Source organism: Panthera leo, chromosome A1, assembly GCF_018350215.1.
Source record: "Panthera leo isolate Ple1 chromosome A1, P.leo_Ple1_pat1.1, whole genome shotgun sequence".
NCBI classification, from domain to species: Eukaryota; Metazoa; Chordata; class Mammalia; order Carnivora; family Felidae; genus Panthera; species Panthera leo.
The window spans coordinates 196,659,386-196,803,564 of record NC_056679.1 but is presented as its reverse complement, the minus strand read 5'-3'; the positions used below and the strand labels follow the sequence as shown (position 1 = coordinate 196,803,564).

Below are 144,179 nucleotides of genomic sequence, written 5' to 3'. Positions count from 1 at the left end.
AGAGGAAGGAAAGAAGGAAGGGAGGAAGGAAGGAAGGAAGGAAGGAAGGAAGGAAGGAAGAAAAGGAAAGAAAGAAGAAAGAAAAAGAAAGAAAGAAAGAAAGAAAGAAAGAAAGAAAGAAAGAGAAAGAAAGAAAGAAAGAAAGAAAAAGAAAGGGGAAATGTGTGTCTGAATAATTGCAGAAATACAACAGCAAACACAGTTAGGAAAGTGCTGCAGTGAGGGCACCGAGGAGGGAATGGTCAACCTTTCTGCTGGAATTGGTGAAACTTTCTAGAAATACTCGAATTGAATTAGCGGGCAGACTGGAGGGGAAAGTGGAAGTCATCTGTAAGCACAGGGAAAGTACATGGAAACACGATGGGACAATGTGTCCTGGGAAATGCGTGCATATCTGGAGGGTAGAGGGTTGGGAAGGAGATTGGGGCCCGGATCGAAGTCAAGAGATTAGCTGGGTTAGGTTGGTAAGCAGGAGACAGATCCTGGAGCTCGGTCAGCGTCTTGAAAGGAGGGGGAAAAGGGTGTGGCACATTCAGGAAGAATGATGTGGAGAATGGATTGGAGAGCTTAGACCCAAGGCAAGGAGACTAGAGCAGAGTGTAAGGCAGGAGTTCGGATAAGAGGTGACAAAGGCCCAGAGTAGGCAAAACCAGTGAGGACAGTGAGTAATTGGGCTTGATAAGAGAGCCAAGGAGGCTCTCAGGTGTTCTGCTTACAGTTGCCTTCCATTCCCCAAGAGAGAATCAACTGTAGGAGGAAAAGCAGGTTTGGGGAAGCAAAATAGTAGATTCATTGGGAGACATGGTGAGTCAACTCTGATACTTGGGTGGCCGTTGTTAACGCATGGATCTCAAATCCCGGGGTACACAGCATAACCAGCGTAACTAGCCACCTCAAGCATGGGCTCTAGAGCCAGCTAGTAAGCAGATTCAAATACGTGTTCAAGTCAGCTTCCATGGGTTTTTAGGAAGCAGAAGGGATGGCAGGTTCTTAGGCACTAGGGAAGTGTAAGTCTTCTTGAAGGGTCAGCACGGAGGAAGAAGAAAAATTAAAATGGTCAGATTTAGATAGACCTGCAACACTGACCTTTTGAAAGCACGTTGTTGTTTTTTTTTAAAGTTTATTTTTATGTTTGAGAGAAGAGTGTGAGCAGGAGAGGGGCGGGGAGGGGGGGGGATAGAGGATCTGAAGCGGTAAGGAGAGAATTACAATCCTGTTTTCAAAAAGCTGAAAACAGAGCTTTTGCTGATCTCTTTAGGGGGCAGTAACATTTGATGGAGGAGCCATTTAAAAGCTCTGAATCTAGGGGCGCCTGGGTGGCTCAGTCTGTTGAGTGTCTGACTCATGTTCTCTCAGTCATGGGATCGAGTCCGCACTGGGCGTGCAGCCTGCTTAAGACTCGCTTTCTCTCTCCCTCTGCCCCCCACCCCCTGTAAACAAACAAACAAACCCACATTTTGAATCCAAAATCAGCAGGTAGACAGGGCACCCGGCTGGCTCCTTTGGTGGAGCATGTGACTCTTGATCTCTAGGTGTGGGGTTCAAGCCCCAGGCTGGGCGTAAAGCTTACTTAAAAAATACGTATAAAATCAGCACACAGACCCCAAAACGTATTTATTATTTTATTTATTTATTTGCATAGGTTCAAGATAGACGTGGCCCTGGCAACAGACGTCCGATGAATCAACAGCACGTGAACCACTGCTGAAAGAAAGCGAACGCTATCCTGGATTCGGATTCTAATGGCAGTTTAACCGGTCACCTTCCTGTGTTAGGCTCCCGCATACAAAGGACAAAAATAATTATGCCTTCTGCTTGTAAAGAAACTCTGCTCCCAGCAGGAGAGACACACACTCTTCTCTTCCTTATTCCTATGCCAACACACAGATACAGCCCCCCGAGAAGGTCAAGCAGCTGTGGGGCATCGACGGGCGAGTGGCAACGCTAAGGCCTCGGCAGATAGGCAGATTATTTCTTGCCGTGTTTACGGGTTTCCTAGCAACAGCGACTGCGTGGCTTGTTTTCCTATGTGACAAGCCCTGGAAGAGAGACCAGGAGACTGTGCCAGAGGGCCATGGGAGTTTACTGGCTCCAGGCTTTGCCTTCCTGGAAAACCTAGCCTGGATACGTGAGGGTACAAACAGCCAGGGGCAGTTTTCTGACATCCAGCTTCCTGTACAGCAGCACTTGCCAACAAGCCGTCACCAAGAAAACTAGGTACCTAAATAGCTATCCTCTCCCCTACGTCAGTGAGCCTCCTTTGCAGATAGAATGGGCCTGACTGGTTCTGGCCAATGGTTTATTTAAAAAAAAAAAAAAAAAAAAGTGATACATGTTTGTCCCGCTCAGGCAGTTCATTGCTGACACATTTCCCTGCAGCATCAGCCTGGAAGGCCGAGGTGGAAGGCTAATCCCTCACACTAGGGAGAAATACATGTTGCACAAAGCCATTAGTCTCAAGTTTGGCCATTGCAGCAACTGGCATGAAGCGTCTTGACTCATCAACCACTCAGCTTCCTTCTCGACCTCTCCATATGGCACTGCTGAGTTCCCGGACGTCCTTTGTGACAATTCCCGATCTTCTTTGCTGGTTCATTTTGCTTTGCCCTTGTATGTCCCGGGGTTCTGTGTTCAACCTTCTTCACATCCAGCTGGAAATGCAGTCTGGAAAAACTCCCCTCGTCCTGGGATTTCAACTATCACTCCTATGGTGACAGCTTCCAAATCTACATCTCTGGCTTGGGGGCACGTCTGACCCTAAGCATTAGTTATTCAAAATGTGGGGTTTCACAGGGCTCCTAGAAAAGTGGTTTTGATTGAAAACGGAGTCCTGTTAAGATGTACAAATCGGGTTTCCCCCCCTAAATTTACATTTTTTTTAGAGCTAGCAACTTAGGGGTGCCTGGGTGGCTTCAGTCGGTTAAGCGTCAGACTCTTGGTTTCGGCTCAGGTCACGATCTATTTCGTGAGTTTGAGCCCCGCATGGGCGTCTGTGCTGACAGTGTCCTTGGGATTCTCTATGCCCCTCCCCTACTCACCCTCTGTCTCTGTCAAACTAAATAAATAAGCTTTAAAAAAATAAAATAAAAAACAAAACTTTGCAACTTAAAGGGACTGTATGTCAATCATTTAATTTTAACTCAAGTTCCGAGGATTACAAACTAGGACAAAGAAACAGGAGTTTTGCAATCTGGAACCACTATATGCTAAAAAACCAATGGGGGTGGTGGTGATGGGAATGGTGTGGGTGTGGGAGGAAAGCCCCAGATGCAAGGTTTTCCCCATTTCCCACTATAGCTAATTTCTACTTACCAACTACTTTTGGCCTCATTCTCTTTTGCCAGTGTTGCTCAAACTTTAGCGAGCATGAGCAGTATTTGAGGGGTGCTAACACACAGATTGCTGGGCTCCATCCTGAGTTCAATTCAGTAGGTCTGGAGCAGGGCGTGAGCTTGTATCTCTAACAAGTTCCCAGGCTATTGGTGCTGGAACTGTACTTAGAATCACTGCCCTGTGCCTAGAGTAGCAGTTTAGTGGCAAAGGGCTCCAGCTGGATTCTTTCCTAGATCTGCCGCTCATCAGCTCTGTGACCTTGAGCAGGCTATTATTCCAAAGGGAGACCACAGCTTCAAGTTTCAATGATCTTATTGTTTACTTTCACGTAATGCTGTTCTCGTGCTTATCCATCTTAGCCTGCTAACGTGCCATATATAGAATTCAAAGACAAAAAAGCAGAGCATTGGGCATCTCCAGATTCTGCAAGCAGCAAAAACCCCCAATGAGGCTTAATATTCTCCTGGGTGACAATACACACCCGGAGTAAAATTAATGTATGATATTGTCCTTCCTGATGTCAATTATTAGGATATTTTTACCTAAAGATAGAAATTGAAGATTGACAAGAGCCATTTAAAAAGACATTGAACACATTTATCCCATAGGGGCACATCATCAGCCTTAAAACCCAACAAAAGACTTGCCTTGATATATGTAATAGAATCCAAGGACTCCTAACTACCGTCCCTAATTTATGAGGTTATGGATGCAACTGTTACCAATCTGTGGACATGCTAGAAAGGGTTGGAATTGGTGCGAGATGAGGATATTCTGCTGTCTGCTCTGATAAGCACCGCTCTGCCACCACCCAGCCCCACCAAAGGTCCAATCCGTTTCATTAGTTTAGGCTTGCTGCTTGGATTTTGTCACACCTTACCATTCCCTCCCCCCCGCCCCGCCCCCGCCACTTGTCATTTTATCTCATGACCGTTCTCAGATCTCTTCCTACACTGAAATCCTAGGGCTTGTATTCCAACTAAACTGTCTTTACTTCCAAATTACTTCAGCTTTTTGTAAAAACGTCCGTATGGCTTACATATTATTCACATAATCTCATTATAAGAGGTGTGAACCTCCAGCATTCACTGCCTGAAGCACTCATCTGGCTCTAAGCTGAAGGAGTGGGTATTCTGCCCGATTAAATTCTTCACATGGGTGTGATCTGCTACCATTCCTCCGGGATTAGCATCAAGGTGAGGAGTCTCCTCTGCTCGGTGAAATCTTACTCTTCCTTCAATAGGCAATTCAGAGATTATCTCCTCTGACCTCGGTCTGCTTCACCAGTATTGCACCCATTCTGGTAACATCCCACATTGCATAGTCTCATACGGTCACTCCTGAATTCCCAGGGAGTAGCACAGGGCCTAGCACTTAAGAGACTCAGTAAATGCTCTTTAGCTACTAATCTACTTAACTATAATCTATTCTAACTACTGAACTTGCACTTTTCGTACACAGGCTTAAAAAAATCATGCATGCTTGTCATATGAAATTGAAGACAGAGAAGCAGTAACTTACACATTCTTCATTTTGCAGGGGTTAGGGCGGTCAAGAACATTTTCATAATTTTGGTGTCTTTATTCGCCCTTTTTCTCTCACACACACACAATCTAGAGGCTAGTTTTACTGTGTTTCTAAATCTAGACTAAAACGTTATACTCTTAATGGAGTTGCAATGTTACCACAGTGCAAACCAGCTTTGCAATTAATAAAAAATATTTACTTAGCAACTGTTGAGAGCAGCTTCTAAAAATACCCACCTCCCCTTTCCCAAACCTAAATATCTAATGCAACACTTTATCACCACGATTTGTGTTAACTGTCCACTGGCAGAAAACCAAAGTGTTTGCCTGACAGCCCCCAGAAATTGTTTCCAATGGTTATTCAAACTATTTACTTCCCTGAATCAGTAACGTTGCAGCCTTAATATGGTCATGTTGAGAATGGACTACATTTTTTTCTACCTAACACATTATACTCCTTATATAAATGTCACTCTCGGGCTTGATACTACAGTACAGGGCGGGGGGAAGAAAACCCCTTCAGTGAATGTACTAGCATATCAGAATAACCTACACAAACCTGGCCACATGAATATGCTCCAAAACCGTAAATGAAACATTCCCCCCAAGGAAAAATACCTTGACCAACCATCGAACAGAATGCGATTTTATTAATGCATCTCATTCTTGGATTAGGTATGAATAACTGATCAAGAAACTGATGTCAATGTCTAGTAAGACTGGTTTAATAGCAAAATTGGCTGACATTTTCTTTTATTAGCACACAGATGGGTACTTGGTGGTAACTAGGTAAAAGTTGGCTGATAAAATGCATTATATAGAAGAATTCCTCTGGCTTAACAGCAAGTACCACTAGGAAAAGAATGTCTTGGTGTGAGTTCTAGTCTTGGTTGTGGTAATTTCAATACATCTGTACGTCTTTTGGGGCTTCATTTTCTTTTTTAATTTATTATTTTTTAATTTTTTCAATGTTTTATTTATTTTTGGCAGAGAGACAGAGCATGAGTGGGGAGGGGAGGGAGACACCGAATCTGAAGCGGGCTCCAGGCTCCGAGCTGTCAGCACAGAGACCGACACGGGGCTCAAACTCACAAACCATGAGATCATGACCTGAGCCGAGTCGGACGCTCAACCGACTGAGCCACCCATGTTGAGCCACCCAGGAGGCCCTTTTGGGGCTTCATTTCAATCATCTTCCAAGAGACTAAAAACAAAAACAAAAACACCAAGATGTAGAATTTGGTCCTAAATGCGGGACTCAAGTATACGAACAGCCAAAATTGAGCTATGTTTATGAGGAACATTTTATGGCATTGTTTTGCACTTGGAAACTCTTAGACTGCCATCCTATTCGATATGCATTTAAAGATACATAGACTAGGGGCACCTGGGTGGCTCAGTTGGTTAAGTGTCCAACTTCGGCTCAGGTCATGATCTTGTGGCTCATGAGTTCGTGCTCTGCGTCGCGCTCTGTGCTGACGGCTCGGAGCCTGGAGCCCGCTTTTGGATTCTGTGTCTCCCCCTCTCTCTCTCTGCCCCTACCCCACCTGCACGGTCTTTTTCTCTCAAAAATAAATAAACGTTAAAAAAAAAAGATACATTGACTATGTAAATTAAAGGAGGAAAGCGAAGTTCCTGAGAAACTAGGAGAACATAAAGTACCTCCTGCAGCCCTGTGCCTCAGGATCTCCAAAAGTAAACAGGAGACAGGACTTACCTCATGGGAAGCTGTGACAATCAGGCAAATTAGTATCAGAAAGGTGCCTGGCATACAGCATTCAATAAATGGTTAATATTACTAACCTCTGGGTTTCAAATGGTGATAAAATTTTAAAAGGGCACCAGGTCTAACCATATAAAAACTAAAGGAAACCAGGTTTAGGTCTTGGCTTTATAAAACCTAACAGCTGTCACATCTTGGGTAGTCCCACCTTTCTAAATTCTTTTCTATCGGGAACAACAGTAACTGTCATGATTAAGGACTGACATGATGTCTGTTGGACAGCTGTTAAGTTCTAGATGGATTCAAATTCTAATTCTGCAAGATACGCTATGAAACCTAGAATTTGTCTTTAAAATGGAGATGATCGCACCACCCTTCCAATGGAGGATCCGGGCCAGGTATTTTTTAGAATGCTCCTTGGTAAGTAATGCGTATTTCTACTTGGTAAGTAATACTTTTGACAATGTAAATGTTCGTGCTTATCAAACTTGCACTTGCTCCCTTTAGTAAAATATTGACTTTTCAAATGCAACATTACTCTTATCAGCATTCTTTTAAGAGCTTTCCTTTCTCCTCCTTTTATACAAATATGGAAACCATGGGTATTTAAGTTACATTGTCATCAGCATTTTCATATAACTGATACACTTTTGGCCAGTAAGAACCTTTCAAGTGGCTCCAGTGTCCTGACACGTACTCATCATTTTTTCGTGATTTCCTTTCTTTCTGGCACAAGAATATTCCAGGTTCACCTTGTATTTATTTTCTCTACCCCAGCCCTGAAGTCAGACGCTTCTCCAAGAAGCCGTGGTTCCTTAGTATTTAGAAATCAAGACCTGGGCGCCCGGTGTGCTCACTGCTACTTTAGTAGCATGAGTTCCAGACCCTCAGTGAACACAGCTGGAAAATGAAACCATACACATGCACATGTGCACACACACACACACAACATTAAGGTCATGAAAGAGGAAGGGTGAGGAACTGTTCCAAACTTAAAAACGTAAGTAAGGTAAATGGCTCTTTTGTTGGACAACACAAATTGTCCTGGACAATTTGAAAGAAGGGTTATGAAAGACACTGGGACTACAGACGGAATTGGACTAGAAAACTGGGTCGGTCTTAAAATGTTCTGATTCTGATTAATTGTACCATGATTAATAGTTTATCTTTGTTCTCAGAAAAATTAAAATACTTCCGTAACCTACTCTCAAATGGTTAAAAAGTGTATGTTTAAAGAGGGATGTGCAGGGGCACCTGGGTGGCTCAGTCAGTTGAGCGTCCGACTTCAACTCAGGTCATGATCTTGCAGTTTGTGGATTTGAGTCCTGCATTGGGTTCTCTGCCCCTCCCCCGCTCATGCTCGCTCTCTCTCTCAAAAATAAAGATGAAAAGAAAAATAGATGTGCAGATTGAATGGGCAAAATGTAAACAACTGTTGAATCTCCTGAGCATAAGGAAGAATCATTGCACCAAGGTGAACTAACTCTATGCCTGATGTGGGACCCCAACTCATGACCCTGAGATCAAGACTGACATGTTCCACTGACTCAGCCCGCCAGACACTCCTTAAATATCAAAAGAACAAAGCGTAAGAAGCACCTCGCAGACTGAAGGACGTTATTTCCACAGGTATCGGCTCAGTTCAGAGAAGACCTAGCTCTGGCCTTGTTAAAGTTTGAACTAGGAGATTTAGTAGATAAACGTGCACAAGTCACTGTGTCATCGATGAAAAGGGGGATAAATTTTTTTATCTTAAGAATAAAGCTAAAACAGTCTATGTAACAGATTTTTTAAAGAAGTAAACTATGCGGGGGGGGGGGGTGGGGGGGCACGTGGGTGGCTCAGTAGGTTGAGCATCTGACTTCAGGTCAATTAACTCAGTTTGTGAGTTCGAGCCTGCTTCGGGCCCTCTGTTGTCAGCAGACAGGCCGCTTCAGATCCTGTCCCCCTCTCTGCACTTGCCCCGCTGGTGCTTTCTCAAAAATAAACATCAAAAAACAAAAACAAGTTTTACGTCCAGCATGGGACTTAACTTCACAACCCCAAGATCAAGAGCTTCATGTTCTACCAACTGACCTGACCCGCCCAGGTGGCCCTGTATCTTTAATGGCATCAAAGAAACATATATATAAACACCTAAATTTTGCTATAGGCCAAGGGATTTTTGAGGGTTAATAAACGAAAGTAGTTTCATACAGCTGTTAAATTTCATCCTAATATGGAATCTCTCCCCACTTCTTCCAAATAAGATACCATGCTGGAAGACTGAGATTTGGACCTGAACCATAAATTCCTCTAAAGTGTCTCCTTCAGTAAATAAGATGCTTCAGTATTTTTCAGGATTTTGACAAATAGGGCATACTCTGCAGATTCCACAGTCCTTTTCCCACTGCCACTGGATGATCTAATCCTTTCCACAGCTTTTGGGTCTATGCTAAAATGTAGAACTGTAAAGGTCTCTTCAGTTGGGAGCCTCAGTCACAAGTTTTCCACACTTTTTTGCTTTCTTGGAATGGCCCTGGTCTCCCTACAACAGCTTCAATGGGCCGCCCATACTTTGTGATCCTTCCAAAGGGCACCTGAATTTTATCCGTACCTTTAATGGTCCTGCAGCTACTTACTACCTTCCATAATTAGTCCCACCTTTATTTCAGATTTTTCATGTGCTGCTCCATTTGTCTACATTTCTTTGCTAAACGCCTTAAAACCCTAAGACAGTTCGATGTCTCTATTAGGTGCTCTCATAACACCCAAATGCTTCCTCTTTAGCAATGGTTACAGTGATACAAAATTGCTATTTCTTCTCTTATACTGAGCTGTTAAAAAGGGATGGTCTTGGGGCACCGGGGTAGCTCAGTCGGTTAGGCGTCCGACTTCGGCTCAGGTCATGCTCTCACTGTTAAGAGTTTGAGCCCCACATCAGGCTCCACACGGACAACTTGGAGCCTGGAGCGTGTTTCAGATTCTGTGTCTCCCTCTCTCTGCCCCTCCCCTGCTTGCCCGGTCTCTCTCTCCCTAAAATAAACAAACATTTAAAAAAAGGCTTGGGGGGGGGGGGGGGATGGTCTTGGTCACTTCTGAATTCCCTGTAGCTGGCATAGTCCCGGACAGTCTAAAATCGACTTGGAATGTGCGCTACAATGCCAAAACAGTCCATTTTTTCAAACCCTTCTGTATCCAAATATTCACCTATAAAAACATACATGACTGGAGTGATAAATGGCCAAGTAGAGTAAGAAATCCTGAATTTAAACACAAGATGAGTCACTACAACCCCTACATGTCCTGCTTGGCCTCCTCACTATGAAGGACACTGATCTAATCTACTGGCCACTTCAACACTCTCTCCACCTCCACTTTACTGTTCTTCCCATTTAGGGAGTTATTTAGGGAGTCAGAAGTTCTTTAGGGAGTCAGGTGCTGTGGCTCAGGTCTACGGTGGTACGGACACCAATGAACTCAACACTGCCCCAGCACTTCAAATCGCCATTACAAACATTTCTTCGCGATTTTGATCCCGACGGGTGTACACAGTAGCCAATGGTAGCAGTTCCCCAAAACACTTCTTTAAGGGATCTGATCTGGTACAGGCAGAGGTAGAAGGAACCAAGTCACCGTGCCAGGCTGACAAATAGCAGAGACCAAACAACAGAATGAAGTGTGAAGTCCCAGGAGGGCTCTCCCAACTCACAAGGAGGAGGAGAATCTTCCTTCTCATTGTGGACTTCTAGTCACCGTGGGTCCACAGCCTCAAGCAACGGACACAATGCCATCTGACCAACAACGTGACCGCGGCCGTGGACAGCTAGTCTGACAGCTCTCCTACTGTTCAACATTTTCACTACTTTTGCATCATGTCCTCATAACGGGTCTAACAGTCATTTCAGAAATCAAGCCATTTTACTTCAACAAGGTACTGTTTGATGATTCAAAGACCGATGAGATCAACTTACTCTTGATTCATCACCATCTTTGGCCATTTTAAAAGATGAGAAGAGCACGTAAACAACCCTGTCAAGGTACAGTCTCACAAGGTCTCACTTTAAAGGGGACGGCAGATCTGAGATAAATTTTTGTTCATGACGCTTTGCTATATACCTCGTAGAGACCCACTCACATTTTGATCACATGCTTATCCGTTGAAAAACTAACAAGAAAACGTAAAACATGGCTACATATCCATCTGGCTCAGGAAGAGCCCTGGTCAGACCACTGAATTTTCGGAAGCTGAGATGAAGAAAGTCCAGGGGCACCCTTCTTAGAAGTCCTACAGTTCATTCTACTCAAGTCAGAAGAACCCATTCTCTGTATTTCAGCAAATGGTAGGGAGAACTAGCTTACTGGCTTGGTTTCTAAAATCTTGATTGCTATGTTTATTATAATGGAATTCAGTTTATAGCCATTACAGTATTCTCCGCTTGAAACATTTTAATAGCACTGCGAGCACTAATAGAAATAGGAAAATCTCTTGCTATTTGTTGATGGAAAATAATAGAAAACGCAAACCTCCCAAATTCCATTTGTAGGCCATAGGAGCATGAGCACAACCGTATGGGAGGAGATAACCAGTCTCTCCCTTCATATATATTCTTTTTTATTTTCTTGTTATACCTTCCCAAAACAGAGACATTCAACAGTAGTTAGAATGGCCATCTCCCGACATTTAAAAAAAACTGCACCCCCCAATGGGTGAACAAAGTAGAGTAGTAACCTAGAGTTCAGCTGAGTAAGCCACTGCGGAGCCTTAAGTGGTGAGGTCTTCCAATTTCAGAGTGATGTGTCTTCAACTTGTATCATCATTTTAGTGGAAAAACATAATTTAATTTTGGTGAAATGAGATTCATCTCCCGACAGGATTAGGAACAGCATTCACTGAATTTCACATTCTTCTTTTGTGAACTGTGAAGAAAATGAATGGTAGCTAGAAGATCAATGGGATTCCAGCTCCAGCTGCAGATGGAATGAAGATATACCAGGACAGAAACACCTATATTTTGATTTACAAAGCTAACAGCAGTTTTAAATCTGCAACTTAATTACAGACCAACTACACCACAACCTTTTCAAATGGCAAAAATACAAAAAAGTTAAGTGTTACAAAAATATTTCAGAAAAAGTGCATAGTCTAAGTGCATAGTAAATAAAAGCACTGAAAAATATCTTGCTAGAGGGAGTTCAGCTCGGAAAAGTTATTACCAAAGCTAAACATTTTTATTTTACACAAACTATACTCAAAAATAGCTTTATGAGACTGATTTCTGGCTAAAAGTATCAAAGGGTTTATTAGTCAAGAAACAAATACCTTAACTCACATGGGTGGATAGAAAAGAAACAAGTAAGCTGCCTACCCCAAAAGTTCGCACTCATTAAGATTTCTGCAGTGGGAGGGTGCTAATATATTCTGTAATAGCAGAATGTGGTGATCATGGAATTAATTATTGCTAAAGTAGATTTAAAAAAGAAAGAGAAAAGAAATAAAACAAATTAAACCTGACACAATCCGAACAAACCTGTCAATTTACAGTTTCAAGGTTATTTTACAAAATACCTACATTTACAACAGGCTCCTGGCAGCATTTTCAGACAAAGGTTCTTTTAATTAATCCTGACATGCTATAAATGAATAAATTACGCTATTTAAAGAATTACTGTCAATAAATTTTTCTTTCTATTGGGTCAGAAAGAGGAAAGAGAAGAGCGCATTTAAGATTAAGAGGAAGCGCACAGAGAACTTAGGGGAAAGAATGGGGGCTTAGGGAGGGTCAGGAATCATAGGAACCTCACCTGGCCACCTGGCGGGATGCTCTCCAAAGTTAAGAATCAATCTGCTCAAAGCCAAATTAACCAGGAATTTAAAGAAAAGCTACAAAATGGTAGTTAAACCCTTTAACGCTTTCATTCTTATGCACAATCAGTCCAACGGTTAGTGCGAGGCCGCAGGAGTTAGAACACGGAGTCCTGGCTGCTGCGGCACTAGGTACTGTGCCTGTAAGTCATTATAAAAGGAAAAATAAAGAATGCCTTTCCCCTTCAGACCAAAAAAAAAAAAAAAAAAATTTTTTTTTTTTTAAATAAAAAAAATCTGAGGAAAAGTTGTAACACTAAATCTAAAATGATTCGCAAAGGAACTGTATGTAACAAATGGCTTGAAGTAGTCTATTAAAAAATTGGGGAGATTTTGATTTCATAGTGAGTCAGCAAGGCATTTTTGTTGTTTAAAAAAAATCTCATTTCCTTACAGAAACAGTTTTTAGTTTTTAATGAACTTGTAAACAAAAAAGCTCCCATTTCAAAATAAAAACAAAATCCCAGATCATATAGATGTTTACAGTGATTACATTTATCTAAGCAACATACATACATGTTCAGTTGTAAGATGTTAACTAAATTTCTGTGACAAATATGTTTTTTTTTTTTTTTAATACCAAGAACATTATAGAGTTAATGCAGAGTCCTAAGGATAATCTAGTAGTCACTAAGTTTTTCTTAAGTCTTCACTTTAGATGCTGTTATTTCTAGCACAGGTAAGCAGGCAGTCTTCCGAATGCTCAAACACTGGAATCTTTGGTTGCTACCGTATCAAGCTGGCTTGCAAACAAGAAGCCAACCATTTTAAGAATGTTTTAAGTGAACAACTTGCAAACCCCAGGGGTGGATAAACCCTAAGAACGCACAATTGTGAGCATTTACAACCATCACAACTGTGGCTGAAGACTGTTCATGCCGTTCTTCTGAAATGAGATCTCAAAGCAGTATAGTTCAAAATAAAAGATTTTAACAAAAATTGGCATATGCACAATTTCTCCACCAATTTGTGTGTGTCAACCATTTAGAGTTAACTTTTCCACTTGAAAAAATGCAATAGAAAACTGGACACCATGTTTCACTATCTCAGTTAATATTCACAATTACAGCGGCTACAACTCAGGACACGGCATCACCAATGCTGCCCAGAGCCAGTTTATACTGAAATTAAGTTCTTTACACCAAGTAAATGGTTGTTCACAACCACTGTCTAGTGTACATATGAACTAAAATTCCTAGATTTGGGGAGAAACAAATGCTGCTCCGATCATCTGCTCTGCTTCTTCTGTTCCTTGATTCATGCTTAGAAACCTGTTTAAAAAAAAAAAAAATCGAAACAAAAAAAGAATGTTACAATTCCAAGTTACAAAAGATTTTTAAAAACCACACCCAAAACTGGGAAATTGGGTGGAACTGGGCCAATAATTACTTTATTAGAATGGTGACTCAGAATATTTTCATCTATTTGAAAATCACGGCTCATCTTAAAACTACATACAAAAACTTTTCTGTTCTAGGTGCCTTTACGTAGGAGCGGTACACAGTGAATCAAAGCCTTCCCAGTCAGCATACACTTTTCAGGCCCGAGAATTACTGGGAATTCCAATGAGCCTGTTTTATTTATTTCTAGACTTCTAGTACCTAGAGCATAGAATGTGTTCAAATATTTATCAAACGAATGAAAAATAAGACGGGTTTGCCTTAAAAATTACAAACTATAGTCTTAATCATACTATATGCAGGAACTTTTCTGCACATTATTTCTGATCCAAATAAGGAGCAATAAGCTTTAATAATAAATGTATTCAAGACATAATTGAGTTATTCCATAGAACACAAACCTGGTCAGTATGATTTTTATCACAGAAACCTTAAACCTTTAAAAACGTTGTACTTCCACCAATAATACATTAAAAAAGTTTTGCCCTGGATTTGAAAACCCAAACAAGTGACGCTTTTTTGTTTTGGCTTTATTTACTTTGCAAGCCTTCCCACCCTGTAAACACTACCTCTCTCTGCCACAATTAGACTCTTAAGACTTCCACACATAGGCAGGTTTGAATAGAAACCAGCCTCAGGTAGTAATAGCTGCATGTTCCATCTGTGGCAAAAGACCACTAGAGCAAATGCTTTTTTTTGCTCTAACATAAACATAAAAAACATAAAACATAAAAAAATGTTTATGTAACTATTACCTACAAGGCTTTATCTATTGCTCAAGGCAGAAAGGAAGTATGCCCATTCCTCAGCCAAAACACGAAAACCCCATCAGTACCACCTTTTCTCAGCAAAAGCCTTCCCTTGAGGTGACCATGCCCCTTGGTTCATCCCCTTCCAAACCCCTATAGCTGGCCTCATTATAGCTCTTTCTAGCCCACTCTGATCTCTCACTTCTAAATTCAGCATGGAAACCATGTTTTTATTCATCATAAACTTCTCCCTTCTTTGTGCTTCTCAAACATTCGCTGGACCATTTCCAATGGGCTCTGTGGGACAAATAATACGCTTCTAAAATCTATGCCTCCCCACACACCCCTCCCCCCCCCCCCCCCGCAAAGATAACACCAAACATTTATATATCATTTTTGGGGAAATATGGGCTCACTCGTTAACTAGGAATTTGTTCATTTGAGGACTGAAAGTCATCTTAATTCGTTTAAAAACATATTGTGCTAACACTGTGAGGACAGTGCTGTACACATTCTTTCGCTCTCTATGCCGACTAACAGAGTAGACACAAAATAAACCTCTGTTAAAAAAAATAAATAAAATAAACCCCTGTTGCCTGCCCAAGTACTAAATTCATAAAGTAAATGCCAAAATGAAAAATTTTATGAAGCTTTCTGAAAATGAACTTCATCACAAGGAATATTCTATTTGGTATGTATGACTAAAGAGAATTAGCAAAGTAAGCACAAAAAGAAAAGGCTGTCAGATCAAACCTGAATTAAAAACCTTAAAATTAAGACCATATTCTGTAACGTAATTCCAATGTTAAAATACAGAATACTGTGAAGCAAATTAAAACTATGAATTAGCTAATTAGAGATGACCCTTACCCTGATGAGCATTTGATTTCAAGTCCTGCAATTATTCTTAAATATGATAAAGAAAAATGTTTACACAGCTACGAAAACTGTTTACCACACCTTGCTATGTGATTACGTTATACTGAATAATCTAATTACTACGTTGAATATCCCAACAGCTTTAAAATAGAAACCGCTATCACTAACTAAAAAGAAAACGTAAGTTACAATGTCAAAATATTAGAACACTCTTGTGTCTTTAATAGGGATAAAAATTAGATCTAGGTAAGAATTGTATCTGTTCATCTGATATTTGAGAAATTACTGGGTCAGTTAATGATTACAATTGCTTAGGAATCAGACAGAGGCTAGCCTAAAAATATTCCTGGAGGAATAGAGCAGTCAGATCCAGATGTAACTCTTCAGATGGGCCAATGGTAGGATACTCCACCCAGGGATCAATGTTTCTCCAGAGAATTGTCCTAAGATGTTACTCAAGTTTATGTAGGAAAAATCTCAATGGGAGCATTCAGCAAGTATTCAACATTCAATCTTCAAGTGCATTCCTTTTTCCAGTGTGCATTGATTCCTTGGTTTTTATCTTGTAATTTAGGTGGTGTCTCCTGGCTTCTAAAAGTCCAAACACCCATCTTCACTGCAACAACAGTTAAAATAAGGAAGGGATCCCTTTGCTCCTAAAAAACAAAACAAAAAAAAAAACAAAAACAAAAAAAACAAAAAAACAAAACAAAAAAAAGGGAGCAAAAAGCAAAGTCAAAATTGAGTTGGACCATCACTGTAACTACTGAGTTAATAGCTACATTTAAGTTTCTTTTCAAATCTGCAAAAGGAAAAAAATGTTTATGTAACTAGTGAGATTCTACCCCTTAATCCAAAATCTGAAAAGTATACATTGGCTCTTATTTATGAATGCATTTCTGATGTCCCTGATTTTTTTTTTTTTTTTAATAGAACCACAAATTAGTTCAAAGGGATATTTATATAATAGTAAGGCTTGAAGTTTGTGATGGGCTTTTTACATTTCAGTATCCTTTCCTAGTGGAAGACATAACTTTTTAAAAGTAGTTTGAATGCAGTATTCACATTCATGATGTAATGCCATTTATTATTAGTTAACATGTCTGTGTTTTTTCTTTTTTGGTTTTTTTTGGCTGCACAGAAATCATAATCAAACTTGGAGAATTTTGAATCAGATTGGCACTATAAAAGCTCAAGAATAAAAACACAAACAGCTACAATAACTTTTCCTATGCTAAACTAAAAAAAAATAAAAGTTGGGAAAGATAAATAGATTTTTTATCACTACAAATAAGATAAATGACGACTTAAGTATATAAAGTACACACATTACCCCTTCAACTGCCTTTAAAAAAAAAAACAAACCAGACTGGTATCTCTCTCTTTTTTTTTTTTTTGGTCTTCCCTATTACAGAATTCTGAGGTTGTTGAACTTGAAATACCTGTTACAATTGATTCCTTCCCCAACTGGTAGATGGTCTGCATTATACACCACTGAGTCACAGCAACACTGTACTCCTCTAGATCTTCTGACTGTTGTGGTATCGTCCAGATTTTCGGACAAGTTCATGTTTGGTAAGTCCAGCCAGCCTTGGAGATGTGAGATTCATTCAGATGACCACAAATCAATTCTTGCACACTCGTCTTCGTTTCCTGTTGGGTTACTGAGCTCTTTTCTCTCCAGTGGTAGTGTCCATAATGAAAAAAGCTGACAAAAATTTCAGCAAGTAGATGCAGCTCCCTGGCACTTCTTTAGATTGAGTGTATTCAGAGAAGATCAGTCTCCAGATTATTTCAAGGTCTTCCCCTGTGATTTGGGTTACGTTGCTGAGTGACCAGCCACGTTCCTAGCAGCAATTGGTGAAGTCAGAAAAAGTTAAGCTAGACATAAATGGTAGGTGAATTCCAGTAAACACTGGAAGCTAATTCAAGGAAGACCATGGACATGGTAGGAGAATGTGATAGAAAAATTTTCTATTTTTTGACTGTCAACAATCTGACATCCACGTATGTGATTATGATAAAACTATGCTTAATATCAATGGCTTGGAGTAGTGAACAGAGGGACTAAGATGATAATAGAATTATGTAAGGATCCAACTTTGGCTTCACTACCTTCTGAAATTCTCCCCATCTCTGACCTCAACTAAAGAAATGGTGAACTTAACTGGATTCTGAATGTCCTAAAAAGATTTCCTTTTCCCTTTAGTACTTCTTAAATGTCTTAAAAACTACTTTCCTGATAATCACATTCAGTTGAATAAAAGGAAGCGAAATGAATTTGGAAGTGTCTCAGATGTGAATCTTTTATTTTTCTCTTTAACATGTATAAAAACTAATTATAATCTTGTAGCATAAGAGCACCGAAAATTAGTACACATCATAGTGGGCTTTACAAGAAACGAGAAACGCCTTATTTCTTAGTCTTTTGATGGGCCTTGGAAAGGAGTACTTCAAAAGATCTTTTCTTTAGAAAAGTAATTAGGATAGAAGTCTATTACACATAATAAACCCATCTTAGCTGAGTAAGTCAGACTTTAAAAGACTTTTTGGACATTCACAGTGAACTGCTGAAACAACTTATTACACACACACCTTTCCATGGAAGAAACATCCCATATACAATTTTCAAAAACTAAAACTAATAACGTAAAATATATTAATATGTCAACCAGTTCGGGGGATTTTTCCAGGAATAGATATCCCTGCAGTATACAGTTTCATGTGCTGAAGATACATTTAAGAAACCAAATTCTCTGCTTTGGAAAACCTCAGCGTATAATTCCGTGAACAAAAACTGATAGGATGTATTAGGTAAGTGCCTTCTAAAGTTTTAACCAGAAAAATGTATTATACGGTGTTATCGTCACTGAAAGGATTTCTTGGAATTAGTGAAGAGTTGAGCTGCAGGAGAGCTCTTCCTTGAATAAAAAAAATGACTGTAGTGGACCCTAAGAGAATAACATGCTTTTAAACACCCTTATTACATAGAGATTGAAATAAGGAGTAAGTCACCTAAAAGGGACTGTCTTCAAACTCCAGACTTCATAGGAGATTTCTCAATAGATGGTCTGGATAAATACGGCTGGGGTTAGGGAAGTAGGCTCCCCAAACTTATTTCATGCCACCTTCAAACCTGCCGTACACATTCATGGCTTTATACTGAGGGGATTTCACATGAGATCTGCCTGGGGCACTAAGTTCTAGATCCAAGACAAAACAAACGTTTCGAGAAGCCAAAGATCAAACACAATTTTGTTGTTTGTATTCCGGGGCCTGGCATATTTTAGTAGCAAGCAGTATTTTGCTTGGAATCAAAATATACACCTGAAAATGTCTCTCTGAAAGCAGTCAATGGTAAATGATGCATTTTATGAAAAATCCAATTTTTCAATATTTTACAAGTTGATGTTTATGTAGTAATTTATATAAACCCTGTGTCTATGATTGCCGTGAAAATTTTGTAAGATTTTTTATTTTTTTTAGGTAAACTCTACCCCCAAAGTGGGGCTAAAACTCAGGCCCTGAGATCAAGAGCCATAGGCTCTACTGAGCCAGCCAAGTGCCCCGCAAACTGTGTAAGATATTTAAAGTTGCTTTTATGAAAAATAGTTACAATACAAAATTAAGGATTAAACTTAAGTTTAATTACAATTTTTTTTCCAAGGAAACATACTAACTCACTGGATCCAACTTCTCATCTTTAAGACCTAGATGAGGCAGGACAAAAATTCTGCTTGTTTATTGAGAAAGAGACACACAGTAAACTAACAATGGAACTAACTCAAAATAAGGGAATTCTTTCTGAAGGCTGCTGAATGCCTGAAGTGAAATGTTCTAGGTCAGATGAGATTTCAATCTAATTTTAGTTCTAGAAACTGCAACTCGTGATGATCCTATTATCCCAGCTAGCTTTAGGCAAAAATTGGTTTCATTTTATGAAAAAAAGCAAATACCTTAATAGATGTCAGGCATAACAAGTCCTAAGTTTAGAGACGTTACACTGGTAGGACCGTTTCTCAGTGATACCAGCTAGCTACCTAGCGCATTAAGAGTTTCGCACTCTGATTAGCTATATCATGATTAAAACACTCAAAAGGGACAATTAGGTTCCAAGTGAGATGCAGAGGCAAGCATCGGTGTTTGTTATCCTGAGCGGAAATTTCATCATCTAAGAACCCCCGTTACGCTAAGCTTTCAGCTGTGAATCCTCCCCCAATACAGAAATGTTGAAGAAAAGAATCTCAACTTCATTCCTAACAGATGAGCTGCTGGGATGAGGATGACACCAGTGAATTCTCCTTCTTGAAAAGTAACCTCAGATCAGAATCTGTTTTTAAATTACCAAATTGTTCAGATACAATACTAAAAATATAGCCCAAAGAAGGCTAGGTTCAGACTAGAGCAGTCATTCAGAAATGAAATAATTAGAAACCACAAAAACCAAACCTTACCTGCCCACCCCTTCCAGAAAGTAGGCAGGTATCAGGAGGTAAGCCCCAGAAAGGGAACAACGGGGGTAAAGAAAAGCAAACAAAAACCACGAAACTCGGGAGTCGAACTGTATGGCAACAGTGACAAGAATGTGCCCCAACAGTTCTACTCCTTAGTAGCACCAAGAGTGCCAGAGACAGAAAGGAAAGAGACTAGCAGTTCAGTGGCATTTGCCCCAGTTTTTTCCAATTTGCAAGGCCTAACCGCAGAGTTCAATTCCACAACGAATTCCCAGACCCTGAGTATTTGCAAGGTTCCATAAAAGAAAGCCCAAAACAAAACAAGCGTTTTAAAATTAAGAACCTAGGTAGTTAAATAGCAACCAAAAGAGAGATCTGGTTCTCGAGTAGGAAAGATGTGTCGAGCTTTTCAGTTATTTGAGCATTTAAGAACGTAAATGAGATGCTCCGCAACCGAGAAGATAGACACTTTGGGGGCAATGCCAGACGCACCACCTCTGGAAATCGGACCATGTGCACCATTTTTCATTTTAAATGCTACAGCATTAACATGCAGAAAAATTCTTAACACTGTTAGTCTGAAAGTCAAAATACCACGGCTAACCAGATTCATTATTAAAAATCAACAAGTGTTAGGTCTAGGATTTTGGATTGATTGAGTATACCATATTCCCAACACCAAATGTTTATTTTGGAAAGGGTTAATGAATGAGTAAAAAAGATGCAGTTGTTAAAAATGACCCAAAATCCCAAGAGAAATGATATAATATATACACACATATATGTATATACAAATACATATACATATATATATGAACAAGGACATTTGGGTTTAAAGTTAGTAGTCAAATTTTCCAAGGACGTCTCTTTGTAAAAACACAGAGCCAAATTTTTACTTCTTTCAAAACCACTTCCTCGATCTAACACTGTTAGAAATGAAGGAATTACCCAATTTTGTGTTCAATTTGTTCCCTGTCACGTCACTTGGTTCTTGGCTACTAACCTTTCATGTTACTCTTGGTTTTGTCAGTTTGCTTGCCTGTGGGGGTTTGGGCCTGCTGACCCTGCCCACTTGAAGAGGCTGCCTGCTGTGCTGCTTTCTGCTTTAACATTGTCCAATCAAATGTGTAGTCATACTGGTGGTTCAGAGTCCTGGAAAACAGAAAATGATGTGTTAATCCTTTAATAATAGAGTCTGGCTAAACACTCTACTGAACCTGCAAAACAGGGAGGGCACTTTTTAGAAAAATGGTAGTATTTTCTCTAATTATGGTAGCTCCTAAAAGAATTCTTTCCATATACATGACTTTTTAACTCTTCAGTTCCACTTTTTACAAGTCACAACTGAAGGAAAATGATGTCACCACACTTCAGTCTGATGTATTCAATAAGAATAAATCTTCTCCTTTTTCAAAAAGAAGCTGACTTTTGAACTTTCTTGAAAGAGGCAGGGGAGTGGTAATGAACAGCACTCAAGCTGTCAATTATCTAGGGAAACATCCAAATAGGAAGCACCTTCTAAGAACAAATCAGAGTAGGTGTGAGAATGTAAGCTTGGTGTGTGTGTGTGTGTGTGTGTGTGTGTGTGTGTGTGTGCAGATGTGTATGCTGGTGGCTTGGAAAGTAGACTTTCCTGGACTTAGAGAATTACCCCAATTCTTCTTCTCTTCCAACTAAGATTTCCAGCAACATGCACTCTATCTCCCTCCCCCATCCGCTCAAGACCATTTCTGGGTTGCACCAGGGAACCCTAAAGTATGAGGCCTGCTCCCACACCATCATACACCCCATAACTATCTAGTATGTAAATTGCTGTTAATTTTGATATTAAATAGGGTTCCATAGCAAAGTTAGTGTTCCAAGGACCACGAACAGTCACTTGAATTGCAATATCAGTTGCCATTATCATGGAAAGGTTAGATTCTTTGAGTTTGAGTCAACTGTTTCTCCATCCCAAGCTAAAATAATTTCAAGCACGTTTGCATCACAATGGAAACATGCCAAACGAACTCAAATTTCTTAATATTTTATTCATATTGGTTAGAGTCACTTTATTTCGCTACTTGTCAGAACAGATGTCTTGGGTGGATTTGACTAATTTCCTTCCCTGGAGTCTCTAGTCTTAAAAACACCTTAAAAACTGACCTGAAAAGAATGCGGAATAGCTGCCTCAGATACATGTAATCCGGGGCTTCCTCAAAGCGCAGCCCACGACAATAGTTTAAGTACATGGCAAATTCTGCAGGAAACCCCTACAAGTTCAAGAGTTAAAACACAAAGTAAAAAAACAAAACAACTTATTTAAGACAGAAAAATAAATGCATTTAAAAATGCAAGTAAAACTTGTTTTTGAGGACAGTGCTTTATTATTACTTTGCCATAAGATGTGAGAACGCAACTAATATGACTTGGTATCCTCATAAATGTAATAAAGTATCATTGTTCTGACCACTTCATCATGTACAGAGAAAATATGGTTCCTTTCCCTACAGTATTATGTCCTTAAATAACTTGGAGAACCCACTTGTTAATTTATTACTTTATCAACGTCTAACAACTCAATGGAAAACAATTAACAAATGACAAAATCGAGGCCGGTAATGGTATTTGCCACAAAGGCACAGTGAACAGGCACTTTCTCTCAGACTCTGAAATTACTTTCTTTTTTGTAGTAGAATATACTTACATAAACAGAAAAGTAAAATCATCGAGAGTGCAATCATACAAAGCAACTACTATTGTGATACGGATCAATCCAATGCTTTGTCCTACGAAGACTGGGATTGCCTTTTCTTTTTTCCGCAACTGTTATTTTATTTACATAATTTACATATTACTGTTCTGTCACCAACATTATATTCCAAGTATCTTTCTGTGTAATTTTCCAACCTCTTCATAAGCTTCTGAATGGCTGTACAATATCCAAACGAGTGAATACATCATACTTAACTAGTTCCCTGTAACTGGCCATTCAGGCAATTAAAATCTTTCTCTTTTCTAAACAATACTAGTAAGAACACCTGTGGGCATAAACTTTTTCCATTTTCAGTTTCTTAGGAAAGATTCTCAAAAATGTATATCAATATCTCTAAGCCTGTATTTTTTGTTGTTGTTGTTGTTGTTGTTTACTGATTTTTGAGAGGGAGGGAGGGAGGGGCAGAGAGAGAGAGAGAGAGAGGGAGGGAGATGCAATCAGAAACAGCTCCAGGCTGTGAGCTATCTGCACAGAGCCCAATGTGGGCCTTGAAGCCACGAACCATGAGATTGTGACCTGGGCTGTAGTCTGATGCTTAACCGACTGAGCCACCCAGGCGTCCCTGAGCCTATAGATATTAATCACCAAAGAGATTTTGCCATCACCAATGTGGAAATGCAAAATACTAAAACAAAAATCCCTGCAGCCTTCCCCTCAAATATAAGTGAAGAGCTTTACGTTAAAAGAGACAGTCTCTTCCCACAACCTTCCAATTTTGAGAAATTTCTCGTATCCAGAAAACTAAGGTAGGATAAAATGGATATACTTGTAACATTCATCTTTATTGACTGCATTTATGTAAACAGCTTTCATTCTTACATTATTTCACTGTTCGAGAATGGACAGCTGAAACTAATCAGTATTTTACACATTTTATTTAAATTCTTAACAAGACATTAAACAGCACATACCAGATGAACCTGCATTTATGTATTCCAAATAGAGCTAAACAACCAGAAGTAAAAGTCAAATAGTATACTTCATGCATTGCTATCTTATGACAGCAGGCAAAACCTTCACAAAAGAAAACTACCAATGCCGTAACTAATACAGATATGAAGTAGTTACCACCGTAACGAGACTGAAAACAATCTCACTACTTTTTAATAATACTAATACTCTGTGTTCACTGCACCCTGACAATTATATGTGGCTAATCCAGAAAGTGAGACCTAGTTCACAATTTCTAGATCAAAATTAATACGTAACCCAGAAGCAGACGATGTGCTAACACTCCCTTTCTCTTCCTGAAAAATGGCTGACTTTCCCGGTAAGCCAAATGAATCATTCTGTTGCATAGAAATAGTAGTGTACAGAAAATATGTTTTGCTTCCTGAAGTATACAGATTTTAAAGTTGGGGGGGGGGGGAGAGTGCACCTGGGTGACTCAGTAGGTTAAGCATCCATCTGACTCTTGATCTTGGCTTAGGTCATGATCTCATGGTTCGTGAGATCGAGCCCTGCATCAGGCTCTGCCCTGACAGCACGGAGCCTGCTTGGGATTCTTTGTCTCCCTCTCAAAAACAAACTTAAAACAAAAAAAAGTTATCTGGGGGCACCAGAAGACAAGAACATTTTATTCATGGACCTACAATGTATTTATTAATTTAAAACAAATCCCGAATCTCAGAAAAGAACATAGTCTCTTACCCACCCCAATCCCTCTTTTAACTGTAGATCTGGAGAAGGAAAAAGGAATTTGCGGATAGGGAGACATAAAAACACCACTTTCCCCCTTCCACAAAGTACTATTTCAACTCCATGCTGACTTCCCAACACCCAACTATATAATTATATACGGTCTTCTAATTATGTCGGTTACACCACTGTTGTCTCAAAGATGACCAGGTGGTTTTCTTTCTATGTAAGAGACCACGGTTATCCAACATGAAACCGACAGCTCTCCATTCTCAACTCCTAGGCTTCTCTACAAAGCTTGAGATTTAAGAGAAATGAGCCTGATTCCAACTGTCGCCTATATTGTCCACCATTGGCTATTTTTGGAATACTGTGATATGCCTTTGTCTCCCTACTCCTTGATATGCCTGCCAACTGCCGATATCCATTATTTTCTGGCACCAGTTTAGGGATGAGAATATTTATTTTCTCATGAACTAGTGAGGTTCCACTAGACAACTTTACATGCCCTTTTTTCCCCTCTAGTTTTTAACAGATTACAGAACCCAAACAAACGAGAAACATAAAATACTTATTTGAAATGATTCCTAAAGGGATGCCTGGATGGCTTAGCTAGTTAAGCTTGGGTATCAGCTTGGGTCGTGATCTTGAGGTTGTGGGATGGAGTCCCGCATAGGGCTCTGTACTTAGCGTGGAGCTTGCGTGGGATTCTCCCTCTTCCAATCTCTCAAAATAAGTAGACATTTTAAAAAAATAAAATGGCTCATATATTCAAGCTACTCTTAAAGATACTTAGAATCATCAAAAAGTAAATTAAAAATGGTAGTAGCTAGCTACCTCATAGGATGTTTAAGTTCCAGGACAGGCAAATAAAATGCTCCCTCTTCTTGGATTATTTATTATTTAAAAAAAAAAAAACAAAAAAGGCCTCAAGCACACTTGCCTTACATAAAACTTCAACAGGAGTGGACATCTTCTTTTCACTTATTTTTTCATATTTTTGCTTTTTTGTCGCAGCCTGTGGAAAATAAGAATCAAACCACATAGACATAGTCAATACTATCGAGAAGAACCGCGTTAGCTTAACCCACTAGACATAAATGTAAACATGAGATTCAAGAGAAATCATACCTTAGAATTAAAACCAAATCAAAGTAAATAAAACACACCCAACCCCCACCCAAACTGATAGCTCTTTACCAGTGTTTCTACCTCAAGAATATTTTTAGCTATTTGGAAAGGGTAAGTCTAATAGGAACATGATTTAAGTAAAAATGGGTGAAGTCAAATCTGAAATGTGTTTTCATAATCAATACTCAACACAAGGGCAAAAGTAAAGGCAGCTCAATACCAACAAAAGTGCTCATCATTTAGTAACATTAGTAAGTTACGTTATGTCAAAATATTTCTCCAGTGTAAAAATTACTCATTTTTGATAGAGCTAGTCACACAAGCACTGAGCAATTTATCTAATTCACAGATGCTAAATAAACACAGGGACCATTTTCCTTTAAAGGAACAATAAAGTATCAGAATAGCCATTACATTCTAGGACACAGTGATTTTATCATTAACAGACACAAAAATCAAGGTGAAACTCCTAATTAATAGGAGCAAATGTTAGGATAATTAAATAATATAGCTAGTAGTACTACTAGACGAACCAGTTTTACTACACATAAAAGTCTTCCTTTTCAACACACTGGCAACGCATCAAAATCAGAAAGCCTCCACCTTTAATTAGCCCACGTCAATTTCCATTCAGATAAAGCTACTGGTTACCAGTGGGTATCTGCTTACTGTCCCAAAGGAAATTGTTCTTCAGGCCTGACAATGGGATTCTATTAATTCTTGCTGAAGCGATCAGATTTTATTTTCCCAATAAAAGGTTAAAATAAAGTTAATTCACTCTCAGAAAGCTTTAGGTTTCAAAGGGACCTTAAAGTTCATCTCCAATGTGTATTTTTATTCTTAAAACAAAACAAAAAGACTGGTAATGGAAGTCTGGTTTACCTTTAGTCCTTGCCAGGGCAGGCTGGTTCTATTAAAATACATCAAAACATATCCTAATGATTCCATGTCATCTCGGCGACTAGAAAAGAAAATGTAAATTTACGAGCTGGAATTATTATGGAAAGCATCTGGAAAAAAAAAGCCAGGTACACAGTTTTCCCAAGCGAAGAGAAAGAGCAATTTGGTGGCTTGTGAAAGAAGATACTTAAAGTAATAAGAAAGTTCGTAACGAGTTACTTCTAAACAAAATTTTCTCACAGAATACAAAATTATAAAATCCAACACAGTCCTGCAATTTAATTTCTAAAGAGCAAAAAGGATTTAGCGAGACAACTTTCTAAATGAGGTTAATGAAGAAGACAGAACAAAGTACAAAGTAGCAGGACACTTTTAAGTTTTGCAGAAGCTCCTAAAAACTAACTTGAGGGATGCTGAAATAAATTAGCATTTCATTTTTTTTTTAAGTTTATTTTTGAGAGAGACACACACACAGAGAGAGAGAGAGAGAGAGAGAGAGAGAACACAGCAGAGTAGGGGCAAAGAGAGAGGGAATCCCAAACAGGTTCCTTGCGCACCAACAGCGTGGTGATGGGGCTCAAACTTATGAACCATGAGATCATGACCGGGGCCAAAATCAAGAGTCAGATGCTTAACCGACTGAGCCACCCAAGCTCCCCAATTAACATTTTAAAGCCAATTAATGATGCATGTGAATACATATACACATACACACTGAACATTTCCTAAGCTTAAGATCCTTCTCTTGAGGTTCCTGAACCTAGAAGCATATCATTTATCATTTCTATGCTGGTTTTAAGGAATAAAAATTGATCGATAAAAGAGGAAGGGAAGATGAAAGACCAGAAAAAAATAGAAGATAGAAAAAATCGAAAAAGCACCGAGATCATGACAATGTTTACTTCAAATCAGATCCTATTAATTTATGTAGGAGTGAAGAGCAGAACATGAGATGGCCCACCAACCCCCTCTTAGTTCATTAGGACTCAGGTAACATTTTCCTTGTAAAACTAAATAACTAAAACATTATTTTCCAAACTCAACTTGCATCACTAAAATATAAAAATTCAAGATCAGCATGAAGAAAATAAGTACTACTGTCTTCAGTTGCATGTAAACAAACAAACATCAAGATAAAATTACATTTATGCTTCTAATTTTCCATCACGGAGTATTTTCTCCCCAAGAGACAACCTTCAACAAAGAAACAAAAGGTCTCTCATTTAACTGGCATCACAGCACTGACTAAAGCTCAACAGGTAAAAGAATTAATAAGCGTCCTTCAAATCTTCAGCCAAGAGACATCTTTAGGCATCATAAGAAACTAGTTAAAATATTTCCAAAACCCATTAGTGGCTTTTCCTATGGATCTGAGAAACACATTCATTTCTCAAACTTACCTCTGTTCAATACCGAGATGTGCATTGATGCTAGCATATCGGGCGGTGCCAGTGAGATTTTTATCTTCTCTGTATGGTATGTGTTGCCTTGTCCTGTTGTCTCTGTACTTTTTGGCCAAACCAAAATCAATAAGGAATAACTTTAAAAGAAAATAAAGGGATGTTAGGTTTCCAACCTTGCTCAGTTGAACTGCTGCTTACTCATTCAACAGCATCTATTCTATCTTGTTCAACTATATCAAAATAAAGTATCGTAAGCGAAACAGATAATGAACAAACTTAACATTCCAGTAAGTTTTTACTAGTTCTCGTCAATAAATCAAGTTAAAGCAAATACAGTTAAATGGTTGATCCTTGTCAGCTGAACCAACTTCACAGGCCCAGTTTATTACACACTCGGGAGCCTGTCTTTAGAAAAGTAGTGAAGAAATATATATATACATGCTTCATAGCAGAGTTGAAAAGCGTGCTGTGTGCCATAATGAAACCTGACATCCTGTTACTGTTGGTAAACAAGCATGAGGTTTCAAAAACTGAACGTAAGCTATCTGGAATTCTTCCATTTTGCAAAGGCTATTCTTCCTTCAGTATAGCAACAGAATGTTCATTATCTAAAATAAGACAACTTGGAAAAGTTTGATATTGACAACAAAACCAAGATTTGTATTAACAAAAAAATAAGCATTTTTAAAACAAGCATGCATTACATTCTACTACTTCCCACTGATATTTATCCATTCATCAGGTTAAACTTCTGGGAAATATAAATATGGATCTAAAATCTTAAAAAAAAGCACTTAGTATCTATTTACACCAAGATAACTTACAATTAGCAGTTTAAAGGAGCTAACTAAAAACAAGACTAGTATTTTAGAACAAAATAATGTTTAGTGCTATCATGTTTATATGGGACACATGGGAGTAAGATATGTTTATAATGTAGCTAATTTTTGAAGGAAAAACCCCCCTATTTTTGACAAAAAAGAAAAAAAAATCCAGTATTTATTTACGTACCTTCTAAAGCAAAATAAATAATCTTTATTTCAAATTTTAGTCTTTATCATAAATTCTCTTACTAAAGTTATGTCTACAAAGATTATCCAACAGGCAGGTCTAGGTGCCCTTTTAGTACCTAGCCCTAGACCTTTTGTTCCCTAGTTGTGCCTACGTTTTCTAGTTTTTCTTTCCATTAGGCAGACTTTGGGTCCCTTCTGTCCAGTTTACAATATCCTAAGAAACCCACCACCTAGCCTCTTAGGGTGTGTGTAAGAATAAAGTAATTGAGGGGGGCCTGCATGGCTCAGTTGGTTAAACATCTCACTTCAGCTCAGGTCATGATCTCATGGTTTGTGAGTTGGAGCCCCACATTGGGCTCTGGGTTGACAGCTCAGAACCTGGAGCCTGCTTCAGATTAGATTCTGTCTCCCTCTCTCTTTGCCCCTCTCCCACTCATGTTCTGTCTCTCTCTCAAAAATAAATAAACATTAAAAAAAATTAAAAACAAACAAAAAATAAAGTGATTGATTTGGGTGAAAAAAAAATCTGATCAAGTGCCTCTCTTAGGAGGGTAAAAAACACTTCTATGGAAGGGCACCTGGCTGGCTCAGTCGGTGGAGCATGCAACTCGTAATCTTGGGGTTTTGAGTTCGAGCCCCACGTTGGGGGTAGACATTACTTTAAGAAAAATCTTAAAAAAAAAAAAAAAAAAAAAAAAAGGCAGGCCTTTTTTATACATTGGATGGGAAAAGACATTGAGGTTTGAGCTTATTGTCACCAAGGTAACAAGGACATACCTATTTTCCCCTGGTCTACTATGAAAGAATGAAGAGCAAATTTTTAGTAAAATTTAACTGGATAATGAGACCTATCTAGTAAGATTAAATTCACTTCCTCGGCAATCGCATTATTATACGATCAAGAGAAAGTCTTAGAACACACAAAGAGAAACAAAGCTCACACTCCTACTTTTCTCTTGATATGAAAATGGGTTCAGTACACAAATATTAAAATAAGCAAAATACATTTCTGTTAAGCAAACCAAAAAGCATGACTTAAGTTCTGCAGATTCACACTGAAAAGAAAACAAGGCAAAAACAAACACAAAAAGACATCCAGCTCCACAGTATTTTTTTAAATGCCCGTAAGAATTACGTGAGTTTTAAACAAAAGGCAATTAAGACAAAGACTCTCCTCTAAAGGACATTTCCTAGGATTGCTTCTTTTAGTACTTCAAAATGGAGGAGAAAATAAGAGTAACTCTGACAAATTAGATCTGATAGTGTCCTTCATGTCCAAGTGTACATTCAGTTGCTCCATTTGCAACTCAATGACCAGACATTTTCTCACAACTTTTTAAAAGATTGTTCCATGAAAGCTCAATGTTCTCTAGTGTTCTTTCTTTCCACAATGCTAAAGGATGAAATGTAGTTTTAGAAAACAAAAAATAAATACAAACACTGTCTTCTCAAATATTTCAATCTTTAATATCAAAACAAAAAACTACAAAGCAAATAAAACAACTTAAATTTTCTCCTCTTATAAAAACTGAAAGTCAGGAAAAATAATTTCACTGCTAAGCAAAGGTGAAAATAAGAACAAATAACTGAAAAAGAAAGCTACTTAACATAAAAAAATTTTTTTAATCTCTTGGTAGTTCATGATCTTCTGGTACCTATCAAGCTTCTTTAGTAGTTCTCTGCTTTGAATTTAAAAATGAATATACACAAAATGGAAGTGTTTACATGACACCATGTTTCCAAGGATACAACCAAACAGCCGCAAATATGTAAAGGGAGAACCAAACAAGGAAAAGTCAGTGTTCAGTAAGTCATAAGATAATATATTTTTATACATTTGCATATGCAAAAGAAGTCTAATTTCTCTGGTGGGTCAAGCTGCTTTTCTGTGAATTTTTGTTTTGTGTGCTAGGTAAAATTTGTGCCTGTTTTACAGAATGCAGTCTATTCTTCAAAGGCATGTGGGAGTGAATTAATGTTGGGCATAGTGGGATAACTTCATTCAGCAGAGGTGCATTTTATTTTAGCAGAGGTGTTTTTAGAAACACTATCGGTAATTTTAGTTTTTAGCTTAATCTGGCAATTTTTCACCTAACGAGGGTCACAGTTCCTTGCCCTTTCAAAACATTCACAGGATCACTTTTCCTCACAACCCAGCTAATCTGTATGTAGAAAATATAATCGATCCAATGTCATTTTATGGAAGTTGCTAAATGATTATGTTACAAAATAGAAGTTGTGTGAATGAATGGATAAGCAAAAATGGGGAACTAGATGCTTTACAAAGTGCCTAATTACCCACCATCCTCTCTCTCTCCCCACCTCAGATCTAGTCACAACAATTACTATTTCTCCGTGAATAAAAATAAGTTTGAGTTTCAGAAACCAGTAACAGCAGAAGATGATCCCTGGAATAATGCTGGGCAGTACAGAAAAGGATTAAATGATTACTCAGATGATGCATGTGGTACAAAGTATGGAACATACTTTGAAACTATACCAAATTCAACTTATCTTTTTTGATTACTCATGCCAATACTTCCTTCTCAGTGTATACTAAATTGAATGATTAACATTCACTTCTTTGCTCAAGAGCTTAACAAAGTTGGCCAACTTCTATGAAAAAAAGAAGTGGAGACTTCCACTTACATAAAAAAATTTTTTTAAGAAAAGTACTGGGGTGTTTATTACTTAGCCTGCCAAACACTAAATCATCAGGTTATGCATTAATTTACCTTACATGTCATTAATGGTAATTGTTTGCTAAGTGCTTCAATTATGTTACTGTTACATTGTTAGACTGCAATGTCTCCTAGTTCCAGAGCACATGATGCTCTTGGAGCATTTTATGCCGTTTGGCTGAAGTCGGAGAATTCACATATTGAGGTACAATCAATTCTAGACACACTAGATCTGAAATCTGGTCTACACTTACCTGAAGTTCACTAGGGAAGGGGAAGAGAATTGAGGCAGAATATATTCATCATACAGCACTGATGCAACTGAATTTAGATATATTTCATGCATTAAAAGTTCTGCAACTCCAAATACAGTCTTAAAAACTAAAGTCTAGCTCAAGTTTACCATTAGATAAAGAATTTCAATACTAGACCAACATATCATTTCCTCATGTGGACGTTACAGATCTAAACATAATCCTGTTTTCATTTAGGTTTTCTCTACACTTTACAAGCTTTAAGCAAAAGCCACAAAAAAACATCTTAGTAATGTTATATGTTTGCCAAGTATGTCTGAATAATGCCAACGTAAGAGATGCTTGAGCAAGATCTACATTCTCCAGAATTAAAACAAAACAAAAATAATCAAAAGAAAACAATAAAAAAGAAAAGCACATGAATTTGGGATTGAGGTTGGAATAGGAGACAGTTTCAGACCTGGTTTAATCCTGAGAAAGATGGGTCCTGAGAAGTACTAACAGTCATGCTTCTTTTCCTCTTCCCCACTGGAGATTCTAAACACTAAACAGACAATAGAGGGTGGCAGTGCATCAAACAGTATTGCTTACATTGCAACAATGGCCGGCGCAGACAGGCAACACCGAGGCATTAGAGAAAGAACAGGGTAGCCAAATGCCATCCTTCTTCCACCAAGCACTGTAGCTTCTCAGTTTTCCAAATAAGAATCACATGCTCGAGAACATTTGAATTCTGGAAAATACTCAAGTTTTTAATGCCACTATATTGTGTCACTGCCTGAATCAGGGATAGCAATGGTGACATTTGGCTCTTTAATATTTTCATCAAAAATGGGGAATTTGGCTCTGCAATATTTGGTACCACAATCTGCCCTTCCCCCAAAAAAGATTGTACAGGGGAAAAAAATCTTCAGTAAGGAAGAGGTAGAAGGCATTTAGTCACCTCAAAATTGGTTTTCATAAGCATGCAGGGCTGATTACTGGAAGAGATGAATAAATTCACTAAGATCGGAGTGGTCACTCCTAAATATCAAATTCAGAACAATTTTCCAAGTAAGAAATTTGACTTAAAAAAAAAAAAATCAACCTCAAAAGCCCCCCATTTGTTCCCATGAATAGAAAACTACTAGAACAAACTAACCAAAGACTCCAGTCTCATAAAACTGGCATGTTTTTCAAACTACAATACAGAAAGAAAACACTAAAAACCAACTACAGAAACAAAACACTAATCTAAAATGTTCAAGAACAACATTTAGAATTTGAATCTTAGTTAAGTGAAACACTGCACTTCTACCCTAGGGACTCTCTGAATCTATTAACAGCAAGCAGCTCCACAATATTTTTTAGTATCTCTAAAGAGGACACAAGAGCCTAAAAAGGTTTTCATCATGGGGCAAACTGGACATCCTAACACAACTATGTAATTAACAAAGCTATTTTTAAAAGGGGGGCAGGGAGCAAAGAGTTATTATCTAGGTCATCATTTAATTTTAAGACAAAAACCATGTACTGCAATGTCAACATGCAGAACACAGATCACATGAGGATAGTGGGTCTTTATCAGGAAGAAAATAGGGAAGGGGGGGGGGGGGCTGGGAAATGGCCAAAGATCAGGGTCAAACTAACAGAATTGCCCCAAAAATTAAGACCAGTAAAATTTTTTTCAATTAAACCACCAGGTTTTACAATAACAATTAAGAACCTGGATGCTTCAGAGAGAGAAGCTACAGAATATTTAAAAATAAACAAAGATGCAATTTGGGAATGGCAAGGTAAGTTATATGTAGATATACACACCTTTCATTATTTAAAGGTTAGCTTACAAAAAAATTTAAATTCCTAAAACTTGGTCAGACCAACATCAATGTCTCACGCATTAGCAAATAACACCAGTTCTAATGGTAATGGCTGCAAGTTGGCATTCATACAGGCAAACAAAGGTAAACATTTATAGCCAGACCTAAAAAAACACCAAACACTTCCTAATGACTTAATAAAACAAATGGGAATCTTCCTTCCAAAAACAAAACAAAAAACCCCACAAAAACCAAAAAGCCCCATGTTGTCCTGAAGTTGAGAATTTCTATCAGATCATCAGATCATAACATGCTTAGTGCATTGCCAATGCTGCCTGTCTGCCCGAGCTCAACATTGAATCGATAAATAAAGCAATTCACTCAATAAAACTAATCATTGCAGAAAAATTTCAACACAATTAGTTTCTAACTGCAATCATGCGTCACTAGCTCAAACCCAATCACCCCATACGTTCAACCATTCTGAGACCCCAATGAATACTAATTTTGTTGTATGAACATTCATTTCACTTGACTATATTTTCCTTTAAAAGGGGGAGAAGGGGTAGAGAATCCACCCAGCTTGGCACCCAAGTAAGAAACTGTCAACTACTTTTGAAGCAGGCCCAAAAGTTAACCTTTTGAATACACAAATCCAAGGACTGAAGAATTCTCATTATGATCATGCTCAGTCAGCAAATGTTAACGCCATGGTGACAGATGGGGTCAGTGGTTCCCACGCTGGCACAAGCACATATATTGCAAAAACCCACGCTTCAGTGACAAAGGTTAAAATCTGATTTTAGCATTCAGGAAAAAATGTATATGGGGTTTTTTACTATTTCAACGAATGAAAAATAGATACAACTTTTGAATAGTTAAATAACAGATGATTACATTTCATTAGAAAGCCCTTGGGAATTTTGTATTTCCATACAGATAATTAACCTGGGTTGGGTAAGTTGGAAGAAAATTTATTTCAAGTTGCTAAGTTAATAAGAGTTAGCTGATTACCCTTTAGCACAATCTTTTAAAGCAATCATCAACAGCAAATACAATTTCCTATGACTTTTTAAAGATTCAAAGTTTACCAAAGCAATTTTTGGAGTTTTTACTCTTTGCTCTTTCATGCAGAGAACATTTGACTAACCTTATTACAGTGACGCCCAATACCCATTAGGAAGTTATCTGGTTTAATGTCTCTGTGTATAAAATTCTTTGTATGCACATATTCAATTCTACTGATCATCTGGAAAAAAGGAGGGGGGGGGAGGGAGAGATAATCATGTGATCTGAATTGTGAAAAAAGAAAGCAACACATTTCTCAATTATTTCAGTATCTCAATTATTTTTCAAGATCCCAAGTATTAAATTCACAAAACCAGTGCTAGACAAAATTAAATGTAAAGGGCAACCAGGCTCCCCATTTATCTCTAGACTGATGAATATCTAAGCATAAACCCGCCCCATTCTTTGGCATGTTCTAGTATTAATGATTATAAATATGACAATCATCTAACCTAACAGAAAGAACTGATGTTTGCAATTTTTAAATTACAAAATAGTAAGTTTAGGATTGTTTCAGTTAGGAAAAGCTAAATCATCAACTTTCTACCCCAATTCTATGCCACCTGAGGTAACCTGTGTTCGAATAGCGTGGCATTATCCATTTCCGTGCTCTTACATACATACATTCACGAACTCAAGACACACATATATTTGGGAACAGAAGGTGTTGACCAACTGAAAGATAGAAGTTGCTACTGTTTTAAATTGGAATGGAAGCATCCTATTCATTTTATTCTTGTTGGCTTGTTTTTAACTGAACAACCCAAACATTCTCGGAAGTCAGTAGCATATACGACATAAACATAACACATAGGGACATATACATGCTGGGTTTTACTTCTTAGATGCTTTTTGAACTCTCCCATGTTTTTTCTCCACACTTCAGTAATGACATTCAAATCACATTCAAAAACTGAATAGGAAGCCTGTCATTCCAACAACCTCTTCTTAATTGCTTGGACATTCTGCCAAGTTGAATGGTATAGGTGTTTGGTATTAGGTTCTCCCCGATCATCCCAACTTAAATTATTTCCATTGTTCCCAGTATCTTCCCACTGTAAACAATAATGCTATTAATACATTCAAATATATCCTTATCTGGGCATCTGGGTGCCTCCGTCAGTTAAGCACCCGACTTCGGCTCAGGTCATGATCTCATGGTTTTTGAGTAGGAGCCCTGTATCGGGGTCACTGCTGTCAGCATGCAGAGCCTGCTTTGGATCCTCTGTCCCCGTCTCTCCCTGCCCCTCCTCTGCTCATTCTCTCTCTCAAACCAATTGATTAAACCAATTGAATTTAAACCAATCAATCAATTCTTATCTACTGGTGCTTTTATTCCTATGGACTATAAACCCCATACAATTAATTGTAGGGAGAGTCGGTTGAAGCAGCTATCATTTTGATAGGTGGCATCAGAATGTCTTTCAACACAGGCTCTAACAATTCATTTCCCAGCAGTACTTAAGAATATTCTTCTTCCCACTGGCAAACTTTAATTCTTTCTAAATTCTGTCAATGGCAGGTATTGACCTCACTTCTACTTCCCTAACACTTGGTTTAAAAGTCTTCTCATTTACTATTTTATGATCAATCTATACTCTGTCCATTATTTTTCTGGCTTGTCCTAGTCCTGTCGATTTTAAGAATTCTTTGCACATAACAATCTTTTTATTTACGTTTGTTATGTAAATAAATTTTAATTTTAAAAAACTGTCTTGTAACTTTATGGCATCACTTTTAATCCCTTCTGTGTTTTAATTTTCAAATTATCAAATATGTCTAAGTGCCTATAAGATACTTAGAAGCATCTGAAAACGTTTTCAATATCCAAAGACTATTACCTTTCTACCCATATGTTCTTGCTCTTCTCAGTAGTATGTGTCAGGATTCTATTTTTTATTTGTCCCCATTTTCCCTAGAGCTTTTATTACCATACAGATTGTGAACCTTGACAAGTGTCTCTTGAAGCCAAATTTGTAATCTCTAGCTTAAACTATTTATACTCAAGGAAGGAGCTGTATACAATGTCCCAACAGTACTTTTAGTTATAGCAGCAACTTGTACTTTATTAACGGAACTAAAACAAAACATTCAGCCCACTTAATGTACTTATTTGTCCTAACTAAGTGATACCCATCATTAAATCAGGATTATTAACTTGTTGGGAAAAGGTTCGGCAAAGATAATAAATGGCACCAACTACTTACCTTCAAGTGTTATTAATGGATCATATACACAGCAAGACTTAGCAGTTACCTCCTTAAACCATTGCTTTCTTGCAACACCCTTCCTTGAATTACTTTTTTTCTGTTAACAGTGTACCCAATATAGACTTCTATCACAGAAATCTTGAACATCGTATTTTTTGTTTCTCTAACTTCTACACTCCTAGAAGAAAAGGACTAGAGTTCTTATTCTTCTTTGCACCCTCCAGTGCTAAGTAAAGCAGCAGCCCCGAATAAATGTTCTCTGTATGAATACCTCTGTGTTACTGAACCTACAGCATATAAATTCTTTTACTAGGATTCACTCATGTTACTTAAAACATAGAAGGATTTTTACCTTTCAATGTTTGAATTCTTATCGTACCACAAATAAAACAATGTAATTTGCTAATATTGGTTGAGCCCCTCAGTTTTATGTTAACCTTACTGGAAATGTCGATGCTGATTACAGAGACTGAACACTATTTTCTAATCCTTTGGTTTTATACTCTTACCATCTCATTTTACTTTGACATCCAATCTAAATTTTAAAAATATTCTCTTCCACAGCACTGAGTTTAACTTGAAACATTTCCATCATTTTCCTGCCCTTGTTTCTTGACCAAAATTTAGAATCATAAATTCCTTGGGGCGCTTGGGTGGCTCAGTCGGTTGAGCGTCCAACTCTTGATTTCAGCTCAGACCATGATCTTACGGTTCCGTTGAGACTGAGCCCCATGTCGGGCTTTCCCCTGACAGCCTGAAGCCTGCTTCCGGATTCTCTCCCTCTCCCCGCCCCACCCCCACCCCTCCTCTACTTACATGTGTACATGCGCTCTCTCTCTCAAAAAGATAAACTTAAAAAAAATACTTAAAATTACAAATTCCTTGACATTTACCTATCATCTTTAACCATATTATCCACTACCTGAAGGCTTGTTCCTGATATCATTCCCCAATCTTAAAACTCTTTAAAATCATTTTTCTTATTTTGTTAAGACAAAAAAATAGAAGTTCTGGCTTTATATATATCATATATATATTACACACATATAATATATATATACAATATGTAATATATATAATATATATGTGTATGTGTATATATATATTATATATATATATATTTCTAACAAAGTTTATGTATTTTGAGAGAAGAGAGAACCAGAGTGGAGGGGCAAACAGAGAGGGAGACAAAGGATCCAAAGCGGGCTCTGTGCTGACAGCAGAGAGCCCGTTTGGTGGCTCAAACTCCCAGACCATGAGATCATTCATGACCTGAGCTGAAGTCGGACGCTTAACCTACTGAGCTACCCAGGCACCCTGGCTCTAAAACAATTTAATCTTCAGCCAGTGCATGAATTTAATTCATGACATTTTCAAAATTTCCCTGGTTTTGCTTAAATACTAGCAATGGGTGAGAATTCATTATCTCAAGAAACATTTACTTGGTCAAAAATTCTTCCTTAGGGGCGCCTGGGTGGCTCAGTTGGTTGAGCGTCCGACTTCAGCTCAGGTCACGATCTTACGGTCTGTGAGTTCGAGCCCCGCGTCGGGCCCTGGGCTGACAGCTCAGAGCCTGGAGCCTGCTTTGGATTCTGTGTCTCCCTCTCTCTCTGCCCCTCCCCCGTTCATGCTCTGTCTCTCTCTGTCTCAAAAATAAATAAATGTTAAAAAAAAAAAAATTTAAAAAAAAAAAATTCTTCCTTAAATTATTTCAGTACTGTTTTCCTCAAAACTATAGCTTTCAGGGGGCGCCTGGGTGGCTCAGTCGGTTAAGTGTCCAACTTCGGCTTAGGTCATGATCTCACAGGTTTGTGAACAGGCTCTGCCCTTGTCAGCAGAGCCTGTTTCGGATCCTGTTCCCCCTTCTCTGTGTCTCTCCCCCGCTCATACTCACTCTCAAAAATAAACATTAAAAAAAAGTATTAAAAATTAAAAAAATATATATGTAGCTTTCCTAAGGGCCCCACAATGTACAACATCCAATTCACTTATCCAAAACTTCTACATATTTATATTTCTCTCCATATATACTGAGCCCTTTCAAAAATCTTATAAAGAAACCTGCTATAATCTACACTGAAACAGACTGCATCTGATGTAACAGCTTGAAAAGTACTTTTCTACAGGTGAATAACAAACGAATATAATCCATTTCTATCCTATGACCACAGGAAAACATCTTTAAGTTGTGTTAGAGAAAAGTATACTTGAGTGAGCACAACCTACGGTTTTATATATATATACATATATATATATACATATATATATACATACATATATACATACACATATACATACATACATACATACACATATACATACATATACATATACATATACATAGAACATAAGATTGACACACAGGATTATACACACTCTTGTTTATGAAAATTTACATTACAGTTAAATAGTAGTATTCTCAATTTTTATTTTCATCTAAATTTCACATACCTGGTCAGCTAACATAAGTACAGTTTTCATTGTGAACCTTCTTGAACAGAAATTGAAGAGGTCTTCGAGGCTGGGTCCGAGAAGATCCATGACTAGCACATTGTAGTCTTTTTCCTGACCATACCACCTAACAAAAGGGGAAAAGAGAGGGCTTTATGAAAAGCTGATTATCATTTAATATCACTAAATTTTCAAAATTCTTAAGCCCTAATAATAGGATAGTTTTTACTTCTCCGGATGCCCGGGTGACTGATTATGGCTCAGGTCACGATCTTGCAGTTCATGGTTAGAGCCCCACATTGGGGCTGCAGTGCAGAGCCTGCTTGGGTTTCTCTCTCTCCTTCTCTCTCTCTCTCTCTCTCTCTCTGCCCCTCCCCTTCATGTGCATGCTATCTCTCTCTCAAAATTAAGTAAACATTAAAAAAAAAAAAAAGATGGCTTTACTTTTCTAGTTAGGTTCCTCAAAAAGTTAAAAATAGAACTGCCCTATGACCCAACAATTGCACAACTAGGTATTTACCCAAAGGACACAAAAATACTGATTCATGGGGGAAACACCTGCACCCCAATGTTTACAGCACCATTATCAACAATAGCCAAATTATGGAAAGAGCCCAAATGTCCACTGACTGATAAAGAAGATGTATGTGTGTATACATATACACACATGCGCACTGTCTCTCACACACAATGGAATATTACTCAGCCATCAAAAATAATGAAAGCTTGCCATTTGCAATGATGTGGATGGAGTTAAGAGTGTACTGTGCTAATAAGCAAATGAGTCAGAGAAAGACAAGTATGATTTCATTCATATGCAGAATTTAAGAAATAAAACAGATGAACATGAGGGAAGGGGGCAAAGAGGGGAGAGGGGAAGACAAGCCATAAGAAACCCTTAACTACATGGGGCGCCTGGGTGGCTCAGTCGGTTGAGCGGCTGACTTCAGCTCAGGTCATGATCTCGCGGTCCAAGAGTTCGAGCCCCGCGTCGGGCTCTGTGCTGACAGCTCAGAGCCTGGAGCCTGCTTCCGATTCTGTGTCTCCCTCTCTCTCTGACCCTCCCCCGTTCATGCTCTGTCTCTCTCTGTCTCAAAAATAAAATAAACGTTAAAAAAAATTTTTTTTTTTTTAAAAAAGAAACCCTTAACTACAGATAACTGAGGTTGGATGGGATAAACGGATGATGGGTATTAACGGAGGTCACTTGTAATGAGCACTGGGTATTACATGTAAGTGATGAATCATTAAATTCTACTCCTGAAACCAGTATTATACTATATGTTAACTGAGATTTAATAAAAACTTTGGGGAAAAAAAGAATTTGCAGGTAACCTTAACCATGTGAATTCTATACCTATCTGCCACTGATTCCTATGACCTTTGGCAAATTCCTTAACCTCATCTGATACTACTTCCTATTTGAAGAAATGAAGGAAACTATACTGGTCTTACAAAGCAAAGATCTCTTTTATTTTAGAACTCCTGTCCCATTTACTACCATGTTGTATTTAATCAATAATTACTTGCTCTTTTTTATAAAAAAGTAGTCACATTTTTGCTTAATTACACAAAATAACCAGTATTACAACAAAGATGACATTTGCTTTTAATTGGAGCCGTTTTAATTATCCAATGCTTTATTACTGTGGATAAATATACAACATGTCTCCAAAAACTCCAGGAATATCTACTTTTAATTTTAGAGATTCCAAGGGCTAGGAATCACTATAATAAATGATTTCAAGTTCCTATATGCCTGTATTTCTGGTAAGGGTACCTTCCTAAAAATAAGCACTACCATTTAAATTTTAAACTTCTCTAGATTATTAATTCTGCTTGAAAAGAAAATTGGCCAGTATAAAAGAAAATTTTTTAAGAACAAGTTATTTTACAACTACACTGGAATAATTTGTTAACTCCAATAAAAACTGATACCACACAGATTAGGAGCCAGGAACAGTCTACTACTTATCTAAAGGCTACTTACTCAGTTTCTACCGTCACCTCCATGTTTCCCACTTCTATCTTTTTTTAATGTTTATTTTTGAAAGAAAGAGAGGTTGGGGGGGAGGAGGGGCAGAGAGAGGGAGACAAAGAATCCAAGCAGGCTCCACGCTGTCAGCACAAAGCTTGATGCTGAGCTCAAACTCACGAACCGAACCAAACCATGAGATCATGACCTGAATGGAAGTCGGGACACTTAACCGACTGAGCCACCCAGGCGCCCCTCCACTTCTATTCTAAACTAGCTTCTAACTCTCTACTTTCAATTTCAAAATCTTAATACCCAGATACCAAAGAAGTCTTCCTTAAGTAGTCTGTTCCACACTGGTCTCCTATTTCACAGAATTCCCATAGCCACTGGGATACTACTTATATCCACAATCAAACCCTTCGACAATACAATATCCTGGTGCCTTTTTTATGTGAATATAATATATGTTGCTAGTAAGTACACTATGATAAAGTGATGTACACAAAACAACGTAGGTACTCAAATACCTATTAGATTAAAAAAAAGAACTGATTTGATTTGGACCTTATTCTTACTAAGTTTCAAAACATGAAGAAAAAAAAAAAACAAGCAATAGATGAAAAGTTAAAAAAAAAAAAGTGCAGGAGTCTCATTTTCCATTTGTTTCAAATCAATGCCTTCAGACTCAGTGTTGCCTGAACAATCAATGAAGTAGACTGAAGGAGTTTGAAATTTATATAACCATTTAGAGCACAAAAAAAATCTACCTTAAGGTCTGAAGAAGATGCTTAGAGAAGGCAAAGTCCACCTCTTTGCTCTCATGTCCCTTCCTCCAAAACCAATATCTAAACTAAACCTAGTTAAAAAATTAAGACAATAAAAAGCAGAAATGTAAGAAAATACATGCACAAGTCACTGAGGCTGACAAAAAAAAAAAAAAAAAAAAAAGCCTAAATAATTCAGAAAACCAAAAGATCAATAAGAATTAAATCCTTCCAAAGAAACCTTGTGAAACAGTCTGTTACCAGTTAGATTCTGACAAAGGGATAATATTTTGATAGGGAAGGTAGAAAAAGGGCATCCTAGGCATGGGCAAGAAGAGAGACAAGGACATGGCGACCAGTCAGAAGTGTTATAGTTGGAGGGTTGAAGCTAGGGTTTTCTTTTCTCTGAGAAATCTCTTTATGAAAATAAAAAAACCCTTAGAAAATAAAATGACGAACATTTTTTTTTTTAAGTTTATTTGGGGGGGGGGGGGGGAGAGGGAGAGAGAAAGACAATCCTAAGCAGGCTCTGCACTGTCAGCATGGAACCTGACATGGGGCTCAAACCCACTCAAACCATGAGATCATTACCTGAGCCAAAGTCAAGAGTCTGACGCTTTAACCAACTGAGCCACCCAGGCGCCCCATGAAATAGGTATTGCTACAATACCTAAGGACTTCCAAGAACTATAAATCAGTATAACCATCATAAGTATTCAGTTCAGCTTAAAGCAACCAAATACGTTCTATCTCTACGCCTAGGACAGTTAATAACAGAAAACTTGTTTCATGTAGGTCTTCCCCTTTAGACTATTAGTTTGATTGGTGTGATGGTTAATCTTATGCATCAAACTGACTGGACTAAGGGATGCTGGGATAGCTGGTAAAACATTATTTTGGGGTGTCTGTGAGGGTGTCTCCAGAGATTAGCATCTGAATCAAGATTAGCATTTGAATAATAGAATAAGTAGAGATCACCTTTCCTAAAGTGGAAGGCTTGAATAAAAAAGGGAATAAAACTAAGGCAGAGGAAGGGAAAATTCACTGTCAGAGCTGGGACTTCTTCTACCCTTGGATGTCCATGCCTCTGGTTCTTGGGCCTTTAGGCTTGGGACCAAACTACACCGCTGGTTTTCCTGGGCCTCCCAGCTTGCACACCGCAAACTATGGTACTTCTTTGCTTCCACAGGTGTGAGCCAATGCCTCATAATAAATATTTCTGTGTATCTATATATAATCCAGTGGTTCTCTTTTCTGGAGAATCCAGACTAATACATGGGCAGCCACTGTATTTGTCCTGTTCAGAACTCTACATTCCCAGTATCCAGCACAATGCCTTGCCCGCAGGGAATGCTCAGTAACATTTGCTGAACTAAAGAATGAAAAGCCATATTACAGGCTCTAACAGGCTAAGGAGTGCTTGATGTGGCAGATGAGGAAAACAAAACAAGGAATACAAAAACACTCTGTACTGCAAGTATAAAATCATCAGGAAGACTCTACTCATCTTTGATTCAAATTAACCAAGTAATTACAAAAGTTTAAAAGTTACATTCAGGGCGCCTGGGTGGCTCAGTCAGTTAAGCGTCCAACTCTTGATTCCAGCTCAGGTCATGAACTCAGTTTGGGAGTTCTAGCTGAGCGTGGAGCCTGCTTGGAATTCTCGCTCTCAGGCTTTCTTCGCCCCTCTTCTTCCCCCACTTGGAGGTGGGTCTCTTGCGCACACGTTCTCTCTCCCCACCCCCCACCCCCCAAATAAATAGGGGCCCTGGTGTGGCTCAGTTAAGCTTCCGACTCTTGGTTTTGACCCAGGTCATGATCTCACGGTTCAGGAGTTCAAGCCCCACGTCCGGCTCCACACTAAGAATGTTGAAACCTGCATCTCTCTCCCCCTCTCTCCAGCTCTCGCTCTCTCTCCCTCTCTCTCTCAAAATAAATAAACTTAAAAAAAAATATACATATATATATTTTAGATATATTATATATATATATATATATATATATATATAAAAATAGATATTTAAAGGTGATATTCTTAACTGGTACAGGTCTCTTCCTGTGCCTTTTACCTTCCCATCTTCAGGTCAATAATCTCAAGGTCTCAAAGTCTTTACTGAACACTAAAAAGTATGAGTGTCGAATCAGTGCTGTAAGATAGCATCTCCAGTCTCAAGACATGGTTTATCAAACTTATTTTCTTGCCAACTTACCATCACCCAATCTTTATGTTCCTTTTTGTGAGGGTAGAAAGTAAGATCTAATCTACGGATGGTATACCTGGGTGCTTGCTCAGTTGGTTAAGCATCCAACTTTGGCTCAGGTCATACTTCACGGTTCATGGGTTCCAGCCCCGCATCGGGTTCTGTGCCGTCAGCTCATAGCCTGGTGCCTGCATCAGATTCTGTGTTTCCCTCTCTCTCTGCCCCTTCCCTGCTCATACTCTCTCTCTCGAAAATAAACAAACATTAAAAAAGTTAAGAAAGAAAGAAAGAAAGAAAGAAAGAAAGAAAGAAAGAAAGAAAGAAAGAAAGAAAAAGAAAGAAAGAGAAAGAAAGAAAGAAAGAAAGAAAGAGAAAGAAAGAAAGAAAAGGAAGGAAGGAAGGAAGGAAGGAAGGAAGGAAGGAAGGAAGGATGGATGGATGGATGGATCTGGTCTAGTACAATCTTTCTGATTTCCCTCCCCACAACCCTAAATTACCAGACTCTAACAGAGGGGCACTCTCAACCACAATACAACCCCGCTATTCTCCATTTAAATACAAGAGTCTCAAATCCTTCTGGTAGTGTGTTCATTTGATTACTTCTGGAAGCTGCAGGCATCTGTGAACTTGAGTCAGATGCTGTAACTTCTAACCTAAAACTGTCAGTACTTATTAAGCTCCATCTTATTAATGGCATTCATCACGAAAACAGAACCAATAATGCAAGACAGGTTCGACTACATTCTCATTCATGGTAACTCTTCAGCCCTTTCTGAAACAGAACTAGACACAGAACTAAATATGGGTTACCTCTTGGTTTTCTATTAATTCTCAATAAACAAGATTGCTGTATAATTCTCATTCTCCTTAAGCTTCCCTGGCCATAAATGCTCTGTAGATTTGTAGCCTTTATTTTTAATACAAGACACCTAGAATTTAATGACCTGCCACCAAAAATGTAAGAGCATCCATCTATTCCTTCTCTTGCAATTTCCCATTTAAAATGCAATCCAGATTTTAAAAGGCTAGCAACACGTAATTTTTATCCATAATCCTTTGGATTTATAACTTGCAGAAATACCTCTAAAATGGTTTGAGATCCAGGGCATTTTCACTAGAGAAAAGACACTCAATACCATTTGGCTACTGTAGAAAACTGAAAAATCAGGTTTAATAAAGAAAACACTCGGAATACACAGAACTACAAACACACACAGATTAGATGGATTTCTCCATACTGGCAACTTACTTAGACGTGAAGTAACTAAAGTTTTAGTTGTAGGGATGGCAATCAAAGTAGTAACTGATAATATCATGATCTCAAGAAATTTTAGATATTAATTCAATCTTTCAATTCTTTCTTAGAACTGTTCAACCTTTTTTAACTGGCTGATTTTCCCACCTTTACAGTCTCACAAGCCTGGGGAGGGCATTAATAAACATGGAACTAACTGGGAATTAAACAAGGCTAAAAAGGGAAAAGAAAATAAATATTGGGGGGGAAAAAAGGAAATACTGGAAATCTACCAAATGAATGACCAAACTTGCATTAAATGTTATTTAGCCACAATGACAAAGAACTTGTCCAAACAAGTTGGAGAATGGAGGTGGAACAACTCGTTCTATACCAAAATTTTTAAAACTTTTTGGTGCTGCGGAGCTCCCACCTTTGCTAGTCTGATAGTCTATGGACTCCTCAGAATATTTTAAATGCAGAAAATACACAGCATTAAAAAGGAAAATTACGGAGAAATTTCACTACAATGAAAGTACTTAAATTTGACACAGTAATGTATCTTTATTAATGCATTAAATAATGATATACGGGCAAATCTAATTAATACTATAATTCTGAAGCAGCAATGACTGTAAACAATATTCTGAGATATCTGCAACAATAATGTGTTATGGAAATATGGTGATAAAGCCGTAAGGCACTGCTAAAGATAGTGGAGATTTCTTGCCTACATTTATAATAGAAACAGATCTTCCCCAATTTACCATGGGGTTATGTCCTGATAAACCCATCACAAGTTGAAAATATCCTACGTCAAAAATACACCTAATACACATAATATACCGAATACCATAACTTAGCCTAGCCTACCTTAAACGTACTTAGAATGCTTAAGTTTAGCCTAGAGCTGGGCAAAATCCTCTAACACAAAACCTATTTTACAATAAAGTATTCAACAGCTCATGTAATTTGTTAAGTAATGTATGGAAAGGGGAAACAGAACGGTTGCATGAGTATAAACAGTTGTAAATGTACCAGGTGTTTATCCTCACGAGCACCTAGCTGACTTGGAGCTACCTCATTGCTGCTGCCCAGCAACCTCCCGAGAGAGTCATACCACATACTGCGAGCCTGGGGAAAGATCAAAACTCAAAAATTCAAAGTATGGTTTCTATTGGATGCGTATCACTCTCACACTACCGTAAAGTCTAAAAATCGTAAGTCAGTCAAACGGTCTGAAGTCTGGGACCATCTTACTAGATTCGGTTAGAAGTTCATGAGAATAAAGATGTCATTGTTTCCCCTAGCTACCACTTGAGAGGGTAGAATGAGGAATATCTGTACCAGATTAAGAATCCCTGTTTCAAGACCATTTTGGGTTCTTTTAAATTTTATTAGGTTTTTTATTTTAATTCTCGTATAGTTAACATGCAGTGTTTTAGTTGGTTCAGGTGTACAATACAGTGATTCAACAATTCTATACACTGTCAATGCTCATCGTAAGTGTACTCTTTAATTCCCATCCCTTGTTTCACTTATTCCCCTCTTCCTCAAAACCCAATTTTTAAGGTAAAGACACCGCAGAGTAAGATCTGAAAAGTTGGGCATCAAATGTATGTTGTGCTCAGCAATACTACTGTCAACTAAGACGCTTTTGTTCTCCATCCTAACCCTCCTAACTGCTACTACTAATCCCTTGCAGACAATATCATCCCCAAGATCCTTGAATTAATGCTATAAAATTTTCATATTTCTCAGTCTCCTTGTTCCCTGCCCTTTGCCTTCAAAGATGCATAAATGTTCCTTAACCCAAAAAATTATAAAAACACAAAACCAAAAAATGTGCTTTGGTACATATCATTACCCAGTACTAAAGGTACCATTTACTGATACAAGCAGTATTTATGGTATCTAACAAGACAAAACCAAGTAATTCCTGCTTTCATAGCTTACAGCAGTGTGTGTATGCAAATAAATAAGTAACACATTTGATGGACAGCCCAGTGCTGAGAGGGCCCCAATTATGGCAACCCAATCTATCTTTTCTGACAAGCATTTTCCGACAAGCATGGTTGATCCCTGAAGTGTAAAATGGCTGATGGCCAGGTAAAGAGATGGATGGGAGTTAGGAGGGTGCCTGAAGTTTGGTATTCACAACAAACTGGAAGTAGCCAGCATGGTCGGGACACAGTGAAACAAGGTCACCTTTTTTCTTGCTTACCAGTTAACTTGTTGAAAACCTAGTTTCCATCTGCCATCTCACTCTCATTTTTTTTCTCGATTCCCAGCAAAATAGTTATCATTCTCACCATACTACCCAGAATTATATTTCAAAGATCACAAATGGGGGTGGCCTGGGTGGCTCAGTTGGTTGAATATCTGACTCTTGGTTTTGGCTCAGGTCATCATCTCATGGGTTCATGGGTTGAAGCCCCACGCTGGGTTCTAGGCTGGCAGAGCCTGCTTGGGATTCCTGGAGCCTGCATGGGATTCTTTCTCTCCCTCTCTCTCTGCCCCTCCCCTACTCATACTTGCTCACTCTCTCTCTCTCACTCTAAATAAATAAATGAACTTAAAGAAAAAATAAGATCACTAATGATCTGATTTCTGTCAGTCCTCACTGTCACTGCTCTAATATCGGTAGTAGTATTACTGGAAGACAGCATGTGGAGAAGTGGACAATATACCTACAGCTTTCATAATACCAATTATAAAGGCTTTATCAAATTTTTAAAAGAGCATTCTAAGTAGAAACAAAGTGGATCAGTGGTTGTCTAGGGCTGACAGGATATGGCCAGTGATTGTTAGTTAATGGGTTCAAGTTTCTTTTGGGGATGATGAAAATATTCTAAAATCAGGTTATGGTGATGGTTGCACAACTCTGTACATACACTAAAAACCAATCAACTGTACACTTGAAATAGGTGATTTATGTATGTAAATTACCTCCTTAAAGGTTCTTTCTCCAGGGGTATCTGGCTGGCTCAGTCAGTAGAGCATGAGACTCTTATCTCCAGGCTGTGGGTTCAGGTCCCCACAATGGGCATAGAAATTACTTAAAATCTTTAAAAAAAAAAGTTTTTCCCCCAAACCTGTTCCTCCAATGTCTGATTCAATACTTATTAAGCACCTACTATGTATCTGAAACTGAAGTGCTACAGGCATCTTTAACAAGCTCTGTAAGTAATAATTATGTATGGTTCAGGGTATTATTGTGGGCTAATACTCAAGATACCATACCTTTGATGTTAAGGAAACATATCCACACTGAGACTTACACATTTCCTCTTAATTTTCAGCAAGAGAGACAAATTCACAACTATATGCCAAATGCATGGCATATGCTCAGGAAGAATGGAAGTCTCACAAAATTTGTCTCTAACTGAAATGTGCCCAGTATTTTAAACTATGCCTGGCACATAGTAGGTACTCATATGTTTCTTGACTGAAAGAAATTCTTGCTTATCCTCTAGAAAATACTGTAGGAGGTGTTGTGAAATTTATTAAGTTCACCAAGACACTTTTGAACATTTGAGCTTTCATTAGAAGAGTAGAAGCTAACCTTACTCTCTTCTTTAAGAGGGATACAATGTTACTCTGTTCTTTAAGAGGGATACAAAGTATTAATATCATGGAGGTTCGAAATGGGAACACCAGAATTTCAGTAAGTGGAACTCTCTGATAAGAATAATTATAACTGGGTGCCTGGGTGACTGAGTCAGTTAAGAGCTGGACTCCCGATTCAGGCTCAGGTCTTGGATCTCATGGTTCGTGGGTTCGAGCCCCACCATCGGGCTCTGCACTTACCGATGCGGAGCTTGCTTGGGATTCTCTCCCCCCTCCCCCCCACCCACCCCCACTCCCCCACTCACTCTCACTCTCTCAAAATAAATAAACTAAAAAGATTCTCTCTCTCTCCCTCTGCCCCCCCCCCCACATGCTCTTAAACAAACAACGAAAAAGAATAATTGTAATCAAGTGCAAACAGCCAAAAAGGAAACAATCTGACCTCAATACATAAGGAACAGCAGAGTAAAGGAAAGGAAAAGAAGGGTATTTATGTAAAGGTATAAACTCCAGTCTGCTTAGGAGAATTTCATTAATTTAGTTGTTACCAAGAACAATGTATTAGACACTTCTAATACAACTAAAAGACCTGGAAATTGACACTTAAAACTTACAGTAATTTCATGCTATTACCTTCCAACAAGCAGCTTATAATCAGATCTTACACTCTCCTTTCCGTGAAAGTCACATTAAGGACAGAATAGTCTGGCAGTCTAGGCAAATACAACAGATTAAATACCTAGAGTAGCTTCCAGGTGAGGTGAAATATAGTAAACCTCAATTTCAGGTTAATTTGCACATCTTTCCACTATACACTTAATGAAGGCACAAATGAACAAATGAAACGTATGGATGACCTATATGATGTGTGCTTAGCCACTGTCACCATCTCGTCCCCCTTAAAAATCCTCCAGTACAAAAGTTGCAAAGTCCTTATGTTGATCTAGAACCAAAAGAAGTTGCAAAAGGCCAACACCACTAAGAAATACTAAGAGATGTTAATAGATACTTAACTTGATAAATGTCCACAACAGCAAGACTTCACTGTGAAATTCACGGACATTAGCATTTAATAACATGGTAGTAGTTTTACACACCATTCAAAGCTGAAGGAACTAGTACAATCACATTTCCATTTGTAAATTGGCAGCCAGCTACGGAGTTCAGCTGAATACTTAAGAAATACTAAGTACTACAGAGATGATAAATACTCCCACTAGGAGCTATGCATGCATCAGGTATTCCTGAAGTTTTATAAATGTGTAGAAGCAAACTTTCTACAGGGTTCCATTAAAAAAGGAAATGCACATAAATAAAATAAAAGCAGAATTTCATTATTATGAATCATTAGTGCCTTTTTTACCCAACACTATTCTAAGAAACGTAAAAGATACCTCAGTCAGCGAGACATGGTTCTTTCCCTCCAGAAATTTCTAGAATGCTTTCTTGTGGAATGTATCTGAGACATGTGAGCACAAAAGTGATTTCAAATACTGGTGTTAGATACTTTTCAGAAATCAAAGCATTTGATTGTACAGGATTACAGTGTATTTTCCAGTGCCATGTTTCTTAGTATAGGATTTCCCAAATTAACCCAATTCACAGGAGGAGGTAAATAAGTCTTATCAAATTGTAGTTCTAGAAAGATGGGACTTGGTGGGTTGTGAGCAGGGAAGCACTATAACCTTGAAATATGGTGCAGTAAAATGGTTCCAAAAACTCTGTTGCACATCAGAATTACCTGGGGAGCTTTTATAACTCTTGATGCTTAAGGCATACCCCCAAACCCAATAAATCAAAACATGTAAGTGGTGCCTGGGTGGCTCAGTCCACTAAGCATCAGACTTTTAAGATTTCAGCTCAGGTCATGATTTCACAGTTCAAGAGTGTGAGCCCCGCATTAGGCTCTGCACTGGTAGTATAGAGCCCGCTTGGGATTCTCTCTCTCTCAAAATAAATAAACTTAAAAAAAATTTAAAAATAAAGAAATAAAACAAAATATGTAAGGTTAGGAGCCAAATGTCAATTTTTTTTTTTTAAAGCTCTCCATGTAACTCCAATGTGCAGCAAAGTTTGGGAACCAATGGCACAGTCTGAAGAGGCAGTAAGATCTATTTAAACAACACATTAGCTGTGTGACTTTAGGCAAATTAACCCCTCACTCTCACACTTTGTACAAAACCCCCATTACAGGACTGTTGTAATGACACAGACCATGTACAACGTCCAAACAGTCGATTCTACTTTTCTTTCTTGCACACAGATGGAAAAGGAATGTTTAGCCAAACTGAATTCAACAAACTACCCAGTTGTTTCAGTAGTATGTATCAACATCATAAATTAAGACAACTACATATTAAAGTTAGAGAAAATTATTGCATCAGAGAATAGAAGAGCCGTATTTTAGCCTACTGATCCTATCAATTTATACAATGCATTAGAAAACTTCTTAAGACCTAGTTAATCCTACAAAATCCCTTTTATAAATGAAAGCTGACATTACAAATTTTAGAATTCATTCTAGGTTTAAACCTAGATGACATCACAGACAGATCTCTAACTCTTGACTCTCATATAGTGCTCTTTCCATTTCCCTTTACCTTGAGGATCAGAATGTACTCTACAGCTAAATCTTTTTGTGCAATACTTCCAAGGTCCCCATTAAAACATATCCCACCGAGGACTTTCAGAAAAGGAAGAGGCAGTATTCTGGTTCCTCTAAGGAGAATAAGGCTAAGATCTCAATTGCCACTCAGTGTTCATCACTCCCACCTGATTATCTCATTAGACAAGTTGTACAGCACACTTCGTGGTGCTAAAAAGATTACTAACCTGTAGTCTTGCATGTGGACAAATCAACATCATATTCAGAAAAAAACTATGTAAAAATAATCCAAAAGACCAACTTAAAAAAAAAAAAAAAAACCTACCCTGTCACAAAATGTAGTTTACCAAGGATTAGCAGTATTAAAAAAAAAAATCAGGGGTGTCTGGGTGACTCAGTGGGTTACGTGTCCAACTCTTGGTTTTGTTGGCTCAAGTCATGATCTCATGGTTTGTGGGATCAAGCCCCGGCTCAGGCTCCATGCTGACAGCACGGAGCCTGCTTGGGATTCTCTCTCTCTCCTCTCTCTGCCCTTCCCCCCACTCTCCCTCTCTCAAAATAAATAAACATTAAACAAATGTTTTAAAAAAATCAAATATGTTTTATCTCAATAGGGAGTGTGGGTTATACCAGCGTATACATTTGTCAAAACTCATTTGATGGCACATTAAAAGCTACGCATTTTACTGTATATAAATTACATTTCATTTTCTTAAGTTACATCTCAGTTTTTTAAAAAATCATTAAAACATGCATTAGTCCATGTTATGTGATTACTGATCATTTAAATTTCAAGCCACCTGACATTGTTTTGGAAACAAAAACAGTGACAAAACCCATCATTTTAACTAAGTAGTCATTTTTAGTTTGAAAGCTACTCACCTAACCTCAGAAAAACTGTTAAAGTTAAGGATGGATAACATACCAAAATAAGCTTAAATGATTCCATTCGTAACATTTGTTTCAAATTCAATTTATAACATTTATAGACTTCTGGACATTAAATCTTCTTATGGGGCGGGGCACCTGAGTGGCTCAGTCGGCTATGCGTCCAACTTCAGCTCAGGTCATGATCTTGAGGTTCATGAGTTCAAGCCCTGCATTGGGCTCTGTGCTGACAACTCAGAGCCTGGAGCCTGCTTCCGATTCTGTGACTCCCTCTCTCTGCCCCTCTCCTGCTTGCTCGCTCTCTCTCTCTCTCAAAAAATGAATAAACATAAAAAAAAAAAAATTTAAAGTTCCTTACTATACACTGACAACTCAGGAGAAAAACCTCATTAACTGATACTTTAGGTACTCTGAAACAAAATGATCTAGCTCTAAAAATGATTAAAGCCAAGGTAAAGTACATATTCTATACATGGGCTCACAAGTATTTACTTCTATTTAAGCTACAAATCAATACTGTCCAACAAAAGTTCTCATCCTGCAATCCATGAAGCCAAAGAGGGCAATAAAAATTATTAGCATCTAGTTAAATAATACAAACAATAAGTAACCTGTATTTACAGAAAAGATTTTCAGTTTCTCTGAGACCAAATGCCATAAACTGAAGGAGGCAGAGTATGGCTCTGTAGCATCACATGAAAAGGTGTGAATCAAGTATGTGAACAGGCATGATTTGACCTTGACATAAAGGTAAAAATGGCTCAGAAAAATTAGGAGTTAGGAGACTCTAGTCACCTTTCTGAGAATCAGTAGTCTAATTTGCATTGAGATATCAGGCTATATCTCTCAGGTTTCATGCAGCTCACAAATGCTGCTACTTAATGCTACTTAAGCATCATTACATTATTCCATAACTAGAAACCCATTATAAGCCACCATAAAGCATGTTTAGTATATTGTGGATTCAGTTACCTTGAGTTAAAAATCACATTTTTCATGCATCCAGTGATCTGTAACAAATAAAGACCTATCCAGTACAGATGGCATCTTTGTTCTCGGACAACAGCATTAGAACTTATTTGCAAGATATATGCTCAGTGCCAAAAAAGCTAAGATTAAAATTTAAGCTGCTTTTAACACTGAAGAGTAAGGATTAACTAGTACTTTATAAATATCTTCTATAATTCTTAAGATTCAGAGAGAGCAAAAAAAATGGTTAAAAAAATAAGGCAACAATTCTCCCATGCCCCTTCCCATCTTCTTTATTTTCCAAGAAAAAAAAAAATATATTCCATTAATTTACTTCCTTCTAAACGGTACTGATAGTTTATCTGATGCAGATGGCATTTTTAATAGTCTTGAGTGGGGTTTCTATACTAAATTAAGATTCAAAGGTAAAACCTACATGACTGAAAAGTCATCGTAAAATTTCAGAGCTGGAAGTTCTGAGATCAACTAGGTCAACAACTTCTATTTAGGTTGGGTACCTTGTTCAAATAAAATCCTACCCAAAAGCTCAATTTGCAAAATTGTTTTTCTAGAAGAGTAGGAAACCCTAAACCTTTCTGTCCACTATTTTCCTTTCCTATTCCAACAGAATTAGAAAATTACTAACTTGGTAAAATCCTCTTTGCATGTCCTAGATGAGGAAACTAACTGGTAGGCCCAAAGAGGTTAAAGGATTGACTGACCCCAGACCACTCTGTCAATATCCCATGACAAATCTAGAGCTTGATAGCATAAATCCTTCTTTAAAGATCATGTTAATTCAATTCAAATTGAGGGGCACAAACAGAAGGTTGTAAAAGAAATGCAGTAATTGTTAAATAATGTTTTAGATGTTTATTTTGAGAGAGGGAGGGGCAGAGACGGAGGGAGAGAAAAATACAGTAATTTTTAACGAGCTTCCAGAAGTCAATTAACGATTTTAGTTTCTCAACTAAAGAATGACCCTAGTTTCTTAAAAATATGGAGAGTGAACACCACCCTCATTCCTGGTCTTTACACCAGCACTGGACGCTATGCTTCGGTAGAACAACAGTTCCCTTACTATTTTTTAATTAGGTCTGCTATGTGGGCCAGGTAATTTTGAGCCCTTGTTTTAGGATATCCCGAAGTATCTTAAAATAAATTGGTGCGGAGGCTGGGAAGAAAATGAGTTAAATGTAATTGCAGCAAATTCCAAATTTTTTAAAAGTAAGCTCTATGTGCAACATGGGACTTGAACTCATGACCTCGAGATCAAGAGTCACATGCTCTACTGACTGAGCCAGCCAGGCACCCAAAATCTAAATGTTTTATATTTATATCCATCTAAAACACAGGATAACACACAGACTACTTTATTTCATCTCAATAAAGTAATGTCAATTTACTTTAATATTTACCAAGTAAATATTTATTGTATATATGCTATATATAGGTAACATGGAAACAGTGGGGAACAAAATGAAGGGGTGGGAAGTTATAACCACCCAGAAAAAGAATTTATGTAAGTCTTTCTTACCCTTTTCACTTCAGCAGAAAAAAATTCTCTTACACTTTATAGCTAATGAACCACTACTGTTCCTATGTACCAGAGTCTACCACTCCTAAAACAAATTTACTCTTTCCCCACCCTCATCCAATTACTACTTTTGCATTAGAGACTACTCCCAGAAGCCACCCGGTATTCTTGGATGCCCTCCCCAACCAGTTCAACCAAGCTTTCTTCCTTAAAGCCAGATCCTGAAATACCATCACCTCTCCCAGGAAGCGTTAATTTGAAAGCCAGGTTAATCTCTCTTTAGCTCCACCCAGTTTATAACTACAACTCTCTCTGCACTCAACATCTTATAATAGATGCCTATTATTTTGCTCACAGTTTCATTTATTCACGTGCTTATTCAGTATATTAAGCATTGCTCTTGTCGGTCTATGTCAGTACTGTTCTTAAAAAAAATTTTTTTACATTTTATTTATTTTTGAGAGAGAGAGAAAGAGAGACAGAGCACACGTTGGGGAGGGGCAGAGAGAGGGAGACACAGAATCCAAAGCAGGCTCCAGGCTCAGCTGTCAGCACAGAGCCCAAAGCAGGGCTCGAACCCATGAACCCTGAGATCATGACCTGAGCCGAAGTCGGACGCTCAGCCGACTGAACCACCCAGGTGCCCCAGCACTGTTCTTAAATAAAGGCTACCAGATAAAAGGGTTTAGCACTGAAAATGCCAGATGCTTAATGCTTTTTGAAAATTATTTTGAATATGTTAAATCCAACCTGATTTGTGAAATTTATAAAACCTCCCAGCATGGATGAATCTGAAGAGCATTATGCTAAATGAGAGATGTCAGACACAAATGACCTCATACTACTGTATGACTACGTGTATGTGAAATTCTAGGTTAAACTACAGGGATGGAAAGCAAATCAGTGGGGGCCATGAGTGGAGAGGTGTGTTTAAAGGCAAAAGGAAAGGAGTTTAAAACTTTGGGGCTAATGCAATTGACTTTTTATTTTGAGGGAGAAAAAAACTAGACGATGTAATAAAATTCTTTAAAAAAAGGGAGGGAGGGTGGGGAATAGGAATCACTTAAAATCTTCCATCATGTTGGATTTCACATTATCTACCTTATAAAATAAATGATTTATCACTTACAACCAAAAATATCTACCAGCATTGGAGATTTTTAAGGATAGTATTACTCTGATTGTTTCCACATCTGAATTAATGTATGCAATCCAGTCCTTAATTCATAAGAAATATAAACTGGGATAGAAAAAAAGGTTACAGTGACTCTGATACCACTCAGCTTTTAGCTCTCTCTGGTTCTTTTTGCAAATGTTATTTTTGAGTAATTGCTGAAAAATGGCTTGGCTTTAAACAATCTGGCCTCTGTTCTAGGTAGATACTCTTTAATCTCAAAGTCAAATTAACAACCTTTAAAGTTAACCATTTTAAAAAACCCCAATGCCTGGTCATCATGTATCCTGATCACTATTACTATTTGCCTTCGCCAGTATCCTATCCCCCAAAAGACTACAATTTCCTCGATGTGAGGAGTTACCGACCAAGTAACTCAACAGGTTAAAGCTACTTACCGCACTGTGGTTATGTGATTAATGTTCCTTTTAATACAACTGATCTGAGTCAATTTCAATACAGTAGTGCTCAAACTGCCTTTGCCATTACTCATAAAAATCTAGTGCACAAACTGAAACGCGGCTAACATTATCCTTCGTGAAAGAATAATTAACACTTTTAAAGGGACTATGAGGGATTCCGCATAGTATAATTGAACAATTTCACGTCGCATCTGCTGCAGAGATCACAAACAGACTGTCATTATGCCATCCCCTTCCTTGGACCCCACCGCCGCCTGCAGCTTTATTCTTGGCTTTTCAAAGGTTTAATCCACTCAGGGCTGCTAAAGGGGGAATCAAGGAAGGGTCACTTGTGAACCCCAGCATAGAAAAGGGCAGGAATATGTGGTTGAGTCACGTCGTTCCGCCATTTTCTAAGCGGAGGAGGAAGACATGTTGGAACAAAAACACAACAAAAGAGCAGCCATTTCCCAAGCCAGCTCCAATAGCAACCCGAACTGGCCGAACCCGGTCACTTGGCAGCTTCAAATCCACTTCCCTGGATAAACCTAAGAACATCAGAGGTGCCGGCGCAAAGAAAGCGGCAGACAACCCTTCCGCGTAGGGATCAAAGACGACCCGCACACTTAACTGCAAATGAAAGCCTCGGGAAGAATGACGGAAGCTAAATGGAGCACAGTGTAACAAAGTGAAATTCTACGCGAAGTTGGCAAACTAAAAATTTACTCAGTGATTGTGGCGTCTCACGGTTCACAGGAAACCATCGGCTATAGTAAACCCAGGAAACTCAAAGACCAAGGCCCGGATCCAGCCGGTGTTCCTACCTGCCTCTACCCATTTCCCCCATTTCCGTACTTCCCTCCGTGCGCCGCCTGTTTGCTTATGGGTTCTTACCGTATGTGGGGGATGCCCACCCCACCTTGAAGGATCTTATAGAGTTTGCTCTCGTACAGCAACTGGGGATGCCTGGCCTTCTGAGATTCTAGCTTCACTGCCACTTCCTGCAGGGGAGAGAGGGGACGATGGCATCAACATCCCTAAGGATTCAATGTCACTGGGGAAAGGAGGGGACACATTGGGAAAGCTCCGACTCGAGACTACAAGGGGAAGTACGGGGCCCAGAGAGAAAGCTCTCTTTCAAATTATAAAACGAGGCAACCGGCCTCAAAGGCCTCTTCAGGGGATAGTGACGAAATCGGCACGTCCTCGAAGGTGCAGGAAAATGATTCATCCAGAAAACGTAATGAAAGGTTTAGAAGGAAACTGACGATCGCAAGCAAGAACCCCAACAAAATAAATCCATATAGAGAGAAAAACACGGGGATCACAGAAATAGGGTTTTGCCGTTCTCACCTTAAACGACGGCTTAAAAAAGTTCGATTAAGGTGCATTTTCAACAAGCTGGGAAACTTCATAGTTCTCCCAACCTTTCTATCGGGTTCTTTGCCTTTTAGGGAAAGAGAGCGGGGGAGGTTCCTAAGCCGGGAAAACTGGCTCCCTCTGGACTCCCCTCCCCAGTACGTGCGTGCGGTGGGGAAAGGCCCGAGCACTTTGGGGGTTGGGGTGGGGAGTGAGGGCTGGCGCAGCGTGGTCGTGAACCCCACCCCAGGTGATTACCTCGCCGTTGGTAATGTTGATCGCCAGATAAATGTCCCCGAAGGAGCCAGACCCGATCTTCCGTACCAGTTTATATTTCCCTCCGACAATGAATTCGGCCTTGGAGCCGCTGCTGCTCGCCATCCTGAGAGACGAAGATGGAGGCTGGGGCCAAGCCCCGACACCTCTGAGGGGAGAACAGAGGCCTCTGGGGCTCGTCCACTGAGCAGGCTGCGGAGGAGGGCGGCAGGAAACGGCAAGCGCTGGCTCTTTCCAGGCGTTACAGGGCCCAGACTCGGTCAAGGGGACCCTGAGCACCGCCGCTCAATCCGGCTTCTTTTTGCCAGGCCGCAGTTTATGAGGGGGTTCTCGCGGTTACCGGGCTGGGCCACTTGTTCCTGGGCGGCCGCCGCTGCCTCGCTTTCACGGCGACGTCGCGGGCTGGAAAAGGGGCGCGGTGGTTTAGGGCGGCGATACCGCTGCCACCACTGCCGCCGGCTCCCGCCCGGAGGGACTCCTGTCACTCCGCCGACGCCGCCATCTTGTTACTCCGGCTCCAGCCAACACAAAATGCCCCCAGTCCCCGGGAGCCGCTTCTTCACAGCGCAGAGCACTCTGGGAAAGGGATCTCAGGCGCTAGCCCCGGAGGGTCGGCAACCAGAGGGAGGGCGGAACCGGATCCGTGAGAGTCGCGGCCCACGCTTCGAGCGTCACCCCGTCACCGCCCAACTGCGCATGCGTAATGCACTCCTGCTGCTTGCGCAGGCGTGCAACGGGCTCTCCTCACCCCCGCCCGGGGCTCACTTCCACTTCCGGTTGTTGGCTCTTCCAACCTTGCTACCTGTTAAACAGTCACGTCGGACCCGCCTGGTGTCTGAAAGGTCCCGTGGCCCGCGGCCTCGAGAGCTTGTTAGGGAGGAGTCACCTTCATTTTTCGTGGAAGATGGGAACTTCTGGCCTCCTTGGGAGTTGGATGCTGACCTTTGCTCCTTATCTGAGGCCCTTTTTTAACCTTCGATCTTTCCTCCGACCACTCCCTGAGACCGGCTTATTCCAGCCCAGTTCTGTTTTGCGAGAGGCTGTCACCTCTGGTGGAGAAGAAGAGCAAAGCAGACGTAGCTGGGCTGCGTTTGTTCAGGGTTCCCGGTTTTGGCTGAGTCTGTCTAGCTCTTTAGTCTTAAGAATTAGAGTTCTGCGCTTTATGGAGTGTTGGAGAAGTTCACATTACAGGAAGGGAAAAGAAGGAAGCAGGAGTTACCCTGCCGCCCTATGTCTTTGTGTTGTTTCTCCACTGATACAGTTGGTTCCCAGGGAAAAAACCAATACCCGACTCAATTTTAGTGGCAGATCAGTCAACAGAATAAAATTTACAACTGTGGGAAAACTGCATGTAGAAGTTATTATTCCACCGTCCCCCCCCCCCCCCCAAAACAACTCCGTAGTGACTGGTCATATTCAAAACTGCAGTACTGATCCAAAAAATATAGGGTGGAAATAACTATCACAAAAATAAAATTGATAACGTGTAAAACAGCAAACTGTAATGTTACTGTTAACGTTTATAGAGGAAAACTTTTTACTATAAGTTGATTTTAAAAAATGTTGACCACATTTTGGTTTATAAAATTTGACCCGAGAAAACGGCTTAGTTGTAATGATCACAAAAGAAAGCTCCGTAAGCTGATGCTATCAACTGTAATATGAATCAAACCCTGATGAATGAATCCAACCCCACTTGTAAAAGTTTAAGCGAAATCTCTCAAAATAGTTTCATTAAAATGGAAATGGAAAAAAAATGTAGACCCGACTGCAACCTTGAAAGCTGATTAAGTAATTAGTAATGGGGTTCATCCTGAAAGGTAACTAAAATTTCTCCATGTGATTCTGATTCCTACTTAAATACTTGTATTCATAAAGCTCTAGTCCAAATATGTTAAGTGTGGAAACAGATCCCCTAAGGTTTAGAATGAAGTTTTGATGCACTACCTAAACTCACGCTGCCTGTCTCCCAAATCAGCACTATTAGACATTTTCCTTTAGTGACTCTAAAGCGCGGTTGGCCTACTTAAAATTCCTTGCTATTAGATTCTGGTCTTTAAAAAAAAAGAAAAGCCAGGTGTACGCATCTTGAAATTTCCAGAGATAGCTACTATTCTGCTGATTTTCTACCACAGACATCCAAAATTTAATGGATTCCACACCTTGAGGAGATCCCCACAGGGCAGATGGGGCATACATTTAGAGGGATTTTTTTTTTTTTGGAGGGGGGAAGGGGTCTGGTGAGGATACAACTCCATTGTGGAATGGGAGATGGGATGGGATGGAGGCAGAGGTGTGCATGGAATGGACTAGATTAGGGATTTCCAAAGGTCGGTGTAGGGACAAGGGCAAGTCTGACAGTTTTCCATAAAGGTATTAGGAAAATAAGAGCAGTATAATGCATTTTTCTTGGATTTTATTTAATTTCAAGTTGTACTTTATTCTTAGATATTTGTCTTCCTACACATGTCATTAAAGTGCCCTGTTAGGTGCCTGGATGGCTCAGTTGGTTAAGCATCCGGCTTCGGCTCACGTGATCTCACCATTCATGGGTTTGAGCCCCACATCAGGCTCTGTGCTGACAGCTCAGAGCCTGGAGCCTGCTTCAGATTCTGTGTCTCCCTCTCTGCCCCTCCTCAGCTTGCACTCTGTCTCTCTCTTTCTCAAAGACAAATAAACATTAAAAATAAATTTTAAAAAAGTGAAGTGCCCTTTTATAGGAGCACGTGGCTGGCTCAGTCATAAGAGCATGCAACTCTTGATCTTGAGCTGGTGAGTTTGAGCCCCACATGGGGTGGGGCTCAATAAATAAAATAGATAAATAGATAAAATGAATAAAACATTAAGAAAAAAAAAGCTAACAGTTTTTAAAAAATAAAGTGACCTTTTATAAAATGGCCCTAATAGGGGATGGTTGTTTTGTTCTTTTGTTCATACCCTTATCAAAGTTAAAAGTCAACCTGTTTATGCTTGCCCTCCTTTTCTGTTGTTGCTATTTATTTTGAATTTTTATAGCCTTTCAAAATCAAACACTCTAGTACTCACTAGTCTAAATGACTTTTAGACGACCTTCCAACTCTGAGATGTGATGATGATTTTATGTATATATTTGGTGAGCCTCCTGATTTGTCTCCTGCCTGTCATAGTCACTATTCCAGCACTGACAATTTCCAGCAAAATGCTCTAAAATGCCGTATGCGTAGCTGTAGCCTCTTCAAATGTGATTTCAGTTGATTCCATCTAAAGATTTAAATGTGTCAGATTTAAGAAGGCAAAAGCTGGGGGGGGGGGGGAGTTTAATGTAGAAAATAAAAGCTTTTAGTGTTGGCTATGACTCAGCCTTTTCCTTAAAATCATGCATCATTTGTGGTAATTTTCAACCTCAGCAATTGAAGAATTACCTGTTTTTAGTGCTACTATTAGAGTTACAAATCATTCTGTACTTACTGAATCAGCAGCAGCTTTGGTATAATGGAGGGAGACTTCCAAAACGTGCCAAAATGCAATTCCTGGATCACATGAATCCACTAAAAATATAACGAAAAATATAGACTAACAAAAAATTTGAGAGCTTCAGAGAAATTTAGAGATCATCTAGTTCAGTAATCATATTGTTAAATGCTTTGCCATGGACTGTAGCTTCACACGTATCACTTGTGTCGCACTAGGACAAAAGTGGCTTGTCCAAGATCACACAGCTCTCAATGGCAAAGAAAGCACTAGAACCTGAACGTCTAACCAAAGGAAAGAGAAAAAGGAGGGGTAGAACGAAAATTGGAACAGTTGTGCCCCAGTGATTACTTTTATGTTCATGGGTCAAGATGAATTGAAAACCTTTTTTTGTAAAGCCCCAGTGTTTACCCAAGGAAAGGGCACTGGTAACCAGAGTGCATTTTGAGTAAAATGTTAAAGACAAGCACAACAATTATAGATGGATGCCGTAGGGAGGAAATTAAAAACAAGAGTGGTCTGCCTATCTCCGGGGTGTTTGGTACAAATACACAGAAAAAAAAAAAAAAAATGAAATGTCTTAGAAGACGTCAAACACTGTCTCAGGTGTTGTTTAACTGTTAAACTGCCTTGTGCACAATCAGTATCAGATGAGTTAGTGGAGTGATTGAAAAAGAGACCATCAGAAACGTCCTGTTGGGTCAGAGTGATAATCCATTTAGTCTCTTTTCCACTCTTTGACAGTGACAGCAATTTCTGTGTCCCTTTCGTATCTCAGGTCCCGTTTCCCCCCTCTGCATTGTTCAGGAGGCTTTGTAAAAATGGATTGCTGCTTCTATGGTAGCTACTTCAAACACATTCTTATCGTGAACATTTCTTACTTTCTATGGAGTCATTAGCCATAATTTCAATTAATTTCATTCTTTGAGTTCATTTATGCTTTTGACCCATATGGCTTCAAGATTCTGAAGATTGATAAGTTCCTATGTACGCAACCCAATGACTTTTTAATAATCATATACACCTATATAAGTATTTTTGTTTGTTTATTTTTGAGAGAGAGGGAGAGACAGAGCATGAGCAGGGGAGGGGCAGAGAGAGGGGGAGACACAGAATCCGAAGCAGGTTCCAGGCTCTGAGCTGTCAGCACAGAGCCTGACGCGGGACTCGAACTCACGAACTTAGAGATCATGCCCTGAGCCGAAGTCGGACACTCAGCCAACTGAGTCACCCAGGCGCCCCTAATCATATACACCTATAAATGTTCACTGTTCTTTTTCTTATGTCAATATTTATTTGAAAATTTTAGAAAATTTAGATAAATCACAAAAAAAAGAAAACAAAAATCTCTTAAGAGACAATCACCAAATGTTAACATGTTGCTGTATATAAATGTCCAGTCTTTTTCTATGCATATTGCGTGTTTGCGTGTGTGTGTGTTTTAGGTGTATGTATAGCTATCAAATATGTGCATGTATACGTATATTTAATTTTATTTTTTTGTAAATTTTATCTCTTAATATTTACAAGTAACCATAGGGCACATTCAGTTTTGACACCTATTTTTTTTCACTTCATAATTTATTGGAGACATGTGTCCTTAGGTTAAAAAGAAAACCACAGGCCCAAAGTAGCCTCACTTGAGTTAAGGCCCCAAGTCAGTAGACCAGGGCTTAATACCTAATCTAACTGTAGTTTCAACCTCCCTCAGAAAGGTAAGTCTTAACCCGTCAGTCAGGAATTTTCTGATAAGCACCAATGAGATCATCTGTCTCTTGGACCTCCTCTACCTCCCAAAGGAAGATGAGGTAATCTGTATAATAAGACCCCTTGCCCTTCTCCCTCGGGGAAGGTGATGTTCGCGGAGACAGTCCTTTCTTTGCTCTTGCTTGTAATTTTCTTGCCCCACCCTCCTTCCTATAAAAAACTTCCGTTTTGTACAACTCCTCAGAGCTGCCCTCTACTTGCTACATGAGATGCTGCCCAATTTATGAATCATTTAATAAAGCCAATTAGATCTTCAAATTTACTGGGTGGAATTTTTTTTTTTTTAACACATAACTAAGTAATCTTCCAAAGAATCATTAAAAACTTTTTTTTAAATGTTTTTATTTATTTTTTAGACACAGAGAGACAGAGCATGAGCAGGGGAGGGGCAGAGAGAGAGGGAGACACAGAATCAGAAGCAGGCTCCAGGCTCTGAGCCGTCAGCACAGAGCCCGGCGCGGGGCTCGAACTCACAGACCGCAAGATCATGACCCGAGCTGAAGTTGGACGCTTAACCAACTGAGCCACCCAGGTGCCCCCAAAGAATCATTTTTATTGTCTACCTATAAGTATGTGTTGTGTTGATGGAACAGCACTTGACCAGACCCAACTGAGTATTTTGGTTATTTCCAAATTTTTGCTAGTATAAACAATGTTTTAATGAGCATTTGTACAGCTATATCTTTGCTCACATCCAAAATTAATTGGTTAGGGTATATTTCCAGAAATGCTATGAGTTTTAAAACCTCTTGAATGAGGGCACCTGGGTGGCTCAGTCGGTTGAGTGTCTGACTCTTGATTTCAGCTCAGGTCATGATCTCGTGATTCGTGGGATCAAGTCCTGTGTCGGGCCTTGTGCTGTTAGGGTGGAGCCTGCTTGGGAATTCTTTGTCTCTCTCCCTCTCTCTCTGCCCATCTCCTGCTCTCTCTCTCTCTCTCAAAATAAATAAATAAACTTTAAAAAAAACTGTGTCATGAATAACCACTTCTAATTGTTTTAGTACAGTCGTGATGATTAAACCCATATTCACGGGCTATCCTCACATTTCTTAAATTTATCTACAATTAAATCTTAATTTTTTTCTGTCTACCTTAAGAAAGTTTGTTAGGGTTTTATTTTTCCTGATGACCTGTTGTTGTAAAGCCTAATAAACTTAATTAGAAGATTTCTTTGCAGCTGTCCCATTCGCTTCCCCACCCCTTTCAAAATCTCAAGAATGTTGCAAGTCTGTGGTTTACAAGGATGTACTCATGCAATTGAAAATGACCCTATTATGGACGCAGCTAGCAAGACACTTCTGTTGGCCATTAGTGAAGCAATTGCATTCTACAGATATTTAGATTTAGTGGAAGGAGAGGAGGGGACAATTAATTTCCGGTAAGAAAGAATGAGGTCAAAGGCCTCTCAAAACCAAGACTGCCTGCAGTAAACGAAAGAGGAAAAACAGGATAATCTCATATGTGTTCAAATCTCTCATATTTTGCATGAGCTCAAGTTTTCCCACAAAACTAAGTGTGCAGAGTCTTAGGGATGGGGGAGAATTCGACTTACCAGTGTTCTAAAACTTAGATTGACCCAGAGTTTACTACAGACATTTTTGAATGCTTGAATTAGGCATCTCAGGGTATTTTGTTAAATGAGAACATGTCCTTTTTCACCTATGTGGGTAAATTGTTGCCACCTACATTTAGAGTAGCTGAGGACCTGGAAGTTTTCCTAACTTTAAGCAAAAACCCATGGAAACAATAATAGAGTAATGGAAATTAATTTTATTCTTAAGAAGTAGTTGAGGCTCCTGGGTGGCTCAGTTGGTTGAACATCCCACTCCGGATTTCCCTTCAGGCCGTGATACCCGTGTCGTGGGATTGAGCCCCTCGTCAGGCTCTGAGCTCAGCACAGAGATCCTGTCCCTCCCTTTCCCCCATTCACAATTGCTGGCTTGCTCGCTCTCTCTCTTTCTCTCTAAATAAAAAAAAAAAAAAAAAAAAAAAGTTTTAAAGAATTTTAAGAAATAGATAACAAACAAAATATGTTGTCAAAAACCTTGGGGTGGGAGAGGAGAAACAAAGTGCCCTTTTACTTGGGTATTTGAGGACTAGGTTAAATGATGCGGGGAAATGTATCCGGACCTCAGTAGTCATTAAAATCTGAATTTTTGTTGTAACTCTACCTTAAATATTTTCTAGGCTTCAAGGTTGTAATCTTTTAAAAGAGAAGTCAGATTCTAAGGTTTTTTCTAGCTTTAAGCATTGTGCTATATACCGAAAATGCCTTCTATATTTTGAAGTAGAAAAAGGAAATAAACATGCTGTTTCTCTTTTACAGCTTCTTAAAATTCAGATAATAGATCAAATTCTCACGGGAAGGTCCTTACCCGTGCCCCTTAACACTTGTCAGGAAAAGCAGACTCTTTAACAGTGAAACACAGCAATCAATATATACAGTAGTTGGAAATTAGAGGAGACTCCCAAATCACGGACTGGGAAATATCTTCTTTTTAAAGTATTTTAAGAAAGGCAATAACTGAATCTTGGGTTTAGGTATGGCTCTTCCTAGAAGTGGGGGCGGGGCCTCAGTGAAATGACCTCTGGCAGTTTTTCTTTTTCTCGTCTGAAAAAATCCTTGCTTAGATTCTCATAGAAGGAAATCATGAAATGATTTGACTCTTCAACATAGTCTTATTCTTGGCAAGGAATGAGATTCACCAGTGAAAATCAAGCAAAGCTTGCTTCCTGTCTTCTTAAAATACTGTTTCCACTAGCCCCTCCCCTTCCTCTCAGAGTTGCTTTGAAATAATGCCTGAGGCTTTAACTCATTTGTCTGCAATGAACATTCTGCAGTGTCATATTTAAATGTTAGAGATATGTCCTGACAGGGAGGAAATTCAAATCAGTGATGTTCCCTGATACTCCTTGAAAACCATACTAGCAGCAGAACTTGAAAAGATGAAATGTCTGAATTTCTCCTGGGTTCCTCCTTGTACACGGGTTATATTGTTTGGGTCAGTTGGTCTGACCTGTCGATATTTTGATAATCAAATTACATTTTACATTTTCTTTTTTAATCACACGCACCATTAATTCCTGGAAATGTGCTGTTATACATCACATTTGGGGATATTTGTGTTAGCCATTTTTATTTGAAAGAATTTTGTGTTTTGGAGTTTCTGCCGTTTGTAGGTCCGTTCCCTTTCTCAGCCCCTCTTCTCTTCCTCTGCGTTGTTCATCGGCAAGGGCATGAAAACTGTGCTCCCAGTGACTCATTATTACTCACTATAGTAATCTACTCTTCTTTGTGAGACTAAATTTGGAAGATGCTTGAGTTGCCATTCCTGAGGAGAGCGGGTCCTGAAACACATCCTGTTAACTCTCAACTCCCCACGCTGATGCCAGGATGTACTGATACCGATCACACAAAATGGGTAGCTGTGCCATTTGATCCTGGCCAAGCTCAATGCTGCCAGGAAAAGTCTTCTTGCAGTGAGTGGAGTCAGGGGCCTGATAGGTGAAAAAAAGAACTCCGGATTGTAGGGCCCTAATCCACAAAGCAAAACAAGTCAAAATATCTTTATATAGCCCTTTACAGTTCATCAAGTATTTGGTGATGCATTAACTCGTGCTTTTCATAACCTGTATTAGGGCATCTATTGTTATATTCATCTGGAGAGGTATGGCGACTTATCCAACACCACCAGCCTTTGAGAACTCCTCACAATCAAAACCACCGTTCTGGGATGTAACTGTTCACTCTCACAGTTAGCATGTCCTGTCCAGACCTTGGAGCCTGCTCTACATCTAAATGGGGAGCAGTTAGCAGTCACTACCTCAGTAGATCTAAGTTTGACTTAAATCATCCCCCTACAGCTGGCCGGCCCCAGGCCATCTGCAGCTCAACTGATCTCGCGCTGAAGTTCTGTAGCTTGGGTCTGGGTTCTGACTTCCAGCTGAGCCCGAACTCCCACACTTTTGAGGACTACACTCATCTCCTCCATGCTTAGTAGTCCCTGGCTCTCTAGCTGATTCCTTGGTCCTAGCTACCTGACCTCAGTTATTTACCTCTATCCTCCTGTCCCCACCAGCGATTCCTCTTAGACAACACTGTTTATTCCTGCCTAGCCAGTGTTAATTTCTTCTGCCTCTTTCCCTTTCAGATTCTCAAGCCAACAAACCTATTTAAATCTTAGCTATCTACCAGACTTTCCAGCCCCTCCTTACTTCCTGTTGGACCCTGAACCTGATCTGAACTCCTATGACTGTTTCTTTTCAGTGTTCTCTATGCTGGGATAGTGATAGATATAAGACCCTTTCTACTCACCTTCTGCCTCCTTCTAACCCACATGAGACTTATATATATGTATATATGCATATATATGTATATGTATATATGTATACGTATGTGTATATATGTATATATATGCATGTACACATACATGTATGTATATATGCATGCATATGTATATATGTATATGTGCACACATAATACATGTGTATATATGTACGACATACATACAATATATGTATATACATGTATGCGTACACATTTATACATATACACATACACATATACACATATATATACACACATATATATGTATATATACATGTGTGTATATACATATGTGTGTATATATGTATATACACACACATACGTATATACATATATATATATAGATTTGTTTAAATAATTTCTACACCTGACGTGGGGCTCCAACTCACACCCCCGAGATCAATCGCCATACACTCTTCCAACTCAGACTCAAATATTTTATATTTTCTTTCACTGCTTAGAATTTCAAATCCTGGGGCACCTGGGTGGGTCAGTTGGTTAAGCGTCTGACTCTCTATTTCAGCTCCGGTCATGATCTCACAGTCTTGAGACTATCCCCTTGCTGAGCGTGGAGCCTACTTGGGATTCTCTCTCTCTCTCTCTCTCTCTCTCTCTCTCTCTTTCCCTCTCTTTCTGCCCCTCCCCCACCCACTCTCAAAATAATTAAATAAACTTAAAAAAAAAAAGAATTTCAAATCCTATTGACCTTCCTAGCTTATATTTTCTTGTCTCACACTGTATCATTGATTGCCATAGCTTCTGCCCTAGTTGAAATAGGATACGTAAAAGCACTTTGTTTAAGCCATAAACCTCATACAAATATACCCTGCTGCTGTTATTATTAGGTAATTCAAGCCAGAGGTGACTTTTTCTAACCTTCCTGGTGGAAGGAGATAGGCTGTCAGCTGAAATAGGGACTTCACAGTTATAGTCCAAAGCCAAAAATAAGAAAAGTGTAATAACTGTGACAGTACCACAACTGATCTCTTTATGTAGATGATTCCTTCTGACAAGGTCACCATAAGCTAAGATGTGTCACAGGAAACAGAAATCAGATACTCTAGGCTATTCTGAAAGCCTCAGAACCTTTCTTCTAATCAACTTGAAGATACTGAGCTTTCAGATGACATCTACCCTGATTGATTTTCCAATGCTAAGATAATAATTATTTTTAACATTTATAAGAAATGTTATACAGTAGTATTCTTACCTGTATTATCTCACGTCGTAAAAAAGATTTCACGGGGAAAGTAATTTCATTGTTTTAAATTTTTATTTTTTAATTTTAAACATTTTGCATGAGGGTTTTTTTTTTTTTTTAAAGGTTTATTTAGGGGCGCCTGGGTGGCTCAGTCGGTTAAGCGTCCGACTTTAGCCCAGGTCATGATCTCACGGTTCGTGGGTTTGAGCCCCGCATTGTGCTCTGTGCTGACGGCTCAGAGCCTGGAACCTGCTTCAGATTCTGTCTCCCTTGCTCTCTGCCCCTCCCCCACTCACGCTCTGTCTCTGTCTCTCTCCCTCTCTGTCTCAAAAATAAACATTAAAAAATAAATAAATAAAATAAAGGTTTATTTCTTTTGAGAGACAGAGAGTGCTTGTGTGCACATGTGAGAAAGGGGGAGGGGGAGAGAGAGAGAGAGAGAGAGAGAGAGAATCCCAAGCAGGCTCCCCACTGGCAGCACAGAGCCTGACAAGGGGCTCAAACTCACAAACCATGAGATCATGCCCTGAGCTGAAACCAAGAGTCAGATGCTCAACCGACTGAGCAGGTGCCCCTAAATTTTAATTTTTTAAAAATAAGCTCTATGCCCAACATGGGGCCTGAACTAAGGACCCTGAGATCAAGAGTCACATGCTTTACCAACTGAACCAGCCAGGTGCCCCCATGTTTTAAATTTTTATTTTTATGTATTTTCTTAAGTTTATTTGTTTATTTTGAGAGAGAAAGAGCACGAGCAGCTGAGGGGCAGACAGAAGGGGAGAGAGAGAGGATCCTAAGCAGTCTCTGCATGGTGTGTAGCCTGCCATGGGGCTTGAACTCACAAACCCATGAGATCATGACCTAAGCTGAAATCGAGAATTGGAAGGTTAACCAACGGAACCACCCACACACCCCATTTAAAATTTTTAGATAGAGCAGCTGAAGCACAGAAATCTCAGTTAACTTGCCTAAGTTCACGAAGTAAGCCAGGGGTGTATCTTGTACTTGAACTCAGACTTTTCTGATTCCAAGAATCCTGCTTTTTTTTTTTCTCCAGTCTAAACATCTAAGAACTATAAAACACCCTAGGAAGGTTTAAAACACCCTGCTCATTTATTTCAAGAATAAGTGAAGTTACAAAAACAGACATTCATTTAATAGATCACATAATATGCCACAGAAGGGTATGTTCAAGAGCCCACGCTGCATCATGGTTTTCAATAGTTATACAATACTGCCACCTTGTGGATTTAGCTATTTTCTGTTACTTTAGCCGACTTCTGTAGCCTAGCATAATGCCTGACCAGAATTACCTGGCAGGATCTGAACAGTCAAATGTTAAATGCCCAGAAAAGAGCTGGAGTCAGGGAACTTAGAAGAACACTTGAGGATCTAAGTATTGCCAGGAGTTTGAGCAAACCTATGGTGCTTTCTAAACAAGATCAAACACTGCATTTTGATTAACAAAACTTGAATATGACAATATAAAGTCAATGTATCTTTTCTTTAATGTTTTTATTTATTTTTGAGAGAGAGACAGAGCCGGGGAGAGGCAGACACAGAATCCGAAGCAGGCTCCAAGCTCTGAGCTGAGCTGGGAGCGCAGAGCCCAATCTGGGGCTTGAACCCACGAACTGTGAGATCATGACCTGAGCTGAAGGCAGCCGCTGAACCAACTGGGCCACCCAGGCGCCCCTAAGTCAATGGATCTTATGTTACATGATAAGGGGATAAGAAAGGGAAGGAAACAAATATACCATAGTAACAAATACCAAATAATAAATAGAAAAAGACTATAGACTGGGTGGCTTAAAAAACAGAAATTGATTTTCTCACAGTTCTGGGAGCTGAGAGTCTGAGATGAGGATGTCAACATGGTAAAGTTCTGGTGAGAACCTTCTTCTGGGTTGCAGTCTTCTTGTATTGTCACATGGCAGACAGCAGTAATTAAGGAGACGTGTCAACATTACCCAAGGACTCTGTATTGTCTTCTGGAGAAAAGAGTGTGTTTTCGTTTTCAGTTGTACACGAGATAGTTGTATCATGTGAGATGGAAGTGTGACCTTGTGACTGTCTATTCAGAGACTAAGTGTGGCTTAAGGAGATGCATTTGGGTGCCAAGTTGACAAGGGATGGACTTGTGATGCTTAATTTTTTAAAGTTCATTTATTTATTTTGGGGCAGGGGGAGGGACAGAGAGAGAGAGGGAGAGAGAATCCCAAGCAGGCTCTGCACGAGCCGCACAGAGCCTGACTTCGGGGCTGGAACTCCCAAACTGTGAGATCATGACCTGAGCCTAAGTCAATAGCCCAACACTTAATTGACTGAGCCACCCAGGCGCCCCAGAGATGGTTCGTTGTGTGTGTCAACTCAGCTGGCTGGGCCTTGGTGCCCAGATATTTGCTCAAACATCATTCTGAACGTTTCTGTGAAGATGTTTTTTGCATAAGATTAGCATTTAAATAGGTGAACTTTGCCTAACGCAGAATATCCTCCACAATGCGGGTGGGCTTCATCCAATGAACTGAAGGCCTTCATAGAACAAAGACCGACCTCCCCCAAGCAAGAAGGAATTCTGCCAGCAGACAGCCTTTGGTCTCAAACTGCAACTCGTCCCTGGGTCCCCAGCCTGCCACCTCCACTGCAGAGTTTGGATTTACTGAGCTTCCACAATCACATAAATCAATTCCTTAAAATAAATCTCTTTATCTACACACATACTTCGTTCAGATCACGGCTGAGAGGTTCTCTCCCGAGCAACACGTTTCCTGACCAAATTATTTAAAATAACCATTTACCCACATCCCCTCACCATACCTAGCTACTCGTCAGGTTTTTATTCTACTTTATTTTCTTTCATGGCACTTATTAGTATCTAAATTTATATATTTATGCTTTTACTCTTTTTGACTTAACCTCCTTCCCTAGAACGTTTGCTCATTGAGTCAGGATTTTTTTCTGTCTTGTTCACTAATGTATCCCCAGAACAGTGCCTCACTCAATAGCATTTATTGAATGACTAATGGATTATATATATGCATTATATAGATTTACCTATGGACATGTTAAGCATATGGCTCTGAAACCTGTTTTTTTTCTCAGTTAATATAACAACATCTATAACAATATTTATAACACGGACATCTTTACAGGTCCATGCCTATAAATAAAACTTTATTCTTTTTGTATTGGCTGCATAGCAGTACCCGGTGTAGACATTCTGGAATTTATTTAACTATCTCCTGCTGACAGTTATTTGGGCTATTTCTAGCTCTTTATTTTGATTTTTTTTTACTTAAAAAAATTTTTTTTAAATTTTTTAGAGGGAGAAAGAGTGCAAGCAGGGGAAGGGCAAAGGGAGAGAGAGAGAGAGAGAGAGAGAGAGAGAATCTTAAGCAGGTTCCACATTCAGCATGGAGCCCTACGGGGCTTGATCCCACAACCCCAGGATCATGACCTGAGCAGAAACCAAGAGGTGGATGCTCAACTGACTAAGCCACCCAGGTGCCCCTACTTTGATTTTTTTTCTTAAGTCACAATAAACAATCTTCCCCATGTGTCTTTGTGCACTGTGTGGATTTCTATAGGAAACAGATGTGAAATTGCTGAGTCACAAAGGTTGTATCAACTTCCAGTCTTACAAATTATTTACACCCTTGGCCACATTATTGCAGATCCTTAAATGTGTAGCAACAAGACCTTGCCGGCTGTATTCCAGGACAGGGAATGCATATTGCATTGAGGAAGTTTCCCTTCCTCACCAGACCTTTTTTTTCTCCTGCAGTTTCCAGCAAAGCATTGCATTGATCAAGCGGACTTTCAACTAGAAACCAATAAATAAAAATCAGATACTAAAATAATTCAAACAATACTGGCCAAGAATTTTAACCGTAGTTTGTCTTGGTGGTGTGGGACCAGACTGAAGCACAACAGTTGAAAGAAATTGTCCCTAAGGAAGTTTTATAAAAGGCTGGCTCACCTCCCCACTGTCTGACTTCCCCTAGCCTAGCTTTTTAGCCAGCTTCTCCGTCTGTCCCTTGCTTGTGCTCACAGGTCTTTGTCCTTGGTCTTATTTTCTTCATGTCCTTCCCGTTTTCCCAGGCTAATCTCGTTCACTCTTATAGGTTCATGTACAACAGTTTGCCAGTGACTTCCAAAGCTGGATTATCAATCTCAATTTCCCTCTTCCAGAACCTTACCTCCATCTTCCCACTGGACGTCTTCACTTGGACATGCTCAGGGTGTCAGCTGGTTTAAAAGTGATCTCACTACTTCTCTCACCCCCAACCTTTGCCCCAAACCTGTTCCTTCTCTAGGATGCCCTTTCTTTAGCGAAGTTTCCCACCATGCACCTAGCTGCCCAAGACAAAAATCTCAGAGTAGGCCTAGGCCCTCCATCCCCTCACATCCTGTAGGTCATCAGATATTCCCTCAACATTTTCCTCTTATCCTTTCATTCTCTACTTCACTATTACTGCAGCCTTAACCTGAGGCCTTATTATCTCACCCCAGGCTGAACACCACAACTTTCAAACTAGTCTCCCAGCCTTCAGCTTTATATTTTTCCGGGATCCATTTTTCACTAGGTGATGTTTTTAAAATTCAAATAATATGATGCTGTCTCCATTCTCCGACGACTCCCCCATTGCCTACAGACATAGTTTAAATTCCTTAGCAGGACATATGTGCTTTCCAGAACACGGTGCCTGCCTACAGCTGTCACTGCACACTCCGATGTATAACATTCAATCTAGCTATAATGAAGTGATTGCATTTCCTGAAAACACAAGCTAGTTGCATATTTTTTTAATGTTCATTTATTTTTGTGAGAGGGAGAGAGACAGAGCGTGAGTGGGGGAAGGGCAGAGAGAGAGGGAGACACAGAATCCAAAGCAGGCTCTAGGCTCTGAGTTGTCAGCACAGAGCCCTATGCGGGCATGGGGCTCAAACCCACAACTGCGAGATCATGACCTGAGCTGAAGTCGGACCCTTAACCGACTGAGCCACCCAGGCACCCCTAGGAAGTTGCATAGTGATATGTATGCAGCTTTTTCTACCTGGCATAACTTTCCATGCCTATCTAGTTGGTAAGAACTCTCTCTTTAAGGACTCAGCAGGAAGGGTCACCTTATCTTTGGCTCTCATCTTCCTTGTAGAATTGCCCACTCCCTCCTGCAGCAGACACTGTTGGATGCCTACCCAAGGGCATTCCCCCTTGTCCTTCCTCCTCCCCAAAAGACTCCAATTGTGTTAAGTCTACATAACTAATGGTTTAGAGGCGGCTGGCCCGGTGTTGGGTCTTCACCCATCTAAGCCAGTCAGCAATTGGTTTAGGTATGGTTTGGTATGGACATGTTATTGTACTCAATGAGATGGGAGGAAAAGTCTGCTGTAGAACTTTTAGGGGGGCTTGTTCTCTTTCTCTCTCTCTTTTCAACGTTTAATTATTTATTTTGATAGAGAGAGAGAGAGAGAGAGAGAGAGAGAGAGAGATATGGAGTGAGTGGGGTAGAGAATCCCAAGCAGTCTCCGCCCTGTCAGCACAGAGCCCAGTGCCAGTAAGGAACCGAACACGGGGCTTTCGATCTCAGCAACTGTGAGATCATGACCTGAGCCAAAATCACGAGTCGGGCACTTACCTGACTGAGCCACCCAGGTGCCCCAGGAGGGCTTGTTCTCTTGAAGAGACACATAGGCAGAGATGGTCTTTTCTCTAGAGATGTCTCTAATGGACATTATGATTTCTAGATGAGTTGGATTTCTGGCACTGGGACCAAAGGAGTACTGACTAATACGAGGAGTAAGGTAGGGTAAACGCAAGTTTCCCAAACCTGGGCTAAAAAATCATGATTGTAATGTGTTAAAGTCAATTTCTAGAACTGAGGCACTTATTCAGGGATGGGATTCCAGCAAAGTAGATTTAGAGGGTATCTCCTAAACTTCAAAACTAAGTTTTCACATCTTTCTGCACATTAAGAACAGGACTATGACAGAGCTCAGGGCTGAGTCTGTGTGAGAAGGTTGTGCCCTTGGGGCGCCTGGGTGGCTCAGTGGGTAAAGCGTTGGACTCTTGATCTCTGCTCAGGTCATGATTTCACGGTTATAGGATGAAGCGCCACCCCACCCCCATCCCACTGGGCTCCTGTGCTGAGCATGGATCCTGCTTGGGATTCTCTCTCCCTCTCCCCCACCCCCCCCGCCCCTCCCCCACATGCTCTCACTCTCTCTCTCTCTCTCAAAAATAAAGAAATAAACATTAAGAAGGAGAAGGAGAAAGAGAAGGTTGTGCCCTTGACTATGGGAAGAGGGAGCTGGGAAACTTGGAAGGGAACAGGGAAGAGCTCTGTCTTTATATGGTGATTATACCCACGACAAGTTGGGAACACAGATGGAAGCCACTGGAAACCAGGAGGAGAAAGAAACAGAAGAGATGCTAGGTGGTGTTTCTCAGCACAAATTATAGAAGTGGCCCAGAAAGAGTGTGACATCGCGGACCAAAGGAGGCTTCAGAGTCCCGGCTGCTGCGGCTGCGGTCCTAGGTTTGCCCCTTTGGAGCAGCGAGGCCCCTGGCGAGTTTCTGTCGCTGAAAATCTCAGGTTTCTCATTAATAAAAAAGAACATGGTTAAACTCATCTTTTAGGGCTAACTAGCATAGTAACTGGCTTGTAATTTGGGCTGAATAAAGCAGACACTCTTGTTATAAAAATTTTTATACATTAGTAATGAGGTTATTAAACTAGCCTGTTAATGTGATAAAAGCTTAATTCTGCTAAGGACACGCAACCGATAATTTCTTGACTTGTCTTTCTGACGATTTAAGATCTCCGAAGACAGAGGAAATCATTACATTCAGACTTAGTAGAATTTAAAAAAAAAATTTTTTTAACATTTATTTATTTTTGAGAGAGAGAACATGAATGAAGGAGGGGCAGAGAGAGAGGGAGACACAGAATCTGAAGCAGGATCCAGGCTCTGAACTGTCAGCACAGAGCCTGACGCAGGGCTCGAACCTATGAACTGTAAGATCATGACCTGAGGCGAAGTCAGATGCTTAACCGACTGAGCCACCCAGGTGCTCCTTTAGTATGATTTTTTTTTTTTTTTTTTTTTTTTTAAATGGCGATGAGAATCTTTGGAGAAAGCAGCCATCTGAGACACAGAATTGTGTACTGGATAGACCTGGCTACAGATGTCACCTATGAGCCATGTAACCTTGGATGGGTTAATCTTCCTGAGCCTCCATTTCCACAATTATAAAATGCAAATCATATAGGGTGGTGGTCAGGATTAAAGATCATCCATGAGAAATTTCTGACATGTATCAGGCATTCAGTAAATAGCACCTATTTTTTTGCACCTATTTTCTAAATTATTTTTTTTAATGTTTATTTATCTTTGAGAGAGAGAGACAGAGAGACAGAGTGCTAGTGGGGGAGGGGCAGAGAGAGAGAGAGACACACACACAGAATCCAAAGCAGGCTCCAGCCTCTGAGCTGTCAGCACAGAGCCTGACTCGGGGCTCAAACCCGCGAACCACGAGATCACGACCTGGGCCGGAAGTGGATGCTTAACTGACTGAGCCACCGAGGTGTCCTGCACCTATTTGTAGTATCGGTGTAGAAATTAGAGTGGTGGATTTAACGAAGGTGAACAAAAAAATCGCTATGGTCTCAAGACCGAGACTCTAAAAAGAGGGAAGCAGTTTGAACGAAAACACAAACTGGTCAGAAAAACAAATCCGATTCATTAGGCTCATGGCACTGCCTGTGTTGTGCTGCTAAGTACACATTTGGCATAATTTACCTCTTCTCAACCTTTCTTTGCTCAGCCGTGCAATTATGAGTGATTCCACAGAGAAAGAGAAGGAAAGGCTTGGGAAGAAAATACTAGTGCTATAAAGAAGTTCTTAGATGGATGAAATTTTAAAAGGTTGGGAAATGGGCACCCGGCTGGCTCGGTCAGTAGAGCATGTGACTCGATCACGGGGTCATGAGTTCAAACTACACATTGGGCGTAGAGCTTACTTTTATAAAATTTAAAAAAGATAGAAGGTTCGGTAATGACTGTAATAGCCACCTCGTCTGGTTTTGCGAGTTCAGCTCAGATGCTGTATTATGCAGCCCTTTATACAGATTATACTCTTTAAGTCTTTCCCTTTGGGGCCTATGAATTACCAGAACATAACTACATGGTGGACATTTATCATTTTCCTGATTGCCCAGCCTCCAAACTGCCTTTGTAAGTTTGGAGAGCAGGGCCCTGCATCTCACTCAAGGAAGCCAAAAGCGTTCCCTGATCGCTGACTGTTTGGGACTCAGGCATGACCGATCAGCCAATCCCACCTGGATCACGATTCTAGAGGTAGGAGCCAAGAGAAGCAGGCAATGTACAAAACTTATTCCGGTAGTGGTGGCACGCGATATCTGGTGGCAGCAGTGACAGCTGGGTCAGTTGTAGCACCCATCCTCAGTACATTGCCAATGTCCAGAAGCAGCGTTTTTCCTGTCGTGTGGTTTCCTCTGCGGGTCTGGCCCCCCAGCCTCCCTTCACGCCCATCTGGTTCTCCAGCCTGTCCTTTGATTCTTTGAGCTCAGTACTATTCAATAAATTCCTTTGATGCTTCAGTTAACCAGAAACAGTTGAGTATCGCTTGCAGCAAAAAGACTCTGGCTGGTACGTAATCTTTAGATCGTGCACCATCCAAAAGGGTCTAATGCCGCTGCTTTTTTTTTTTTTTTTTAAAGATTATTCATTTTAGTAGTAAATAATATTTTTTCAAGATTATTTAAAGATTTTTTAAAGATTATTTAAGTAATCTCTGCACTCAACGTGGGGGTTCAATTCATCACCCCAAGACCAAGAGTCACATGCTCATCGAACTAAGCCAGCCAGGCGCCCCTGAGGCCACCGCTTTTAATACAGATCTCTAGATAAAGTCGTGGTCAAATTTGCAACTGGTCTGGGAGTTGTTGCAACTGGCTCCTTTGAAGCCCACGCATCTCAGGCAAAATGTTTGCTGCCCCATCCTAACTAAACCACTTCTTCCTCTGTCTCCCACAACTTCTTCATCACACTCATCCACCCAGTCGATCAACACTTATTCAGCACCTACTGTATGCAAGGCAACACGGCGGGCACTGAGAGGCACCCAAAGATCAATAAGCTGTAGCCCTAACGGTATACTTTTGAATTTTGAGCTAGGTAAATACATTTTCTTTTCAAAAAAGAAATTTGAAAATTGATCACTGTTGAGGATAGAAGAGAAGAGGAACTTTTAATCTTTGAAGTAGTGTCACTGGGGGCAAGGTGATGTCCATTCATTTGTGTATTTTCTAGAAACCAGTCCCAATCCTCCATTCGAGGTTTCCAGTTTGAAAACAAACAAGTAGCTGTCTAGAGCACCGAGAAAAGAATGCCTCCTCCGAAGTTGGCAGTTCTAGATTGCTGCGCATCAAAGTATTTGTGACCTAGGATAAGAAATGGGATATTAGTGTTAGTACCTTAGGAATTTAACTCAAGATAAATCCAGAGTCCTCAAACAGAATCTAAGAAACATCAGTTTCAAATGAAAATACTATCCAGCTTGTCTCCTTTTTCCTTAAATTACCAAATAAGTCCTTCTTGTGGAATTGGGACCCCGCTACACCTGAGACCCCAGTGATACAGCAGTTGCTCGGGGAGTGTTGACACTTGTGTGTGAAATCACAGAATATTCAACACAAGCAAGGAGGAAAGGTGCACATTAATAATATAAAGCAGAACAGAGAGAGCAGCTGATTCCATATTCCCAAGAAAAGACTGGTCACACACACACACACACACACACACACACACACTTTACAGGAGCAGAACTGAGGTGTTGAGCATGCAAGACTTTCCCCACAAACAGAAAGTCTGATTTATTTTTTATTTAAAAAAAAAAATTTTTAAATTTATTTTTGAGACAGAGAGAGACAGAGCATGAGTGGGGAAGGGGCAGAGAGAGAGGGAGACACAGAATCGGAAGCAGGCTCCAGGCTCCGAGGTGTCAGCACAGAGCCCGACATGGGACTCGAACTCACAGACTGCAAGAGCATGACCTGAGCTGAAGTCGGACGCTCAACCGACTGAGCCACCCAGGCGCCCCAGAAAGTCTGATTTAGAAGTCAGCCTTGCTTTGGGGTCAGGTCTTCACTCCTGGGGGGCTTTGGGTATGTCACTTAAGCACTCTAGGATTCCATTTCCCTCCAGAATTCCTTCAGAATGGGAAGAAAACTTAGAGATTCCTAACCCAGTCTTTAACTTTTACAGGACTCTTCTTTGAAGCATTCCTGATAAGCCTCTCTGCTTGAATGTTGACTATTTTAAAACATTCTTTTTATTATTGAAATATAGTTGACATGCAATTTTATATTTTGTTGTTGTTGTTTTAAAGTTCATGTATTTATTTTTAATAATCTCTACACCCAACGTGGGGCTCAAACTCACAACCCTGAGATCAAGAGTCACATGCTCTTCCAACTGAGCCAGCCAGGTGCCCTACAATGTTATATTTTGAAGGCTGACCCTTATTTATATATATATAAGGCACTTTCTCCAGGCACTGATACCACTTGTGAAATGTTCTGTTGGAGAAATTCTGCCTTATGTGTTGCAATGTGTCTGTCCTTCATAGATTTCCCCATGCTAGTGACCTCTCAGGTCATACGCGCCAAGTCTAATCCATGGACAGCGCTTTCAGAAAGCTCTCACCTTCCTTTGCTTTTCTTGTCTACAGAATAAACCACCCTCTCCCCTTCCGTTTTTCTCATCCATCACACTGAAGACAACCTCATTTTGGTCTTCATATTTTTATGGGTGTAGAGTAGAGAGGAAGCACCCTGAGGCCTCAGAGAGTCTGAATTTGAATACTGGTTCTGTTGCTTTGTAGCTATGCCATAGTGGACAAGTTACTTTTCATTTCTGGCCTCAGTTTCTCTCAAAGGAGGATAATATTAACAACAATGAGAAGTATGCCTATTGCATAGAGAAGTTGTGAATGAGGTTAATGAAAAAAATACAAGTAAAATGTTTAGTATAGTGCTTGGCACTTAGTAAGCAATACTACTACTGCTGTCATTAATAATAATAAAAAATAATAAGCCCTAATAACGAGAATAAGAATAAGGATTAGGACCGAGAAGATTTAAGAAAGTTAATCTAGTCGATTCCTAACCCCACAAACAAGGTTTGGTTGTCCTGACGGGAACCTTTTTCAAAGCAATTATTACATTTTTTTTTCTTGCAATTATCATTTCAATGTTCACTGACCACCTTCACCCACCACCCCCCTAAGAGGACGGGGACCTTTTCTGCTCCGTGGACTGCTGAATACTTAGTGCCTAGAACAGCGTCCCATTTCACAGCAGGGAGAGAATGGAGAACACCTTCAGATCACAGAAAAGGAGACTCGGGGGGCAGGGAGACTGGCAGATTTGTCTAACACTGACTTCACGGGAGGCCTGGGTAAGAACCCAGAGGTCCTAGGCAGCGAACTCTCGGAATGAAATCGAGGTCCAGCCCTAATGTCCAGTGCTTCGGGCCGGGGCACAGATAATACAGATATTCAGTGATCCAGGGGTCAACATTCCCACCGGGTGGCCTAAGCGCTGGCCCGGGTGTTGGGGGTGCCGTGCCCCTGGCGAGAAGACGGCTGAACTAGAAGGCAGGGTGGGCGGGCCCCCGGGCGCGCTAGGCGCTCAGCAGCTCTCCGCGCTGGCGGCGGGCCAAGGCCAGGGCCACCCCGGTCCGGCCCGGCCGGGTCCCGGGCGCAGCGAGTGGAAAACAACCTGGCCGCAGACAATTGACAAAGGCGCGAGAGCGGGCCGCCCTTCCGCGGCGCACGCACGCGCGCAGCGTGGGCAGAGCCGCGCCCGCCCGCGCCCTCCGTGGGACCCGCGGCGCCGAGGCCCAGACGCGGCGCGGGGCAGGGGAGCCGGGCGCCCCTGGCGCCCCCGCCGCTGCGTCGCCGGAGGCAGAGATCCGCGAGGTGAGGGCTGCCGGCTATTGGGGCGGGGTGGGCGCGGAGAGGGGGGGCGCTCGGATTCAAGTGGGGAGGTGGGGAGCGCGGAAGCCGCGACGCCCGGTCCCAGGTGGCGCGGTGAGCTTTGTTTGCGTCACGGGTCTTACGGGCATGCTGGCAACCTGATCCATGTGACCTTTTACAGGTGGAAAACTAAGGCCCAGAGAGGTAAGGTGGCCTAAAAAAAAAAACAAACAAACTTAACCCCTGCCTGCTTCAGTGTAGGATTTGGGGTGACTTTTAATAAGAACCCATAGGTTAAAACAATGGAAAATGCAAACAATATTAAAGAATCTTTGAGAAGGAAAATATAATTGTGACTAGTCAGTCCAGGCCAGGGGAAAAGGGAAAGGAAATTTGCCTCCCTGCGGTGAGCCGCCTTGGCCAAGGAGCCCCAGAAGGTTGTGCCAAAGCTGGGACCGAGAGAGCCCCGGGGCTGTCCCGCTCCCCCTACAGTGCTCCGTGCACAGTGAGCGCTCAAAACTTGGAGGGGAGTAGAGAAACTTGACAGCAGCCTGCCCACATGCTTAACCTTCTGGGGATCCCCGACCCCTTAGAAATCTGAGTCTCTCCCCACCCCAAGGTTCATACATAACCTTGCACACGGTTTCAGGTCTGAATGAAGCATTCTGCTGTAAGAAGTGACTGAAGGCTGACATTCAGGCTGTGCTGTTCAGAGCATTCTTTTGCTCCTTTAAAGGGAGGCAGCTGGGAAAGAAGTGAGTCCAATTGGACAATCAGTCCAGTGTCCTGACCCTGCTAGCTGTGTGATCTTGGACCAGTAGTTTAACCTCTCCAGGGCCCAGTTTTACCTGTGAAATAGGGATAAGATTGTCTGCTTCATCCTTCAAGTTGTATTCAGACTTAAGAATGAAGGCTGAGCCCTTCTGTGCTGGTGCACAGAATCCAGTGGCCCGCTGCTGTGCCAGTTAGGAAAGGTGATGCTCTGGGAGAAATTGGGCTGTGTCTGAAATAATTAAAAAAAACTATAAACATGAAACTCTAAAGTGAACCCTGTTATGACTTAGAAGCAGCCGCACATGTTGTAATGACGATAGCCTAAATAAAACCACAGCAATGCCTGGCATCAGTATTTGGCCCAAGGTGAAATGCTGAGAGTAGAAGCTACCAGACATTCTTTTTCTTTTAATTTTTAATTTTTTAGTGTTTATTTATTTTTGAGAGAGAGAGAGACAGCATGAGCAGGGGAGGGGCAGAGAGAGAGGGAGACACAGAATCCGAAGCAGGCTCCAGGCTCTGAGCCATCAGCCCAGAGCCGGACGCGGGGCTCAAACTCACGGACCGTGAGATCGTGACCTGAGCTGAAGTCCGATGCTCAACCAACTGAGCCACCCAGGTGCCTCTGAGAGAGAGAGAGAGAGAGAGAGAGAGAGAGCCCCAAGCAGGCTCCACACACAGTGTGGAGCCCAACTCAGGGCTTGATCCCATCAACCCTCAGGGATGATGACCTGAGGCTAAATCAAGAGTTGGACTCTCAACCCACTGAGCCCCTGGGGTCCCCTGAAGCTACCAGACATTCTAACAAGGACGGTTTATTGGGCCTCGCTTGCCTTTTTCGGATGGAGCCAACACCTGTATAGCTTGGTTTTCCATGAGAGGATAGAGGAGGGCATACATGAGGGCCTGGGCAACACACAGTCTTACTAGGTGATGGGGGCTCAGCTGAGTCCCTGCCAGGGGACAGGAGTTGCTGGCAGCTGGCTCTCATCCCTCTTCGATCAGCAGCTTGCCATGGTAAACAGTGCTTCCGTTGAGTCTATTCTAGATCAAATAAATGGCTTTTTATTTAACTCCCGAGGCGGGTGTTTGAGCGCTGTAACCGAAGCAAAATGGCGTTTGTTGAGCTTGATTGTCCAAAGCCTATTGGTTGTTCATTGGAGTTTTAAAGTCTGTGGATCCAAAATTGTGAGGACAGGGCCTGGGCAGGCCTACTTACCTATAAAAAGAACTGCTCTTACAAAAGGCTGTGTGGTCTCCTTTCTCTACCATTTTAGACCTTGCAAATAGAGTCAGGGAAATATGGCTTAGGGCAAATAGCTGCTATTTAATTTGGATTAAGACACACACTACCTGTCTGGTGGCTTACATTCCTCTCTGGGTATTTATAAAGGAGAGTTTTTCCTCGGAAACAGAGAATGTGTATGTGTGCGTCTGGGATGCCTCTTGCCTCCTCTCTGTCTCACCTTCAGCCAGTCATTTCTCAACCTTTTTTTTTTTTGCAAGCTCGGGGACTTTGGCAAGTTCCTTCCCTTCCCGGCTCCATGGCCTGATTTTGTTTCACAGTAACTCTGTTACAAAGTTGTTTTTTCTCTTAAAGTAAGTGGTACACCCATGGCGAGGGTTGAACTCACAACCCCAAGATCAAGAGTCACCTGTTCTACCAACTGAACTAGCCAGGCGCTCCTACAAAGTTTTTTCTCTAAAAAAAATTTTTTTAATGTTTGTTTATTTTTCGAGAGAGAGAGACAGTGAGCAGGGGCAGGGCAGAGAGAGGGAGACACAGAATCTGAAGCAGGCTCCAGGCTCTGAGCTGTCAGCACAGAGCCCGATGCGGGGCTGGAACTCACGGACCGCGAGATCATGACCTGAGCCGAAGTCGGATGCTCAACCGACTGAACCACCCAGGTGCCCCTAGAGTTTTTTCTAATTTGACCTTTAGGTTCCAAACATTTGGTGCCGCATAGGACGACATCAGGCAAATGTGCTCACTCCCTCAGGCCAAGGTTCTTCCTTATTTGAACACAGCCCACGCAGGCCTTTCCAGACTGGCTGTCTTCATTCTTTAAACAGTTCTTTAGTAGGAAAAGCAGAATTTCTCAAGAAAGGATCTACAGACTACTTGCATCAGAATCACTTAGGGACTTGCTGAAATGAGCCATCCCTGACCTCCTGAATCAGAATCTTCAAGAGTGGGGACAGGGCACCAGGGTGGCTCAGTCAGTTGGGCCCTTGGTTTCAGCGCAGGTCATGATCTCATGGCACAGAGCCTGCTTGGCATTCTTTGTCTCTCTCCTCTCTCTCTGCCTCACCCCCACCCCCGCCCCTGCTCCTGCTCTTTCTCGAATGAACATTAAATACGTACATACATAATAAACTTAAAAAAAAAAATCTTCAAGAATGGGGGCAAGAATTTGCCTGCCTGACCAGTGCTCCTGTTGGTTCTTGTGCACCTTTGGTTATCAGTGTGTGTGTTGGAGGTGGGGATTGGTAATGGGGGACTACATATTCTTTATAACATTCCACATCGTTTGTCTAAATTATGTAAGGAGTGAGAGCCTCTTTTGTAATTTGAACAAAGCGTAATGTCCAAGGAGGACATATGGGTGGCAAGTAAGCACTTGAAAAGATGCCGCAGATAATTCATCATTAGGGAAATGCATGTCAAAACCATAATGAGATATCACTTGCTACCTATTGGGATGGCTAAAAAAGACTGACTAGAGGATGACTGATGAGGATGTGGAGGAACTAGAAGTCACATACACTGTGGGTGGAAATGTAAAGCGGTACCACCACTTTTGAAAAGTTTGACATTTTCTTAAAAAGTTAAAGGGGCGCCTGGGTGGCTCAGTCAGTGAAGCATCCAGCTTCGCTCAGGTCCTGATCTCACAGTTCACGAGTTCGAGCCCCGCATCAGACTCTGTGCTGACAGCTCAGAGCCTGGAGCCTGCCTCAATTCTGTGTCTCCCTCTCTCTCTGCTCCCCACCCCCCTCCTACCCCCCGCACTCATGTGCACACACTCTCTCTCTCTCTCTCTCTCAAAAATAAATAATAAACATTAAAACATTGAAAGGTAAGTCATGTAAGCCAGACAGTACATCTCTCCATCTAGCTCTGTTGTAATAAATGGAAAACAACCATTTGTTTATCCAGTGTGATAAATAGAAAACAACCATTGTGCTGTATCCATGCAGTCGAATACCACTCAGCATTTAAAAAGTAATGAACTCTTGATACATGCCACAACATGGATAGATCTCAAAAGAATTTTGCTGAAAAGAGAAGAAAAAGGCCAGACCAAACAGAGCACATAGTCTATAATTCCACTGATATAAAATTCGAGGGGAGTTGCTATCTCTCACCTGACCTTGAGCTTTTTGGTGGCCCCTGAGAGTTGTATATGATTATGCTAGTCTGACTCCACTTGTTACAGTGCCATTGGCAATTTGATCATTATTCTGCTGGTTCATCCGCATCATTCATTCATTCAGTTAATTGAGCACTTACCATATGCTAGATCTGGAGTCGGCACTAGGTGATGTGTTGGAAAACAGATGTGATCCTCCCCCTGGCGGGGCTTACACTTTATTGAATGAACCTGTAAAACAAATAGAATAAGAAAAATAATTACTGGGGGGGAAAGGAGTAGTTTTTTGGAAGGAGGATGGGAATCAAGGGAAAGCTTGTCTGGGTTCCAAGCAGTCAGTTGCATGTTTTTGAAAGACGCTCCACTCTGGTGCTGTGCATCCAGTCAGGAGACTTAGCAGTCGTCCAGGAGAAAGGTGGTAGAGGTTTAGACTCGGTGGTCTTGGAGATGGAAAGCACTGGAAGGACTGACAGCTGGCCTTAAGCAAACTGAGCAGATCCCAGAGGTTGACACTGATCAACATTTTTGAATTGTGTAGTTTTATCAGTTTTTAGTTCATATTATTGTCCTATGATTCCCCCCACCCTGGTCCCAGCCTCCATCACCCTTGTCTTACTCCCTGGAGAGACTCCTTAAAAGGGGCACCTGGGAAGCTCAGTTAGGGAAGCATCTGACTCTTGGTTTCAGCTCAGGTCGTGACTGCACAGTTCGTGAGTTCAAGCCCTGAGTTGCTGACAGTGCGGAGCCTGCTTGGGATTCTCTCACTGCCTCTCCCCTGCTCGTGTTCTCTCTCTCTCTCTCTCTCTCTCTGTCTCTCTCAAAATAAATAAATAAACTTAAAAAATATATAAATCTTTAAAAGAGAGAGAGAGAGAGATAGACAGACAGACACTCTCTAGAAAGACGTCATCACCTTGTGGGGCCAGTTACCCTAGCTTACAGCATTCCTTTGATCCACTGGCCTAGTTGCCTTTCAGTAAGAGAATGAGGATAGTCTGGTATGACCTGTTATTCTGTTTTTGTTTTTTCTTAACCTATGCTGGCTCCCAGTGATCTCGGTTTCCCTTTCTAATGGCTGGCAGGCCATCTGTTTTACTCAAGTGGCAGAAGCCCAGCTCAGAGTGGCCAAGTCTGAAGAGGCATGGGGAAAGAAAATGTACTAGCTCAAAAAAAATTCAAAGTCAATCAGTGTCCATCACGGCTGGACTGAGTAACGTCATCAAGGCTCAGTCTCACGATCCCTCCATTCTCAGCTCCATTTCTTTGGTGTTAGCTGCATCCTGAGTCAGGCTCTGGTGTATCGTTCCTATTACTTAGTATTGTCATCATAATCAGCTGTTCTTGCCGTCTGCTTGAATGTGAGCAGCCGAGTGTCCTTAGACATTTCTTGATCCACTGGATCCATGGTGATGCTATCCTTTACAGTTTGACATTAAGAGTAACAAAAGCAACTGCTACAATTACTGATAACTTACCTTATACCAGGCACTCTGTTGAGACGCTTTACATGGATGATCTTATGAAACCTTATAATCACCCTACAAAGAAGGTTATATCATTATCCCAGAAAAGCCAGCCAGTTGATTGCAGAATTAGAATTTGAAATCAGGTTTCCCCGCTCCAGGGTCTGGGCACCAAGCTTTCACACTGACTGCCTCCTAAGTCCCTCTTTAGGGCTAAGAAGAGGAAAGCAAAGCCATCAAATAGTGTGCCTATTTCTTTCTTTTTCTTTTTTTTTAATTTTTTTTTTTTTAATGTTTATTTATTTTGAGACAGAGAGAGACAGGGCATGCACGGGGGAGGGGCAGAGAGAGAGGGAGACACAGAACCGGAAGCAGGCTCCAGGCTCTGAGCCATCAGCCCAGAGCCCGACGCGGGGCTCGAACTCACGGAACGTGAGATTGTGACCTGAGCTGAAGTCGGATGCTTAACTGACTGAGCCATCCAGGTGCCCCTATTTCTTACTTTTTCTGAACATGCATCTTAAAATATACGTGGCAGTCATAGTAGGGGCAGAGCTTTGGAAGTTATTCTTATAATTTTATCAATCCCAGCTCCTTCTGGGTGTTTAGAGTTTTGGAAGCTCTTTGTAGAGGACCTTCCTCTCTGACTGTCGTGTATGTCTTTGTAATTTTTTTTAAGTTTTTTTTTTTAATGTTTATTTATTTTAGAGAGAGAGAGAGAGAGAGAGAGAGCACGTGAGTGGGGGGACAGAGAGAGAGGGAGACATAGAATCTGAAGCAGGCTCCAGGATTATCAGCACAGAGCCTGACGCAGGGCTCGAACTCATGAACTGTGAGATCATGACCTGAGCCGAAGTCGGACGCTTAACTGACTGAGCCACCCAGGTGCCCCCCACCCTTTTTAAATTTTTATTGTGTGTGTGTGTGTGTGTGTGTGTGTGTGTGTGTGTGTGTGTATGTTTTTATAAACCAGGCACCAGGTTAGGCAGGATCCTAGCATGGCTACTCTTGGTTCTATAGGTGTTTCCTTCCTTTGTTTTTCAACAAAGTCTTTTGCTATCATGATGCTCGAACTGCATCTTTGACAATCTTCCATGAACCCTTATCTTTACAGTCTCAGACCAGATGCACACGTCTTACTTTTTTTTTTTAATCTTAAGTATTGAAATTGATCTCTGTCTAAAACCTGGGGTGGGAGGCGCATGGATGTTGGACTTTCTCTTCTGTGACATTTTACCTTCTGAAAGAACTTTAAGGTGACAGTTTCCCTTTCCCCAGGGATCTACTTCTTCTGTTCAGTTCTTTGGACTGGTCTGACTTACATATTCTTTAAATTATTTTTTAAATGATCTCTAAACGTGGGGCTCGAACTCACAGCCCTGGTATCAAGAGTCATATGCTCCACCGACCGAGCCAGCCAGGGGTCCCTGGTTAGAATTAGATTTGATGCATCATTTCCCCTTGTCACTTCTTCTGTCTTGAAAGGGATGAAATAATCAGGATGTCCATAACATTTACCTAGTTAGTCCTTCTGCTTTTAGTGGAAAGAAACTTGGGGCAAATGACCAGATGTTTTATTTTTTTAATTATTTTTTTTAATCAATTTTTTTTGAGTCTGAACATTTAAATTTTTTTTTAATGTTTATTTATATGTTTATTTATTTTTGAGACAGAGAGAGACAGAGCATGAGTGGGGGAGGGTCAGAGAGAGGGAGACACAGAATCTGAAACAGGCTCCAGGCTCTGAGCCGTCAGCACAGAGCCCGATGCGGGGCTCGAACTCACAGACCGTGAGATCATGACCTGAGCTGAAGTCGGAAGCTCAACTGCCTGAGCCACCCAGGCGCCCCAATAACCAGATGTTTTAAATACCTTGTCCTTATTGTAGAGCTGTTTCTTTTCTTGATCTTTATATCCTCAGAATCTAGGAAAGTGCTTGGCATAAGGTAGCTGCTCCAAATATTTATTGAATGAACGTGTGCTGCAGAAAGAGCTGTTTTACACCATCCTGGAGTCTGAAGCTGTGGCTGCAGAACATTCAACAGGCATTTAAAAAAAAATTTGTTTTTTTAGTTTATTTATTTATTTTGAGAGAGAGAGAAAGCGAGCCTGAGTGGGGGAGGGGCACAGAGAGAGGGAGAGAGAGAATCCCAAGCGGGCTCCACGCTGTCAGCACAGAGCCCAATGTGGGGCTCGATCTCACAGACTGTGAGATCATGACCTGAGCCAAAATCAAGAGTTGGACGCTTAACCAACTGAGCCACCCAAGTGCCCCATGAACAGACTTTTTTTTTTTTTTTTTTTTTTTTTTTTTTTTAGCACCGCCTGTATGCTAAACTGATGTTAGTTCTTAATTGGCTTTTACAGGGCATGAAAGAGATCTCAGGAGTGAGCATGACTGGACTGTAAGAAAAGCCATGTTTTCTGAGCATGTTCTCTGAGACCAGAGTTCTTATCAGGCCAGACCAGGAAATGGAACAGGGACACCCAGCCTGCTCTCCCAGGCTTTTGAGTTCCACTTGTCCAGAGAGAGTTGCAATGATAGTGGAAAACGTAAGCTATATAATATTTTGTTTGTTTTTAACTTTTTATTTTGAAATACATCCAGGCAGGAATAAGGCGTACAGGCTTGTTTAACGGCAAGTTGCAAGGACAGTACCAGGGTTTCTGTATGTCCTTGGCCAAGTTCCTCCAGTGGTTCTCTCTTATTGAAATATAGCACACTATCAAAACCAGGAAATTGGCATCGGCACACTATTTGTGAATGCTTGTTTTATGTTCTTATATCACATGGCAAATTTGTGTAACTATCACTTCGATTAAGACACACAGTTCTTCCTCGTGTTCTTTCTTTACAGTAACACCCCCATGCCCTTCCCCCTTGTCCCTAACCAGGTGACCCCTATCTGGCCTCTGTCTTTATAATTTCGTTTGTTTCATAAGTGGAATCACACAGTGTGTGACATTTTGAGACACAGTATAATACCTTCAAGAGCCATCCAAGTTATTGCAATGTATCAGTATTTTATTCCCGGTTCCTTCTGGGTGATCAGTGATATTGGATCTGCCACAGTTGTTGTTGTTTTAAAGCATTCACCTATTAAAACAACATTTTGATTGTTTCCAGTTTGGCTATTACAAATCAAACTTCTACGAGCATTTGTGGACAGGTTTTTGTATGGACTTAAGTTTTCTTTCTCTGGAATAGATGCCCTGAGGTATGATTGCTGCTAAGTGTTTCTTTTTCTTTTCTTTTCTTTTCTTTTTTTTTTTAACATTTATTTATTTTTGAGAGACAGAGAGAGACAGAGCACAAGTGGGGGAGGGGAAGAGAGAGAAGGAGACACAGAATCCGAAGCAGGCTCCAGGCTCTGAGCTGTCAGCATAGAGCCTGATGCGGGGCTTGAACCCGTGAACCGTGAGATCATGACCTGAGCCGAAGTTGGACGCTCAGCTGAGCCACCCAGGTGCCCCTGTGTATGTTTCGTGTTTAAAGAAACTGACAAACTATTTTCCAGAGTGGCTGTACCCCTTTATATTCCTGCCAGTAATATATGAGAGACCCAGTTTGCCCACATCCTTGCCAATAGTTAATGTTATTTTGGTGACAGCTTTATTGAGATATAATATGTATCATATAATTCGCCCATCGAGGATGCACAAATCAATGGTTTTTAGTATATTCACTGAGTTGTGCAACCATCACCACGATAAATTTAGAACATTTTCATCATCCCTAAAAGAAACCCTGTACCCCATAGCCACCAACATCCCTATCCCTTCAGCCTAGGAAATCAATCATCTGCTTTCTGTTTCTACAGATTCGCCTGTTCTGGACATTTCACATAAACCAAATCATAAAATAGGTGGTCCTTTATGACTGATTTCTTTGACTGACTTCTAGCATAATGTTTTCAAGATTCATCCATGTTGGAGCACGTATCAGGAGTACTTCCTTCCTTTTCATTGCCAAGTAATATATTTTTAAAGAAATAAAAGTGTGTTCCTTTCCATTACACAGACTATAAGAGATAACAAAATGCTGTTCCAGAGAGGTTTTGCCAGGCCTGCTTGGAGGTCTAGATTTCAATTAACCTAAGTGCAAATTAATGCCATTTTAAATAGTTAGCAGTTCTCTATAAAGTATTATTTGTGCTTTTTGTTTATTTAGCAAGAGTTCTGAGTAGTGGAACCTGAGTAGTTCTCCTGAAATCCTATTGGGATCTTTCTAGAGAACCTATGCTCTGGGTAGTGAGTGTCAGCGGATCAGGCCAGGGACAGGTCAGCAGGCCACAGGCAGTGTTCAGAAGCTGGAACAGAACTGTGCACCAGACAGATGCATTCCGAGAACTTTCTAGGCCCATTGCTCTCTGCAGTCAGTTTACATAATATCTGATGGCCCAGGACAGAAATTTCTGCTGCTACTCATGCCTCCCAAAGGACCACTGACATCCGCAAGTGTCTTCAGTATTGTGAGGCACGGGGGGGACACGAGGTGAATGGGTGTTTATCTTGTCTCTAAGTGCTTAGTGTCTAGCCAGGAAGATGAGGCCTGGTCCTAAATGACCCTAAATAACCAAGTGCAAGTTTAAATGGGATGTGTGCCATTTTAAATATTAGGAAATATTTTAACCATCCAGAAAAAAAAAACAAAGAACAGTGCAACAAATACCATGTTCTTACCATCTATCTATGTTTAATTTTAACATTTTTGCCATATGTGCTTCATTATTTTTAAGCAACTAGAACCTCTCAGGTCCTCAGCAATAAAAAGGAAGGAACTGTTGATACATTCAACGGTTTACAGGAATCTCCAGGGAATTGTGCTGATTGAATAGTCAGTCCTAAAAAGCTTACACGCTATAATGATTTTGTTTACATACATTCTTAAAATGACAGGATTATAGAAATGGAGAACTGATTTCTTTTAATTTTTTTTTTTTTTGATGTTTATTTTTGACAGAGAGAGAGAGAGGCAGAGCATGAGCGGCGGAGGGGCAGAGAGAGAGGGAGACACAGAATCCAAAGCAGGCTCCAGGCTCTGAGCTGTCAGCACAGTGCCCGACGTGGGGCTCGAACTCAAGAACCGTAAGATCATGACCTGAGCCAAAGTTGGACGCTTAACCGACTGAGCCACCCAGGCGCCCCAAGAGAACTGATTTCTTGGGGGCCAGGGGTTAAGGATGGGATGGGGTTGGGTGAAAAGGGACCCTTGTATCAATGCCAGTATCCTGGCTATGAGATTGTGTTGCAAAATGTTACCATTGAGGAAACTGGGTAAAGGGTACATGGAACCAATGTATTATTATAACTGCATGTGAATCTCTATCTCAAAATTAAAAGCTTAACTTAAAAAACCCCAAATCCTCAGATGCCATTAAGTCATTTTGGATACTGTCTTAAATTCTGTTTCTCTGCTTCCCTTTCCAGAGGTTACTACCATTTGAATTTATTGCTAATCACTTCCACAAAAATTTAAAAAAATTTTTAAATGTTTATTTATTTTTGAGAAATGAGAGAGAATGTTAGCCGAGGAGGGGCAGTGAGAGAGGGAGACAGAGGAGCTGAAGTGGGCTCTGTTCACAGAGAGCCCACTGTGAACCCACGAACTGTGAGATCATGACCTGATCGGAAGTCGGATGCTTAACCGACTGAGACATGCCGGTGCCCCACTTCCACAAAATTTTTAATAGTGGTGCTCCATATGTATATATCTCTAAACACTATCTAGCATTGTTTTACGTATTTTAAATTTTAGAAAATAGTATTATAATCTATGTGCCCTTCTGGAACTTTCTTTCAACCCCACCCCCCTTCTAGAACTTTCTTTTTTTTCCGTTTCTTTACAGTGTTTGTGAGGCTATCCATGTTGATACATGAATTTATAGTTTGTTCATTTTCACTGTTGTTCAGAATTCCATGATATGTATATATTACAAGTTATTTACCCACTCTCCTGTTGATGGACATTGAGAGAGTTTCTAATTTCCAGTCATTATCAGCAGTGCTAGAGTGAACATTCTTGTGTCCATTTCTTGTGTATATGTGAAGAAGTTTCTTGAAGACAGGATATATCTAGGAGTAGAACTGATTGGCCTGACACTGTGAGCATTTTTAACTTTTCTAGTCGTTGCCAAATTGCTCTTTGCAGTGGTTGTAATAATTTACATTACCATATCAGTACGTGAGACTTCCCCATTCACCTACAGTCTCACCATTTTTATATTTTGCCAATCTGATGAGCATGAAATGGTATCTCATGGCAGTTTTAATTATTCATATTTGCCTAGTTACTAGGGAATCTTTTCTTCTTTTTAAAATGTTTATTTATTTATTTTGAGAGAGAGAAAGAGATTCCCAAGCAGGCTCCACTCTCAGCACAGAGCCCGACTCGGGGATTGATCTCAGGACTGTGAGACCCTGACCTGAGCTGAAATCAAGAGTTGGATGCTTAACTGACTGAGCCACTCAGGCGCCCCACAAGTGAGTCTTTTCATTCGTGTGTTAGGCATTAAAAAAATGTTTTTTTAATGTTTTTTCTTGAGAGAGAGAGAGAGAAAGGGAGAGAGACAGACAGAGCCTGAGTTGGGAGGGGCAGAAAGAGAGGGAGACACAGAATCCGAAGCAGGCTTCGGGCTCTGAGCTGTCAATACAGAGCCTGATGTGGGGCTCAAACTCATGAACTGTGAGATCATGACCTGAGCCACAGTCGGATGCTAAACGACTGAGTCACCCAGTTGCCCCGTGTATTAGGCATTTTAATTTCTTCTTTTGTCAATACCTATTCACACCTCTATCATCCACAGTTTAGTTGGAGAGAACACAAGTCATTCTGTTTTAACCAGTCGGGTATTTAAGAGTGTATTAGGTGCTTACCATAGCAGCAGAGCGGCTGGACAAGCAGACCACAGAAATAGGCCACTAGGAATGAATCCCAAGGCCATGCTACAGGAACGCCCCTCCAGAGGCATTGCTACCCTCTGCAACAATCAGGAAATTAGAGAATTGGGATGCTGCTGGCCCTACTGCTGGCTTCAGAATTCCATGACTTTAGCCACAATCTTTTGCCAGAATTGATGACTTTAAACCGTGCAGTACCTGCCCCATTAAATGGATATCTCAAGCATCACCTCTCTTCCTACTTAGCTCAGTTCTAAACTCAGTGCTCACGTGAGACCATCTGATTGGTGGGGCTGAAAACGCGTGTTGGAATGTTAGCTGCAAGGAAGCTGGGGTTTAGCTGTCCAATTTCAGTATTACAGGATGACTTAATAGGAGGAGGTTAACATTGACATTGAATGAACCAATATATTGTATGTGCAACAGTATGCTTTGCTTTTCTTTTAAATTGCCTGGCTTTAGTGATTCATAGAAGGTTCTTTATGTAGTGTAGATAATTCAACTTTTTGCAGGTTACATTCATCACAAATATCTTCTGGTTGGAGGCATCTCTTTTCCTTTTGATTGTAGAATTGTTTGATGAACAGAACATTTCAATATTACTGTCATCAGATTTATCAGTCTTATCCAATCTTTTCTTTTGGGGTTTCTTTTATGTCTTGTCAAAGAAATCCTCAGAGAGCATAAAAATATTTTCCTATGGGAGCGCCTAGGTGGCTCAGTCTGTTAAGTGTCTGACTCTTGATTTCAACTCAGGTCATGGTCCCAGAGTTGTGGGATCCAGCCCCGCACTGGGCTCTAAGCTGCGGTGGAGCCTGCTTGGGATTCTCTCTCTCCCTTTCTCTGTGTCCCTCCCCGCGGGGCACACATGTACTCTCTCCCTCTCTCAAAATAAATAAACAAAAATATAAAAAATATTTTTTCTATGTTTTCTTCTAAGAATTTTAGAGTTTCATATTTGACCTTTAGGTCTTTAACCATCTGGAGTTTATTTGAGTGTGATATGGGATTACATTTGTTTATTTTTCTATATGGGAGGCCGCTTATCCTATGACCATCCTTTTCTCAGTGACTTATACTTACGTCATATAAAACGTTTCCATTTTTATTGTGGTCTATTTCTGGGCTGTCTAATCTGTCCTACTAATGTGTTTGCCCTGTAACAACACCATCGTTTTTAATTACTATTGGCTTTCAAGTAGTTCTAGATAGCTCATAGGACAGGTCCCCCACCTTGTTCTTCAGGATTGCCTTAGCCAGTCTTAGCCTTTTACTCTTCCATATATGTTTTAGAATTATCTTGTTGTGTTTTAGCAAAAAAGCAAAAAGTGAAACTCTGTTGGGAGTTTCATTGGAACTGGAATTGAATCTGGTTGGGGAAAATTTTTTTCTTTTCTTTATGATATTGAGTCTTCCTATCTATGAACATAGTGTATCCCTACTTACAATTGTTTCTTCAATTCAGTAAGTTCAATAAAGTTTTATAATTTTTTTCATGAAGATCTTATATATCTTTTGTTAAATTAAGATATTTCAGAAGGAATAAATAATATTTGTCTTTATTATATTATCAAACATTTTTATCTTTAAATTGCATTTAAAATATATTGTTGGCATATACAGTAATATGCTTTATTTTTGAATATTAATGTCCAGCAAAATTGAGGAACTCTCACTTTTTCTTACATTTAGTTTTTAGTTCATATTAAAGCGATGAAAGCATATAATCTAAAGAGATGGGTGGTTGTATATTTGTTATGAGAAACAGAAACAGATGATTCTCCAATGTTTATTATGAAAAACAGCTTATTCTATTTCCTTCCTGACCCAGGCATGACCAGGCAATTCCTTCTATCATTTTTCACTGATTATTTAAAACTTTATTTCCTTGTTTTTTTGTTTTGTTTTGTTTTGTCTTTTTACTTCCTTGTTTTTAAATAGCATGTATGTACTGTTAATTCTTGAGCTTTTGATTTAGGTATTGTTCTTTGACTTTCTGCTATGGAAGATGAGGATTTAGGTTTTTGGTTTTTGGTTTTACTCCCCTGCCACTACACATGTATACCCCTCCCATTATCGTATTTTCCCAGTATAGTTATACATAATATTAATTACATCACTTGTATTATAATGTGTGTAAATTGTATTTATAACTGAACCAGGCAGTAACATACAATTACTTTATTTTTTCTGCACAGTTTTTTTTTTAACAACTGTGTTGTATTTGTTCTTCGGTTTGCCTCTTAGTTTTGTATGTATGATCTATGTGATTATCCCCTAAAGAAACACCATACTCTCTACCAATTCAATACATCTATTCTAAAGATATTCTATTACTTTTTAAAATACTCTAATTTGAACTGTTTGCCATCTGCCTGTAGCCAACAGTCAATCCTAGGATTTTCCTTCACCTGTCTGCGGATTTCCTTGGCTGCTCTCACATTTGATCACCAGAATATCTTCTTTATCCATTCATCCATCGATGGACATTTGGGCTCTTTCCATACTTTGGCTATTGTTGATAGTACTGCTATAAACATGGGGGTGCACGTGTCCCTTCGAAACAGCACACCTGTGTCCCGTGGATAAATGCCTAGTAGTGCAATTGCTGGGTCGTAGGGTAGTTCTATTTTTAATTTTTTGAGGAACCTCCATACTGTTTTCCAGAGTGGCTGCACCAGTTTGCATTCCCATGGAGACATTAACTTTCCATGGGCACTCAGAATAGCATTGGTCTACAACTGTTTCTGTTAATTTCACAGCTTTGGGTTACTTGGACCACATGTGTAATATCACTTTGAACCTAAAGCCCAGTGAAGGCAGGGCTACTTTTACGAATTTTCAGAGGGGATTTTTTTTGGTCTTCTGTTGGACCCAGACCAAGATGACCTCATCTTCTGTGTGAGTGGGAGACTTTTTTTTTTTTTTTTTTGATGCACCATTTCATTGGAGTCTTTTGGTGTCCCAGTTCTGTGAAGAAGCTTGTCTCCTGCTCCGGCCTGAACACCAGCACCTAAGTCCCTGGTTCACCGAGTTTGGCTATGCCCTCTTCCCTGCCCACCTCTCCACTTTGGGCCCCAGCTGCTCCTGCTCTGGTTTCTAGTTCCCTCTATTTGGGGGTCCTGCTATTCCCTTTATTCTCTTGCAAGCCCCACCAGGCCATGAAAAGGAAGTTGGTTATACCTGATCCAGCATTTCTGCGTGTTTTGTAGTAGGGGGTTTTCAGGCCGTGTTGTCCACAGTATTGCCATTTGTACTTTTAAACCTAGAGATAAAGGGGTCATGGGAGTTTCAATGAGGGAAATTCCATCTGGCTGGGAGGATCAGGAAAGGCCTTAGGGAGGATGAATGTCCAAGGATAGTGTCCTGGGAGGGGGGCACAGCAGGTGCAAAAGCACAGAGGCAGGAAGTGAGTGTGCACACATGGAGGAAAGCACGTAGCTCTCTTTTGCTGAAAATGTCTGTGAAAGGGAAAAATGAGGTTGGAGCCGGACCCCAGAGCAGCAGGGAGCTGCTAAAGCCTCACAGCATGGAACGCCATGATCACAAGCTTCGATTCAGGAAGTTTAAACTGGAAGCACATCCAGGATGAATGGGTGTGGGGAGCAGCAGGAGGGAGAGGGGTTTGGACTTGGAAAGGTACTCCTAGAGGCTGTGGAGATAGCCCAGGGGATGGGTTGTGAGGCCTGAATGAGGTAGTGGGGGTAGAAAGGAGGCAATCCCTGGGATAGAGGGTGCGATAGACTTGGCTGAACCAGATAAATAAATCTGGGTCAAGAGCTGGGGGTGGAGGGGGGTGGAATAGAAGAAAAGCTAGGCAAGCACATTATCTGGATCCTGGAAAATGTCAACAATGATCTGAGCTGCGTTCTGCCTTTTAAGATTATTCAGATACTGCCCACAAATGCTAACACATAGTTCATCTTGCAGTATGTAAGCTAGAGATGTTTTTAGGCCACTTGATGAATAGTTGTCTTTGGATTAGAGACAGCATGTTCCAGCAGAGCTCCCGGAAGTGAGTTGGGATATGTTTGCCTTTCCTAGAACCTGCTGACATGGCTGAACATGGGACTGATGAGCCGTCCTCCAGTACAGGGAGTCCCGACGGAGAAGGTCGGGACTCTGGGGACAGATTGTTGCTGCATCAGAGGCTGGCTGTCAGAGAGCTCATTGACACCGAGGCCTCCTACCTGCACATGCTCCAGCTCTGTGCCTCAGACATCAGGAGCCGCCTGCAGCAGGTACCTGGGTGGGGCTGCACACAGCCTCCCTTTACAGGGGCAAACGTGGGTCCTGGCTTCTGAGACCGCACGTCTCTTCCTGGGGCAGGCTTGATGGAGGGGAAGGTGTGGCGGGCGTGAAGTCACCTGGATGTGAGCCCCGGTACTTCCCTTTATGCTGGAGGCCATGCTACCTCCAGCAAAGCCTTTAACACATTGAAGCCTCCGTGTATTCATCTGCTGAATGGAGAGGAGTAATCACCTCAGAGAATTAAGTGAGCTAATGGATAAAATAGCCGTTTATCAGATTTAGAACAGATTGCTTAAAGTGACCTATACTATTTTTAAAAAAATGTTTATGTGTTTATTTTTGAGAGTGTGTGTGCATGTGAGCAGAGGGGAGAGGGCAGAGAGAGGGGGTGCGGTGCGGGTGGGGGGGAAGGTGGAGTGGCAGAGAGAATCCCAAACAGGCTCCTTGCTGTCAGTGCAGAGCCTGACAACGGGCTCGAACTCATGAACTGTGAGATCATGACCTGAGCTGAAATCAAGAGTTGGATGGTTATCTGACCGAGCCCCACCAGGCGCTCCCAAAACTGACCTATATTCTAATTGTCTCATTTAGGAGATGGTAACCTGGAGAAGTTTTCACTATGATGGGTTTTTACATCTTTTTTTCTCCTGATTTCAGAAATAATACAGGCTCTCTTTATAAGATTTTAAGAATCCCTTAGCATGTAAGCTCAGTTAGGGCAATGCCTGTTTAGTTCAATATATCCCCCAGTTCTGGACACATAAATATTAGGCTTCAGTTCATTTTTTCTTGAATGAATGAAATACTCAAGTAGGAAATGTGGAAGGTGAAAAGCCTCTCATATTTTACCCTCCAGAAATGAGGGTTTTTCTCTGTAGGCATTAAACAAAAAATATAGAATGTTACTTACTCTAACAAAAATAAGAGCCTACTCTAGATATTTTTCTACAGTTAGCTTTTCCTCCTTGATTTTGCATTCAGGATAGACACACACATGCACACACACACACACACACACACACACAATGTCCTGTATGTGCCTGTACACATATATATATAGATGTTCTGCATTCTGTCTCACGGTGGTACCACCAGTTAATAGTGGCTGGAGTTCAGAATACATCTCAAGGTAACGGTGGTGGGGGCCAAGTATATCAGAGCTGGAAGGAAGTCCAGCTTCCCACCCTTATATGACAGATGGGGAAACTGAGAGCAGAAAAATGATAGCCGCCAGCAAATCTAGGGGGAAAAAACCCAGTTCAGCTTTCATTCCATGCTGAGCACTCCATCCCTTCCTGTTTTCCCAGAGTGATAAGAGGACCTAATTTATACCTAATTTATAAAATTTTTCTAAGCCTTGCAGACATTCCACTGGGGCGGTCTCCCCAAGAGTCATAGGCCCCTAATGGTGTGAATGTTCTGGACTGCTCTCCAAAGCCCGTGAATAGAGCCACTCAACCCAAATCCCAGAGACTCCTATGGCTCCTTTGTTTCTTCTAGCTGCCCCAGGGAGACCTGGATGTCCTGTTCTCAAACATCGATGATGTCATTGAAGTGAACAGCAGATTTCTTCACGATCTCCAAGAGACAGCATCCAGGGAAGACGAACAAGTGCACTCAATTGGTAAGCAAAAGACAAGGCAGCTGTCAGCCTCAGATTCCCACGGAATTGTCCTCAGCATGTGGGCATTGCTGAACTGCCTCCAGAATTCCAGGGAAATGCAGATCAATGGGAGCTTCTTTTGGGGATTCCTGAAACACAGCGTGTCAGAGCTGGTAGGACTCTCAGATAATATCCAGCCCAGTCCCATCACTTTACAGAAGAGAAGACCGGGGCCCAGAGACAGGGAGGAACTAATGGGTCAGTGGCCTGGCTGAGCTTTTCATTATTTACTAGACGCAGTTATTTACTGAGCACCTGCCGATTCCTGTGCTGTGTGCTGGCATCACAGTATCAACAAGCGAGTCCACGTTCCCACTCTGAAAGGTCTGGCAAGTTAAAGTGACAGAAGATAAACAGATAAATAAGAGAATTTTAGGTAACAATTTGTAATTTGAAGAAAAGAAACAGTTGTAGTAACTTTGGGGCATGAGAGCAGTCCTCCTGAGAAGGGGACATTTGAGCTGAGACCTGACTATTGGGAAGGAGACAGCTCTGAGATCTGGAGGGAGAGCAGAGAGAGTGGCTGTGCAAAGGCCCTGAGACAGGGACGAGCCTAGAATGTTTGGAGGACGGACGGAAAGAAGGCCGGCGTGGCTCCAGGGAAATTAGTGAGGAGTGTGTGTTAGGGGATAAGGTGGAAGAGGCAGAGAAGGACCAAATCACGTAGGGCCTTCTAGGCCATGGTAAGGAGTTTGGATTTTACTCCGAGTGTGATGAGAAACCATTGGCCAGTTTTGAGCGAGAAGGTGATATGGTCCGATTCATGCTTTTCAAAGACCTCTTTGGCCCTTGTGGACAGTGGGTTGTGAGGGGGTGGCGACAGTGGAACCATGAGACCAGCGGGAGCCTTCCTGTCGCCCAGCTGAGAGATGGTGGGAGTGTACTCATTCTGGAACGGTTAGGATGACTGTAGGGCATGAAGAAGGAGGGACAAGGGGGTATAAACCTCACACCCGTGTCCCTCATTCTCTTCTCATCTGCTGCCCTGGGGTCACTTGACAAAACTTGTAGGTCAGGGGTTTTTGAGTGGAGTTGGGGGAAGGCAGAGGAGAGGAGGAGGGGGGGGACACCCAGCACCGTGACCACCCTAGTGGCCTTTTACATCCCCAATCTTCTACCCTTTCCTAGACATGATGGGGCTTAAAAATAACAAACATCCAATTTTTTAAAAATGTGTTTATAATTATTTTTGTAAATGTTTATTTTAGAGAGAGAGTGTGAGGGGGGAGGGGCAGAGAGAGGGTGGTGGGGACTGAGGATCCGAAGCACGGAGAGCCCAGTACGGGGCCCGAACTCACAAACCGCGAGATCATGACCTGAGCCGAAACCAAGAGTCAGATGCTTAGCTGACTGAGCCACCCAGGCGCCCCACAAATATACAAATTTTGTAGAAATCCTACTTTCTGAGTGTTTACTAAATGCTTAGCATTGTCCTGATGTACATGTATTAACTCATTTAATCTTCACAACCACCCCAAAAGGTAGCTGCTGTCATCTCATTGTGCAGTTGAGGAAACAGAGGCACAGAGAGAGGAACTAACCTGCTCAAGGTCATTTGGCTAATGACGGAGCCGCGATTTGAATTCGGGCAGTTGGTCTCCAGAGCCAGCGCTCCCAACTACTGCCCCTAATAGCTTCAATGTAGCAGATATGGGATTAAAGCCTGTGTGTCGCGTGTTTATTCTTCCCTTGAAAATAGAGTTCCTGGGGCGCCTGGGTGGCTCAGTCGGTGAAGCGTCCAACTTCGGCTCTGGTCATGATCTCACAGTCTGTGAGTTCGAGCCCGTGAGTTCGAGCCCTGCGTCGGGCTCTGTGCTGACAGCTCGGAGCCTGGAGCCTGCTTTGGATTCTGTGTCTCTCTCTCTCTGACCCTCCCCGTTCATGCTCTGTCTCTCTCTGTCTCAAAAATAAATAAACATTAAAAAAAAAATTTAAAAAAAAAAGAAAGTAAAAAAAAAGAAAATAGAGTTCCTTATTAAAACAGCAAAGTGAATGAGTTACTATTTCCTAAAAAAGAAGGATGAATACAAAATTAAAGAACAAGATTTTTTTTTTTTAAAGTACCTGGGAAGCTATTCTCAACTTTTATCATTTTGTCCTTGTTTCTGTTACTAATCACCACCTGCTTGAGTGGGAATCAGTATAGCCTCAGGCCAAAGACACTCTTAAGGGGCTGCAGACTCTGAGGTTAGGTTCTTCTGTTGCTATGGGCTTGAGGTTTGATGTGGTGCCTTGTTTAAGGGTCCTTGCCTGCCAGTCTCTGCCTTCCTGCTTGACTGGCAGCAAAGAGTCAGAGTCAGGATGTCACTTTGTTTCCCGACCACACCTGGTGACAACTCCATTCCCTGCCTTCCTAGTAGAGTCGCCAGATAAAATACATGTGCCCAATTAACATATCTTTTTTTTATACTTACATATTTATATATTTGAGAAAGAGGGAGAGAGAGAAAGAGAGCACACTCAAGCAAGGGGAGGGGCAGAGAGGGAGGGAGAGAGAGAATCCCATGCAGGCTCCATGCTGCCAGCACAGAGCCTGACGCAGGGCTCGAACCCATGAACCGTGAGACGACCACCCGAGCCGAAATCAAGAGTTGGGCACTCACCCGGCACCCCTACAGGTACCCAATTACATTTGAACTTCAGATAACCAGTGAGTAATTTTTTTTAGTATCAGGATGTCCCATGCAACCTTCGGGATATACTTATACCAAAAATTTATTCATTGTTTACCCGAAATTTAAATTCCACTGAAATGTAGTCCTATATTTTTCCCCCTCTAATTTGGCAGTCCTATTTCCTGACTGTAGAGTCTACACAGAATAGCCTCCTCGTCCGCTGCCCGTTGTGGTTAGCAAAAAAAGAGGCACAAAGAATCCATGTGGCTTTTCTTCTCTTTGGTGCATTATGTGCAGGGTCAAGACTGCCCTGGCTCCTGCCAACTCTTTATTCCCAGTCCAGCCCCCACGCCTTGCTATGCTAGGATCGCCTTTCTCGCAATCCTGTAGCCACAGCATTTTAAGAGAGTTTGGGCCTCAAGCTTGACTGTCTTTAACAGGCTTTTTTCCTCGCAGATGACTTAGGTCCCCTGTCATTACGAACGATTCCAACGCAACTCTGACGTTCCCAGGGGGCCCTCCCAGGGTGGTCTCACGACAGGACACCATGCTGTAGCTCAGTGCAGTCCAATAGAAATGTCATTCCAGACACACATTTATTTCAAAACTTTTGAGAAGCTACATTTGAAAAAACTTGAAGAAGCAGGTGCAGTTACTTTTAACGATATATTTGATTTTATCCCAGTATGTCCGCAGACTAACATTTCAACATACAATCAATATAAAAATTATTCATGACATATTTTACTTTTTTTTTTTTTTGGTCCTAAGCCTTTGAAATCGGTGTCTTTTATGTTGACAGCACATCTCACTTGGGATCCTGAAATTTCAAGTGCCCAAAAGCCACATGTGGATGGTGACTGCTGTATCTGGGCAGTGCAGGTCTAACGGTTTGGAGTCTTGACTGGCAAAGCTGTGTCACCCACAAGTCCCTTCATGTCTCTGAGCCTCAGTTTTTGCCTCTTTGAAATGTGCCAGCCGAGACTCTGATTACCTAACACGTACGAGCTCTTTCATTTCACATTGTTGTTACTTGCTGATGACTATTTTTACTGTCCCCATCTTACTAAAGAAGAGCCTGAGACCCAAGTGACAGGGCTTGTCAAGGCAGAACAAGAGTCCTAACTCTTTTTTTTTTTTTTTTTTTTTTTTTTTTTTAATTTTTTTTTTTTTTTTCAACGTTTATTTATTTTTGGGACAGAGAGAGACAGAGCATGAACGGGGGAGGGACAGAGAGAGAGGGAGACACAGAATCGGAAACAGGCTCCAGGCTCTGAGCCATCAGCCCAGAGCCTGACGCGGGGCTCGAACTCACGGACCGTGAGATCGTGACCTGGCTGAAGTCAGACGCTTAACCGACTGCGCCACCCAGGCGCCCCAAGAGTCCTAACTCTTGACCATCCTGCCTCCCTTTTTTTTTTTTTCCTTTCTGACTGATCCTAGGTCTCGGCAGAGTATTCTTTTGATACTGGGAGGAACTTTTTCACTACTGTGACTTCTTTGCAATCTGTGACCACAGGACAAGAGGGAAAGAAGTTAAGTCTTTACTTTCCTATTCCTGGCATTGCTGCTCCTTTGGCTAGCTCTGCTTTCTGGGAGTTTGCCTTCCTCTGCCATTCAGTTACTGGAATGCCCCTGTCCTGGTCACACTGGCTCTGATACGGTTTCTTTGCTCTCAGTCACATGCCTGCCGACGCACCCAGGTTCAGGAGAATGTGGGAACCGCCCTAGATTTTAAGGCTACGCCCAGGCTGTCTCTTTGCAGGGATGATCTCTGCAGTTGGCTGATCTCCCGGCATGCAGATTCTCCCTGGCTGCAGCTTTGTGTACTCTTTCCCCTGTTCCCCCTCCTTCTGGGGGTTCTCCTGAGGGAGTTCTCTCTGGAGATTGGCTGGACCAGCATTGGAGAGGAGGACCGGTCCTGGGTGGCAGTCTCACTGTGGGCGTCTTTGCCGAGGGCTGGACCACGCTGGGCTAGGCACCAGCCCGTGTGTCCCCATGTGACCCCGTGGCGGGCTTGGTCGAGGTCAGGGGCCCAACCTGTACCTTCAGCAGACAGTAGGGTCAGCTGGGCTTCCTGTGGTCCACGGCTCCCCACCCACTTTCGTGGCTAATACATTTGTCTTCGTCCTCGCCACTTCCCCCTAGATGGACAACCAAAGGCTCTTGTGGGTACTTGAGGTAGCTAGCGTTCTCACAGCCATTCCTATCACCGCTTTTAACTCCTAGTTTAGTCTCAACATACTACAGCTAGTATAGATCTTTTTTTTAATGAATAGACTTTACTTTTTAGAGTACTTTCAGGTTTGCAGAAAAATTAAGTGGAACGTACAGAGAATTCTCATATAGTCCCATTCCCCCAGCCCCAGAATTTTGTAGTTTCCCTGCTCTAAAAATCTTCCTATTCATCCCTCTCCCTCCCCTCCCCCCTGGGAAAAACACTGATCTTTTTACTGTCTCCATAGTTTTGCCTTTTCCAGAGTGTCCTATGGCTGGAGTCGTGCAGTACACAGCCTTCACAGAGTGGCTCCTTTCACTTAGCAATGTGCATTTAAGCTTTCTCCTTTTCCTGTTTAGATAGCTCATTTCTTTCCTTTTTCTTTTTTTAATCACTGAATGATATTCCATTGTATGGACATAGCACAGTTTATGCATTTACTTCCTGAAGTACATTTTTAGTAAGTTCCAAGTCTAGGCAGTTATAAATAAAACCGTTATAAACCTTTCTGTGCAGGGTTTTTTAAAAATCACTTTTTTATTTTTTATTAAAAAAAATTTTTTTTAACGTTTATTCATTTTTGAGAGACAGAGAGAGAGACAGAGCATGAACAGGGAAGGGGCAGAGAGAGAGGGAGACACAGAATCTGAAACAGGCTCCAGGCTCCGAGCTGTCAGCACAGAGCCCGACGCGGGGCTTGAACTCACGGACCGGGAGATCATGACCTGAGCCAAAGTTGGACGCTCAACCAACTGAGCCACCCAGGTGCCCCATTTTAAAACTCACTTTTAAACTTTTTTCTATAGTGGTAAAATACACACAGCATGAAATGTACCATTTTACGCATATTTGAGTCCAATGGCGTTAAGTACCTTCACATTGTTGTGCCACCATAAGTACTGCCCTTCTCTGGAACTACTTCCTCACCCTGAACTGAAACTCTGTACCCATCAAATAATAACCAGCCCCTGGTCACTTCTAGTTTACTTTCTGTCTCTGTGAATTTGACTACTCTAGGTAACTCACAAAAGGGGGATCCTACAATAATTTGTCCCATCGTGTTTGGCCTTCAGCATAATGTCTTCAAAATTCTTTTTAAACTTTTTAAATCTTAAAAAATGAATCTTAAAATCAGCTTAGACTTACAGAAAAGTGGCAAAAATAATGCAGAGGTCCTAAATAACCCTCGATACAGCGTCCCCTAATTTTAACATCTCAGACAGTTACAGTACAGGTGTTGAAACCAGGAAATTAACAGCATTGTAACACTATTGACTCTCCTAACCTCACTCACATTTTGACAGCATACCTATAAACGTCCTTTTTCTGGCCCGGGATCTAACCTAGGGTACCACATTTCATTTTATTGTGATGTTGCCTTAGACTTCTTTAGTCTGTCTGTCTTTTGGGACCATAACACTTCGGAAAGTCCAAGCCAGATTTATAGTATATCCCTCAATTTGAGGTTTTCAGTTGTTAAAATTAAAAAGATTTTATAGATTTTGTAAAATTTTATATATGTATCATTTATATTTTATAAATTATAAATATTTTATAAACACTTTATATTTCATTCTTAAATTGAGGTTGGACATTTTTGGCAATAAGATCATGGTTAACGTCCTGTCCTTCTTAGTGGCTCAGAACAGGGGCACATGATGTTTCTATATGTTATTACTTAAAATATTGTTAATTTTGATCACATGATTGATAGAAGATAGTGTCTTCTGTGTTTTTCCTCTACAAAGTTACTAGTTTTCCCTTACAATTAGTAAATATGGAGAAAAACTTTTATATTATACAAATGTTCTATTTCATTTCAAACTTAATTTTAAGTAAGCATTAATTTTAGCATCCATCAGTGGTTCTGCCCTGCAGTAATTACTACTGGTGTTCTTGTGGTAATTTTCTATTTCCCTTATTCCTTCTACATTTATTAATGGCAATTTTTCTATAAGTACAAACTGTCCTTTCTTGCCCACTCATTTATTCAGTTATTTATATCAGTATGGGCTCTGGGACATTTACTTTATTCCACGAGTCAGAATCCAGCACCATCATGATTTTCTTGCTCAGATTATACCAGTGCTGGCCATTGAGAGCTCCTTCACATTGGCTCCTGTGTCCTTTCTGTATGCCTCCAACAATTTTTGAGTACACCCTTACTTTCGGACACCATAAGACGTTCCAGGTTCATCTTGTACTTCCCTGTCCCATCCTTGGAATCAGCCATTTCTCCTAGGAGCCCTGGTTCCCATTTTGGCGGAATGGTATTTAGACACCAAGTTCTAGGCTCTAGGTATGCTCATTGCCCCTGGGGTGTCATTACCCTCTCAACTGATAGAGCTGGGAAATATAAGTGTGTATACTAATGTGTGCATATGCACTTATCTACATTTCTTTCTATCTCTATCTTTTCTTTCTTTCTATCTATCTATCTATCTTTATATATTTAAGACCATGAGTTCGTACCGATACCTACAATTCCAGTCCATCCAGTCCATGTTCCCTCTCATCCCTACTATCCTATCCTGTTCCCTCATTCTTTCCACCCCATTCCATCCACCTGCTGCAGTAACCAACCTCATAAATTTCTGATTTAAAAATTTGGAATGCTTCACAGACTTGCCTTTTATTCTGGTGCATTAACCTTCTCCATATTATTCCAACTTTGGTATATGTCCTGCTGAAATTGAGCACTATAGTAATCTATTTAAAACAGAAAGCAGATCACCCCTGTTCAGACCCCTCTGGTTGCTTCTTACCACCATTAGAATTAGAATAAAATCCAAACCCCTTATCCCACCTTACCTACTTACTTTGAGGCCCTCTGGGATCTGACTTGTGTTTTCTGTTTATTTTCTCTGCTTTCTGCTCTCGTTCACTCTGCTCTGGCTATTCTTCCCCCTCTTGCTCTTGCCCTTATGCCAAGTGCTCTCCTGCCTGAAGCCCTTTGGATTTTTTCCCCCTAAACCTGGATTGCTGTTCCCACCACACACTCCCAGGGCCATGTGCTTCTGGTCTCTGATAAGCATGCACATCTTCATGGAGGCCTTCCTTAAATAGCTCTCCTACTACTTTCTAATGTTTTGTTTTGATTCTTGGTAACAAGAATCAGTATAACGTCATATATTCAATGTGACGAATATAATATATTTATTTACTGTCTCTCTTCCCCACTAGAATATAAGCTCCATGAGGCAGGGGCTTTGTTTTGTTCACAGAGCTTAGAAGAGTGCCTGGCATATAGTCCATAAATAAGCAGTCGGTAAATATTTGGTGAGTAAAGTTTGTGTCAGGTGTTTTTACATGTGTTATTTGATTTAATCCTCATAAAAAGACAATTGGAAGTGAATGCTATTTTTATTCCAATCTATCGGTGAAGAAATGGAGGGTCCAGGAGGTCAAGTACTTGCCCTAGGGTATGCCCTTGGGGAAGGGTTGACCGGAGATCTGGCCCTCGTTCTCTCTGACTCCAGAGTCCATGTGTATGCTCTGCTTGCTATAGTGTGTCTTTGTAAACTGGGGGTTTGAAGTTGTACTTGCCACACACAGTAATTGTCAAGATACAATTGTAAAGCTGTAACACGAGTGTGTTTTATGAACTGTAAAGCACTGTACAGATAGGGGAATTATTAATATCGTTGCCATAATTATACCTACCATTTATTAAGACTCACAGTGCACCAGCCTGAGCCCTGTATCACCCTGTCACTTAATCCTTCTAGCAGCCTTTTGAATGTGAGATGAAAAAACGGAAGCTCAGGAAGAAGCGTGAACGTGCCCAAAGTGACAAAGCTGGTTAGGCCTGGCAGCCTCACTCCCGAGCCGAGGGCTTAGCTGTCTCTCTCAACACCTCCGTGTCCCAAGCAAGGGTGCGGACAGACATGCCTCTGAGGGTTTCTTGTCACTCTTTCATCACCAGGCAACTTATTCCTGGAATTCCAAGAGGAGCTGGAGCGAGTCTATAAGGTCTACTGCGCCAGCTACGACCAGGCCTTGCTGCTGGTGGAGACCTACCGGAAGGAGCCAGAGCTGCAGCGAGAGATCCAGGGCATCATTGAGGCAGTGGTGTAAGTAGCATGACCAGTGAGCACTCGCTTCCGCTGCCATTGACTCCAAGGTCAGGAGCCGTTAAGGTCTCACCCCTCCTTGGTGCCGCTCACGCTGCTTCAGGAGTGTCTCAGTCAGGCGAGGCTGCAGAGACAAACACTCCCACCCCCCCACCCCCCACCCCCCACCCCCGCTCTTGGCGGCTTCAAACAGCAAAGGTTTCTGCCTTCCTTATGCGCCACTGCGGTTGACTTGAGGCCCTTGTTTGTGTCATCCTCACACTGGGGCCCAAGCTTGATGGGAGCCACTCTCTGGATTATTGCCAGTAACTGTGACAAAGGGAAAAGAGCTCTGAAGGGTCTAATGCTGGTAATTAAATGCTCCCGACCAGAAATGGTCTCTATCAGCTCTCGTGATCCGTGGGCCAGAACTAATCACGTGGCTTCATCCGACCACCAGGAGGCCAGGGCTTCTACCCTGCCATGTGTCCAGAGGTGGAAGAACAGAAACATGTGGCGAACAGCACTCGTGTCTACCGTAGGAAGGGCAGTGAGACGGTCGGAATTACGGGCTGTGGGACAGGATGGCAGTGGCATGAAGCTGGTTTGTATCACCCGGGAGGGCCTCTCTCCAGATAGCTGAAGACTGTCCCACGAAACAGGATCAGAACTGCCCTGGGTGGCTTCACTGCCCAGAGCTGGCCCCAGCGGGTGGAAGCTCTAGAAGGAAATATGTAGAGAACAAGTATTTTTTTTTTTAATTAAAATTTTGGATGGATAGCAGTTATGGTTCAGAAACTTAAAAGCATCCACATTTAGGCAGCCAAAAATTCTTCCCAACCCTGTCCCTTCCTCTACCCAAGTCCTACTCCCAGCCCCAGCGTTAAGGTAGCCACTTTGAAATTGCTTATGGATCTTTGCAAAGTTCCTATGTGCGAACACAAGCAAATACAAATATATACTATCATTTTACTGCCTTTTTAAAGAACGTTTGTATTTTTTTTCACTTACACTGTATCTTGGATAGCTTTCCATTTATTTGTTTAATTTTTTTTTAATGTTTATTTATTTTTGAAAGACAGAGACAGAGTGCAAGTGGGAGAGCAGCAGAGAGTGAGAGGGAGACACAGAATCCGAAGCAGGCTCCAGGCTCTGAGCTGTCAGCACAGAGCCAGACGCGGGGCTCGAACTCACGAACTGTGAGATCATGACCTGAGCCAAAGTCGGATGCTTAACCAAGCGGGCCACCCAGGTGCCCCAATATCTTTCCATTTCAGTACATACACGTGTGATCCTGTGAATGGCATATCCTTCACCACATGGCTGTTTCCCAGTTTATTTAACTGGTCTCTGTTTTGTTTTGTTTTTTTTTATGTTTATTTATGTTGAGTGAGAGAGAGAGATGGAGTGAGAGAGCTCTGAGAGGGGGAAAGACAGAGAGAGAGAGAGAAAGAGAGAGAATGAATCCCAGGCAGGCTTTGCTCTGTCAGCACAGAGCCCGACACTGGGCTTGATCTCACAAACTGTGAGATCATGACCTGAGCTGAAATAAAGATTCAGACATTTAACTGACTGAGCCACCCAGGCGCCCCTAACTGGTCTCTTATTAACGGATATTGGTTCACTTCTTTTCTTTTGATGTTACAGGTAGTGTTGAGTAATTATTTATGAGTATATGTCATTTTACTCAGGTACAGGTATTTCTGTGAGGTAAATTCCAGACATGGGTTGCTAGGTCAAAGAAATTATGTATGGATAATTTTGATACTATTGCAAAATTTCCTTCTGTAGAGGCTACACCAAGTTGCATTCCCGTGACCAAGGTAGGGGTGTCTGTTTCCTCATAGCCTCACCAGACTATGTTATTAAACTTTAGAATATTTGCCTCTGAGACAGGTGACAAATGGTGTCTCAGTGTAGTTTCATGTTGCATTTGCTTCTTGTGATTAAAGTTGGTCATCCCTTTGTATATTTCCTTGCCTGGGATTGTCCTGCTTCTTTTCGGTTTTACAAAGGCTTATGTCTTCCCCAGGACAAGCTCACCAAATGGAGAGAGATGAAGGTTATTTTCTGGAAATCAGAATAGTGCAGGAGGAACAAAGGTTATTACCATTTCATCTTGCTTAGATATTCCCTTTACACCCAAGAGAAACACAGTATATAGATTTAGATCTCTCTCTCTCTCTTTTTTTTTTTTTTTTTTGAGAGATAGAGAGCAAGCAATAGGGATGGGTAGAGAGAGAGGGAGAGAGAGAATCCCAAGCAGTCTCCACATGGTCAGCGCAGAGCCCAACGCAGCCCTCGAACTCACGGACCATGAGATCATGATCTGAGCCAGAGTCTGGAGTCGGACGCTTATCCGACTGAGCCACCCAGGCGCCTCAATTTAGGTCTTTGAAGATGATGGTATCTCATATGGAACCTCCTGCTACCTCCCCTCCTCCTCTCTCTTACCTTATGCCCTCAACCCCCCTGAAGCCTTCTTTTCAAGTACCCATGTCCTAGCCCCTCCCTGCCCCTCAAAACCTACATTCACTCCCTCCTTTGATCCATCCTTCCACGGGTCTTAACAAATTTAGGCTTTTGCAACGGTCACTAAATACATTTCAGTAGGAGAGAGGCAGATAACAGAAATGAGGGAAGCAAGGTGCCTGGTGCGAGGCAAAAGGGAGCAGCGGAGACTGAGGCCAACCAGAGCCAACAGACCCTGTGGAGAGAGTGGTTGCAGCCCACCTTCCACTGATTGTTGCTCTATCAAGTAGTTTTTGCTATGTAGCAGACCATCCCAGAATGGAATGGCTTAAGACAAACATTTGTTTGGCTCATGTTGCTGCCTGTTAGCAATGTAGCCGGGCTCAGTAAACTGTTCTGCCAGCCCTGGCCGAGCACCTTCACGTGCCTGTGATCGACTGAAGCTCAGCTTTGCTGATCTTGGCGGGGCTCTGTCGTGCATCTGAGACACGTGAGCTGACTCAGCTCTGGCGGTACAGCCTCTCATCATCTGGCAGGTGGCCCAGGCTCGTTCACATGGTGGTCACAGGATAGAGAGAGGGAGAGAGCAGGAGGGAGGGAGAAGGACGGTGAGAGGGCAGGGCAGGCTAAGGCCTTTAGAGGTCTTGGCTGGGCGTTGGCATGCTGCGACAGACCCAAGGGGTGGAAAAATAGAATAGAGGAGCTTCAAGGTCATATTCAGAGGGTGTGGATACAACCACCACCACCACAACAAAGGGTGCAAACACAGAGAGTAGAATGATTACAGCCCTATTTTACAAACCGTCAGCCTCAAATGCCATGTAGGAATGAGATCCTTTGATTTTTCCAGAGAAGTCAGAAACTTTGATATAACGTCTCCCAGGCACCAAATGCTGGCATCTAGCTCTGACATGTTAGAAGCACTGTTGGGGGGCCGTGGTTGGTACAGAGGCTGCTGTTTGTCGTGCCTTCCACACTCTGGTCTTTCCTAGCCAGGCCAGTCCAGACTTTTCTCATGGGCTCCAGTGCCACACTGCCCAGTAGCGGACCTGGCTCTGCTCCTAACTCACCTTGGTGAAGCCATTTCATGAATCAGAACCTAGTTTCCTTACTTAATGGGGGAGTAATAACTACACCTCATGGGGACACGGACTCATTGTACCCAAGTGACGCTCTATGAACCCCAGCTCTCATCCTTGTCTTGGCTATCCTTGTCCCTTGAAACCACATCATGGCTCTCAGATCTAATGGTTCCAATGCTCCTTTTTTATAACAGACATTAAATTATTATCCTGAGGGGTGCCCGGGTGGCTCAGTCCGTTGAGCATCCGACTCTTGATGTCACCTCAGGTCATGATCCCAGGGTCGTGGGATCGAGCCCCATGTTGGGTTCCACACTGAGCGTGGAGCCTGCTTAAGATTCTCCCTCTCCCTTTGCCCCTCCCCCCCATTAATATCCTGAAATATATTCTTGAAATCTACATATATATGCTACCTATATACAGAACTTAAAAAAAATCAATATAATGGCTCAAAATAAAAAGGAGAAGTAAAAGGAAAATAATGTCTAATAAAGTTAAATGTATTTCAGTGTGCAAATACTTGGGCACCACTACCCTAGAAAATCTAATGAAGCAATCAGATGCTGGCACCTACTTAAAATAAGTTTGGATTCAAGGAAAGGAAAGTCAGAAGCCATTCTGTATAAGAAAGAAGTATGGGAAAAGGAGAGAGCAGACAATGTGCGTCCCCTAGAATGACAAGTAGCAACGATAGCAAATTTAACTTCCCTGTGTATGATATGAAAAAGAAGGAAATGACATAGGTGATGTAGGGATAACATCAGATCTGGGCGGGGGGCGGGGGGGGGCAGTGGAAGTGAGGAAGTAATGATGTTCTTGCAGATGATCTGGGTCTTGTTTATGAAGGGTAGCATCGTAATAATTTCCAGTGTTCTGGTAAGTGACTAGATGGAGTTCAGATCTCAGTTCTTGAAATCACAGCACATTTTGAGGCATTCATTCAGTCTCTGAATGTTCAGAGGGACGTAGGAGACATAGCACTATTCTGCACAGTGTGGGACTGTTGTTGGCAGATGTCCCGCTTCCCTGGTCCCTGCCCACTAAGTGCCTGTAGCTGTCTGGTGCTCGAAGGTTTCCACAGTGCCCCTCGGGGAGAGCCTCTGGTCCAGTATTGCACCAGGGATGCCGTTCTTCCTGTCAGCATTGCTGTCTCCTCTCTCTTGAAACAATAATCCTGGCTTTCTTGTGCTTCTGCAGTCAAATGCTCTACCAATGAGCTATACCTGCTCTTGGCTTTCTTGTGCTTATGATCATGAGACTCTTTCCAGAGCTTAGCCAACCAGAATCCCCACACCGACCATAAGTGGTTCTTTCTCGTCCGGATAGGATGGACCATCTGATCAGATTCTTTGTGATTCCAAAATGCATGCTGTCTCCCGCCCTTTATTTGGGTGGGTGAGTGGGTGAGGTGTTCAGTTTATCCTGTCTCTTAATGCAGCTCCCACCTTGAGGGCCAAGGGGATCAAAGGCTCGCCCTTGCAGTATGCAGGAAGTTCTGCCTCTGACTGTACAGCTGTCAGCCGGGGGAGGCTGCCTTGCAGAGGCACGAAGCACTCAGAATGATGGCGGAGGCAGTTTGCAGAAGGCAGATAAACCTTCTTTGTTTTCCTTTATTGGCAATCTTGGTTTGTTTTATTTTTATTTATTTGTTTGTCTATTTTTATTTTTATTTTTATTTTAGACAGAGAGAGAGCACGTGAGCTGGGAAGGGGCAGAGGGAAAGAGAGAATCTTAAGCAGGCTCCACACTCAGGGCAGAGCCTGACGCAGGGCTCAATCCCATGACTGTGAAATCATGACCTGAGCTGACAGATGGCTCAGTCAGTGAAGTGCCCAACTTCGACTCAGGTCATGATCCCACAGTTTGTGAGTTCAAACCCCGGGCTCTCTGCTGACAGCAGGGAGCCCACTTCAGATTTTCTGTCCCCTTCTCTCTCTGCCCCTCCCCTACTCATTTTCTCTCTCTCTCTCTCTCTGCCCCTCCCCTACTCATTCTCTCTCTCTCTCTGTCTCTCTGTCTCTGTCTCTCTCTCTCTCTCTCTCTCTGCCCCTCCCTTGCTTGTGGGCACAGGTGCATGCACTCATGCTCTTTCTCCCTGTAAATAAATAAACTTTAACAAATAAATAAATATAAAAGCAATGTATGCTAACTAAAAAAAAAAAAAGGAATATTTAAACAATACACAGATATATAAAGTAAAAGGTAAAAGTCCATTCCCCGTTGGTCTCACATTTCCCCATCTCTCCACCTCGTAGTTAACCTTTTCTATCCAGGTTTTCTTCTGTTCATTTAAAGACAGGCAGACAGACTTTACACACAGAAGTCTAAGTGTTGGATGGATGGATGGATGGATGGATGGATGGATGGATGGAAAGAAAAGTAATGAAGGAAGGAGAAATTTAAAGGGGCTCTGACTTACCTGCTTTTCTAGAACTTACTTTTTCACTTAACCACGGTCATGAATATCTTTTCACAACACTAGGAATACTTTTAGCATGTTCTTGTTAATGGCCCCACAGAGTTCCTTTCCAGGGCAGCTCAGACTGTGGTTTATTTAACCAAGCCCCTACTGATGGATATCTGGCTTGTTTCCAATTTTTTACTGCGATAAATAGAGTTGTTGGTAGCTCCCACCTTTATCTTTGCTCGCTTTAGTTGACATTTCTGTGGGCAGATATCTGGAGTAGGATCGATGGAACAAATATTTGTACATTTCACAAATTGCCAAACTGTTCTTCAAAATGATCTTACAAATGCTGCTACCACCAAGAGAATGTAAGCGGGCCTGTCTCCCCTTCCCACACCCATTTTCTTTTTCTTCCTTCCTTCCTTCCTTCCTTCCTTCCTTCCTTCCTTCCCTCCCTCCCTCCCTCCCTTTGGATTATCTTCCAGTTTTTGTTGCCTGTCTGAAAGGCTACTTAAACATTTTCTCCAGATTACCTTAGAAAAACCATAAACATAAAAGTCTGCTGTGATTCTGTCATGACTGCTTGATAATTCTGGAGAAGAGCTGTGATCATTTCTTTGAAGACCCCCCCATCCCCTTATTTGTGGAGTGACAGCTGTCCCCAGGAGGCAGTTGGCCCTTTCCCATGGAAAGTAAGCTCAGAGGATAGAGTATTGCAAATATCTGGTGACTTTCTCCATCTCCCCTGCTCGTGGTCAGCCAAGTGCTAGGAAACCCGTGGCGAGAGCAGATGGTTAGTGTAGGCATGTCCTGACAGGTAATTCTACCCCTACCCACCCCCCCCAACCCCCTGCAGCTAATGAAGGGGCACCCACCTGCTCTGCCTATTCTTAGCCTCATGACTGATCTTTGCTGGACATTTGGTCTGGAAATATTTCCTTTGGAGGAAGAGCAAGAGGCACAGGTACCATGGAGAGGGGGGCAGAGAATGGCTGTGAGCAGCGTCTGTGAGTCTTCTTGGAGGAGGCATGCGTAGACACTGAGGCTTGAAATCCTCGCGAGCTTCTTGAAAGGCAGGTCTAAAGGCTGCTGGTCATGATCAAGGGAAGACTGTTGGAACCTCTTCCCAGATGCCATTGACTTGAGCATTCTTTCTGCAAATGCCAGACATCATCAAGGAAGGGACTAGAAATGGTCATCCATTCATCAAATAGTGCATCTGGAAGGGGTCTTGACGCCAGTTGTTCATGTGTTTTGTTTTATTTTTTAGCTTTTTAGTGAAAATTTTCACACCTGTAGAAAAATGGAAGAATGTAATAAACGTATGCCACTTCCTAAAATTAACCAGTGTTAACATTTTGTTTCATCTATCTTTATACTAAACTATTTAAAGACAAATGTAGACATTATGACTTTTTACCCTTAAATACTTTAAATGCGTCCTAAACATAAAGTGCCTGTGATTTTTTTTAAATCTTTTGACTTTGATTTTTTATTTTTTTAAGTTTTATTTACCAAGTTTTTATTGACAAATTTTGTAACAGCAATAACATGAGCTTATTTTAGTAAACCTGGGTAGAATAAATATTTCATATTTAATGTTGATGACTGTAGAGATAGGCCTTTTTAAAAAATGTTTATTTATTTTTGAGAGAGGGAGGGAGGGGCAGACAGAGAGGGAGACACAGAATCTAAAGCAGGCTCCAGGCTCTGAAGTGTATGCACAGAGCCCGACGTGGGGCTTGAACTCACAAACTGTGAGATCATGAGCTGAGCTGAAGTCAGATGCTTAACTGAATGAGCCACCCAGGTGCCCCAAGACAAGCCTGTTTTAACTAAACTGATAAACTAGCTTTATTACCAAATCTTGTCCCAGATCACATAAACCTGAAATTCCCTTTGGTTGTTTTTATTCTATTTTTGAGAAATTTTAAAGAAGTTTTACTTAAGTAATCTCTACACCCAACATGGAGCTGGAACTCATAACCCCAAGATCAACAGTTGCTTGCTTACCAACTGAGCCAGCCAGGCACCCCCATTTTTGAGAATTTTTATGAATACTAGGATTATGTAAGTACTTAATTTTCTTTAAGCTGGTTAAAGAGAATTGTTTTACCAAGTAATTTTAGCAATACCTTAGAGGTAGAAAGTGCCATATATTCAAAATAGATGCAACGTACATAAATATACAGACAGATCCGGAGATTTTGTTGTTATTAGTATTTGTGAAGAAGGTTTTTGAGATTTGTATTTGTCCTTGGAAGAAATCTTGAGGATGAGGTCTAGAGTTTGGGCAAGCGAGTCTTTTTAGCAGTTCATTTTAAAAAAGTATTTATTTCTTGATTGATTGATTTGATTTGATTTTTTTAAATATAGTTCATTGCTAAGTTAGCTAACATACAGTGTATACAGTGTGCTCTTGACTTCAGAGATCGATTCCCGTGATTCATAGCTTACATACAACACCCAGTGCTCATCCCAAGAACTGCCCTCCTCAATGCCCATCACCCATTTTCCCCAAGTTTTATTTTTTTTGAATTTTCATTTATTTATTTTGAGAGAGAGTGTGTGCATGTGCACAAGCAGGGTTGGGGCAGAAAGAGAGAGAGTCCCAAGCAGGCTCCCCACTGTCAGCGTGGAGCTCGACGAGGGCTCAGATTCACAAACTGTGAGATCATGAGTTGAGCCGAAATCAAGAGTCAGATGCCTAACCGAATGAGCCCCCCAGGCGCCCCTACAACTTTTGATTTAAAAATTGTTTTAAATGTTTTATTTATTTTTGAGAGAGAGAGAGAGAGACAGAGTACTGGTGGGGGAGGTGCAGAGAGAGAGGGAGACACAGAAAACTTTTGATTTTTAAAGCAACAGAACCATTTTAATGAATGAAATATAAAATGGATGTCCCGCATACGGAGTTGTGTTTGAGACATTGCCAAGTGGACGTGTCAAGCAGGCAGTTGACTGTGTGAGTCTGGAGCTCTGGACAGAAGCTGGAAATGGAGATCTGGGTTTGGGATGTGCTTAAAGCCACAGGCCAAGAAAATGGCCCATGGAGAAGGAGAAGCAGGACAATGGGCATCTATGGGGCCAAAAGAAGAAACTGTTTTTTTTTTTTTTTAAATTTTTTTTTTTTTTCAACATTTTTTTATTTATTTTTGGGACAGAGAGAGACAGAGCATGAACGGGGGAGGGGCAGAGAGAGAGGGAGACACAGAATCGGAAACAGGCTCCAGGTTCCGAGCCATCAGCCCAGAGCCTGACGCGGGGCTCGAACTCACGGACCGCGAGATCGTGACCTGGCTGAAGTCGGACGCTTAACCGACTGCGCCACCCAGGCGCCCCAAGAAGAAACTGTTTTAAGAGCAAGGAGCAGGGGCGCCTGGGTGGCTCAGTCGGTTAAGCGACCGACTTCGGCTCAGGTCATGATCTCACGGTTCGTGAGTTAGAGCCCCTCGTTGGGCTCTGTGCTGACAGCTCGGAGCCTGGAGCCCATTTCTGATTCTGTGTCTCCCTCTCTCTCTCTGCCCCTCCCCGCTCACGCTCTGTCTCTCTCTCCTTCAAAAATTAATAAACATTTAAAAAATTAAGAGCAGGGAGCAGTGAGCTGTGTCTGCTGCTGAGAGGCCAAGGAAGCTGAGGACAAAGAACTAACCGTTGCATTTAGTACAGATGGGGACTCAGGGCCCAGAAAGAGGTACAGAGAGAAGTAGCACTGCCTATCTAACATCTAGACCTCACGCGTTACAGATGAGGAAACCGAGGGCCATGGAAGGAGGGTGACTTACCTGAGAGCCCACGGCGAGTTAAACGGCAGCTCTGGGACCAGAGCCCAGTCCTCCTGGTGCCCGAAAGGGTGGGCTTTACCTACCTAACGCCAGCCTTCTCCCCCAGGCCACAAGCTGGGCCCTCAGGCCTCAGTTTCTTACTGGTAATCCCTCTGCAGAGGATTACCAAGTACCCATTGCTGCTGCAGAAAATCCTGGAGAACACAGATCCTGATGCCAGTGCCTACCCTGTACTTCAGAGGGCTGCCTCTGCCCTCCAAGACGTGAACACCAACATCAATGAGTACAAGAGGCGCAAGGAAGTGGGTAAGGACTGGGGAGATTTAGGGGCTGTTATCAATGAGAATGCTTCTAGATCCAAACCTCATCTCAGACTGTCTTCATTAATAAAGGGAATGTAGCAGCTCACGTAACCACAAGTCCAGAGATAATATGGGCTTTTGGTAGGGTTTAATCAGGGGGCTGGCTCCATTTCCCATAATTCTCTTATCTCCGGTCTTTACTGTGTGTCACCGTCATCTTCAGGCTGGCCTCCCTCATGATAGTAGTTCCAAGACTCACATCTGCACAGCAAAGCCTCTAGGAGAAGACGGGGCCTTTCTCCCCTTAGTCATAAAATTAAATTGGAGCTTCATGCTGATAGGATCCACTTGGGTCATGTGCTCCCCCTGAACCAATCACCACGCTTAGGAGAATGCCATGAGCTGATTGGCTTGGGCCTGGTTTATGTTTCATTCTTGAGACCAATCACTGTGGCCAGGGGTTTGGGATTACATGAACTGGCTTATGCCCGTGAGCCCCCACCCCTTGAACTAAAGTGAGATCAGTCCCATCCGAACCAGGAGGCTGCTCTACTGTGGAGGAGACATGAATAGGGGGAGGCCAGGAGCCGTGTATATATACCTTGGGAAGAGCAGCTAGTGGGTGGGGAACTCTATCTCTCAGGTCGTTGGAACGGAAAGACTTGGAAAAGGAAGCAGTGTCCCAAGCAGGGAGAAAACGCAACCGCACGACCTAGATGGTACAGAGGTGCTAGTTTAGCCAGCTCACGTTTCCCAGGGCTGACCGCGACACGTCTTTCATTCATTATCTGGGCTGAGCCTTACAATCTACACTCCAGGTAAAATGAGAGCGGACAGAGCTGGGAAGAGGCAGAGCTGGGTGTCAAACTCAGGCCCCGGGGCTGGGTGGCAGACCGGTGCTACACCAGGACTGGGGATGTGTGCGCCCCAGCCTGGCCAGGCTAGCACTGGCCACGGGGCCCCAGGCAAATCACCTCCCTCTTCTTTAGAAAGTGCCTTCAGACCCACTATCTTATGTGACCCTCCCAGCAATCACACGAGGGGGCTGGTCTCGTGTGCAAATGAAGAAATGGGCCCAAGAAGTGGCGACTTGCCAAAGTCCCACAGCTCCTGAGCCGGGGCTCACACCTTGGAGCGAGGGGCGCCGAGCCCTGTGCTCTTCCTTGGCAGCCTGCCATCCTAATGGACGTGACGCTGATGTCTGAGAAGAGGGCTCTGGGTGGGTGCGTCAGGGATGCCTGACCAGGTGTGTCAGGGATGCCTGCTTTCCTGGGTCCGCTTTGGTTCCCATGCCTTCTCTGTCCTCTGTTGGTGCAGCCTCCAAGTATACCAAAGTGGGGCAGCTGACGCTCCGGGAGAGGCTGGCCCGGATCAACACGCACACCCTATCCAAGAAGACCACCCGGCTGAGCCAGCTGCTGAAGCAGGAAGCTGGGCTTGTGCCCAGGGTGAGCTCCCAGGGCGGGGGCGACGGAGGAAGGGTTGCATCCCAGCCATCCCAAGGAGCAGGACTATGCAGTGGGTGGGGCAGGCTTAGACCCCTTTCGGAGATGAGGAAGCTGAGGCTAAGCGGGTGAAGGGAGTGCCCAACACGGCATAGCCAGGAGGAGGCAAAGGTGGTCCCCTCACGTGATTCTGAAGAGCCAGGGTAGGGCTTTCTCCTCTGCCTCCTGTGCTACTCTTTCTCTGAGTATTTTTTTGTATGCAGACAGGAGAGCTGATCTCTGGGTTTGGGCAAGGAACCAGCTGTGAATAACTATCAGCAGCTCAGGCTGATCGAATACCTCCTCTGAACCAGGCATGGTTTGATCCACCCAGTGAAGTAGGTGTTTTGATTACCCCATTTGCAGATGACAGAACAGGCTCAGAGAGGGTAAAACACTTGCCCAAGGTCCCACAGCTAGGAAGCAAGTGAACCAGGACTCATACGCTCGCTCGTGTATCGGAGTTCATGGTCTGAGTACAAATCCATTAGGCCGCACTCACTGCCTCTAACCGTCCCACTCCACTTTGGGGCCTTAGGAAGTGGCTCTGAGGGGCAGGGCTGGGCGAGGTGGTCCCCCGTGAGGATTTGGGATGCGGGTGTGGGTCTACACTGCCTCACTGCCTCCCCCAGGGATATTCTCAGCTCTCACAAACTCTCCTCTCAGACAGAAGACAAGGAATTCGATTACTTAGAAGAGAGGTTGCACTGGGTGTCGCTGTGTGTGACCGAGACGAAGAACAACGTGGCTGTTTACCTGGCTAATCTGGAGGTGAGGATCTTGCAGTTAATGACGGGTGGGCTGGGCTGGGCCCCCCAGGCAGGAGGCACGCAGGGCTAATCTGACAAGCTGGCAGAGGCAGCAGCTGCGGGAACCAAACGGAAGAGGTCACCTAGTCACTGGCTGTAGGTCAGAAGAAGGCCCTGGGCAAGCACTCCCCAACCCTTAGCTTCCAAGCCCATTGAGCTGCTAGGGAATGAGCTTGGTTAAAATTCACTGGCGTCCGAGCCCTCTAGAGGGACCCTGCCATTCTGGCACCTAGAGCAGGTGACAGACTCAGGTGCCTGAAGGAGTCAGGCAGGTAATATTACCGAGTGAAATGTGCAGGTGTTCAAGGCTTAATATCTAACAGGCTATTTATGAGACTTTTCAGGAACGTTAAATACATAATAATATTTAGAATTTGACTGACTGGATGGGCGGATGGTTCCAAGCTAAAGGGGTAGCTGTTACTTGGCTCAGGGAAGCTGTTGCTGTTTGGGAGTGTGGACCCAGAGTAGCCAGTTCTGATTTTAGGGGGAAAAAAAAGACAACAACTGAAAATTCAGACTTTTAGACAAAATCTCCTGATGTGTCCATGTGAACGACAAATGAAAATTTAAATGCTGTATAGGCCCAAGAAAAAATATTTCTAGAGGCTGAATTCAGCCTGCAGGAACCCCAGTTTGCATGCCTTCCGACACATCATTTGCCTCGTGCCCAAAGAGTCCTTCACTTTTGTTATTGATGCTGACTCATTCCATCTACTCTGTCCCTTTCCTGTGGTTTCGCTCTCAGTCATGTCCATTGGTGCAAAGCAGTCTGGTCAGATGATCACAGGCTCTTCGTACAGTGGGGTTTGGGGTGGCCTTACGGGAAGTGTGTAAAATGAGGGAGGCCACAGTTCCCTCTGCGTGGGGCAGATCCCCCTGCTCATTCCTGCTCCATCCCGGGCCCCCCGGCGGAAGGATCCGGCAGCAGGATCCTGTCACAGTACAATGAGCTGGGCGCGGAAGGCTCTCAAGAAAAAGGATGGAGAGGCCATGAGAGAGAAACGAGAGGCATATGAGAGACACATGTGGCTCTGCAGGTAGGACAGATATTTGGAAGCATTCGGCTGCATTTCCCCAGACTCAGGCTTATGTGACAGACACAGCATTGACATGCAATCCCATAACAAGCACGCAACTCCCTCTTGTAATCCCCAGTCCAGGAGAACCTTCTTTTGCCTGTGTGTCTTTAACACAGGCAGAGCGCGGGGCGCCTGGGTGGCTCAGTCGGTTGGGCGTCCGACTTCGGCTCGGGCCATGATCTTAACAGTCTGTGACTTTGAGCCCTGCGTCGGGCTCTGTGCTGAAAGCTCGGAGCCTGGAGCCTGCTTCCGATTCTGTGTCTCCCTCTCTCTCTGCCCCTTCCCGGCTCAAGCTCTGTCTCTGTCTCTCTCAGAAATAAACATTAAAAAAAACAAACAAAGATGGGCAGGGCAAATCTCGGGCTGGGAGCCTTCTGTAGGCAACGATGTCCAGACAGAACTTAACGACGTTGTTTTTATTGCAATTACTCTTACATGCCTATTTATGGCAGTGATGGCTGGTTTTCCTCTTATGGTAGTGTCATCAGTGGGTTGTTTTTTTTTTAAATACTTTGATACAAATAGGCATGGTTAGTTGATTTCAAGTGTTAATAGAATGCGTGGAACATGCACATGGCAGTAAAACCACAAAGGTGATCGGCAAAGGCATGAAGTTTGGAAAGCGCTGGAATAGGGAGAGGTTGGTTCAGTCCAAGGAAGAACTTTCTAATCACCCAAGTTGTGCAAGGATTGACTAGGCTGTGTGCTTCCCTGTCACGGTGGGTGTGCAGAGAGCCTGGACAGTCTCTTTGAGGGTAGAGTTGGGGGTTGGGGATACAGGCGTGAGATGGCTGTGATGGGCCATGACTGACTGTCTCTCCTTTGCTCGGGGTCCAGGCTTTCCTCCGCTTCAGGCCGCAGGAATCCGAGCTGGACATCCCTGGGGGGCCGGTGGTGCAGTACTGCAGCCTGATGGGAGACCTCCAGCTCCAGGCCTTCCCAGACTTTGTGAGTGCAGCCTCTCCTTTCCCCTTGCTTTTCAGGCAGGCAGCAGAGCCTATTAGGAACGATATTTAGGGGGCGCCTCGTGGGCTCCATCGGTAGAACATGCAGCTCTTGATCTCGCGGTTGGGAGTTCGAGCTCCACGTTGGGTGTAGAGATTACTTAAAAAAAAAAAAAGAAGAAGAAGAAAAAGAAGAATATTTAGAAGTCAGGACCTTTACACGATTGTCACATCCGCAACCGCCCAGAGTTGTCAGCAGGGCAGGGATTATTATTAATGCATTTTACTGATAAAAATAGCCCCCGCTAATGTTTGTTGTGCCTTGCTGTCTGCCAGGCACATAAGCTGCTGAGCCCTTTACAGTCTTCATCGCATTTAATCTTCACAACGTGGCTCACGGGGTCGATGCTATTAAGAGCCCCATTCTGCAGATGAGAGCTGGAGGCTCAGAGAAAGTGACTTCCCGAAGTGACTCAGATGGTCAATGGCAAGTTGGGATATGAGCCCCCAAAGATTGTGTTTGCGATCACCACTCTATACAAGATCTTTTCAGACCTGTGCACAGATGCTGGGAAGCGCCCGGCACTCTGCTAAGCTCGTATGTGCACCGTCCCCGTTTTTCAGATGGGCACGTGGAGGCCCAGGAAAGTTACATAACACGCAAGAGGTCATGGCTAGTCTGTGGGGGCGGGACTAGAGCCCAGTCCTACCTGCCTCCAAAACCCCTTCTCCCAGGTGCCTGTCCTCTGCCACTTCCTTGCCCAGCCCCCAGCTCACCTCTCCCCACAGAAGCAGCGGCTGGAAGGCCTGGTATGGCAGCCATTGTGCAGCCTCGCTAAAGCCTTGAGTGGCCCTCAGAACCTGGTCAAGAAGCGTCTGGACAAACTACTGGACTTCGAGAGGGTGGAAGAGAAGCTGTTGGAGGTGGGCAGCGTGACGTACGAGGAGCAGGAGGCCCGGCACACGTACCAGGCCCTCAACTCCCTGTTGGTGGCTGAACTCCCCCAGCTTAACCAGCTGGCCATGCGGTGGCTGGGCCAGATCTTGCACACGTTCGTGGACCTCCAGAGGGACCTTGCAAAGCAAGTGCTGCAGAGGGCAGAGGGCAGCTTGGCCCAGGTAAGGCCTCTGTAGGATAGCCAGGCAAGGCCTCTTGGCCCCTTCAGTCAGCTGTTTGCGGGGGCTGGGATGGAATGAGATGGGGCCTTCCAAACACGCCATCAGGTGCTTGGGAGGAGCCCACGGGGACCTTCTGGATCTCTCTGATGCCGGTTCTCCTTCCATTAATGGAATCAGATCATGTAAACAAGGGTAGAACTGGGACTTCAGGCCATTCCTGGGCTCTGGGATTCAGAAGCGGAAGAGGCTCTGCTGGGAAAATAGCAGACCTTGGGGCCAGGCCTTGGGGTGTATTAGACTTTGGTGAAAGAGGCCAGGACCCTTCTACACAATCAAGAGTGAATGTCCCAAGCCTCGTTCTGCTGCTACTATTCTTCTAGCAGCCGCCTCCTTGTGAGCACTTAGTGAGTACCTTCCGTGTATTGTCTCACCTAATCCTCACATTGGCCCTGTAGAGTAGGTGGTGTTATTGTCCTCATTCCAAAAGGAAGCCCCGGGCACGGAGGGGTTAAATGGCTTGCCCAAGGCCACCCCGCTGATAGCAGGATGCAAACCCCCATGCATTTTGTTGCATGAAATTTCCTCTAAATCACACATGCTCCACCTCTCTGGAGGCTCTGTGCCTCACTGCACCCTCGCAGCCCCTTCCAGCACACCTCTTCTGAGTGTGACCACGGCCCTTTGCACCGACTCCTTCCTTGGCCTGGAACACCCCTACCCCATCGTCCCCCATGCCTTCCACAGTGCCTGGCGTATGGCGGGAACTCCCCAAACATGTGAAGGATGAACAAGTCTCTCCATGAAGCCCTCCGAATCCCCTCTCCCGGCTGGGAGAGCCCATCTCACCGTCCTCTGCCCTCCACCAGCCCTTCGGATGTGCCCTGTGAAGCACTTAGCAGAGCCTGCCTTCTGCTGGGCTGCTGGATGAAGCTATTTCCCCTTATTGAGGAGGGCTGGGACTGTAGGCTTTATTCTTTTTGGCCTTCCAAGCATTTAATACAGAGTTCTATCAGACACTCTTTTTGAATTTAATTAAGCCTGAACCATCTGCAAAAAGAAGCATTTCTCTTTCCTGAAGGCAGAGGGTAAATCTGATTAGATGATCTTGTCACTCTCTTCCCGCCCTCTAGTTTTCCCTCCAAGGCTGCCAGGCCCCTGGTGTTCAGACCGGGATGTGTGGGGCTGGGGAGTATTACAGGGTGCCAAGAGCGGGAAGGTCAGCTTTATAAAAGCTGAAAGGGGACATTTCCTGGTTGGGCCTGTCAGTGATTGGTGCCCGCTTCCTGTCTGTGGCCCATGGCCCCTCCCCCTGGACCGGTCCTGTGGAGCCCAAGAAAGGCTTGCATGGTGGAGCCTCAGTCTGTCCGCATCCTGGGGGGCAGGGGAAGGGCTCTAAGTCAGAGCCAAGAGCAGTGAGTTTGGTGACAAGCAGAGAGAGGACATGTCTCTGTTAGCTGTGGGGTCTAACTCATTCCTAGGTCGTGTGGTGAGAATGCTGGAGATGGCTAGCAGGGCCAGGGGCTCAGCGTGGAGCATTACTCAGAACTCCTTGGGCTCCAACCCAGTTTAGGCCTAAAGAACAGCGTCGTGACTTGCATAACTGGGAGGTGCCGGAGGGGATGAACCCCGGGCAGGCTGCATTCAGTACAGATAGTGTTGTCGGGGCTCTGACTCTCGCTCCCCCTCCTGGCTCTGTGTCCCTCTCCGGGTTGGCTTCATTCTCAGGCAGACCCTTTTTCTGCACGGTGGGAGAGACAGCTTCACATCTCAGAAGCTAGGGGAAACGTTATTCTGTCGTTCTCAGCCTTCACATACTAAATCTGCGGGAGGACTCCTCTGAGCCTTGCGCGGGCTGCTTGTCCAGTCCGTGGGCTGATCACGGTGGATGGGAGAAGGGTGGCCGTGCCTGCCAGCCATGTGGCTGCAGTACCACGGTGGGCAATCCCGCGAGACCCTCCCAGAGGGATGCTTTCTTGAAGGCAGGCAAAAATGGCAGCCGACAAAGATAGAAAGACCCATCGTAACACATCGGGGCTGGAGTGTAGGCTGCCAGAGTCCTTCTGTCCCCTTTCTCCAGAGCGTGCTCTGATGACAGTGTCTGCCCCACCCAGCTGCCTCACCACCACCTCTCTGAGCCAGCCTTCAGGAAGCTGGTGGAGGATGTGCTGGGCCAGACTGGTCACCAGCTTCGCTCCTTTCAAGAGAACTTTGAGAAAGTGCTGCCACCTCCCACCATACAGGTAAGTGTCCCTCCTTGTCCCGTAGACCGTTCGGTCCTTCACCTGCCAGTGGGGTGCAGCTTTTTTTTTTTTTTTTGTAAAATATTTTTCTCTAAAATATAAGGAAAGGGTACCTTCCAGTCCACTTGAAGGAGATACACAGATAATCTATTTTGTTTAAAAAAAATTTTTTTTTTATGTTTTATACTTGAGAGAGAGAGAGAGACAGAGAGCGAGTAGGGGAGGGGCAGAGAGACAGAGACAGAATCGGAAGCAGGCTCCATGCTCTGAGCTGTCAGCACAGAGCCCGACGAGGGGCTCGGACTCACAAACCATGAGATCATGACCTGAGCCGAAGTCAGATGCTTAACCGACTAAGCCATCCAGGTGCCCCTAGGTAGCCTGTTTTGTAAACAGAGCTGAAGTAGCTAAAGGAGAAAGAGTCCCCAGAGGAGGACGGGCCTGGATTTGAGGAAATTGAAACTGAGTGCTCAGTCGTACGTGGAATTGCGAAATTAAGGGTCAGGAGACAGTACCAGGATTCCCCAGAAGGGAGAAGGGGACACAGAGGGACAAGTAAAGGAGCCCAGCAGAGCACACCCATACAGGTGGCCTGGGCACGTGGCTGGAGTGCAGAGAAGGTCAAAGACCATCAGAGATGCATGGCCGTTCCGAGGGGTGCTGACTCCTGATTGGGCCACAGCCGTCCCCACTTCCTCCCCTACGCTGACACTGCCCCAGCAGAGGTCTCAAGGGGGGTGTGGCAGGGGCCCTGCTATGCGGGGAGAGGAAGGTGCAGAAAATCACAGAGCAGGCACTCGTATGGGTCCCGGGGCGTGGGAGCCTCCTCTCTCTTTCTACTTAAGACACAATAACGTTGTTATCGGAAAAGCATCCCAAGCTGATTGTAGAAAGAAGACACAGAGAAACAAAAAAGAGAAAACGAATGGGAACATCATAACCCCAGTATGTGTTGCAAGTCAGTAGAAGAGAAGGGAAGCCCCTTCTTTTCCACCTTTGTTTCTGCCCCACCGCCCACACTGCCCCAATGCATTCCAGACTTCTCTGCCTGAGGGTGCAGAACCCACAGAAGCAAGGTGGTCACCCAGGAGTGCTTCTGTCCCATCACTCCTGGTGATATTTTTCCCTGGCTCCCCTCGGCTCCTCCAGGGAATACTGCTGTTCTCTTCCTAGGGCCTCTCTCAGACTTGAGAAAGGAGGCAAATGTTTCTACACCACTGGCTTTTATACTCGGGTTAATACCAGCATTCTGGGGCGGGGGTGGGGGGGGGGGGCGCGGCGGGGAAAGCCACCCTGTCTCCACTTCCATTTAAGGGCCTATTTAGAAACACCAGGTCCTCCTGGTTCTCGATCCTGACTAACGAACCCTCTGGAGTAGGGCTAATGGCAGAGTCTGTGCCCAAATGCCCCTGAAGGGCACCTCTGCGTGTTTTCCCTACACCAACACCTCCTCTCCCAGAAATAACCATATAGAATATGATACATAGTCAGAGAGTATATGGTAGACCTATATGGAACACCTTAAACTTCTCCTTTGTTTTTCAAAAAGGGGACAGTCGTCCCCGAGTCCCTTCTTGCTGATACTTCTGGAAACCATGAGCAAGAAAACAAAGGCAGTGCCAGGAGGCCGTTGGATGGGCGGACAGTGCCACTGAGTCATTCTTCCCAGCTGGGTGGCAGTTCGCATCAGGGCAGAGCTGTCTTCTGTGTTCCCACTACCCCATTCACAAGGCTTCCTGGGCCTTGGAAACAGTAGGTGCTCAATGAACACTTGTGGAATAAAAGATAGCACTCCCTTCCTTCGCACGTGAGGGAGGGTCTGTGCGTGTCACCCTGTGCTGGCTGTCACAGCAGCCACACGAGGAAGGTCAGGTGGCCGTGGGAAGCTCACAGCCCTGCTAAGAGCCCTGCCGGGCTTTTTCCTGTGGGATGATTCAGCTTGAGGCTGGGGCCAGAGTGTAGGGCCCAGTCCTAGAGTGCTGTAACTGAGAAATTTCAGAACCCGAATTAGGATTTTAGAAAATCCCAGAAGTGTAGACCTAGAGGGGTTTTAGGGGTTAAATTAGAGGGTTTTTTGTTTTGTTTTGTTTTTTCTGAGATCCCTTCGGCTGCTAAGAGTGTATGTTCTTCCTGTGGTCCAGCCATCTGTTGGCGAGGAGACTGTTGCCCGGCTGGGATGCCTGTCGGCAGCAGAGGTTGGATCAGCCCAGGTCCCCTGGCCGTCGGCACGTGGGCAAACACCACACCGGCTTTGACACGCCAACTCTGGCCCCTGTGTCTCTGTCTGTCCCTCCCTCCCTCCCCCTAGCCGCTCCTTCCAGGGGCTGAACGCCAGGTGCAGGCGCTGCTAAGCAGATATGGCCCGGAGAAGCTGTACCAGGTGACAAGCAACATCAGTGGGGCTGGGACTCTGGACCTGACGCTGCTGCGGGGCCAGATTGTGGCTCTCCTTCAAAACAAGGACACCAAAGGCAACAGCAGCCGCTGGCTGGTGGACACTGGGGGTACGTGGGACTTCGTGGGCTCTTCCCCTTCCTCTGGGAAAACCACCCAACAGGAACCAGCGGGGAGATCCGGGCACTAGTGTGGGCCAGAGCCTGGTTGTGCAAACCCAGGATGGGGATTGGCACAGGGGAAAATGCAGGGCTTGGGGCACAGCCAGCTGGTATGGTAGGTGACATGCCAACAAGAGGAAGGCAGTCTCATGTTGCTGTGTCCGTTATCAAGCACCTACTGTGTGCTGAGCGCTGTGCAGAGAAGACAAGGACCCTGCCTGGGGACTTCACAGACCACCGGGGTAGACAGAGATGTATGGAGAGAACTCCAGCCTCTCTCTGAAAGATGTAGATTCGCAGACAGGGGACGCTTGGATCCCAGCCACATTGGAGACATCTGACATCCAGAATGAGGGAGATGTTGTCCTGTCTCCTGCGCACTGGTCCCGCCCTCGGGTGTGCTGCTCAGGTCTGGGCACCCCAGTGTAACTGGGCAGGAGGTGAGGGGCACTTTGAACCCAGGACAGGATGGCCTGAAATGTCTTCCAAAAAGGGGCACGTGACCCACGAGGTGAGGGTTACACAGGACCCGGTGGGGATCCACAGACAGCTTTTCCCCTTCAGACTGTTTATTGTAATTGTTACTGAAATGTTTTTCTGCGTTTGAGAAAAACTAGAACCAGTACAGAAGCCGATATTTTCTTCAAATTATTGATAGAACAGGTCTAAGGTTTAAAAAGTGAGCCTATCAAAAACTTAAGAAAACGATACAATCAAGCGGAAATCGTGAAAGGGCACTCTTCATGACCCAGCCGCCTGGGTGTTCAAGCTGGCCCCTGGGGTCAAGAGGACGGAGCCGGGATCCCAAGCCTGCCACTCTACTAACTGCGTGACCCCAGAGAAGTTACGGAGCCTCTTAAGCTGTGTTGGCTCAGCCATCAGATGGAGACAAGAGTACTGACCCGGAGGGTGGATGTGAAAGCTAGACAATCGAATGCCAGTTCTGGCACCCCATGGGCCCTTGGGAAGTGCTGACCATGCACAGCCATAGCAGCGGGAATGGCACTGGAGTAGTTGTTCCTGAGCAGGAACTGGGGGCACTTGGAGAAGGGAAAGGCAGTTTCTGCCTCCTAGAAAAGGCCGTCCTGGGGTAAGGAAGCAGCCCTGCTCTGGGCCTCTGCTAGAGGCGGAGGGGACCCGTGGGCCCAGCACCGGAAAAGCAGTTTTCATACCAGCCCCAGGAAGAACTTTTTAATCTCTGTCAAAGCTGTTCAAAACAGAGTAGGCTGCCTCAGTAGGGAATGAGCTCCCTGTCAGTGAGGGTGTGCAAGTAGAGGCTGGAAACAGTGAGTGGGAGTGGGTTGGGGATGGCTTTGTGAGGTTCCTGCCATGACCTTTTCAGGTCCTCTTTAGGGCTGGAGAGCTGTGTCGGAGGTATTCACTTCCGTGAAATGGTGGTAACTTCCTCTACCCCTGAAGGGTGGGGAGGGCGGTCCGCAGCCTGATAACATTCTGCATGTCCTGTAGGGCATCGAGGGTACGTGCCAGCTGGGAAGCTGGAGCTGTACCGTGTCATCCCCGGTCAGGAGGAGGTCAAAGAGCAGGTGCAGCCTCCCAAGGACTCCCATCATCTTACACCAGAGCCCAGCCCAGCCCCAGTCCCCTCCGTCCCAACAGTGACCCAGGTGAGTCTGGGAGAGGGGTGGGATCTGTCTCTGCATGGCCACCTGGAGTGGGGCTTTCATTTTCCTCCTGTTCCAAGAGGCTACCGTCCCATGAGGCCAGGGCCTTGGTCAGTGGCCACACCGGTGTCCTGGTCAGGAATGGACCTGGAAGAAGGAAACCCCCATCCCTGCCACATCAGCAACCCCTTGCTCCCTATCAGCAGGACAAGTGGGATTCATTCATTCGTTCGTTCATTCATTCATTCAATATTTGCCAGGCAGTGTGCTAGAGGAGAGACCTAATAATGAGCACAAGTAAATCCTGGTCCTTGCCTTCCTCAGATTTATAATCTGAGCAAGTAATAAAATAATCATGTGGATAATTGTGAAGTTAAAGCAGTGATACATGCCAGGGCCCCAGGTATGGGAGAGGTTCAGGAAAGGCTTTTCTCAGAAAAATGATGCTTTTTCTCAGACTTGAAGGGTGAGCGGGGACTGATTGGCTGAAGGGGGTGTGCTGGGATGTGGAGGGGAAGAGCTCCCCAGAAAGCGTGCTCCGGGAATGCAGAGGCCCAGACAGGGGCTCGTGAGGAACTGACTAAAGCAGGTGTGGTCCGGAAAGAGGAGGGCAGGGGTGAGGCGCTGCTAGAGAGGTGGGCAGGGCCAGGCCAGCAGGGCCTGGTGGTCTTGGTGAGGGTGTCAGCCTTTACATAAAAGCAATGGGAAACGTACATGCACGTTCACTGCAGCACTATCCATAACTGCCAAAAATTAGAAACAAGTGAAATGTCCACCAGTAGATGAATGGGTAAACACAATATGGCATATCCGTCCAGTTAATTATTATTCAGCCATAAAAAAGGAGGTGCCAATACCTGCCACCACATTCAGTGTGATACGAGAGGCCACGTGCTGTGTGATTCCGCTTATATGAAAAGTCCAGAACCGGCAAATGCAGAGACACTAAGTGGATCAGCGGCTGGCAGGGGCTGCGGTTGGGGGATGGGACGTGCTGCTGTCTGGTATGGGGTTTCTTTATGAGGTGATGAAAATGTTCTGGAATCAGTAGTGAGGGTTGCTCAGCCTCTGAACATATTAAGAACGATTGCATTGTACGCTTTAGAAAGATGACTGTCACGGTATTTGACTTATATCTCAAAACACAAGACAGTGATGGGAAGCCATGGAAGGGTTTGACTTTGCTGGGACAGAGTTCTGGAGGGAGAGCAGCTCAGTGGGGTCACCGTGAGGGCTGGATGGGATAGGAAAGCCGGGAGGGCATATGTGAACCTCAGTAAAGGGAGGCCACGCTCCCATTTAGAAAGGAGGAGCTTCACAGGTGACAGCTGAGCAGCAGAAAGGGCCTGGGGGGACAAGGGGTGGGGACCCAGAGGCTTGCAGTGAATAGCCAGGGGGTGTCTCGGACCAGAGACGAGCCTGAAGTGGGCCGTGTGGGGGCTGCACGGAAGCCTGTGGAATCTGACGTTTGCGGCTTGTGGCGCGTCCCTGGGAAGGCTCCAAGGGCCAGTGCCTGGAGCACCAGCCAGAATTAGTGCATCAAGCCTGCCTCCTGCAGGACGTTCCCACCTATCAGCAAAGGACCCACGAGGATCTCACGAGAGGGCCTGGCCCCCCAGTTGAGTCCCTGCTCCACCCAGGGTGGGCAGTGTCTCTGGGTCCATCTTCCCAGACACATCAGCTGCCTCCCTGTTCATGGGTCCACACATGTGGGGTCCTCCCAGTCTTCCCTTGCTCCTGATTGTTCTGAGGCTTGGCCACAGTAACAGTAGGAACGGTAAAAATAATCAGAGCAGCCTGCATTTACTGAGCCCTTACTGTGTACCAGGCACGGGCCTTCATCATTCATTAAATTCCCACAGCCACCAGGCGGGGAGGATAATATCACGTCCATTTTGCAGATGATGAAACTGAGGCCAGGGAGGTGAAATATTTGCCTGATAAATGCCCTTCCCTCCAGTTTTTCCTCCAGCTCAGTGCTTTTCCCGAAAACATGACCAAGTCACCCAACCTCTTTTCTGTACTCCAAGCTGGGAAATGGGCCTGAGCAGATGACACCTTTAGACAGGGTGGGGTGGGGGGGAGGTGATGAGGCAGAGAAGGCCATGCCCTCTAGTCCGTGAGATGGCAGCAGTGGGCTGAGGCCAGACAGGCCTGGCTTCATTGCCATGTGATTTCTGAATAAGTTGTTTGACCCCTCGGAGTCTCAACTTCCGTATCTGAAAAATGGGCCAACTGGGATTATATAATTGTGAGCATCAACACGAGGTAAAGTGCTGGGACGGAACCTGCCACATAGTGGGTATTGGTGGCGGAAGTAGCAGAGGTAGCCTTCATCTGTAGCACACAGGATGTCCTTGGGAGGTGGTGACAGCCCAGCAGTGGGGACTGAGTCGGGTGGGAGGGAGCAGGACGAACAGCCTCTCTGGGTGGAGTCTGTCTGTCTCCTCCCCTCCCCCCACCCCCCCAACCATTTCTGTGTCACTTTCCATGTGTTTCAGGTGGTGGCAGCGTACCCCTTCGTGGCCAGAAGCAGCCATGAAGTGAGTCTGCAGGCAGGCCAGCTGGTGACTGTTCTGGAGGCCCAGGATAAGAAGGGGAACCCAGAATGGAGCCTCGTGGAAGTGAACGGGCAGAGAGGATATGTGCCTTCCAGCTTCCTGGCCAGGGCCCCAAGCCCAGCTCCGTGGGGCTGGAGTCTGCCCTCTTAGGGTGCCCTCCTTGGAGCCCGTGTTGCCAAGGGATGGGGAGGCTTAGATGCCGTGATCCTGCGAAGGAACAGAAGCCAAGAGAAGGCGGGGCTGGAAGGGGGGGATCAGGCCAAGGTTGGGTGAAGGGCAGCCAGAGAGGTGGGTGGACCTTGCAGAGTACCCGGCTTGGCTTGGGTGAGCTTGGAAGGCTCCAGGCAGAACCACTGTTATGCCTGCAAAGAAGGTGGTTCCCATCTGAAGTCACAACAGCCTGGATGGCAGGTCAGATTGATAAGGACTTGCTGTAGCTTATGGCCAATCTTACCTGTGCTTTCATCCAGCCCTGCCCATGGGAGTGGGTCACCCAGGTGAAGGGTATCTGCGTGCGATGGGGTTACGGGGACACACTGGAGAGGTCCAGGATGACCTGCCCTGACGGTTCGCTTCCTTCATGTGGCATCAGGAGACACCACAGCTGACCGGTCGTCTTTTATTTCTCCACGCTGGGAGCTGAGCTATCCTGGGCATCGAACCCCTGGGAGCCCTCTCGAGCAGGGAAGCCAGGCCGTGTGGGGCCCGTGGGAAGGTTCTCAGGAGACCGTTGGCCTGGCCTGGGAATGGGCGTGGCCACGTCACAGTTCTGGAATGTGTTTAGGCAAATTGTGAGGCTGTTCCGGGGAAGGGAGGGACTTTGAAAGCGTGTTAGGTGGGGCCTGTGAGACTGTTGCACACTGCCTTGTGTTCGCTGGATTAGGGAGCAAAAGGCTATGCAAATGGCAGAGGCAACTCTGTGTAGCAAGTGGTCAAAAGCCTGGTGGGTGGGGGAGCTTAGGCATGGCTTGGTTTCCAGTTTCTGGAAGTTGGGAGCCAGGGGGAATCCCTGGTGGTTTCAGGGCCTGGAGGCAGCAGTGAATGTGAAGTCAGTTGGCCGTGGAGCCTTAGACACAGGACACAACCTGTTTTTCCCTCCCCGCCACGAAGATCCAACTCACAGGGTTGTGGTGAGAATGAGCTGAGGCTAAGGTTGGGAAGCTGCTTGTAAATTGCGAAGTGTGGTATAAATGTAAATTGCCTTTGGTAGCAGGATGTGCCCAGCATCACCTGACCCAGCTGCAGCTAGGAGCGTTCCGCTCCCCATTCCCTGGGCCCGGGCCAGACATTGTCAATCAATGTGGCGGCCTTTTCCATAAACCCAGGGTCTACTTCAGGATCCTTCTCAACACTGCATTCTAGGCAGCCAGTCAGTCTCTTGAACTTGGTGAGATCAAACCCATTGTCAACCCTTTCTTGAACCTGGAAATTGAAAAACAGTTCCTGTTCAAGGAAGACTGGCCCACTGGGGCAATTTGGGGTGCAGCCACTGTTGAATCATCATCTCTGGGTTGTCACTTTGGCTAAGATAAATCTCAAGGTCCAAAGAAGGAGATGGTCCAGCGTGATCTTTAATGCAAATGATCAATTTTGGAACGAACCCAAGTTAGAATGTGTGTAAAAACTGGTGGCAGTTTTGGCTTATTTCCAAGAACATCTCCATGTTATTATAACTGTAGGGCCTAACGCCGTTAGCTCTGGTTTGGGGAGGGCATTTGAGAAATATGCATGCCTGTGTGAGAGTCTGCACCTCACCCCTCAGCTTGTGAAAGCAGAAGATGCATAATGCAAGAGAAACTCAGTCCCCGCTGGCCCTTTCCCAGCACGAAATCCACTCTGTAAGATGCTCTCGGCTCATTTTCCTTTCTCTTTCCTGCTCAGGTTTCTAGTACCAACAGGAAGCCTAGGGGAGCAGATAATAAAATAGAAAATGCATTTGTGTGTTCCTCACTACCGAGAATCTGCCGTGGGCTGGAATCCTAGCTCAGGGCTTCTCAACTTGGCTACTTGCTGTGGTCCCTGGGCAACTTTCAGCTGTGACTGATGCCAGGATCCCACCCAGAGATTCTAATGGAATTCATCTGGGGTGTGGCCAGGGCCTCAGGAACTCAGAAAGCTCCCGAGGTGCTTCTGGTGTGCCATCGGGGCTGGACGAGACACTCAGGGGTGGACGAGAGGGGTGTGCTGTCAGAAGTGGCCACAGGCTATAAGCTAGGATGTACCCCATCGGAGCTTTGTCCTAGCTCAGATGTTTGGAATGGGCGGCTGTAGAGGTGGCTTGAAATAGGACAGCCTGTTCTGTCGGGTCCCAGAATGTATATTTATTAAGTGCCATTAACAGGGACCTGAACAAAAGTGGATGTTCTTGGAGGCGTAAGGGAGAAACCTGAAATACACTTGGAACCAAATCTATCTCGCGAGGGGAAAATGAAAATGTGTTCAGTAGCACATGGGTTGTGGTGTCTTGTAGATAAGAGGATGAGATTAAAAGTCACTGACAGGTAAGAAATTGCATGTCGAGAGAGAGAGAGAACGGCCTGAGCTTTCTCCAGGGGACTCTGGGTAATGTGCCTTTCCCCCCCCAAATGCCTAGATCCATTACACTGTGTCTTATTTATTTCATGGTGGGCTCTCACCTATTAAACTTGCTAAGGTTACTTGCCTGTGAACCAAACAAGACTGATTCACGAGGGTAGCCCTTGCTCCCTGCGACAGAGTGGATCCTCCTTAACCTTTTGGGCCCAAACCCAGTTTTGAACATGAGGATAAGATTACAATGTCAAGGGAAGATGAATGAATTCTCGCGTACGATATGGAGGTCTGGCTTGGTGAATCAGTGATGTGACCTGCTGAGAATAAAGGACTTCACCGATGAAAATGTCTCTGGGGTTTGTGGGACTCTACCCATTGGATAGTCGGATGCCACAGTGTGATCTGTGCTCACTGGATACCTGCTGTTCATAAAAATGGCGCCTCATCTGCTCCTGGGTTCGTTTAATGAGTGTCTAACACCCACCCCTTGGTGCCTCCAGGAGTTGGCCTCAGCTGCTGGGATCCGGCGAGAAGTCAGACGGATGGGGGCCCTGTCCTCCCGAAGCCCACGGTCTGGGGAGGGAGACAGACAAATCAGTAGTCAGTTACCGTGCAGTGTAAGTGTTCAGGTGGGGCAGTAGCAAGTGCCAGCGGAGGGGTCACCCCTGAGACTTGGCAGCTCAGGAAGGCTTCCTGAAAGAGGCGCTGTCCGAGCTGAGGCTTGATGGGTAACTTGGGTGAAGGTGGGAGGGAGGGCACATGCCAAGGCCCAGGGGCAAGCATGAGCACGTTTCATCGGGGACCTGAAAGGCTGTAGAGCTAGGACACAGCGTGTGTGGAGGCGTGGTAGGTGTCGTGGGAGACGGCTGAGAGAGGGCAGCGTGAGAAGGAGCTCTGGGCTGTGTTCTGAAGGCAATGGGGAGCCACCGAAGGGATTGAAGTAGAGGAGTGACATACCCAGGGTTGTATTTAAGGATACAAGCTCTAGTGCATTCTGGAATTTCCCCAAGGTCCTGTCACACTGCTCAAGTAATAGATTTTCCATGCGTACTGCTTACATAAACATCCCAGAGGGGCTGGGAGGCCCTGCCTCCAGGGACTCGATCTCCCGGCCAGCTGGAGAAGCAGGACGTACAGGCATCAGGCTGTTACCTGGTACCACAGGGCAGGATGCCGTCAGAGGGGTCCTATGGACCAGGCTTGCAGGTGCTCAGATAGGAGGGAGATCTGGGGGAGTGGGGGGCTGAGGTGCCCAGGGAGGCTTCCTGGAGGATGCAGGGCAGGGGCCGGGCTCTGTGGGATAAGTGGGATTGGGGGACATGAAAGGGAAAGAGAGGCCCTCTCAGGCCTGGGGAGCTAGCGTGGTGGTGTGAAAAGCTCCTGGGCCTGATAAGGCCTCTCTTTCCCTTTTGCTCGGCCTCAGGACTCCTGAGTTCAAGGTCTCCTTGACCACAGGCAAGTAGCAAGTGCACTTAATCATGGTTTCTGCATGTGAAGAAATTTGGTGAGGCCCCCCAGCCTGCCCTGTCCTCTCCACTCAGCCCCAAAAGTACTCATTGTTGAGTCCTGGTTTATCCCAAGGAGTCCCTGGCTCCCTCCACCGGGACCTAGCTTCCAGCATGGAGGTCACTGTAGGGCCTGTCATGACAGGGCAGAGCCTAAAGTACCCTGGACGGGGGTTATGGAAAAAATTGGATTCCACTTTGGCAACATCAATCAGGAAGAGCAGGTAACCCGAACAGTCCATTCATCTCACCTTGCTTGTCTGTTTTTGTTTGTTTTTTAATTTTTAAACATTTATTTTTGAGAGAGAGAGAGACAGAGAGAGTGGGGGAGGCGCAGAGGAGACAGAATCCGAAGCGGGCTCCATGCTGTCAACGCAAAGCCTGACATGGGACTTGAACCCACAAACCGTGAGATCATGACCTGAGCGGAAGTTGGACGCTCAACCGACTGAGCCGGCCAGGCGCCCCTCATGTGTTCTTATCGTAATTTCTGAACTTGTCTTTTCTGTCTTCTCATCTGTAAAATGGGCCCAACTCCTGGTCTCACAGGGTGGTGGGTGGGAGTAGTAAATGGAACAGTCAGTGTGACAGCTCATGGGTCACACATCCAGGAGCCTCACTGCTGTGCCCTGAAGGAAATGGTGAGCTCTGGCCACCAGGTGGCAGCAGGGCTCTACCCGTCCGCTGCGGGTCCTCCCGAAATGCCCTCGGGCTGGGTAGATGGCGCAGTTGAGAGGAAGGACCCGGTGAGAGCTTAGGGAGTGGTGGGGACTGTGTTGGACCAGAGCACTCCCCCACGGTCCAGATTTGCTGGCAGCTTCTCGGCTGCAACCAGTGTTCCACAGAATGAGGGCCCAGCGATGCCAGACGTTCTGATTCTTCAAGAGAAGCCAGAAACCAGGGTTGTGTCTGTTTTTATTTTTTGTGTGTGAAATCCGTGTGGAGATTGTATGGGCCACAACAAGCCCCGCTTTGCATCTTCTGCCTGAGTGTGGGTGGAGAGTCTCTTCTGGAGAATGAGTGTCATTTCTTTATAGTTCCTCTGAAGTGCCTTCATGTGTCCCCACTTTACCCAGACATTAATCCCCCTTCCTTGGATCTCTGGGAGCGCGGATTCCTTTCATACTCCTGTTACTATTGCCATCTTCAAACTTACTGGATGGTGTCCCATATTTTCTGACCCACCCATGAGGATCTCCACGGTACCTATCCCACAGATTTCTTTTAAGTTTATTTATTTATTTGAGGAAGAGAGAGAAAGACAGTGCCACTGGGAGAGGGGCAGAGAGAGAGAGAGAGAGAGGGAGACCGAGAACCCCAAGCAGGCCCCACGCTGCCAGCACAGAGCCCAGCTCGGGGCTTGGAATCACGAAACCGTGAGATCATGACCTGAGTGAAAACCGAGAGTCAGATGCTTAACCGACTGAGCTGGCCAGGCACCCCTCCTGCAAAATTCTTTTAAGGATTAAATGAGATACTGCTATAACACCACTTAGCCCGGCACCCAGCACATTAGTGCTCAACAAACACAGTTATCATCATTATGGGGACCTCAGCAGAGACGGCATGACATGGGGGGACAGGTCCGTAGGGCCTGTCTTTCTCCCTTGTACGTGGGAGAGTGATGAGGCCTGCTACTTCCCTACGGGGAGGAAGCCGCTGATCCTGGCTCCTGAGAGCGTGGCTGTAGTTGGACACAGCCCCTCCCTCAGAGGCTGCCGTCACGCCCCAAAGGCATCCCTGGAATCTTCCCTCTTCTGCCCTCTGTGGTGTGGCCAGGGTGGGCAGGTTTCCCGTCCAGGGCCACGCTCGAGGGCACCAGTGGCCCGGATTCTGCTGCTTCTCTCCAACGGTATCCTTTCTGCTGTCCTGCGCCCGGACAAGTGGGACAGGCACCCAGGCAGCAATCAGCATCCTGATTCTGCCGGAGCAGCAACTCCGGTCACAGGCTTGGGGCCTTCTGCACCCGGGGGCGTCTTCTCGGCCTATTCCCTGAAACCAGAGCTTGCTGGGGCTCCCGTAGCAGATTAGGGAGCAAAGGTTTGTCCTCCCGGGCTCTGACTTCCGGCTGGGCTCAGGAGCACCGGCTGCTGCTGTCCGGTCCCTACCGAGGCCCCAGGCGGCCCCTGTGCTTCTAGCACATCTCAGGTGGTTCTGGGTTCCCCATCTTGGGCCCATCCGCCTGTCCTCAGGGGACGGGGCATCCTTGGAGCCTGTGAGTGGAAAGGGGGCTCTAAACAGTAGCCCCAGATTCGGAACAGCCCTGGGCCGCGGGAAGTTTAAGCCAGAGCGAGTGATGGGGCCGCAGCCATCCCCTCTGGGCAGCTCGCACCTCCAGAGGTTGGCTGTTGGCTTGCTCGCCCTCGCCTTCATCCTCGGCCCTGCTCTGCTCTGTGCTGCGGGGAACTACATTTCCCAGGCCTCCCGCCCTCTGCTTTCCTGGCAGGGGCGAGGTGGGAGAACCCAAGGTATTTCTCCCTCTCTCTCTCTCCATCGCTCCTTGTGGCTGGTCTTCTCCATGGTTCCAGCCCCTACGGGACAGCCCCTCTCTCCCCGTGGCCTCAAGTCTCGTTGAACAGACCTGGCTATGCTTCCCTGTTTCTGTCAGTAGCTTCCAACACCGGACACTAATAACACTGCCTCTTCCCTGCGTCCCTCCAGCCAAAGGACTGGAGTGTCTTTTTTGCTGTTGTTAACCTCTGGGGTGCTCCTTGGATCTTCTATCCTCTGCGTAACCTCCTCCCTATATTAAGTTTTTCTGTTCAAAATGCATCGGGTGGTTCTCTTTCCGACCAGACAGTGACTGATAGGTTGCTCAGTAGCTAGGGGTGCAGGGAGGGACCGGGCAGTGGAAATATGGGGCTCCCAGGTGCCCCTGCGTGAGGCTGCCCAACCCTCAGGGAAGATTGGGACCATCGCCAGGTCTGCTGCACCTTCCCTGGGGCAGGGGACTGTCCAGCCCTCCCATCTGGAGCTCTTGGAAGTGTCTTCAGCAGCAGATAGCAGCTGAGTGGGTCACACCCCGGGGTCAGTGGCTGTGAGAATCTGAGCGGCCCCTAGTCTTGGCCAGCTGAGGCTGTGCCTGCAGGGCTCTAAGCAGGCAGAGGCCCAAAGGCAGCTGTATGAGAACAAAGCCAGGCTGTGGGCAGGAGACAGGGTCACCTCCTTCCAGCCATAGTGCCTGGAGTCTGGTCCTAGCTCAGGAGGGGCAGTGAGCCCCAGGTCAGGGAGATAGGGAGTGGAGGTGGGGCTTCTGGCCAAGGCGGAGCCTGCTTGTCTTGATTCTGGGGTCTCAGGGTTTCTGGGTGTATCAACAGAGCCTCTGACCTGGGGAAGGACCAGTGCATTAACAGTGATCACCACAGCGTCTTGTCACAGCTCACGGGGCTGCTTGAGGGTGACATGAGGGAATCCACTTGACATGATTAATTCAGTACCTGGCACATAGCAAGCTCTCAAGAGCTGCAGGCTAAAAAACAAACAAACAAACAAACAAACAAACAAACAAACAAATACAAACACAAACACAAATCTCACCAGCAGCCCAGCACCGTGGAACTCATTCTGCAAGCATTTCACGAGCCATGCCGATGTCCTAGTTAGGATTGAGCCCCAGGCCTCTCCCCTGGGACACAGCCAAGGCTGGGAGCACAGATCCAGCGGCCAGGGCAAGGAAGGGGGTTGGGTCAGGTGAAGGAGTTGTGAGCTTGGGAGGGCACACTCCCTAGGGACGTGGGGGAGGTGGCAGGTGTCCAGCAGGGGGTCAGAGCCCCCGTGGGGCACTTGAGGACAGCTCTCTCCTAGTGTCCAGGAAGGAAGAGATCGAGGCCAGGTCACAGAGTGAGCAGTAGGGGCCCAGTCTTTGGGTTGAAGTTCAAGTCCCAGGCCCTGAGGACCCGGGGATCAGGCTCAATAAGGACACAGAGATCCTGGCAGGAGGCAGAATTGAGAGCTGGGCACCAGGTTAGGAGGTTCCAGCACAAGGGACTTCATCCAGCACAAGGGACCCATGAGCCCTGGGACCTAGAGCTGCTTGGAACCCACCCACTCCCACCCCGTACGAGGGCAGAGTTGAACCTGGTGGGTACCGTGGACCGGATCAAAGATACAGAGGTGGTGGTAGTCAGGAGCCCAGGCTTCGTGTTGCAAAATGCTCGAGTTCAAACCCCGGCTCGACACTTACCCACTGTGTGACCTCAGCGAGCAAGTTGGTCCATCTCTCTAAAACCTCACTTTCCTCTCTGTGGGCAAATCAGGAAATGGTCCTGCCTCAAAGGGCTGTCGGGATGTCGAAAGGGGATAAGGTAGGGAAGCGCCTGCTGTATCTGGTGATGCACTGTATCGAGTGCTTAATAAATGATTGATCCTTGAGCACGTAAGCCACCCCCTCCACGGGATCCCTTCCAAACGTTGCAGGCAGTGACCCTGCACCCGAGTTTTCTTGCCTCTGGGCTAACACTGCCTGCGTCTTCACCGTTCCTCCAACGTCTGTGTTCCTGACCCTCGACCACCTCAGACTCTGAAAAAATACCCCCTCACTACAGGGCCTCTTTTCGAAACTGAAGACAAGTAGATATCTTCAGAGGCCAAAGGTTGTTCCCCTGGGAATGTAACTGCGACCACGTCCTCGAAGACTCTCTGGAGATTGGAGTTGGCCATCTTGAATTACTTCACTCTCCGGAGAGGCCTCCCCAGCAGCCGTGGGCCCGGTGGCAGATGGCCTGGCTGATACGGCCAGCGTTCGAGTGTGCCTTCCCCTGACTTTTTCAAATTCCCAAATGTTTCTACCTCAAATTATTTTTCATACCCCCCCCACACCCCCAAAATCCATGGGACGGAAGAGCATGCATAAAATAAAAACACAAGCACAAGGATCGCTCCCCCCCCGCCACCTCGCTACCCACACCCACACATACCCCTCACGTAACCCCTGCACCTACCCACACACACCCGTAGCCGCACAAACACGCATCCCCAGTGCACACCCCCACCCCCCCCACCCCCCCCACACACATACCCAATTGAAAAAATCTCAACATCCATTTTCTTCTCCTTTATATCACACCCCTGGCCACCTCCCAGGCCAGAGACTCTAAGCTATGGCACGTCCCTTAGGAGTCATGTGTCCCCACCCCCACCTGGAGAATCACAGCCACCAGCTGGAAACTCTGGGCACAGCGTTCCTTTCTGTAGTCCCACTGGAGTGATACTGTGTTTTTGTTCATGTATTACTATATGCAGGTACCACGTTATGTTTAACAAAATTGAATATGGAATTAGAATTGTGTCACTTGCTCCCCAAGGGACGGTCACACTTCTGTGCCTCCTCAAAAGGTACGGCAGCAACCAATACCTACTCGGCAACCGCCACCCCAAAGCCCCCAGCCTTCTCCTCTCCGTAAATGGCGCCAACCGTCCCTTCAGTCATTCAAGCCCCCAACCTGGCATTCGGCCTGCTTCCTCTCTTCCTCTCAGCCCCTCACATTCAACCCCTCAGCGAGGCCAGTCAACCTTCCTGCTGTCACCCCACTCCCTGCCTCCACTGCCTCCTGACGGTCACTCTGTTCCCACCCTCGTCCGTCACCCGCAGCCCACTGGCCACAAAGCGGTCAGAGTGACTCTCCAAACACGCAGAGAATGTCCTGCCCCTGCTCGACACTGAACAAAACCCCAACTCCTCACTCTAACCTAAAAGACCCTGCCTCCTTCCCACCACATCACAGACCTTCCTGACCTTTGATCACCATATGAGGCCACACTGGCTTTCTCTCTTTCTATTCCTCGTGACTCGAAGCTTGTTCCTGACTTCGGGTCTCTGCACTGGCCCTTCCCTTCTCTGGCCGCTCTACCCCCAGATCTGCCCATGGCTTAGCTTCTTGCCAGGAAGGTCAGCTTCTCAGTGATACCTTTGCTGACCACTCCACCTGGGTAGCCTCCAACCCTCCCCACCCCGACCCCAGTCACTCACTATTACATCACCCTTACTGTCATTGCAGACTATATCATTTCCTCTTATTTTCTTATTAGTTAGTTTGTTGTCTGATTCTCCCTTTAGAAAGTAAGTTCCTTGGGGCGCCTCGCTGGCTTAGTCTGTAGAGCATACAACTCTTGATCTTGGGGTTATAAGTTCGAGCCCCACATTGGGTGTAGAGATTACTTAAAAATTTTTAAAAATCTTGGAGCGCCTGGGTGGCTCAGTCGGTTAAGCGTCCAACTTTGGCTCATGATCTCGTAGTTTGTGAGTTTGAGCCTCACGTCAGGCTCTGTACTAACAGCTCAGAGCCTGGAGCCTGCTTCGGATTCTGTGTCTGCCCCTCCCATGCTCATGCTCTGTCTCTCTCTCTGTCTCTCAATAATAAATAAACATTAAAAAAAATTTTTTTTTATTTAAAAAAATCTTAAAAAAAGAAGACAGTAGGATCCTCAAAGGTAGAGATTTTATCCATCTTATTCAGTCCTAAATTAAAATATGTGTTAGTATGTCCCCAAATGAGATATCCTTATAGTAAAAAATTATTTATGGTTTATACTCAAATCAGATTTAACTAGGTGCCCTGTATTTTTGCTGGTAACCCTACTTAAGCTCCATGGGTCCACATCTTGGGAACCTGGTCCCGTGAGAATGAAGCTGGCACAGGAAGGGAAGAGAGGAAATGTATAGGGATTTGCCGAGGGCCACATAGATGTTAAGCAGATTAGATAGAACAGGTTCTACACCTAGCTTCGTCTGATGCCCGGTCCAGTCTCTTGTCCCCTGTACTCACCCACTGACCTACAGAGAATTCCCACAGAGCAGGACATCTCTCAGGTCCTCCAAAGTCACCCACTCCTCTTCATCCCCACTGCCAGTGAACTCGCAGCTTGGGGTTCCCCAAGCGCTCACCTGCCATCTTTTTTTTTTAATTTTTTTTTTCTTTAACCTTATTCACTTTTGAGAGACAGAGACAGAGTGTGAGCGGGGGAGGGGCAGAGAGAGAGGGAGACACAGAATCCGAAGCAAGCTCTGGGCTCCCAGCTGTCAGCACAGAGCCCAACTTGGGGCTTGAACTCATGAACCGTGAGATCATGAGCTTAAGTTAGACACTTAACCAACTGAGCCACCCGGGTGCCCCATCACCTGTCATCTTACAACAGCCTCCAGCTGTGTCTCCAACTGTGTTCCTCCCGCCTTTCCTCTGTTTTTCACAAGGTCACTGCCAGGGAGAGCTTTCAGAGACACAAATCTGAATCCAGGCTTTGGCAGGACCTTCCGGGGTTCCTGACCGTGGCTTTGTGGTGTGGACCCTGTTTATTCCTTCCCTTCGTTGACCTCTGCACACTGCATTGCTCTCTCTGGCCTCCTTTGCACTCTTTCTTTCATCTGGGTGGTAGGTACACCCTCCCGCAACCTCCTCCCCCTGCTAAATCATCCTTCAAGTCTCAGTGATACATCACTTCCTCCAGGAAGCCTTCCT

At 43.4% G+C, this 144,179-nt stretch overlaps 2 protein-coding genes and 1 long non-coding RNA gene across 11 annotated transcripts; 1 reads left to right on the top strand and 2 right to left on the bottom strand.

The window, feature by feature from the left end:
- Window positions 1-10,997: 10,997 nt before the first annotated feature.
- On the bottom strand, window positions 10,998-58,827 carry CSNK1A1 (casein kinase 1 alpha 1). Of its 7 annotated transcripts, none has more exons than XM_042949505.1 (12): window positions 58,151-58,827; window positions 57,428-57,534; window positions 39,213-39,339; window positions 34,634-34,732; window positions 32,145-32,228; window positions 27,734-27,873; window positions 26,316-26,394; window positions 25,246-25,320; window positions 22,055-22,161; window positions 20,913-21,061; window positions 19,108-19,165; window positions 10,998-13,698 (listed from the first exon to the last, which is right to left on the bottom strand). In XM_042949505.1, the coding sequence occupies exons 1-11, from the start codon at window positions 58,271-58,273 to the stop codon at window positions 19,131-19,133; spliced, it is 1,125 nt and encodes a 374-aa protein (XP_042805439.1). In that variant the 5' UTR covers window positions 58,274-58,827; the 3' UTR covers window positions 10,998-13,698; window positions 19,108-19,130. The 7 variants fall into 7 exon arrangements, with proteins under 7 accessions (XP_042805439.1, XP_042805458.1, XP_042805465.1 ...); XM_042949524.1 differs by having other exon boundaries at window positions 20,949-21,061; XM_042949531.1 differs by lacking the exon at window positions 19,108-19,165 and having other exon boundaries at window positions 20,949-21,061; window positions 58,151-58,826.
- On the bottom strand, window positions 15,655-18,990 carry LOC122226433. The gene is made up of 2 exons (XR_006205627.1): window positions 16,898-18,990; window positions 15,655-16,111 (listed from the first exon to the last, which is right to left on the bottom strand). It is a non-coding gene; the product is annotated as an uncharacterized LOC122226433 (long non-coding RNA).
- Window positions 58,828-80,834: 22,007 nt separating the features above from the next.
- Window positions 80,835-135,345, top strand: ARHGEF37 (Rho guanine nucleotide exchange factor 37). 3 transcript variants are annotated; one of them, XM_042949490.1, is made up of 13 exons: window positions 80,835-80,920; window positions 97,470-97,666; window positions 99,177-99,300; window positions 108,098-108,245; window positions 118,077-118,276; window positions 119,590-119,720; window positions 120,423-120,527; window positions 122,485-122,595; window positions 123,381-123,710; window positions 125,822-125,950; window positions 128,259-128,454; window positions 129,973-130,130; window positions 132,629-135,345. In XM_042949490.1, exons 2-13 carry the CDS (start codon window positions 97,481-97,483, stop codon window positions 132,836-132,838), a joined length of 2,028 nt encoding a protein of 675 aa, XP_042805424.1. In that variant the 5' UTR covers window positions 80,835-80,920; window positions 97,470-97,480; the 3' UTR covers window positions 132,839-135,345. The 3 variants fall into 3 exon arrangements, with proteins under 3 accessions (XP_042805424.1, XP_042805407.1, XP_042805415.1); XM_042949473.1 differs by lacking the exon at window positions 132,629-135,345 and having other exon boundaries at window positions 129,973-130,710; XM_042949481.1 differs by lacking the exons at window positions 80,835-80,920; window positions 132,629-135,345 and adding an exon at window positions 81,113-81,121 and having other exon boundaries at window positions 129,973-130,710.
- The last annotated feature ends 8,834 nt before the right edge of the window (window positions 135,346-144,179 follow it).

Bases quoted from the DNA above. Each gene is read 5' to 3' on its own strand.
- CSNK1A1 (XM_042949505.1), bottom strand. From the start codon at position 58,273: ATGGCGAGCAGCAGCGGCTCCAAGGCCGAATTCATTGTCGGAGGGAAA. The intron at 27,874-32,144 runs GTCTGAAACTGT...TTTCTTTTAAAG, and splicing joins CTTTCTCAGGATTAAACCAG to TTATTCCTTATTGATTTTGG. The intron at 22,162-25,245 runs GCAAGTGTGCTT...TTGAACTTGTAG, and splicing joins CTGTTGAAGTTTTATGTAAG to GGGTTTCCTGCAGAATTTGC.
- ARHGEF37 (XM_042949473.1), top strand. From the start codon at position 97,481: ATGGCTGAACATGGGACTGATGAGCCGTCCTCCAGTACAGGGAGTCCC. The intron at 120,528-122,484 runs GTGAGGATCTTG...CTCGGGGTCCAG, and splicing joins TTTACCTGGCTAATCTGGAG to GCTTTCCTCCGCTTCAGGCC. The intron at 125,951-128,258 runs GTAAGTGTCCCT...CCCTCCCCCTAG, and splicing joins TGCCACCTCCCACCATACAG to CCGCTCCTTCCAGGGGCTGA.